The 144,179-nt window shown below is 43.3% G+C and overlaps 6 protein-coding genes across 9 annotated transcripts; 1 reads left to right on the top strand and 5 right to left on the bottom strand.

Annotated features, from left to right (window-relative positions):
- Positions 1-4,213: 4,213 nt before the first annotated feature.
- LOC121570214 (MICAL-like protein 2) lies at positions 4,214-18,840 on the bottom strand. The gene is made up of 18 exons (XM_041881699.1): positions 18,524-18,840; positions 17,395-17,443; positions 15,219-15,360; positions 14,648-14,826; positions 11,083-11,216; positions 9,907-10,434; positions 9,557-9,762; positions 9,192-9,258; positions 8,520-8,821; positions 8,287-8,397; positions 8,125-8,187; positions 7,878-7,942; positions 7,591-7,714; positions 6,337-6,439; positions 6,175-6,248; positions 5,939-6,053; positions 5,718-5,764; positions 4,214-5,622 (listed from the first exon to the last, which is right to left on the bottom strand). The coding sequence occupies exons 1-18, from the start codon at positions 18,664-18,666 to the stop codon at positions 5,519-5,521; spliced, it is 2,556 nt and encodes an 851-aa protein (XP_041737633.1). The 5' UTR covers positions 18,667-18,840; the 3' UTR covers positions 4,214-5,518.
- Positions 18,841-25,719: 6,879 nt separating this feature from the next.
- On the bottom strand, positions 25,720-27,907 carry LOC121570532 (retinal homeobox protein Rx1-like). Its single transcript, XM_041882000.1, has 3 exons — positions 27,289-27,907; positions 26,882-27,039; positions 25,720-26,610 (listed from the first exon to the last, which is right to left on the bottom strand). Exons 1-3 carry the CDS (start codon positions 27,521-27,523, stop codon positions 26,170-26,172), a joined length of 834 nt encoding a protein of 277 aa, XP_041737934.1. The 5' UTR covers positions 27,524-27,907; the 3' UTR covers positions 25,720-26,169.
- Positions 27,908-33,744: 5,837 nt separating this feature from the next.
- LOC121569540 (integrator complex subunit 1-like) lies at positions 33,745-53,075 on the bottom strand. 3 transcript variants are annotated; one of them, XM_041880592.2, is made up of 48 exons: positions 52,954-53,075; positions 52,535-52,616; positions 52,153-52,437; positions 51,827-52,023; positions 51,600-51,737; positions 51,336-51,501; positions 50,949-51,054; positions 50,636-50,822; positions 50,287-50,432; positions 49,821-49,962; positions 48,230-48,406; positions 47,957-48,065; positions 47,764-47,884; positions 47,552-47,629; positions 47,283-47,464; positions 47,067-47,163; positions 46,853-46,944; positions 46,692-46,752; positions 46,390-46,587; positions 46,055-46,184; positions 45,775-45,954; positions 45,451-45,600; positions 45,174-45,353; positions 44,928-45,032; positions 44,537-44,704; positions 44,255-44,366; positions 43,991-44,149; positions 43,741-43,887; positions 43,458-43,556; positions 43,160-43,281; positions 42,613-42,870; positions 40,520-40,679; positions 40,175-40,306; positions 39,390-39,570; positions 38,985-39,114; positions 38,777-38,892; positions 38,560-38,647; positions 38,131-38,402; positions 36,870-36,999; positions 36,454-36,587; positions 36,085-36,277; positions 35,660-35,787; positions 35,414-35,520; positions 35,092-35,205; positions 34,925-34,995; positions 34,711-34,802; positions 34,374-34,483; positions 33,745-34,201 (listed from the first exon to the last, which is right to left on the bottom strand). In XM_041880592.2, the coding sequence occupies exons 2-48, from the start codon at positions 52,590-52,592 to the stop codon at positions 34,086-34,088; spliced, it is 6,624 nt and encodes a 2,207-aa protein (XP_041736526.2). In that variant the 5' UTR covers positions 52,593-52,616; positions 52,954-53,075; the 3' UTR covers positions 33,745-34,085. The 3 variants fall into 3 exon arrangements, with proteins under 3 accessions (XP_041736526.2, XP_041736525.2, XP_041736527.2); XM_041880591.2 differs by having other exon boundaries at positions 52,959-53,075; XM_041880593.2 differs by having other exon boundaries at positions 38,985-39,111; positions 52,959-53,075.
- A 4,215-nt stretch (positions 53,076-57,290) lies between these two features.
- Positions 57,291-86,035, top strand: LOC121569541 (transcription factor MafK-like). Its single transcript, XM_041880595.2, has 3 exons — positions 57,291-57,436; positions 81,378-81,455; positions 81,544-86,035. Exons 2-3 carry the CDS (start codon positions 81,411-81,413, stop codon positions 81,979-81,981), a joined length of 483 nt encoding a protein of 160 aa, XP_041736529.1. The 5' UTR covers positions 57,291-57,436; positions 81,378-81,410; the 3' UTR covers positions 81,982-86,035.
- A 9,261-nt stretch (positions 86,036-95,296) lies between these two features.
- On the bottom strand, positions 95,297-116,204 carry LOC121570533 (transmembrane protein 184B-like). The gene is made up of 9 exons (XM_041882001.2): positions 115,735-116,204; positions 110,600-110,827; positions 107,302-107,467; positions 104,407-104,497; positions 104,029-104,104; positions 102,933-103,024; positions 102,492-102,661; positions 102,132-102,338; positions 95,297-95,758 (listed from the first exon to the last, which is right to left on the bottom strand). The coding sequence occupies exons 2-9, from the start codon at positions 110,825-110,827 to the stop codon at positions 95,520-95,522; spliced, it is 1,269 nt and encodes a 422-aa protein (XP_041737935.1). The 5' UTR covers positions 115,735-116,204; the 3' UTR covers positions 95,297-95,519.
- An 885-nt stretch (positions 116,205-117,089) lies between these two features.
- Positions 117,090-118,296, bottom strand: LOC121570534 (proteasome assembly chaperone 3-like). 2 transcript variants are annotated; one of them, XM_041882002.1, is made up of 3 exons: positions 118,255-118,296; positions 117,537-117,767; positions 117,090-117,405 (listed from the first exon to the last, which is right to left on the bottom strand). In XM_041882002.1, exons 1-3 carry the CDS (start codon positions 118,279-118,281, stop codon positions 117,253-117,255), a joined length of 411 nt encoding a protein of 136 aa, XP_041737936.1. In that variant the 5' UTR covers positions 118,282-118,296; the 3' UTR covers positions 117,090-117,252. The 2 variants fall into 2 exon arrangements, with proteins under 2 accessions (XP_041737936.1, XP_041737937.1); XM_041882003.2 differs by having other exon boundaries at positions 117,091-117,405; positions 118,209-118,278.
- Positions 118,297-144,179: the final 25,883 nt, after the last annotated feature.

Below are 144,179 nucleotides of genomic sequence, written 5' to 3'. Positions count from 1 at the left end.
ATTGGCATGTAGACCTGCTTCATTTCTCTGATTCATTCCTGTTTACCTATTAGCTGTTATAGATGCAAAAGGAAATTGGAATATTAAAAACCAAAAAGCTGAGGGCTACAAAGCATTAGCAGTACATCACCTGTTATTATAGTCGTATTAGGGTGCCATTGCTGGCCTTTGTTTAAGCTGCACCCAAGAGCCAGGCTCCAAGTGAGGTTTCATAAATAAAATGAGCCATCCCTTTAGTTAAGTGGGACCTGGTGCACCTGACAAACCATAATTGGGTTTCAAATGTACCTAAGCCGAGACAATGTCATATGGAAACGGGTCCAAAGCCTGTCTTAATATGTAGCTAAGGTTTCTTTTCAGGGGGCAGACAAACTTAGTGTCTCAAAGCAACTCTGTTACACTTGCTTAGAACTACTGTGCAAGTATGAAAAATAAAAAATGAATGCACTCACTAACTATAAGTCGCTCTAGATAAGTGTCTGCTAAATGACTAAAATGTAAAAAATGTAAGTTGAATACAACTACCTTTACTAAAACGACGCATGGCAACACCAACATGGGCTTATATGGGAGATGTGACAGATCATATTACAACCAGAGCCTAAATGCTAATGTAATTTCACATGAACTGGGCTTAAAGATCCAATCGACCATTCGCTGATACCCACTTCCGTTGTGTTTAAGAGGATGACAACCTCCCTCTTATTGTCTAAGTAATTCACCAAAATTGCCACTTATAGCCGCTCAGAGTCGTACGTTTCATCTCGGAGCTTCCTCTGGTCTTTGCTACTCATCTCATTCCGACTTCCTTCCGAAAACGCCACCACTTCATTAACCTTGCCAGGCGAGAGATAAGACAGGCATTGCATCAAAGCAGTCTGCCCACAGAGAGAGAACAGAGTCCAGTCTCTCCACTACACAGCAGCCTTCACACACCCAAGCAGAGACACTCCACAGACTCATGTGAAACTCAGGAGGAGCTTTTATGTTCTAAACTGTCTGCCACGCATAGGCTGTCTGAGAAACGAACTACTGTATCCGTTATGTTTTAAACCGTTTTGAGTGAGGAAAGTGTGTTGTTGTTTGAAAGCAAGGTGAACTTCCCACAATGCACTGTCAACAATTGGAGCACTGTCCAGAATACATCCAGTAGTTTGAAGGGAACATATTTTACCATACTGTAAAGAGTGCACAGTTACACAGAAACACTGTCGATGTTGCATTGATGGAAAAGGCAGTGGAAAATAACTATTACCAAAATACAGTAATTGCATCTGACAGCAATAATTACTGTAGCAACATAATACAAATATCTACAAAAATAATTTACAAGACTTCTATTTTTACTACATGTTTGTTTCACTTAATCCCTCTGCCCACAATTTCTAAAAAAATGAAGGGTAGAAAATTATTTTCCTTTGGAGGAAACTGCAAATCCGTCTGGATTCTGTTAAAAGGCTTAAAATGTCACTAAATGCCAGGGCTGAGACTCCTGCTAACATGTAGGTCTTTAAGACAAGATGTTAAAGCGTTGAAAGTTACCTGAAATTGATGAGGTTAATATTCTTATCGTAAACTGAGGGTTCTGTGAAAGTGGATATTGAAAAAAGGTAGACTGCACCGTAACCCTTCATAGTAGAGGGTATCATTGTAAACAGCAATTACTCATTGAATTGTTTATCGTAGTATTTAGATACTGGAATACAACAGCATAATTCAAAGAAATTAAATATTGTGGAGAAGACATCACTATCTTCATATGGGGGTATTACTATAATATTACACCAACCAAGCTGTTCTTGCATAGCAGACTACAATTTAACATTAAATCACTTTACATCCCTTTACTGAACATCTGAAATGCCAAATATGTCCACAGAGGCCTCTCACTTATGATTAGCACACTTTCTGATATCAAAAGGACCAAAGGCCAAATTATGTTCCTAGGTTTCTTTGGAAACCATCCTCTCTGGGTTTTCAGCCAAATGTGAATCACAGGTAAAATACAGTGAAGTCAGTCATCCACTGAGCCAGCACATAGGCTGGGGAGAGTGAGACATTCTGGCATCTATTAAGACTTACGTTATGTATATTGTGTCGGGAGGGGAATTTTACTGATCCACAAAACCAGCAAGAAAAGGATAAGTGTGAGAGTTTTATAAGACCCTGTGGTAAAGCAACTGCATTGCAGAATCTCTGTTAAGTTAAAAGTTACTGTGGCGTTGAGCAGAAAGTCAGGCAGAATCCTGCATGCCCACTGATAACATGGTTGGATTAGGGATGTTTAAGGGAAGTGAAAATTATACATTTGAGATGGATGAAAGCTGCACTTGTCAAGTCTACCAGTCATGCACTTTATATATTTCATTTCCACTAGCCAGCATGCACATTTCTACACACTGTAATTGTGAGCATATTTACCTCGGCCCTCTAAAAAAAAAAGTTCTCTGACACAGAAAATGTATTGTCTCCATTGAAGGCAAGCAATGAACAAAACAATGCGATTCAGTTTGCCATATTGAGAATCTAATTTTCTACATGCATTTACAATTTAATGACTACACAACCAATAACTTTCATTTGAAATAATGCTTTAAGATCAAATTAATGTGATGAGGGTTAGACCCTGGTTTTAGCACATACTCAATTGTGTATAGTGTCTGTCAGTCCACTAAAAGGGCTGCAACTACTGTATGATTAGAAGTCATAAAGTCTTCCCCTTTCACTTAGTGTTGGTCTTACAGCCTAGCAACTCATAGAACATGTCTGTCTCTGTACAAATATTATGATCTCTCTGATGAGAATTAAGTCTCCAGCCTGGATGGCCAATAAATTAGAGGCACGCTTCTCGTTTACTCAGAGCTAATGAGCCTGATAAAATTACCTCGAGGATCATAATTACAGGCTAGTGGCAGAGACTCTGGCACTCTGAATGAGTACAACACACACACACATTTTATACAGAGAGGGTTTTAACCCATAGGCCCTCAAATTGCTTACTGGTGCCTTGTTACTATAGCAATTATGGCTAAAACTATCAAATAGAAATGATTATACTATAGATGGTAGTGTATTTGATTGTAAAACATGCATAGGGATGCAATACAATGTTCTTTTAGGCAATAATACGTTCCTATCCTCCACATTGAGATCTACTGGTAAGAACACATTTGGTGCCTGTAGAGTATGGTACCATTCCTTGTAAAAACTAAATTTCAATTAATTGAATGTAAAACCCTGAATAAGTCAGTATAACAAAAATTGTATAATTTGTCAGAGCCAGTACAACACATTTTTCCACCCTTTCATAAAGATTAACCACTCAATCAGTAATGGCATATTTTGATGGACGGCGGCAGCGTGGCCACAAGAGCTCACCTCAAAGGATTTCATTTCATCACATTCACAGGACGAATTGTTTTACTTATGAATATTAATGTCCCTCTAATTTGAGGCAGTTGTTAATGCTTGTCGCTAGGAGCCTGGCAAATCAGGTCCCATTCCTGTTAAAACCATGTATTAGACACCCCCCTGACACTAAGCCCTCGCCTTTGATTCTTAATTGCAGAAGCGCAAGCATTTGCAGTAGATGGGGCGCAAAGCTTTAATTAACTCTAATATCACACGTATTCTGTCTTGACTGTCACCCACATCACGCATGGTGTACTGCACCAATATCATCCCCACTTCCTCTCAGCTAGAAAGATGCTGTTCCAAGTTCATGATCACAATTTCATGCATCTTCAATTGAGGATATGTTGTTTATAAGTAGCTGCAAATATATTGACGTGAGCAAATTCTTGATGCCTTCCCTAAAACCCACATTAAAGATGAAGAGAAGTATGTAGCTCTGAATGATCACTGCTGTGCTTTGATACTGAAGTAGCGTCCCGGCCTAGCTGCTCCAGAACCAGAACATCATGTGGATAAGGACTGTGGTCTGTATCGTAAAATCAGGCTGTAACTTTATGCTTATATGAGATAGAAATCAAAAAGGATAGGTTTAGATTGTTCAGTTCCTAATGAAAAGTCTGACCTGTGAAGAACTCTGTAGTAATCAAATCATACTGAAAACACATCCCCTACAGTTCATCAAGGAACATGTTAATTGAAACTAAGCAATTATCTGCCATGATATTTTGAAGTAAAAAATGCCTACCATTAAATTCTACAAGACCTTAAAAAGTTACATATTAGTGCTTTCAAAACCAAGGATGTTCAAATTATTTATTGGACAGCAAACTCATTCCAATTAAAAATATAAATACACTTTATGTACACATTCATTTAACATCCCTTCCAATTTTTTAAAAGTCACGAGACATTGGGACCTGTGCATACCTCAAACAGTATTTTCACAGATGACTCCAAATGCCAACAATTGTTTTACTTAAAACATTGCAATAAATGGACCAGGCATAAAACAATGCTTCAGTACATACATTAGTATAGAATTATGTTTAATTGAACCAGGTTTAAGATAAAAAGCTCAACATAACCACTAGTTTATAAGCCTTTTCCTGGCCTATAAGCTACTGCTCTACGTAATCTTTCACAATGTTATTGCATCAGCAGAGTTGGAACATTTTGCAGCATTTATAAAATTAGCAAATAAATTAACTGCCTGTACTGTGGCAAATTGGGATTCAGGTTCATGCCTGGTTCCTATATATAAAACACACACGGTAAAACCATGGTGCCACCTACAGCACAACAGGAGAAATACAGCCTTTAAAATGTGGCAGCGTAGAACATGCTGCTCACCACTTCACCCGGTCTACAGACGGATTCCACTCAAAATGTTATTCAATGTTTGTGGTTACTAATAACATCCTTTTTGGAAGCATAATCAAATAAATACATCTGTATTAAAATAATTAGACCTACTGAAGCAAAAAAAATTAATAAATAAAAAAATCAGCACGCATTAAGGCAATTTCTATTATTTTGATACTAACAACTTAAATCACAGTGATATGTATTTCCCTTTACCATTATACGGTGCAACAATACCAGTTACATTATTTTGCATTTGACTCATTTTAACAGTGACTCTTGAACACCTTCACAACAATCCCAACCTAGATGTGAGGAAAAACAGTGAGTGAAAAAAAACAAGAAGCAAACCATAAGTTAAAATTGTGACATCTTAGATATACACCACAAGGAACAAAACATCAGATTATGATCAGTCAAGTGTCATGAGACCAGTCTCAAGAACAACAACTGAACACTAAATGAAGAGTAAAAGCCTGGAATCTTTTCAAACAAAAAGCCTTTCTAAACAAACCTTTGCGACAAAACACCAACTCGATCTGATATGTAGCTGAATGTTGGTCTTTGACCTTCAGGCTCAGCAACATAATCTTGTTACTTATTAGCTGAACTCCAATACCACCATGAACACAAGTTGATGTATACACACACACTCCGTATCACCTCTTGAAAAGATAAACCCAATTTAAAACATCCCAGACACGACAACACATACTGCAACCCCCAGAGCAGGATGGAACAATTATAACACAGTCCCCTGATCACTCACTGTGACCTTTTTACTACTTTTTCGTCTGAACAGCATTTTGAAGGAGGACTTCCTCTTGATTTTGGATTTTTTAAGTCCTGTCCACCAGAACAAAGAGGAAATTACATTAAGCAAGGCACGTCCCAGGGTTTAAAAACAGGGGCATTTTAAATCAACCACTTTAAATACTCACCAAGAGTCTGCATCATTTCATTCAATTGCTGATCCTCTTCATCTTCCCTAAAATGGAGAACATGTTGTGGTTTTTCAACTTAGACATCCAGCTTGATCTCAGTGACACTCCAGTCACCACTTGAGACCATTGCAGATATTGAAATGCTCCACACATTTCAAAAAAATGGGTCACAACTCACATCAAATTGTACAAGCAACAAAGTTGCAATATTTCCCTACCTGAGCCTGTCCTCATCCAGTCCTTCTACGATTGCGTTTCTACCGTTTACAATCTCCATCAACCTCTCCATCAGCCTGTCCTCTCGCCGACGCTCCGAAGTAGACTTCAGATGATCTGTGATACCAGGGATAAACAGACCGGTGGAGCACTACACTACAAAATGGTAGCTGCTGATCTGTTAGGGGGATGTAAAGTGAACAGTTGAGATGCTGTGTGTGAGCCTTGTGCCTCCTACCTGGTTTCTCCAACAGTCTGCGCAGCTCACCCTCCACCCCAGGCTGCTGCTCCTCCAGGTCTTGAGTCTTAGCTCTGACAAATGCAATAAGTGATTTTTAAGCCATTGTAAATCCAAAAGTGTATATACTTTTGGGCAACATTTAACTTGACAAGTACTCACATGTACACAAGCTCCGACTCCCTCCTAATGCATGTCTGCTTCTTTCGGATCAGGTTGAACCAGTCAACCATCAGAGGGTCCATCAAAATGTCCCCCTCGCCCTCTGCAAAAGGCCAGTGTCAAGGAAGTTCATTGGCAATACATAAAATAAATGACATTTGTGCAAGACTGAATTAACTAAATGAATCACATTGTTCCAGTCCAACATGCACATTGAGCCTTTGTCAGTGCCTAAGGGCTGTGTGTATACAAACACACACCAGCCACAGCCAATAGTACAAACTGGCCTGGGACAGAGAGAAGAGTGTCCCATTAACTCACCCTGCCTTCTATCAGCAGGACAGCCAGGTGCATGTAAGGAGTGAGTAAAGCAGTGAACCAGATGATAATATTAATATAACTGTGCCCAGATGGTGACCTTGAGCAGAGCAATCAGGCACCCTATTCCCCCTGCTCTGTCTGCAGCCACAGCCAGTCTCTTGGGCTGTTCAGCTCTTCAGCACCACCTCTCAATCGCTCAAAGGGGATGGATAGTATCAGAGGGAGAAGGTGCCCTCATGTGGGCAGTGCCCGCCTCGCGCCTCATTTGGCCATGGAGGGAAATGGAACCTGTTCACCAGTCACACCTCTCCCCTCCAGGCTGTGTGGGTTTGGATTCCTGTGTAAAGTCCCAGGTGGGCTAGCAGGGATAACAGGCTCACCATCAGAGTACAACTCAACACTGAGAATAGTGGAGGGACTGGGCCATTTCAATTGAAGTACATTAATAAATATCTAATCATAAAGGCTGGTCTATTTGGAAATAAACTGATGCAGAGGGAGAAAATCTCAATTGCATACTCCTCGCATCCTCTCTCCTTCTCAAAACCCATTGGAGGAGGTCAGAGGGGTGGGACCTCTGGCTTTCTCATCCAATGGGTTGAGGCGGCGGCGAGGAGAGAGGACACAATTGAGAGTCTCCCATGGTGTCCTTCAAAATCCTGTCCTGAAAAAGACCCAGTTAGGGTTGAAACATGGTCAGTCTTCTTTAACATAACTTTAGTATCATAACTGTGTGCAGAATCACTTGTTGTTTATGTCCTTCAAAAGCCAGACCAATCCCAAAACCAACAACTTAACAAAAATGTCAAAGCGAGACAGTATGCACAGGACACCACTCTCCCACATGCTTTGGCAAATGAACAATCGCTATTAGTCAACATCAACAAAGGAGGGAGGGACACTGGGAGTAAAGAGAATTTCCTTGGAAAGTACCTTCCTCACAGCTGCGAAGCCTCTTCTCCATCTCCACTCCCTTCCTCTCCAAGTCACCCAGGCAGTCGTCAATCTCACGCAGCTCCTTCACTATCTGATCCATGGGGATGTGATGTGACTTACACTGAACAAAACAAAGAAAAACCCATTGTGTAACTACGAATTGCTAATCCTGTGTAATTATCTAACTATGAACTGGAAATTTCATAACATTACATAATTTCACATAGGATCGTTACTGCCTCTGATAAATAGAGTTTATGTATGAGACAGAACTGTCAACTTACCAAGGGTAACCTCATTTCAGACCTGGAAGTGTTTGTGGGTGACAAATACTTTCCATTTTTAGAGCCTAAGAGGTAGATAAAATAGGATTATTACATATTTAATGGCTGACAGTCAGGGAGTCATTGTCACATGAGACTTAGCTTGTTTATTTTCAGAAGTTAAGACATAATTATTTTTTTTTTAAACATCAATGGTTGAGAAAGAATGTCTGGTAATGGTGATAGAAAGTAAAAAGCCCAGTCTAACCTGTGGAGCCCTGGTGAGGCTGTTTAGGAGACATAGGGGGAGAATAACTGCCATTCTTTGAGCCTAAAAAGCAAACAAAATGTAACCGATTAATAAACTGCAATATATAGACTCCAAATACATTGTTGCGATGCAATCACTGAGTGGAGTTCTAGTCTTTACCCGATCCTGCAGAGCTGTGGTGAGGCTGACTTGAAGTTGGGACCCTGTGCCAGACAGGAACCAGGGGAGGAGTGGACGACAGAGTAGTAGAATAATTCAAATTTCTAGTACCTAGAAGGTGAAGCACGATATCATTTAAAACCCCAACAAGTCATCGAAAATGTTAACTCAAATCATTTACGTGAAAGTAATCACTACTCTGCCAACTATAGAGGATAATCAAAAGCATGTACCCAAGCCTCCAGAGCCGCGACGGGGCTGCCTGGGAGATGGAGCTCTGTGAGACAAAGGGCCAGGTGGAAGAGGGTTGAAGGCTGCTGGGGGAGTCCGAGGAGAGGTAGAGCTGATGTTGACGATGATACTAGTAGAGAAAGACTTCGAGATGGCTTCAGGTTTGGGTTGCTCAACAACGATCGCTCGGTCCTCAGAGTCAGAGGTACTGGAGAAAGAGGGTGCATGTAAGGAGCAGGAAAATATTGGACTCTCCCTGAAATCAACCATTTTGGATTGAACATACAGTAAGTTCAGACAGAACATTCAGCCTCACCTTATATATTTAGGAATAATGGGAGGTGAGAAAACAGTGGAGGGGTCATCAGGGGGAACTCTGGGAAACTAGTTAGTGTTGCACTACGGTTCATTTCAGCCATAACACTCCTTGGGACTTGTGAGGATGGGGGAGGAGAGTGGCTGCAATTTGAGCCAGTCAGCCATAACTGAGCAGGGCGAGGCAGGATGAATCCGCAGGCTGGAGGAGTGGATACATGAGATGCCCAACTGGTTAGCTCTCCAGATATATAACTGAATCTCTCACCCGGGTGACAATACCTGCCTTCCCTTTGTGTGGATGTACAGGATTAGAAAGAGGTTGATTAACAGATAACTGATGAGCAATCCAGACTTACTTCAGTCCTGGTCCATTTTTAACAGGCTTGAGCTTAGATCGCCAGTTAACAGGAGCCTCTGCACGGTCTGCATTTACAGCCAAAGAGATATACACTTAGAAAGAAGAGTGCATGATTCAAGCTCCTTATCAAATTCTACAATTCAAAAGAGGGCTAAACAAGCTGGGATGACCAAATAACAAAAAATGGCTGATAGTGAAGACTGCTAATGCACTAGCAGCTTATCTTAATGCTCTTAAACTGTATCGAAATGCTGTTCATGGCTACATCCTTGTCTTAACAACAAGGTAATAGAAAGCGTTCCAGCTTTTGAAGTTTTTCTTGTTCCATATGACCTATAGAAAGAACCTGAACTTGATTTTAAAAAGTTCTCCAAATTAAGTGGAATTGAAAAAGCCTGCCTTTGGTGGTGGAGGATACAGTTGTTGGTCCGGCGCTGGCTTTTTTGACAGTGTTCAGCAATTCCTTATTGCTGGTGAAGGGTTGGGCTGCTTGTTGTCCTGCTGTGCCTGGCCCACAGTTAGCCTGCTTCCAGCTGGGGAGGTCAGCTGAGCTTGGCAAGTCTCCAAACCTGGGGAGACAATACTTTCACCATTAGGTTGGGAAATGTACATACAGTATTAGCTGACATCCACAAAATGAGAGGAACTGTGGCCATGCACACTTGAACAAGAATAAAATAATGTAGGTAAACCCATAGGCCTTCTTTTCTCACCTCCTTTCTGCTGGTCGGATAACAAAGTATCTGGTGTTATTGTTGTTGCAGTTAGCCTCAACTAGTTTCTTGGTAATGACAGCCCTGGCTCGGTTCTTCTCTTCCTCAGTACTCAGGGGCACCCTCGGCAGTCCTGAGGGGGCTGGGGGCTTATGGCTGCTGGGGGGGCCCTCTGGGGCTGAGGTAGATGACTGGAAGAACTTATGCCGTGCTGCCTGGGTTCTCCGGGCCGAGCTGGTCCATGGTTGGGGAGCTGGGGTGGTGGTGGTGGTGGTCTCCACGGGCTTCAAGACCACCTTGACGGGGGTCGAAGGCACAGAGGTGGGGCGGGAGACAGACTGGACTCTGCTGGTGTCACTTTTGGATTCAACGTTGGCGCTTGGGGATCCGGTTTGGATGACAGCCCCAGAGGAGGGAGGCTTGTTGCAGCCATTCTTGGTGTTCTGGTGGTCATTACAGATGAAGCTACCTGGCTCCTTCCCTGGTTTATAGGCCCCAGCCAGGAGGACATTGGAGCATTCACTGCACCTGGTGAAAGGTGCAACGTAAAGGTGTCAACACATTTTATTTGATTATTTTTTAGGGGGTAGATCAGCTTTAATATTGCAGATAGATTGTAACTTCCATCAATGTAATTGTCTGCATCACTTCCAATCCCATATATATAAATGTGTGTGAGAGAGATCTATCTATCTATATATACACACACACATCCTTTTAAAAAATATATTTCCCTTTATTACTTTCCAACCCCACCACCTCTCCACTAATTGGAGTAAACAACAATGCTTAGGCCTCTACTTCCAGCTTATACATACTATATACATTTTATGGACACAGTCAATTTTACAATAATTCTATTTTGTTTGTTTTTACTCCTGAACTTCCTCTACCCTCAACCTCTCCGATCATTTTCATGACGTCCATCCGGTTTGCTTCTATATGCCATATCTTTCTAACTGTGCTCTTTCACAAAAGCTCCCAACATACAACCTACATACTTATTATGGACACAGTATGCTTTACATTAGTTATTAGTCCCATCCTTCAGCTCCATTCAACACCTCCCATCCATCTCTTAACACCATCCATATTGGATTTCTATTTGCCAACTGTACTCAACATGTTTTAACCATAATGATGGAGCTGATTTCTATGTTTAAAGTGAACATTTACTTGAAGCAGCTCCTGTGGTAAAGCTTCCCCTCGATGAAGTGCCGTTGGACCAGATGAACGTGGCATTTGCACACAACACATTTACTGCTCAGAGTGCCTGTCTTATTGGAGCTCTCCACCAAAACCTCCGTCTTCTGTGGAGGAGAGAGAAAATAGATGTTTTAGAGATACACTACATGACCAAACGTTTGTGGACACCGGTTTGTCAAACCCTTTGCTACTATAACAGCCTCCACTCTTCTGGGAAGGCATTCCACTACATGTTGGAGCATTGCTGCAGGAACTTGCTTCCATTCAGCCACAACAGCATTAGTGAGTTCGGGCACTGATGACGCAGATGCTAAGCTACAGGACTGTTTTGCTAGCACAGACTGGAACATGTTCCGGGATTCTTCAGACAGCATTGAGGAGTACACCACATCAGTCACTGGCTTCATCAATAAGTGCATCGATGATGTCGTCCCCACAGTGACCGTACGTACATACCCCAACCAGAAGCCATGGATTACAGGAAACATCCGCACTGAGCTAAAGGGTAGAGCTGCCGCTTTCAAGGAACGGGACTCTAACCCGGACGCTTATAAGAAATCCCGCTATGACCTCCGACGAACCATCAAACAGGCAAAGAGTCAATACAGGTCTAAGATTGAATCATACTACACTGGCTCTGACGCTCGTCGGATGTGGCAGGGCTTGAAAACTATTACAGACTACAAAGGGAAGCACAGCCGCGAGCTGCCCAGTGACACAAGCCTACCAGACGAGGCTAAACCACTTCTATGCTCGCTTGAGGCAAGCAACACTGAAGCATGCATGAGAGCACCAGCTGTTCCGGATGACTATGTGATCACGCTCTCCGTAGCCGATGTGAGTAAGACTTTTAAGCAGGTCAACATTCACAAGGCCGCAGGGCCAGACGGATTACCAGGACGTGTACTCCGAGCATGTGCTGACCAACTGGCAAGTGTCTTCACTGACATTTTCAACATGTCCCTGACTGAGTCTGTAATACCAACATGTTTCAAGCAGACCACCATAGTCCCCGTGCCCAAGAACTCTAAGATAACCTGCCTAAATGACTACCGACCCGTAGCACTGACGTCTGTAGCCATGAAGTGCTTTGAAAGACTGGTCATGGCTCACATCAACAGCATAATCCCAGAAACCCTAGACCCACTCCAATTTGCATACCGCCCCAACAGATCCACAGATGATGCAATCTCTATCGCACTCCACACTGCCCTTTCCCACCTGGACAAGAGGAACACCTACGTGAGAATGCTATTCATTGACTACAGCTCAGCATTCAACACCATAGTGCCCTCTAAGCTCATCACTAAGCTAAGGATCCTGGGACTAAACACCTCCCTCTGCAACTGGATCCTGGACTTCCTGACGGGCCGCCCCCAGGTGGTAAGGGTAGGTAACAACACATCTGCCACACTGATCCTCAACACGAGGGCCCCTCAGGGGTGCGTGCTCAGTCCCCTCCTGTACTCTCTGTTCACCCATGACTGCATGGCCAGGCACGACTCCAACACCATCATTAAGTTTGCCGACGACACAACAGTGGTAGGCCTGATCACCGACAACGATGAGACAGCCTATAGGGAGGAGGTCAGAGATCTGGCCGTGTGGTGCCAGGACAACAACCTCTCCCTCAACGTGACCAAGACAAAGGAGATGATTGTGGACTACAGGAAAAAAAAAAGAGGACTGAGCACGCCCCCCATTCTCATCGACGGGGCTGTAGTGGAACAGGTTGAGAGCTTCAAGTTCCTTGGTGTCCACATCACCAACGAACTATCATGGTCCAAACACACCAAGACAGTCGTGAAGAGGGCACGACAAAGCCTATTCCCCGCAGGGAGACTAAAAAGATTTGGCATGGGTCCTCAGATCCTCAAAAAATTCTACAGCTGCACCATCGAGAGCATCCTGACTGGTTGCATCACCGCCTGGTATGGCAACTGCTTGGCCTCTGACCACAAGGCACTACAGAGGGTAGTGCGTACGGCCCAGTACATCACTGGGGCAAAGCTTCCTGCCATCCAGGACCTCTATACCAGGCGGTGTCAGAGGAAGGCCCTCAAAATTGTCAAAGACTCCAGCCACCCTAGTCATAGACTGCGGTACCGGAGTGCCAAGTCTAGGTCCAAAAGACTTCTCAACAGCTTCTACCCCCAAGCCATAAGACTCCTGAACAGCTAATCATGGCTACCCGGACTATTTGCACTGCCCCCCCCACCCCATCCTTTTACGCTGCTGCTACTCTGTTAATTATTTATGCATAGTCACTTTAACTCTACCCACATGTACATATTACCTCAACTACCTCAACTAGCCGGTGCCCCCGCACATTGACTCTGCAACGGTACCCCCCTGTATATATAGCCTCCCTACTGTCACTTTATTTTACTTCTGCTCTTTTTTTCTCTCAACACTTTTTTTGTTGTCGTTTTATTCTTACTTTTTTTGTTTAAAATAAATGCACTGTTGGTTAAGGGCTGTAAGTAAGCATTTCACTGTAATGTCTGCACCTGTTGTATTCGGCGCATGTGACCAATAAAATTTGATTTGATTTGATGTTGGGCGATTATGTCTGGCTCGCAGTTGGCGTTCCAATTCATCCCAAAGGTGTTAGATGGGGTTAAGGTCTGGGCTATGTGCAGGCCAGTCAAGTTCTTCCACACCGATCTTGACAAACCAGCGTTAAGATTTCCATTCACTGGAACTAAGGGGCCTAGGCCAAACCATGAAAAACAGCTCCAGACCATTATTCCTCCACCAAACTTTACAGTTGGCACTACGCATTGGGGCAGGTAGCATTATCCTGGCCAAACCCAGATTCATCTGTCGGACTGCCAAATGGTGAAGCGTGATTCATCACTCCAGAGAACGTGTTTCCACTGCTCCAGAGCCCAATGGCGGTGAGCTTTACACCACTCTAGCCAACGCTTGGCATTGTGATCTTAAGCTTTTGTGTGGCTGCTCGGCCATGGAAACCCATTTCATGAAGCTCCCGATGAACAGTTATTGTGCTGACGTTGCTTCCAGAGGCAGTTTGGAACTCGGTCATGAGTGTTGCAACCGAGGACAGGCGATTTTTACGCGCTACAGCACTCGGCAGTCCCGTTCTGTGAGCTTGTGTGGCCTACCACGTCGAGGCTGAGCCGTTGTTGCTCCTAGACGTTTCCACGTCACAATAACAGCACTTACAGTTGACCGGGGCAGCTCTAGCAGGGCAGACATTTTACGAACTGACTTGTTGGAAAGGTGGCATCCTATGACGGTGCCACGTTGAAAGTCACTGAGCGCTGCATTAAGGCCATTCTACTGCAATGTTTGAATATGGAGATTGCATGGCGGTGTGCTTGATTTTAGACACCTGTCAGCAACAGGTGTGGCTGAAATAGCCGAATCCACTCATTTGAAGGGGTGTCCACATACTTTTGTATATATATATATATATATATATATATTCAGTAGTTCACCAAAATGTATGACAGTCAAACATCTGATTTTAAAAAATTTGACATTAAAGAGACATTTGTACTCCTCTAACCTGGACAGCAGCTCTGGTTGATTTGGGGGAGGTTTTCACCATGAGAGAGGAGCAAGGTGGTCGATTCTCTATGGCCGTTTTAGACACTATTGTTTTGGCCACCACCGGGAGATTCTTCTTTCCAGACAGCTCCTCCTTGGAGCCCTCTGCTGGTCTTTTCACAGCACCCACCCCTCCAACTGGAAAAAAGAACATTGGCCATCAGAAATTAGAGCGTTGAGCCACAATACTCTAGTCTACAATACCTGAACCAATAGCTCAGTAGAGATGCTTTGTTCATGTGAAACTGAAATAGTTTGGATATACAATATCTTATAAACCAATAAGCATAAAAATAAAATACAAAACATTTGCCAAGCTTTACATTTACTACTGATTGTAAAGGACAGGCACATTAGACTAAACAGGTTTGAAGTAATATTTTCACCCAATTTAACCCTACATGACACCTGTGTACTTCCCACGATCACCTTAACTGTACACCTCACCAGGAAAGGAAACTTAACACTTATAATGCAGCGTATAGACCAGTGCTCCAATGTAACAAAGCTGCCTCAAGACAGAGTCTTACTAGGGTTGCGTCCGTGGAAGTAGTTGTAGTACTGGGAGACGTAGGTGAGGACGCTCAGTCGGTCTGGGATCCTCAGGGCCACCATGTCCTCTGCATCCAGCAGAGCAGCGATCCCCAGCTTGTCCTCCGCAACCCGGAAAGCCTGAAGGTAAAAATAAACACTTGTTTTATTAACCAACCCTAAACCCATAGAGAGCCAACAATTAGAGGGGCCAGATGTATTGGAGTACCCCCTAGCAAGCAGAACACTGATAACAATGGTTTGTAAAAAAGTTTAAAAATAACATTTTTTGAACATTTACAAAGCAGAGGTAATACTAAGGAAAAATCTTACATCATTTGAATAACACTTTCCCAATGTTCTTGAGGGTTTCTTAATATACATAGCAACTACTTAATTTAACTGTAAACATAAGCCAGACAGAATAGTCTCTTCAGAAATAGAAAATAGAAAAGTCCAGAATGGTCTGGACAGGGGGTGAAAAATGAATAGCACATTTCCTGTGCACGCTCAGCCCTGGGAACACAGAGGGAGTAGGAGAACGGGACATTGTTTAGGATCAACCTGGATGTGCTCATTAAAATGTTAAAGTACAGCCTTGCAGAACGGCATATCCGTTCGTGTTGGAGCAGGAGGAGAAAGGCCATACAATTTCTGCATTTGTGAGATTCTCTGTATAACAGTAACGGAATTGGCCATTGTTGCTGTACCGTAACGAAACAGAGTCTGGACAAGACAACTGCATATTTGAGTTTGTAATGATAGATAGACCCACCACTGAGAGAAACCTCTGGGACCTGGGACCTCCTTGTCATGAAATACAGAGGACTACTGTCACTGTGTATGGGATTACCTCAGACTAAAAAGGAGGTAGCTACACAACATGGGTGTTTGGACTCCACCACGGAGGAATTCGGTAGGTCAAATAGACTAGTTACCAAAACTGTTCTCTTCAAAGGCCCAACTGTGGCTTAAAACACATTCTTCTTATGCAACCCCCCAGCAGTGTAGTGTCCCACCATACTGTCTAACATTTGTAAATAGAACTTTATCGTGCGGATCGAGTGGCCCACGGATAACAGTAAGCCTCATTCATAATGAATACTCCAGCGAGCCTCTTCTGGTTCTCAGGTTCTTAACAGACACTGTGGGGGATCGGCACGACTAGCAGCTAGTGTTTTGCAACAGATCCTGGAGTGCATAGCACACTATGAGGTCTATAATACTCAAAAACAGAGGAAACCAGCACAGAGAGAATTCCTAATTATGGACAAGTCCCAACTGCGCTGCTGTTTGACTCATTCTTATCACAACAGTCCTCACACACTTCCCCCCTATTTCCTTCATACCAGGAACATAAAACATTGTCAACTGAGACAGTCCGGTGAACGGAAAAACCTCAAATATCTTCACAAAGAGTTAAAATCAAGTGAAATACAACCAAGTCAACCATAATGTCTGATGTTCTTCAGGTGTTAATATTTAAGCTGGCACCTGTCGAAGTAGTATCAATAGAAATGAGTAACTAGCCAAAGTCACATATAGTAATGAGCCAAAGTCACTATCGAGTGAATTGTTAGGCAGTGTAAGACTTACTGACTGACTTGACACGTTCCATACAACTCGCACATGACATTCTCCTCACAATAAAACAGCAACATGAGACAGATCTTGTATAGCACCACTAGCAGAGATGGTTTCCCAAACTACAGTTGGTATATGAATAACCTGAAATCTTAGGAATCACTTAGGAATACATGTTGTCCAGTTATCAACTGGGAAAGACGTTGTTCTGCATTTGGCCACTGCGTGTACATACTATGCATGCTACAAGCAATAGGTCACATTTATGGTGAGCCATAAAGTTGCAATTAACATCACCCTTCAGAGCAAAACTTGTTTGCCCCAGTTCTATAGAAACACTTCTGAGGGATATATAAAAAATAACCATGAATTGACTGGTGCACAATTCCAGTCCTTTGGAGACTTCTCTAATAAAGAATAGGCCTAAATGTTACCACAAAGGACTTGATGCATTTCTAACAATGCAATCCCCTCAAACACAAACCAACTGTGACTTCCTGATAAGATGGCCAAACAGTTCAGTAAGGTCATGTCAATTTACAACCTCGAACAGTGCCGATGTTACACGCATAAATAGACAGTAAATCTTACCAAGTTGTTGTTGTCAAAAACATCCTCTTTATTCAGGGAGTCGTAGTCTCTGAATATAGAACACAGGGAAATGAATCATTCACATTGTGGCACGTTGATAAAAAGGTTATTCTCATGTGAATTTGGGTGACTAACTGCCCTGTTCAAGGAAAATAACCAGGTTTCTGGGATACATAAAAAACAATATTCTAGTGCACTAGTACAGCAAGAAAGCTTGTGGGAATGGTTATGCTGTGAGGTTACTTTCTGTTTTAGACATTGAGTACATAAAATCAAAATGTGTTTTCTTGGTAAACAAGAATGATGTTTGACTTATCCTGGAAACACGGTAAAAAGTTAAGATTGACTAGGGCACATTTTATTTCCATTCATGTGACATTATGCAATGTATTGATTTAAAAATAAAGGATCACATGAATACCTCTATGAAACTATGATTTAAAAAAACAAAATATTTCTTACTCGTAGTTTAAAATTCACTTATATTCATATGGATATTTGCCTATGCTAATCTAGCCTCATCTCTCAACCAAAATGTTGTAAAGCCTCTGGCTAAATCTGGCAAAGGGATGCTTGAGAAGGGGATTCTCGCCACCATTGTTAAGCAGACAGGAAGCCACTGGGAATACTTTCATTCAAAATAAATAGTAGAACTTGATAGAAACGATCGCTATTTGCTATTGTATGTAGTGCTCAAGGGATTACATTAGGCCTACATGAGAACATTCCTTTTCTAAATCATGATTTGAAGCTATAGCCTAAACTACAAGATGTGTTTGCAAAGTAGAAGACAAAGTAAAAGACAAAAACATGAACTGTTTGGTTATGATAAGTTACGTTGACAGTAGGCCAAGGTTTCCCTAACTCGGTGCACCGAGTTTGGGAAACGCCGAGGTAGGCTATTCATCATATGATTCAAAATTCAGTTCTAACTGTGGTTTTAACAGTGAATACCCACTGAAGTGTTTGACGTATTGATTGTTTGCAGCTGCTAATGATTTGTTGTACCTGATTCACCATAACATTGAACATCAATTCTTCAACCAAATCAATATATATTATTATTATTATTATTATTATTATTATTATTATTATTATTTATTTCTTGTTAAGTCATTAAAATGCTTACATTAAGTCCGGTCTGTACTTATGGATAAGCGCACAGAACGCTAACCCGTCCCTAAAAGAAGTTGTCATGTTGATGATAGCCACATCTCGGTACCCATTGCACTGAAGTTTACACCACTGTTGAAGCGCCTTGATGGCAGCCATCCTTCCCGGAGCGCGTTGTCCTGTCAAATAATTGACTTCCGGAAAAAAATATAAACCAAAGAGAAGTATGCAACCAGTGGGTGTTATTTCTTATTTGAGGGGATGTGCAGGTACTAGAAAGAAAGATACCGATTACCGAGAAAGAAACGCCAGCTCAAACTGTCCAGTGTTCAATCATCAGCTGATGCTCGCGACTGATAGGCTACCATTGCATACCACATTAAAACGTATATTGGCGTGACGCAAGGGGGCGAGGCTTTGGTTCAGTAGCCTAATTACCGCTGTTAATGATCATTTTACACCACTGGTGACATAATTGCACTTTTCAATAATCACAGTGTTGACAATTAATCGGTCCTTTTAGTCTCTGTCCGGTTATCAAATATTCATTTGCATTATGTCCTGAATAGCCTGTTTCAGAGAGGTAATCATTGGTATAATATATATATATATAATCAATGTTTACACTATTGTTGAAGTCTGTGTGGTTTTAATATCAATAGTTTTCATGGACAAAATAGGCTATAGTCCTACATTAACGCACTAATGAGCAGACATTAGTGTTGAAGCCTTAATGAGCAACTCAATTAGGCTATGAATACAAAGGATTCTGCTGAGCCCTTGTTTGCTCATTTGCATATGGGACATTTTCATTGGAAAAACCAATGATACATACTTTAAGTTACATGTTGCAAACTCAAAAAAGGCTTAAAGTCTCCATGAAATGAATTAACCCAGAATCCAGACCCACTGACCCATTTTGGGTCACCAATGGTGGTTTCAAATTTGACCCAAATGAGATGGGCCCAAATGAAGATGGAGTGACTGAGGGATACTCTCTAATTGAGATTGGACAAAAGAACAACTTGAGTGTGTCTGAAATTTGAGTTTGACCCAACATAGGAGAAACTGACCCTCACAGAGAACTCGACAACCTGAACTAGATGCATAGCCTACAAATATATTAGATGGACATTGTTATAGTTACAAACAGCAAAAAAACATTTACTTGGTGTAAATAATACAAGTAGCCTAATACAAAGTAGGAACAACATACCAAAAAATAAAACAAAGACCTTGGGAAACACTTTACAGTTGTTATTATGTGTAGTAACACTGTAATTACACTAAAATATCGTATTAACATGTTTTTTTTATATATTCATTGTTTTAACATAAGAGCAAAATAAATAATAATAATAAGAGCAAAATGTTGAACAGCGCCGGAAGAAGATGGCTGCCGTTTTACAGCCCTCTAACCAATTGTACTATTATGTGTGTTTTTCCGCGTTATTTGTAATTTATTTTGTACATAATGTTTATGCCATCGTCTCTTATAACCAAAGAGAGCTTCTGGATATCAGGACAGCGATTACTCACCTCGCGTTGGACGAACACTTTTTCTTCAACGAGGCGTTCGCGAAGGATATTCTACAGACTCCAGACAAGGCCCAGATCCCCGTCATTCGCGTGAGGAAGAGACGGAGATACCGTGGACGTAGGTCGGGGTGCCTTGTAAAGATCCGACGGCGAACGAGTAAACTGCCTCTCCCATCAATCCTATTAGCCAACGTTCAAGCTTTGGATAATAAAATGGACGATTTAAGATTACGGTTATCCTACCAACGGGACATTAAAAACTGTAATATCTTATGTTTCACGGAGTCGTGGCTGAATGACAACAATGACAACATTCAGCTAGCAGGCTATACGCTACATCGGCAGGACAGAACGGCAGACTCGGGTAAGACGAGGGGTGGCGGTCTCTGTATTTTTGTAAACAACAGCTGGTGCACAAAATCAAATACTAAGGAAGTCTCAAGGTTTTGCTCGCCTGAGGTAGAGTATCTTATGATAAGCTGTAGACCACACTATTTACCAAGAGAGTTTTCATCTATACTTTTCATAGCTGTCTATTTACCACCACAAACCAATGCTGGCATTAAGATTGCACTGAATGAGTTGTACAAGGCCATTAATCAACAGGAAAACGCTCATCCAGATGCAGCGCTCCTAGTAGCAGGGGACTTTAATGCAGGGAAACTTAAATCCGTTCTACCTCATTTCTACCAGCATGTTAAATGTGCAACCAGAGGGGAAAAAACTCTAGACCACCTTTACTCCACACACAGAGACGCATACAAAGCTCTCCCTCGCCCTCCATTTGGCAAATCTGACCATAACTCTATCCTCCTGATTCCTGCTTATAAGCAAAAACTGAAGCAGGAAGCACCAGTGACTTCGGCTAATAAAAAAGTGGTCAGATGACGCAGATGCTAAGCTACAGGACTGTTTTGCTAGCACAGACTGGAACATGTTCAGGGATTCTTCAGACAGCATTGAGGAGTACACCACATCAGTCACTGGCTTCATCAATAAGTGCATCGATGATGTCGTCCCCCACAGTGACCGTACGTACATACCCCAACCAGAAGCCATGGATTACAGGAAACATCCGCACTGAGCTAAAGGGTAGAGCTGCCGCTTTCAAGGAACGGGACTCTAACCCGGGACGCTTATAAGAAATCCCGCTATGACCTCCGACGAACCATCAAACAGGCAAAGAGTCAATACAGGTCTAAGATTGAATCATACTACACTGGCTCTGACGCTCGTCGGATGTGGCAGGGCTTGAAAACTATTACAGACTACAAAGGGAAGCACAGCCGCGAGCTGCCCAGTGACACAAGCCTACCAGACGAGGCTAAACCACTTCTATGCTCGCTTCGAGGCAAGCAACACTGAAGCATGCATGAGAGCACCAGCTGTTCCGGACGACTATGTGATCACGCTCTCCGTAGCCGATGTGAGTAAGACTTTTAAGCAGGTCAACATTCACAAGGCCGCAGGGCCAGACGGATTACCAGGACGTGTACTCCGAGCATGTGCTGACCAACTGGCAAGTGTCTTCACTGACATTTTCAACATGTCCCTGACTGAGTCTGTAATACCAACATGTTTCAAGCAGACCACCATAGTCCCCGTGCCCAAGAACTCTAAGATAACCTGCCTAAATGACTACCGACCCGTGGCACTGACGTCTGTAGCCATGAAGTGCTTTGAAAGACTGGTCATGGCTCACATCAACAGCATAATCCCAGAAACCCTAGACCCACTCCAATTTGCATACCGCCCCAACAGATCCACAGATGATGCAATCTCTATCGCACTCCACACTGCCCTTTCCCACCTGGACAAGAGGAACACCTACGTGAGAATGCTATTCATTGACTACAGCTCAGCATTCAACACCATAGTGCCCTCAAAGCTCATCACTAAGCTAAGGATCCTGGGACTAAACACCTCCCTCTGCAACTGGATCCTGGACTTCCTGACGGGCCGCCCCCAGGTGGTAAGGGTAGGTAACAACACATCTGCCACACTGATCCTCAACACGGGGGCCCCCTCAGGGTGCGTGCTCAGTCCCCTCCTGTACTCTCTGTTCACCCATGACTGCATGGCCAGGCACGACTCCAACACCATCATTAAGTTTGCCGACGACACAACAGTGGTAGGCCTGATCACCGACAACGATGAGACAGCCTATAGGGAGGAGGTCAGAGATCTGGCCGTGTGGTGCCAGGACAACAACCTCTCCCTCAACGTGACCAAGACAAAGGAGATGATTGTGGACTACAGGAAAAAAAGAGGACTGAGCACGCCCCCATTCTCATCGACGGGGCTGTAGTGGAACAGGTTGAGAGCTTCAAGTTCCTTGGTGTCCACATCACCAACGAACTATCATGGTCCAAACACACCAAGACAGTCGTGAAGAGGGCACGACAAAGCCTATTCCCCCTCAGGAGACTAAAAGATTTGGCATGGGTCCTCAGATCCTCAAAAAAATTCTACAGCTGCACCATCGAGAGCATCCTGACTGGTTGCATCACCGCCTGGTATGGCAACTGCTTGGCCTCTGACCGCAAGGCACTACAGAGGGTAGTGCGTACGGCCCAGTACATCACTGGGGCAAAGCTCCCTGCCATCCAGGACCTCTATACCAGGCGGTGTCAGAGGAAGGCCCTCAAAATTGTCAAAGACTCCAGTCACCCTAGTCATAGACTGTTCTCTCTGCTACCGCACGGCAAGCGGTACCGGAGTGCCAAGTCTAGGTCCAAAAGACTTCTCAACAGCTTCTACCCCCAAGCCATAAGACTCCTGAACAGCTAATCATGGCTACCCGGACTATTTGCACTGCCCCCACCCCATCCCTTTTACGCTGCTGCTACTCTGTTAAGTATTTATGCATAGACACTTTAACTCTACCCACATGTACATATTACCTCAACTAGCCGGTGCCCCCGCACATTGACTATGCAACGGTACCCCCTGTATATATAGCCTCCCTACTGTCACTTTATTCTATTGTATATATAGCCTCCCTACTGTCACTTTATTTTTTACTTCTGCTCTTTTTTTTCTCAACACTTTTTTGTTGTTGTTTTATTCTTACTTTTTTGTTTAAAATAAATGCACTGTTGGTTAAGGGCTGTAAGTAAGCATTTCACTGTAATGTCTGCACCTGTTGTATTCGGCGCATGTGACCAATAAAATTTGATTTGATTTGATTTGATTTGAAATAAGTGTTACCAGACCTTGAAATCTACAGAATATAAAGATATGGATAGTTTAATTATTACTGAAGCAAATGCACACTGGCAATATGCTGCTGACAATGAATATACAATATTGACTGAATAAAGGACAGGACAGGACAGTAATAATAATACATATTGTTTTTTCTCGTTTGGCCAAAAGACTGTCCTGCGTCCTCTCTCCGTCCTCTCTCCTCCATGACTCGGAAACCAATAAGTGGTCAAGGAGTGTGTCAAGTCATTAGTAGGCAGACGAAAGAGTGTCCTCCCCTCCTCGATAGCCAACTTTCATCGAGGATATTCATGTGTATCCTACTGCGGAAGAGTTTTGAAATCTTCCACACCCCCTTTGAATCAGCTTTTGTTTTGTCAGAGGAGAAAAACATGCACACGTTTAAAAACAATATTCTACTTATTGTTTGTTTTATCTATAAAATGTCTTGCACAACTAACTTAATTTGTTTTGATCACTTTACACTTATTTTGGGATCCACCCCTGTAAACGCAATTTGCCTAATGATGTGTGAGTGGAGAAGGACCATATCATTTCAAGTAAGCGCATTTCCATCCACATTCACTCTCCTCGCCGACTGTCCTCGATTAACCTTTTCCTTTTTCAAAGGAGGCAAGAGAGGACGGAGGAGAGAGGATGCAAGGTGTGAGCAAAATCTAATCGATAAAAGGCCCATGAATGGAGAAGAGAGTTCATTACCAGAGGGGGGCACTGTTAGACTACAGAGAGACTTTTGAAAACATACAGGAGACTCAAGCTAACACTCAAGCAGGGCCGGCTATGGGCATAAGTGACATAGGCGGGCATAAGTGACATAGGTGGGCATAAGTGACATAGGCGGGCATAAGTGACATAGGCGGTCACCCCACGGCCTTTAGGGGGCCCCCATCCCCAAAGAAACTGAGTCGGGGACTCAACTTAATGTTGAGCTTTAGAATAATAGAATACACAAGGTGCAATGTCGAAAATTGGTTGTGCATGTGCAGTTTTCCTCTTGCTATGTCAGTCGCTCAATTAGCTCTTGTCAGTTAGCATTTTTTTAGATTGGTAAGTTAGTCTACCCAGCTATCTAAACTTGTAGTAGTCATGGACAAATTAATTACCGACCCAACACGAAGGGCATGTGTGCAGGGGCCCTTACCTCCAGGGGGCCCCCATTGATTTTGTTAGTCACTCTAAATCAGTTATCATATTAACATGGCATATGTCATGGCAAAATATGTCAAATTCCAGTAAATAAGCTGTAAAACTGCACATTTTTCTCTCCGCCCCATGATTAGAATTGCATGAAATATATTATAAAATTGCTTTAAAAATAATCCGCCTCATGACAAAATATGTAGAATTGCAGGAAATTAACTTTAAAACTTGTTTCTCTCCGCTGTCAAGAGGGCCCCCAAAAGGCTAGGGCCGGCCCTGCTCTCAAGATTTACATTCTCCTTTCATTTCATTCCTTCCAACTCCCTATTCATATTCCCAGATTCTGCATTGGAATTTGCAGTGACCTTGGCCAAGTGGTGTCATTTCCCATGTTTCTTCCACAGAACTAAAGGCTGTTCATGTCGTACAGGAGATTGGCCATACAAAAAAGGCCAACGTCTAAGCCCAAAGGAAGTGCTCTGACTGGGAGGCTGAAAATCCATTAGACTTGGAACAGCTGCGCTTTCCATGCTCTGAAAATCAACATAATACAGTTTAGTAGGACAAATAGTGCCACCTCTGGAAATGTACTGATAATGATGATACAGGCTATTCTTATAGTCCCATCGTGTAAATATGTCTTAGCCTACTGTACTTTTTTTAAAACATCGATATACAGTATAACTCAAGACGATACAATATTTGAGTCCTCTTGATATACATTTCGACAATACTGATAAAATATACAAACAGTGGTAGCCTATCTGATGTATTTAAATGACAGCATTGTTTTCAAAAGTTTATCTTTCGCAGGAAACAACAACATGTATTTGCCTCGTAATCTTCAGAAAGCGTTCCTGTCATTGGGGGCAGTCATGTTTCAGCCACTTCCATTGTTTCCTGCGAGGGCCTGAGGGCCTGTGGCAGCATGCAGACATCCTGCTTCTCGTTCAGCAGTGAAGGTAACAGGATAGCCCCGGCCAGGGTTGGGCTTGTCATCGATGAGATCACTGAGAAGTCATCAGAGCGTTTCCTCTTTTAATTTTACCCTAATCTGATGGCTAATGTAAGAGCATTTAGTCACCAGTAATGCAGCAGAATATCTAAAGACCCTATACCTAAATAACATTTCACATCCAGAGGTATTGGATGAAGGTCAGGACTGCATAACTGAGTTGTACATGTATTATGTACAGATTTATTTAGGTGTGAAAAACCATGAATATATTAAATTAAGAATTTGTTCTTAATTGACTCACCTGGATAAATGAAGGTGAAATAAAATACAAATAAAATGAACCACCTCAGTAGGGAATGTAAAAAGATAACAATGTAATCTTTGTTTTATGTGTTTTTTTTAAGTAACACTGCTTCCCACAGGAGTTCAAGATAGAACTGAAATCATTCAGCCAAATTGTAAAGAAACATGAAGGATAATATGTCAAGATGTTGCTATGGATATACTATATATTTTGGAAAGCATTCACCTCTTGCTAGTCTGAGCATTTCAAATACACATTTAGCGTGATTGTTAATAGAAAAGGATGTCCAGTACAGACAAATAATGGCATTTCAAAACACTTAATAGATTTAAATAATATTAAACAAAAAATTAGCACCTTTTGTAAATCTTAGTTTAAATCCTTATTGAATAACAGAATAAAACCCAGGATGGGGTATTTAGGCAAGTTGCCTCAACCATGATGAGGTCTTAGGGACCTGTTTGCAAAAGCCATGCAGAGAGAAATAACCATATCAGTTGCTCTCTCCGTCGTCAGTGTTCTGTGTTTGTGTCTGCAGTGCCGCTGTCTCTCCTCCTCCTGACCTGGTCACAGTGCTGTGGATCTCAGCCTCGTGCTCCCTGGCCTTGGCCCGCAGCTTGGCAATGCTACAGGAGCGGAACTCTTCTGGACTGGGCCCCTCCATCCCCTCCCATTCTCCTGCTGGCCCCTGAATCGTACTCTGTATGGGGGTGGTCACAACAGCAGAACGAGGTAGTTTATTCCAGGGATAGTTTCCTTTCTCCTGCCTCCTCTCCCAGTGCTCGCCGTCAGAGCTCTCTAGCTCTGGTAAGCTCTTGTTGGGTTTGTCTGTTGTTGTGTCCTCAGCATTGTCCTTCCTGGGAAATGGCTCTCCTAGCTGGCCCTGCAACTTCAGCTGTCTCCGCATCTTAGCACGGCGGTTCTGAAACCACACCTGGTGAAAATAGAACAAATGTAATATTTAGAAAAAGAGAGAGTGAAATATCTTACAATGCAAAACATTCATTTTGAAAAATGTTTCAGTATCCACTAGATTTAACAGTTTTTTTGTGTATTCATAAACAAATAATATTTTTATATATATTTAAAATACAGTAGCATTGTGGCATGAAAGCTGATAGAAACATAGATGGCTTCTAGAAATCAGAGTTCATGCATTAGTGAAAAGTGTATGGTTTGGAAGGAAGAAGGTGTTGGGACCATACCTGCACTCTGGCCTCGATGAGGTCCAGTCTGAGGGCTAGGGCTTCCCTCATGAAGACGTCAGGGTAGTGGGTGGTCTCAAAGGTCTTCTCCAGCTCCTCCAGCTGCCAGCTGCTGTAGTTGGCCCGCGCACGACGCTGCTTCACTGGCCTCTGTTCATCTGGAAAGCACGGCACAACCGCCAATTACACAATCGCCAACGGTTGACAAGGAACTAATGGCTCTAGATTAGATCATTAGCGCCGACGTTCATTAGGCCCTCTTTAACCGTGCTTGATAATTGATTGTTAGTTACGAGCTGTTAGAAAATCTTTTGTAAACATTTACTCTGCCATCAGATGGTGCAATAAATTGTCACACATGAATGTAAATATCCATGTGCTAATGCAGACTGTTGGTTGGAACTCACCCATGCTGTCTGTGAACTGCCCCATCCCAGCTGCCTGTGTGGCCAGGAACAGAGCCTCCTTGCAGGGCTCTGGTTGCAAGTAACTCCGCAGGGACTCATAGCTGATCAGGGGCCCAGGGATCAGGAGCTGTGGAGGGGAGCCCAGTCTGGTGGGGAACACAGGGAAGAAGTGTGCTGCAGACGAGTGGAAGACGGCAGGTAGAAGAGTGGAGACCAATTGCCCAGGGCCAAACATTATCCAAAAGCTCTTAGAGGAGTCCAGAGTCTTAAGTGTCCATCCACTGGTATAAAGGGGACAGTCTGATCCCCAAACACTGATACCAAAACAATGGGACGTATCTCAGGAGTTATTTCACAACATCAGAGTAAACATTCTTGTTGAGGTTGGCTCAAGATGGAGCAGAGTCAAGTCTTGAGGCTTCTTTACCACAGTGAAATCAAATAGGGCTGTTAATGAGAAGTACATCACCAGGTCCAGAATGAAAGAACTCACAGAATCTTCAACCATCAATTCTGAGGGATAAATTGCAGTCATCAGCCATGCATTGACTCTCAATCCAGAAGGCTGCCTAAGATGAAGGTTGACATGGAGACTCAGGCAGAGCACAGGTGAGATGCAGGTGATGGGTGGGGAGGCAAGAGAGGACTGCACTCAGCAGGTAAAGGGGGTCTCACCTTAGTCTGGTGAGGTTCTCTCCTATCCTGCTGTTCCCCCTCCTCCCTCAGCAGTCACATGACTCACAGTGGGCCAAGACTGACTCCTGGGTGTGAGAGAGAGAGGGCTGGGCTTCAAAGAAATGGAGATAGGAATGTGAATCTGACCCATGATCCATCTCCAGGTAGATTTTCACACCATGGTATCATTCAATCAAAGTCCATTTAAAATCACAATGTACACTTTATCCTCTTCAACACACCAATCCCATACAACGTTTTGCATTCAACTTATATTATAGAAGCAGCTTCCACCCCTCATTTCATGTTGCACTCTGCATGGATTTGGTGTCTGAGGTTTACTTTGGACAAGTTAAGACACCTTTTAGGTTCTGAAATGTCTATCAAAGTGATGGATCAGACATCAAGGTGTGGAAATGACATTAAAAAAACAAAAGCTTGAACGTTCAGTTGAACACGTACACCACAAATATTTGAGAATATCTCTTGTCTTTCAATTAATAGTTGTCAAGCAGAATAAGAAGAAACGATTCCGATGACATAAACTGGTACAGCCCTTCGGAGATGATCAAAACAAGCTCAGAGGTGCCAAACACAGAGCCACTGTTGCCAAGGTAAACAAGTTCACGCTAATTACACCACCTAATTGACATGAAGTTGAATGATGACAATTAGCTGGATCTAAAATATTTACCTAACACTTATTTCTTGATCTGATGTTCGTTTTGGATGTTAGATACTCTAAATGAAGTCATTATACACTCCAAAAGTTTATACAATTAAAAAGAAATGCTTTCCTAATAGCTAGGTCTAATCTTTCAAATGAAACGTTCAACAAAAACAATGGAAATGCTGTCATTAAATGACTCAAGTGGTCCCATCTCTACTAGTCTTCTATCGAGAATAGGATCACCTGTTCAAATAGAAGGTATTGTTTGGTCTTCGGTTGAAGACAGAGTTCACTGACAATGGCTGTGGGTCAGGGCTCCTTGGCCTTTGAAAACAGATAACTTTCACAGCTAAGCTTCAACTGGAATTTTCACCTATTTCATGTTTTTATATATTTATTAAAACGTCTCCTCATTCTCTCTGGTTAATATACACAATCCTAACATAAAGACTATAACAATTACATTGACATAGAGATTTAAATCGATAGGGATTTAATGGAAATAATGATAACCGCAAGCGATGGAATTGTAAATATGGTGAATTTGTATGATTGTGTGCAGTGCTCCCTTGTAAAAGGGGCCTTGGGTTCAATGGGATTTTCCAAGTTTAAATCAATTTAAATCAAATCAAATAAACCTATAAACAGGTATTACCAGTGTTATAAACAGATGCAAGCAGGTTTTGTTCCTATGTAATAAGTTAAAGTGTTACTCAATCCCTCTTTCATGTCATCAAGTAAACTGTCCCAAATCACAGCTTAGTACGGGGCCTCAAAGTAAATCTCCACACACGCTGGAAGGAAGGTAATACAGGACTGTACTCCATCAGACCGTGACAGAGAGAGCACATTCTCTCACACAAGAGCACGTATCCACTACGCTTATCCACTACAAACCTTATACACAATAATTAGATCTCACACCTTCACACACACTCTCTCTCACACACACACACTCTTTCTCTCACATAGTCAACTCACGTTCCTGTGCATACTCTTAGAGATCATCCACACCTTTCCCAAGCGGTCCAGCTGTGGCCCCGGTGTTGAAGGATCTCTGATGAGTTGATCATGATGAGCACTGACTGTCTATGATGTGAATGAAACACAGGTGTGTCAATTAATCCGGAGATACATATCACCTAACACACCCCGCTAACTGCTTATCGGATCAGACGGCGGCTAGAACACGCCACTGTCATGGTTGTCACCACTAACTGGCGGTTTGAACTGTATACCTTTGATCAGTTCCAGAACATCAGCAGGAGACATCTGGCCAAAGCAATGCTCCCAACACCAGGGGAAGGTGAATCACTGTCTAGTCAGAGGACAGCACCTCTCTCTCCTCTGCAGTGGGGCTTTCATCCACACCTGTTCAAACACAAAATAAAGCCTACGCACAGGTATAAAGAGGTCAATAGGCAAACATCAGAAATACCTGGACAATCTCTATGTTAAGCTGAATCTGTGAGCATGTTCATTGGTGCGTGTGTATGCGTGCGACAATGGGGCATCAATGTTCACTCTAATCCAGCAGCCACCAGTAATTTCTTGGCTTTGCCATTTCTCCAGTCATTTCTTGGCTTTGCCATTTCTAAAGCAAAAAGGAAAATAGATTAAAAGTGTCTAGTTTGAAGGGTGGCTAAATAAACATTGTGTGTGGGGTGGGACTGAAATACTGAATGGCCATCTCCGTTCCATTTGTCCTTGGCACACGGGTAGACAGAGGGATTTCTGGGATGTCTGAAAGTAGATCCCACCCCTCCTGCTGTGTTTGGTCTGTCCCGGGTTTCTCTAATGCCCACTGATCCAGCTAATCAGGGGAGAAATTGGTGAAGAAACAGCAGGGGTGGTTTAGCCATCAGTAAGGGGCTCGTGTACAAATGAGCTGCTTGTAGATAATTGAAGGAGGCATTAGGACAACAATGGCAGTGGCTCACACCAGTCTTCACTGGTCTCTCAGGTATTCCCAGGTCCCTGGATCACATAGCAGCCCCTGAAATCCACAGCAGACTTAAATAAAAATCACAGCATCATTAGTGGGCCTTCAACATTGGGGGGCAAAATGCACATTCTCCATGGATTTAAAAAACCCACCAACGTTGTTGTGCCTCTTTTTCCATTACTGGCTTTAGTTTGAAATGGACTTGTTTGAGCTCGTATTTATGGCTTACAAATGTAAATGGAAAGGGATAGTTCCAAAGAGGGCAAGAGAAGCAATGCAAGGAATGTGGGAATGAGAAATACCAATACTCTGCAGTATAAGAACAAAATAAAGAGAAGCTATTTAGGTTAGTGTAGTGTTAGGCAATACATGTATGATACATATCAAAAGCCTTCAATGTTCTTTTTAAAGACCTTTGAAACTATCAGATTTAACTGTGGATGTGTTAGTACAGGACCTTAGATGACAGAAATTGGTAACAATGCACAATATCATTAATACTCATCCATTAGTGACACTTCAAAACATCAGACTAAAGTTCTGCCAAATGTCTTGTGAAGATGGATGATGTTCGTTAGTGTCATGGGAATGTGCATATGGCTGGTGTAATTTGCAGTCTGAAATAGCAGCAATGAGCACTGATAGGATCAACTTTTAATGAGAGCATAAGTGAAGCTTAAGGGTTGTCACTTAACTGTCTCTGTTGTTAATGACTTTTCAGATGATTAGACAGATTTTTCAGACAGGGGTCTACCTAAACTCCAACTCCCTCACTCATTTATTTCTGATTAATTGCAAATTGTCAAACATCTCACATGAAATCACAACAAGGTTATCTGATCATTGGTTGCTTGTGTTTGCACTTACTCTTACTGATCAAAGCATGGCAATACAATTGAATTCCGTCTTTTATTAAATTATTATGATGGATGTGTTTGTCACATCCAGGGAAGACAAAGGGACATGTGTTTTAGAGCAGAGGAAGCCCCTATCTGCTCGATGCCTCACTCTCTCTGGTTGCTAAGAGTATCCTGCAGAGAGCAGGCTGATTGGTTTAGTGCTGGATCACTGGCTATGGGATAAAGCTGAGAGCCAAGCCTGCTTTTCATGACAAAACGTTCAAGGGAAAGCGGCCACGATCCAAGAGCAATCACACTTTAGGCTTCAAAGTGCTAGGGAAAAAGAGAGGCGAGAGCCGGTCCACATTTTTTCCACACCGGCCGAGTGCAACTCATGCGTGGAGGAAGACGAGATGATCTAAGGAGAGGAAGACAGGTGTGCAGGGGCAGGTAGAGGCACATCGGGGCCCCTCCCAGGGGCGAGTGAGAGACAAGGACTCACCCCCACCTTCCACCCTCCTGCACTGTCCACTTTCACATGAACTAGCAAATCAACATATTACACATTAAAACAACTCTTTAAACTCATCTTTATGGGTTTACAATCTGTGACTTTTCATAAAGCCATGATAGGGCTTAGTTACAAAATACCTCATGTGCAGCAGTAAAGATGATTGATATAAGGGAGTTCATGAAGCTTAACTCGGAGCATGGCACATTGAGAGGGTTTTAGTACAGACCACAGCACCAGCTGCTTCTGAGGGCATCAAACGCTAGTCTGATGTGATGATGAATCAAGGCAGAGGTTGTTAGCATGTCAGTGGCCCATCAGGCTAGTTAATGACAGCCCCCTCTTTCCACCTCCTCCTCCTCACTGGCTGTCACTCATCTCTGTTCTGCCTCACTGCCACCAAGCCAATGGGATGCTGGCGCCTCACCAAGAGCCCAGGCAGCTACGGCATTTGTTGCTAGCTGATGGATAACCACAAACACAACTTTCAACTCACTGTGTGCTATATAACACCTTAAGGTGCAATTAACACATCAACCAAAAAACAAACAGTGGGAGGAGAGCACAGACAAGTATAATTAGGGCAAGAATAATTGCAGTACATAGAAATGTATTGCTTTTTAACTCTAACAAAATTGGGAAAGTATAGAGATACAAATAAATACACACAATACAAACGTGAGGTGACATGTTTTCATACACATACAAAATAATACAAGGCTTTTTTGTGAACAAATTGTAGTACAATAGTTTGCAGTACATGCAATAAGAAACATACTTGGACAATTAGTCAACCAGTCCAAGAGACAAGCCTTTTTAATTCCAATTTGTATCCAATTGATTATGCACAGCAGCACGTATGATGGTGAAAACCATAACGGTGGCAGAATCACTTGCACATTTTAAGACATTTCCACCCCTAGCTTCCCATCAATTATGACATGTTAAAAGGATAGTGGGGAGCAGATCATTGGACATATGTGGACCTCATTGAAGGAGGCTGCTTTCATCAGGCCCATGTGTACAGTATGTAGAGTGGCTGTCAGCCCCAATGGACAAAAGTGTCCCCTGACCCACCAGTGTGGGCATGTTCCACCTTCACATAGGATTCTCCCATAACTAAACAACTGTTTCCACTCCATGTCCCACCATGTAATCCAACACCAGCAAAGTACATTTCAGTGTTGGCCAAAACAGCCTGCCCACATGCAGCCTTCAAAGAGCGCTTTGGTCTGTGTGATTGAACAATTACTGCCTTGGTTAATTTCCCATAAATGGGCGAGGAAGGAACACTTAGCTGGGTTACCTGCACGTTGTTTCGCCTACCCCTTTGACTCTATCGAGAGGGTTTCTGTGGCACTGGGCAAAACAACTCACACTTTCATGGCAAATTGGTTTCCATCACAGCGTTCATTGCATGCCTTTAATTTGTCTTCTACACCCCAGTGCAAAGACTGCATAACTATGACAGCCATTTCAAACATGATCAGGCTCGGAGAATGCATGGAATGAAATATGAAGGCACCAGGGTCTTGCTCCATTAACAGTTGCTTAGTTTCTCTTGTTTGAGGTAGTGAAATGTTGATGCACAAAAGCAATAATTAGTTTCTGGTGAAATTCCAAAGATTATGCTACACAATTTCAGCTGGTAACTGACTTCCCACATTTAAATTCTTAAACATGCAACTGACACCATTATGGTATGAACTCTCTGGGATTAGAAGCAACAGAAAAAAAGACATAATTTGGCACCCTGGTTTTATGTAATGTTATTCCTAATATATTTGAGACAGAAATCCATCATTTCAAAAATAATATTTATTTTATTCAATTTATGACAGTGGTTGATAGCCAGTATTCATTATTTCAAAAATAATAGAAGCACTCAAAATAAGCACTACCATTGCAAAACCAGCATGAGTGAAAAAAATGTTTTTTTCTTTTTTTACAAGAATCACTATCACCATCTATTGAACACTTCGATATTACCTTTGAATCAAATAATCAGTTTGTCTAAATCCATAAATCCTGATAATTGACCACACTGATAAAAAAGCACAGGGCAGTTGTGTATGACTTGAGTCTTACTCCACAATACAAAAACATTATGGTGACACTGCCTCCCGTCAGAGGAGAAGGACTTGTACCTCCGGGTCATCACGTTGTTGCCTCCATGTGCAGGACCTTCATGGACTCAGAGATCATAGAGCTGGTGTCAATCTGCCCATAGATCCCCACCAAGAAGGCCTTGTGGAGTAAGATGTCTGCATGCTCTGAGGAGAAAAGCACAATGAAACAAAACAAAAAAACATTTGTTTGCTTTGAGCATGAATCCTTATACAGCTTGAAACACAGAACAGTTCACTTTCCAACTTGTGAGTTTAGACCTATAATAAGGACCAAGCACAGAAGCTGTGTAGTGCTGAGAAGATAGGACAATCATACCTTGACAGAGCAGCACGTATTCTGGCAGGTTCCTAAGCGCTGTCTGCACCACGTCAAAGTTCCCACTGCCCATACAGTACATGAAGGTGGGCAGGAAGTCTGCTGCCGTGCTGCAGCACCGGAAAAAAAAACATCTTACTTAGGACACGGAACTTCAAAGAAACATTATTTTAAGATGAGGCAACACCTTACAGGTACCACTACAGAAACATTTGCAGCCAAACATTCCTAGACCTCATCAATAAATTCATATCCAGCCAGACAACTGGAGCTCTCTCTCTAGATTCCTACATAAATCAGCAGAGAAATCCTAGAGGTGTCAGCAGGCTAGTCTTACCATGGGTTGTTCTGGATGCAGCGCAGGGCCAGGCTGAAGGCCATGTTACGACACAACTCCTCAGTAGAACTCATCAGTCTCTGCAGGTCATTCTGAGGGCAGGGAAGGCAATGAAAACCTGTTTATTTATACTGTACATAGTGGTGCAAAGCAGAGTCTGTGTTGGGGGATTATTCGTTCATAATAAAGGTCTGTTATTAGAAGGTGAACTTACAGTGAAGTGCTGAATGATCTCAGGATTCCTCTTGGACTTGTCCTCCACCTCGGTCAGAACTTCCAGAACATCTGAAACACAGCGGGTAGTAACATGTTGGTAAAGTTCAGCAAAATCCCTGAAGTTACGTGTTAAACTGACATGAGAGTATGTAATACATGAATGACCTTCTATGGCTTCTCCCCTGGAGATCTTCTTCAGGTACTTGGTCATGTCAGCTGCAGTCAGTGGAACGGAGGCTGAGATACTGACCATGGGCAGGGAACCAGAGGACGACTCATCTGATAGGAGGAAACACAGAGACATGTCAAAAACACCACAGCTGTTGATACAAATCAACCTTCTCGCTAAAATGGGTATGTATCTGTATACAGTCAAAATATGTAATTAATTGATTATATTTTCTTTCATTTGCCAAATTGTTGATGTGTTCTGATTCTCTTATGTTTTTTCATTCAAGGCAAAGTTTTCACAAGCGGATAAGCTTACCATCTCTGTCCTCAGCAGAGCTGTCAGAGGAGCCAGTCTTCACAGGCAGGGTGAGGCCAGCTAGCAGGGACTTGAGCAGCAGGTCAGGGTGCTCTGACGAGAGCCCCCTAGTGGGACAAACAGAGAAACAAAAGTCACTCCTTCACTGCTCCACACAACATGAAATAACAACTAACATTTAAGCAATTGTGTTGCCAATCCTAAAGTCCCAATAATAATTTTGAAAAACCCAGCTCAATGACTTACTGCAGGATATCGGAATGCTTCTGTAGATAGGGAATGGCTGCTGCTGCATCGTGGGTAATGTACTTCTGAATGAACTGCACAAATTTACTGAAGACGGCCAACGGATGCATACGAGGTCTCCTGAGGTTCTGCAAGGAATATGGACAACAAACATGATTAACTCCATGATCAATATGAGCTTTATTTTAATGCACAAAGCAGTTGACCTTGTGGAAATACTACTGTTCTATGAAAACACATTAGATCTGGTCAATATATCCAGCCAACCACAGCTGTAACAGTGACAACAATGTATTCGTTCCCCACCTATGAGAAGTCAAATACCTCTGAAACGCTAAAAAGAAAAACACAAGCAAATATCACCAAACCACCTGTAAAAGCCTCTGAGGCTGATCTTTGAGTGCGTTCTGTGTTCATCCCCTCACCTGCAGGATCTTCATGAAAGAGAGCAGGCAGTCCTGCAGCGCCCTCTGGTGTTCACTGTGGAACACTAACGGCTGCAGCAGCTCCAGGATGGACAGCACGTTGCTGAAGAACGTCAGGTGGTTCTGGCTCCGGAACTCCTGGAAGTTGAGGTGGATGCGTCCGTGGAGAAGTGCTCCGATCATCGGCAAGTGTCTGGAAAGCCAAGAAAGGTAAGCTTTGATCATTCTCCAGATGTTCCACCTCACTACAGCAAAGGTGAGAACAAATAAATCACCATCAGCTAATGTAGCTATGAAGCTACAATCTACCATAAGAGGTACATGAATTCATATGTCCAACATGAAGTTTGTAATGAAGATGGTGTTCACCTGAGAAGGAGGACAGGGTGGGACACAGCCAGCTTCCTGCAGGCCAGGTTAGCGTCTGACATCCGGTTCTCAGCCGACTTGGTGTCTCCTGTATCGCCTAGCAACGTGACCAGACGGTGAACCAGGACGTCGCGCTGAGAGGGAAGGATCACACATCAGTCATTAAGACTTCTATAACGGCTTCTGTGTTAGTCAATGACTTTGAGAAACAGTAAGGAGACTGCCCGCTGAAAGTCTAATAATAATATAATAATATAATATGCCATTTAGCAGACGCTTTTATCCAAAGCGACTTACAGTCATGCGTGCATACATTTTTGTGTATGGGTGGTCCCGGGGATCGAACCCACTACCTTGGCGTTTCAAGCGCCGTGCTCTACCAGCTGAGCTACAGAGGACCACAAGCTACAGTCTACCTTGCATGTGGTGCCGTCGGCGGCCCCCTCGCTGCTCAGAGTTGCGTCAGGTAAGGTCACGTGCTGGATGACCTCTGGGAAGTGCAGGTAGAGCTGGAGCAGGAGGTTCTGGCACCGCTTACTCATCACACTAAGGAACACACAATGGAGTTAGTTAGCGAACATCAGACAACAGTTTCTACACAGCAGACAGTGACAATGGTCTCCTACTACAATCCTCGTCTGATGTGGGCCTAGTTAGTTGGCTCATACATGTCAGACCGTCTACGAATCAACAGGATTTATGTTCACTGGTCATCACTGCCAGTGTTTTCCATAAACAGCAACAACCTTGACCAAGAGTCAGATTCCACTCTGTCTCTTCAACAACCATCATGTAATTGGAGTAAACACCAGCTAATCTAGCGATGAGCTTTAAAAGAGGAGACTGTGAGGAGAATGCCTAGCACACAGGGAAATGTTTATCCCACACAAGGCCAAACAGTCTGCTTTGTAAGACGGGTTTTAAGCAATCTATGTTTTCAGTCACAACTATTTGTACAAGACAGCTTAGCTGTGCTTAAAAATATTGTAATTGGAAAGATAATTTTGCTGCTTGACCTTGGCCAGAGTTTCCCCATTAAAATTGGTTTAATAACCAGAGGCAGACTCATGAAAGAAGGTTTGGCTTCCACAAAGAGGAGTTGCACCCTGATCTCTGACAGACGGCTAAGTCTGAGCAGGAATCCACAACACAGGCAGCAAGTTTAGAGCTGCAGCCCTAATCCTCTTGGCTTTATTATAATACACTGAGCTTTTAAAGAGATCACAGAACACACGACTTCTGGTCATTTTAATTTCACACCAATAGACCTAATTATCGCCTTTCCCCTGGTCCACACAGCATTGTGTCTGACAGAACATTCAGTCTGTGAATTTCATCTGTTCCGTCCAGGGGTTATCTAGTGATATGGCTCCAAGTTTATCAGCTCGGTTTAAAGAGGCCAAAGACCAAGTTCAATACTGGGGCTAATTAGGGAGGGTGAAAAATATGTCTAACTAAATGAACTGTGGGCACTTTAGTGAACCTTATGGGACCAAAATGTTATGGAGTGTCATGTCTGCTGTTGCTGAAGGAACATATGGGGTATTGAGAGAGAGAGAGGTCATCTCTGTCTAGAGTAGATCACATGGCAACAGATCACCCTGTAAATACTATAAAATTCACATTGGACAAGCCTGACTAAGCATGTCAGTCCGAGAGCCAACACCCCACCCATACCTGTCTCCCCATTTCTTTGTGCAGTTGATGAGGTATTCCGATACTTTCTTCACTCTCTCCAGGTCGCCATGGCAACAGCTTTGGAGCAGGGGCAGCCGTGACTGGATGAGGGAGCAGGAGGTGTGGTCCAGGGTGCTCTTGGCGTTGCCGGGGGTGTTGGCAGTGGGCGAGGAGTCACCGCGGCTGTTCAGCTCAGACTCTGACATGATGAGGTCCACCAGACTGATAATCTCCTCCGGGTTCAACCGCAGGACAAACAAATCTGTCTGTTTCTGGAGAGAGAGCGAGAGAAAGAGAGAGGGAGAGAGGGTGAACAAGAGAAGTATTGGAAGCAGTCAGGCTGAGGAGCAACAATGTTCTCTGGTTTGTGTCATGTGACTGGATTAATTGAAGTCATTATTTGAGGGCTAGACTGGTGTACTATACTACCTGTGGAGTCTTCTGGTCCCGGCCCTGCCAGATACGAGGGATGTGACTGCAGGCCCACAGGAAGTCCAGAGCAGAAGATGGGTCCAGTCTGGAGAACAGCATATGCAACACCATTACAGAACATTACAATACAACTTTCACTATTTGGGTAACACTATCATCTCAGTGTGAATACTACTGCTGAAGGTAATGATTTGAGTTTGATATGCTGACTGACCGCTGGTCTTGCTGCTTGCTGAGAAGAGCACTGATGCACTGATGAAGAGTTGTCCAGTTGGACTGATGGGTCAGCAACGCCAGAAGGTATGGTCTGTAGGAGGGAGTTCCTTTACCCTGGAATAAACCATATGAAAGGTGGTGAAGTACACACACACACACACACACACACACACACACACACACACACTGATTTTTGCTGAGATTACCTTGTTGAGAGCAAAAAGCAGCTTCCGCTGAAGGTCTGGACACACAGATGTGACCTCAGGGTCAAGAAGTCCCAGCCAATCAACAAGCAGCCCTGAGCTGGACCCGGTCTTTGTCACCTCGGAGCTGCTGCTGAAAGGGAAGTGAATAGATTGACAGGCTCAAGGTCGGGCTACATGAATGATGATCTATAGAATCCCTCAGTCAAACAAAGTACTGATTATTAAACATACAATAGTAACATTTCTAGGGCATTACAAAACACATAAAGCCATAAACAGACAAACAAAATGTCTGTTTGCTGTTTTCTATGAGATCAATGCCACACTTAACCAGATTTGTTTGTTGTTGTTTGAGTAAGTCAAAGGGACAAATTGATTTGAGCGTGATAGACTTGACATGCTTACTTGTTTACATCCACCTCTATTTTCACGGCTTGCTCTTCAGTCTCCTGGAGAAGCAGTGCCATCACCATGGCAACAGGGCCTGCGGTGGTAGAGCCGGTCCCCGTCTCTGTTCCAATGGTCATTAGCAAGGACAGCAGTTCCTCCAAATATGGAGACTTCCCCTCCACTAGCCCCTGTAACACTGGGAACAACAAACAAACAGTACTGAGTGTTATGAGATTACATGTGATGTGATGGTTGCAACATTCCCGCAGCTACGGTGGAACATTCAGAAGTAAAAAAAAAAAAACCTGGCCATGACGCTGAGCTCAGGAAAAATCTTGTGATTCAAAGGAGAAAAATAAACATTGTGGGGGCAAGCCAATACCACACACCAGAACTATGAACTACCAACTACCATTATTGCATTTTTGCGTAACCTAGATCACCAGCTTGGCCGCAACCAGTTTAATGTCAAAACATCCTTCATCTGGGCTTGATGGAGACCTGAGCCCATATTGGACATAAACAAGCTGGAAGCCGCTGGTCTGGTTTGGTTTCAGAGAAGAGCTTATAAAAACTCATAAGGAACAGGTCAACAAAGGAAAAACAGAGACACACAGGAGGCAATGAAACAAACTGATGTGGGGAAATTGCGTAACATCAGCCACCACATCCAGACTGGGGCAAAAATTGTGAGGATAGTTGATGTTCTAGCCTGAGAGAGAGTTGTGAAAGTGTCATTTCAGCCTGAAAAGAGACATACTTTCCCACAATAGAGTGAACGAAGCACTAAAGTACCATACCTTTGCCTATCAGTTCTGGCTCTGCGTTACATCTCTCCCCTGCCTTCAGTGTGGCGATTATGGCTCTCACGGCCACCTCAGAGTCCCTCCGATAAACCAGGGCCTCAGCCAGGTGGAGGAAGCCTGTACGAACTGCAGAGGATAGGCACACTTAGTTATCATCACATCGTTAAGGTTGAGATACCGTAGATTACTCTAACTGTGACTAGGCCCAAGTGTGAAATGACACCCCATTCCCTATATAGTGCAATACTTCTGACCGGCATCAAAAGAAGAGCAATACATACTGTATATGGGTAATAGGGTATCATTTAGGACGCAGCCAAGAACATAAGGAGCACCCACCATCAGTGAGCCGGTGCTTCTGGGAATACTGTCCAGCGAAGGACTTGAGCAGGGCCCGTAGCGGCCCCGCGTCCACGGCCGAGTTCTCCAACCATGTCATCATCTCCATGACAGCCTTGAAGAAGAGAGAGGAGAAGGCCACGTCCTGCGACACCAGACGCTGAGTAGAAGAGATGAAGACCAAGAGAAGGTGAGAAATACATGTTAAATCAACTCAATAGTCACATCTGTTTGGTGTAATGGCAAACATCCATATATTCAGTGATGACTGATGAAAAACAAACAGACACACACATACAGTGGTGGAAAAGTACTCAATGTTCATACTTCAGCAAAAGTAAAGATACCTTAATAGAAAATGACTCTTGTAAAAGTGAATGTCACCCAGTAAAACATTGAGTAAATGTCTAAAAGTATTTGGTTTTAAATATACTTAAGTATCAAACGTAAATGGAGTTTCTAAAATATATTTAAGAATCAAAAGTAAAAGTATAAACCATTTCAAATTCCTTATATTAAGCAAACCAGTTTAATTTTTTTATTGACGGTTAGCCAGGGGCAAACTCCAACATAATTTACAAACGAAGCATTTGTGTGTAGTGAGTCCGCCAGATCAGAGGCAGTAGGGATGACCAGGGATGTTCTCTTGATAAGTGTGTGAATTGGACCATTTTTCTGTCAAAATGTAACGAATACTTTTGGGTGTCAGGGAAAATGTATGGAGTAAAAAGTACATGATTTTCTTTAGCAATGTAGTGAAGTAAAAGTAAAAGTTGGTAAAAATATAAATAGTAAAGTAAAGTACAGATACCCAAAAAACTACTTAATTAGTACTTGAAAGTATTTTTACTTAAGTACTTTACACCACTGCATATATATATACACACAGTTGAAGTCGGAAGTTTACATACACTTAGGTTGGTGTCATTAAAACTCGTTTTTCAACCAATCCACACATTTCTTGTTAACAAACTATAGTTTTGGCAAGTCGGTTAGGACATAATAATAATAATAAGCCATTTAGCAGACGCTTTTATCCAAAGCGACTTACAGTCATGCGTGCATACATTTTTGCGTATGGGTGGTCCCGGGGATCGAACCCACTACCTTGGCGTTACAAGCAAAACTGCCAAAAAAAAGCATGACTATGGTTTGCAACTGCACATTGGGACAAAGATCGTACTTTTTGGAGAAATGTCCTCTGGTCTGATGAAACAAAAATAGAACTGTTTGGCCATAATGACCATCGTTATGTTTGGAGGAAAAAGGGGGAAACCGAAGCCGAAGAACACCATCCCAACCGTGAAGCATGGGGGTGGCAGCATCATGCTGTGGGGGTGCTTTGCTGCAGGAGGGACTGGTGCACTTCACAAAATAGATAGCATCATGAGGAAGGAAAATTATGTGGATATATTGAAGCAACATCTTAAGACATCAGTCAGGAAGTTAAAGCTTGGTTGCAAATGGGTCTTCCAAATGGGTCTTCCAAATGGACAATGACCCCAAGCATACTTCCAAAGTTGTGGCAAAATGGCTTAAGGACAACAAAGTCAAGGTATTGGAGTGGCCATCACAAAGCCCTGACCTCAATCCAATAGAAAATGTGTGGGCAGAACTGGAAAAGCGTGTGCGAGCAAGCAGGCCTACAAACCTGACTCAGTTACACCAGCTCTTGTCAGGAGGAATGGGCCAAAATTCACCCAACTTATTGTGGGAAGCTTGTGGAAGGCTACCCGAAACGTTTGACCCAAGTTAAACAATTTAAAGCAATGCTACCAAATACTAATTGAGTGTATGCAAACTTCTTACCCACTGGGAATATGATGAAAGAAATAAAAGCTGAAAGAAATCATTCTCTCTACTATTATTCTGACATTTCACATTCTTAAAATAAAGTGGTGAAAAAGTGTGAAAAACTGAGTTTAAATGTATTTGGCTAAGGTGTATGTAAACTTCAGACTTCAACTGTATATATATAGGCGACAGACAGAGAGCGAGACAGAGAGCGACAGCGAGAGAGAGCGACAAAGAGAGAGCGAGAGATGCAGCACTGTTGCACTGTTTAGAAGGACAGCAGAGTACATCAATCATACCTGGTAGAGGTGCAGCTGGCGCAGTATGGGGCAGGACAGGGCATGGCTGCGGTTCATGGCCATGACGAGGGCCCCAACGTGGGCAGAGCTGAGCAGGGCAGCCAGGGCCTGTAGGAGACGCACTGCCACCCCACCCTGCTGGGGGTGCCCCCCCTGTCTGGCACGCACCAGCTCTTGGGCCAGAGCCTGCTGCAGGGCCAGGGAGAGGGGCCGGGGAGGGGTGCTGGGCCTGCGGTGGTCCACCTTCAGAGGGAACATCTGTGAAGACAAAGCCAGAAGTATTAGACCCTCAGTCAGCACTCTGAGAACAGGTGGTAGATCTGACTACATTAATAACCACAAACAACTCTGTCAGCAAGGATAATCAATCATTTCACTGTAGGCTACTTGTGCAGGTATGATTAAAAAGCCTTGGTGTCTGTTTTATCAGACAAACTACAAGAAAATGGTTGGTGAAATCAGAGATAATAAAATGATTGGCTCCATAAACTTGACTTCAGACAGGTATTAATGTGTCATCAATCTCCAGGCAGATATACATTCCTACCTGAAGCAACATGCCGGTGAGGTCATCCTCAGGCCCAATCACTGGGATCTGATTGGCTCTCATCTTCAAGGAGCAACTAGGAGTTTCCACAGTAACTTTGGCCCTGTTCACCTCAGTACTATCTGTAAGGTTAAACATCATAGTCTTCAGTTATTGACAGGTATGGACCCAAAATACCAAAACTGTGTTTTTACTGGGCTGTTCCAAAACTTTTATAAGAAATGTACCACAGAGAGGCATTAGAAAACATAAATAGCATATTAATATGTAATCACGGAGTAGTAAGAGACTGACTGACCTCTGCGAGGAGGGAGAGAGGAGCTGAGCAACCCGTGGAAAGTGTGCCCCCCTGTGGCACCTCGCTCATGCTGCACCTCCACCAGATGAGCCATGTAGTCTGTAGCACAGGACATACAGAAACATCAGGAATAGAGAATATACCGACAACACTAAATAGTCAGACTTAGACACAGAATCATCAGGAATAAATTATATGAGCACTAGCTAAATAACTGAGGCAAACATTATCCACGTGGAATAGATATAGTGTAGTAGGATAGTTAGTGGTCAAGCGCTCTCACTCTTGTCCATGATGTTCTGTTCCAGTGTCTGTGAGTCGTGGGACACGGCTTGGTCCAGGTACTGCAGCAGTTTACTCATACTGGACACGGGGATGCCAAACGACTGGACAAACAGCAGCAGCTGCTGGGGCTCCAGATCCTGCAGCGCTGCAGAGGACAGACATAGTATCAGAAATACCATCATTATTTACGGTAGTATTTTACACCATATACTTCTACCTGCATGTATTTAATGTGTTTGGACTTGTACCTGCATCCACCAATCGTGCGACCTCTGACCGGATCATCCTCAGCTTCAACCAATCAGGAAGCAGCAGGGCCTCCTCGGATGTGTCCACCAAGAAGGCGGTGGGGAGGGGTTTCTTGTCGGGGAACCAGATGTCCAGGAGGTTGAAGAAGTCACTCTCCTCTGAGAACAAAGACACATTAATCATTCTATATACTGAAACTGATAATGAGGTACAGTAGATAGGCCATGTTTGTAACAACAACTGTGGTATTCAGAGATACATACCTTTGGGTGGCCCCAGTGTCAGGAGAATGACCATGGCATGGACCACCAGAATATGCATGGTGGCTGTCTCCCCTGTGGTCCAACGCAGAAACACCTGGTCCTGAGATTCTGACTATAGAAAGGGTCAAAGGAGTAATGTAATTTCAGTGACAACTGTATTGACAGCAAGCACCTCTAGTTGAAATGATTGATAAGGGTCTACCAATATGAAACCATCTTCCAGTTAGATGCAGAAAATGTAAGGTTAGCCCCACCCCCTCCCAGTAATGATCCAATCCTCACCCAGCTGTAGAGGTCCTCTCCCTCCTTGGTCTTCCTCATCCTCCTGATGTAGCTGGAGAAGATGGAGATGAGGGCTGAGAGCACAGCGTCTGACTCGGGCCGGCAGGAGTGCTTGGAGAACAGGCTGTTCATGATGGTGGAGCGCTCGACAATCAGACGGGCCACATCCTACAGGATCACAAATCAAACCCATCTCAGTATCTAACTATGAAGGCAATACAGGGTGTTGTTCAGTGGGGGAGAAAACGTTTTGAAACTACCTGAACTTGTTCAATAAGAACACAGACTTTAGTTCTTCTTGCAAAATGTTTTGCTACGGGGTGCTCTACTGAACACACAACCCAGGTAAATAATAGGAGGTATGACTGAGGATAAGAGGTGTCATGGCTACCAGAGCGAGGTCGTTGTGAGATGCCTGCTCCTCCACTGGTGCATGCTGGGACAGGTAGATGAGGTAGGCGCTGATGGTCTGTGGGTCGGTCTCCATGTGGATGGCCTGGGGAAGAACAGAAACACATCACACATTCTTACCACATCCCTTCAGCAAGAAAACTCACTTTGTGTCAACTACAACTTGAAAATGAGGCCAAATACGGTTCACATTGGTATGAATTGTCTAGACCAGATCCCCACTGACTTGCTGCAGAGCGGTGGAGGTCATGCCCCGGACGCTGTCGAACAGGGGCAGCTTGGGGAGGTCCTGCAGGAGCCACTGGTACCCTGGCAGCAGCTCAGCATCTCTGGAGTCCTCCTCCATGGGCTGGTCCCTCTCCTCTCCATCCTTCAGACCCCCCTCAGTCAGCACCAGAGACAGACCCTGAACAACAGCAGAACAACCAAAGTAGATGAATACATCTCCTCAGTAAATCAATGAAACACTCATATTAGTGTGTGTCCTGTCTCTTATAATGTACCTTCATAGCCAGGACTCTTGATGCCACTTGAGAAGAGCTGAGGCGGCGCAGGAAGTAGTCCAACACCTCACATGTGGTCTGTTCGTCAGCTTTAGGACCCAACAGCAGATCCTGCAGCCGTCCAAGGAGCTGCCTCTGCTTCTGTTGTCTCTGGTGTAGTGAGAGAGAACAGAAAAATGACATTTGTTGGTTTGTGTGGATGAAATAATGAAATAAAACATGACAAGTTTATCCTTTGAGATGCTGGAGTCAGTGATTTCTCTGACCACAAAAGCTATTCAAAACAAACAGAAATATAATAGCTGTTAAGAAACGGCAGCATACTTGTCTTTTCTTGGCTCTCTGCTCTTTGCTCTCTCCTTCCTCGTCATCCTCGATGGGCAAGTTGTCATCTGCAGCATCGTGAAGCAGGAATTCACACAGGCACTGCACGGGCAGCACGTCCAAGGACCCCTCACTTGACTGCACCAGGTCAGCCAGCCAGGGCATTGACTGAGAGGAGGCCTGGGGAAAACATCGAACACAGTTGTTAAGAGTTCCTTCCAGAGAGAATACTTTCTATTGGAGAAGGAAGAGCGGTGAGAGAGGATGTGCTCTTGCTTACCTGTCTCTGGATGATGTTGAGCAGGAAGTCAGGGTTGCGAGAGCGGCAGAGTAGGTGACCCAGGCGAAGGGACTGGTTAAGGCTCTTCACCTGCTCCTGGACTGCGGGAGGGGGTTTGCGAGGGGGACCCCTAGAAAAAAGAAACAAGTAGGATTACCACATGACTGAAAATGAGTCGGTTTCCCAGACCCAGATTAAGCCTAGTCATGGACTAAAAAGCCCATTCAATGGAGATTTGAGCATGCTTTTTTTGGTCTAGGACTACACTTAATCTGGGTCTGGGAACTGTCCCTAAAAGTGGTCTACAAGGTGCAGGTATGAAGCAGGAGTCTTACTGTGGGTCCAGACTGGTGAGCTGGGACAGCAGCAGGCTGTTGCTCTCTGTGATGGTCTGCTTGGTGGAGGCAGCTGCCAGGTGGCTCTCGAAGGCCAGGATCTCTTGCTTCTCTCTCTGGGACACCTGCAGCTCCCTGTTGATCATCTCGGTCTTGGTCTCCTCATCAGCCACCGTGCATGGAGGGTAGGAGTAGTTACTGCCAAGCAGGAAAAAGTGGGTGAAGAAAGATAAGGTTCGTTGAGTAGCTAGTCTGGTATGTGTTGGGTTTAAACTGATAAATGTTTCATATTTGTTACTTACTTTGTCATGACCATCTCCATGAGCATTTTCAGTGTGGGATAGCCATCCCAGGCAGCCAAGCCTGAAGAAAAATAAATGATTATAACAAAAGGGAAAACCTGTGGCTAATATTCTAATATATACATTGATGATTTGTAGGGAAACCTGGTTGAGACCCATACCTATTTTCTGTGGATTGAAAGCCGCCACCACAAGTAGCAGGAGCCACGCCTTCCAGTAGAGTGTGGCTATCGCCAGGTTCGGAGGAGTATACCTTGAAAAACATCCAACGTGTTATTTACAGAAATATAATTTGTTTTAAGAAAACGACATGAACATCGACTGCCAGCTGACTGGCAAGTTCATTAATCATACTAAAAAAAGAGAGCAACGTACCCTGCAGGCAGCTGAATGTTCTCTGGGTGGTGGTAGGTGCACAGGTTCAGCACTGCATCAATCAGTTGGATCCTCTCCACTCTCAACACATCCAGATCTACAAAAGCAAAACCGGCAAACAAGCTCAATATCCCTCTTTAGGTAATGCCAAATAAACAAAGTTCCCTCAACGTCATCTCTTTTCATGAAAATGTTGATGAAGTAAACTCCACTTACCCATTGCTGTTGCAGATGTTGTACCATCGGACTGGACTCCGGCTGCCCTCTTCACCAGGTGGTCCGCCAGCTCCATAGCGTCGGCCGGGCCCAGGGGCAGGTCTCGGGACAGTCCGATGACTAGGATACGCATCAGAGTGTCCTCCAGCAGAGGCACTTCAGAGCATAGCCGCAGGAAGAAACTGGCGGAGGCAAAATATTTAAGTGATGTCAACGGAGCAGACATGAATAAAACAAATCTAAAACAAAGGTTCGGAAGAGATGCTCACTTTCTGTCGCTCTCAGGAGGCCAGTTATCCCACTTGTAGTAGGTCTCTGGTTGCTCCGTGAAAAGCACCTTGTGAAGACTGGGGAAAAGAAACACAAGTATATTTTGGGTAGAATAATTATCTTAAGTAACTATTGTAGGATGTTTATTAGCTCCTCCTATTTTTATCTTTTTTTAACAATCAAAGTGGCATGAAAACTCCCAAACACATACCAGTGTATATAGTCCTTGGATGGCACTTTGGCAATAGTGGGAACAACAGTGTGAAGCCACCACACAGCATCCCTCTGAATGGCAGCTATATTATTCTGAAAGGATCTCAGACCATCCAGATCTGAAACAGACAAAAAGGATGTTCAAAATGTCCACATTGACGACAAGCAAAGAAGTAACTACAATAACTTACTCTTCTTCTCTCCTTTGTCCCATGCAACGCCAGCCTCCTTGACCTGAGCTGTGATGCCCAGCATCATGGAGCACGTGAGCAGGTCTGTCACCTGGATCACAAAGCGTTCCTGTGGAAAACAGACAGAGAGCATGAGCTCAGATCCACAGAACGCATATAAGTTATTCATATGTGAAGAGGCATAGAAGGGTATGTAACTAGGTAGGGGGTGAGTTATTTCATGGTACAGGAGACTGAGACAGGGTGGGAGTAATATAACGTTTATGAGCTCACTTTGAACTCCATGTCGACGTAGGTGGCCTCCTTCCTTTCCTGCATCAGACCCAGGCAGAAGGACTGGAAGTTGATCTCGTGCTTGGTCTGTTTGATGATCTCTCTCAGCAATGCTCGTGAGGCACGCAGGTAATCATCCTTATTGGTTAGCAGGTCTTGGAACACCATGGCCAGGAACTAAAGAGAGGATCAGAAGAGAGTGAACAGCTTTAAGACGAGCGGTTTCCAAACATCATCTCCTTCTTGTGTTTCAGTTACTAAATAATAAAGTTAAAATGTGATCACTCCAAGAATAAAAATGTGTACTTCAATCCAAAGCCAATAAAGCTCATCCTGGTCCATTTCTGAACTCGGGCTTGACATAAAATGTTTTACTTGTCCGAAAGCTGAAGTCACTTGTCCCCAATTATTCCCATTTAAAAGCTGCAACTTTAGGACATTAAACACTTTATTAGAATAGTTTGGAAAATAGTCTTCATAACTTTAATTGGTCTTAATGCTTTATGATATTTAAATTAGTTGGTTCGCAACAGCAAGGTGGGTCTTTTTTTCCGACCTCGCATGCATGCATCATTTCTGTCTTATAATTCTTTGCTCAACTGTAAGGTTTGTTCAAATTTCTCATTCGATTTTTATATCTTGCTATTGTTTCTCTCTCATTATTACCTTAGGCCTCCCATGCCTTGAGGTTATTCAAAAACAACTTCAAACTTTGAGATAGCCTAGAACTCCATTAGATTCATTCATTGTTTGATCATGAAATAGCACGGCAGGAGAAATCTAGCATGCATTAAACTGAGAGTGGCTTAATAGGCCAAGTCATATTAATATCAAATGAAAGATAAAATAGAGAATGTGGGCTTCTATAACAATAAGACACCGGAGTATCCTCTATATAAATAGACTTTGGCTATTGGCCCAGATCATCCGATATTCGAGAGAGAGAAAAAAAAACATTCTGACCGGATATTTTGCGCTGCTTTAGTGATACTCTTACGCCTCGATCACAGGCATTGCATTTTGGTACACCAGAAATACATTAATTTCCAATGGAACGCTGCGTTTGCCCTGCAGCATTGCGTTGCAGAGGCAGTTGCAGTGCGTTCTGTGTGGTGCATACGTTGGATTTATCGAACGTATGCGTGAAACTGTATGTGTAGACGGCTTAACAGAAATGGTAGCAGAAGGTGAATGTTGAACTTTTGTTGCACACATATACAGATGCTGCGTACCATTTTGCGCAATGACACTGCAGGTGTGATCGAGGCGTTAGCTCTGTCTACATTGTTCTCTTGCTTTGTGTAAATATAACATATTTATTGAAATAGGCTATAGCAAATAGGAATATAGGCAATTTACTCAGAATGTCAATCGTTTGATATTGTGATTTTTTTTACTTGTCCATTCGGACAACTGAAATCTATATTCTGGTTGTCTGACATTTTTTTTTTACTTGCCCCGGACAAGTGGACAAGCCTTAATGTCGAGCCCTGTGAACCACATATATTTACTTTCCCCTCAGTAACTACTAGTAACACATTTTACATTTTCCGCAGGTGTGTTGTCACGTCAGCATGGAATACTCCCTCACCTTAGGGGCCTGCTCTGGGCTGTGCTGGAGCAGTGTGTGAAGGACTTGCATGTTGTTGGGGTTCCTGGCATTGGACAGCTCGTTGAAGATCACCAGCTTCACCATAGTTCCCAGGTTGTCTCTGTGTGCATTCAGTAGCTCCCTGGTAATCAAAGGCCAGACAGCACAGTTAAGTGTATGAATAAAGCGTTCTGCATGAAAGCATTTGAAATATAAATGGTCCCCTATAGATGATCAAACTAACAACATTGAACACATCAACTATGTTGATATGCAACAACTTTCCAGGGTTAGGGTTGAGGTTAGGGTTGAACCAGGATGTGGACATGAAGCTAGGGTTAGGGTAAGGGTTCTGGTTGAGGCACCTGGGTACTTAGTTGAACAAGTTAGTTGAACATCTATAAACCATGTGTAGGGGACTATCCAAACTAAATAATGATATCGCCATAAGAGAGGACCTGCAGACCTGACACAGAGCATGTAGTGATTGAGGATGACTTTAGGTTTCAGGCGGATCTTGATGAGGTTGGAGATCACCTCCATGTCGTCCGCTCCATGGGAGTTGCAGTTCATACAGAGAGACATGAGAAGGTCCTGAGCTGGACGGGTCAGCTGCAGAGTCAAAAGTCTTCATTATACATAATTTCATTCAAACAGCTGCATTTACATGTTAGATTTGAGGGTGATGTACAACTATATTGAGCTGGAAGGTGATGGATCTTATGCCCGCTTTAGACCACTATTGCCAATTAAATGATGATTCCTGTTAACTAGTGAAGGTGATGTGTGTAGCTGATTGTTACTCCTCCTCTCACCTTTGGGTTCTGCAGCCACATCTCCAGCCTCTGCACAGCCATAAGCCGCACCTCCTTGTAGCCACAGGTGGCAGTGAGCAGACGCAGCAGGTTACGGGATACATTGTCCATGGGCTGCCTGCGGTTCAACTGGTCCTTCAGGACATCTAGAACATAGTCCTCCACACTCTCAGACAGCTCCTCGTACCTTAGATGAAGAGTGAATGAACGCAAACTGTTCAATGAACTGATCAGTCTAAGTAGAAGTAGACAAGACAATCAATATATTACTGCTATGTGTAGTAGCCTATGCCTAAACAAGGTACTACCGTACCTTGGCATAACTTGTCCATCATCTTCAGGGCTAAGTTTCTCCTCAGCAATCAGCAATTCAGTCTGGCTGTCATCCTCATCTGGGGTGGAGGGGTGAGGACTGCTCCCTGGAAAGTTTACATTGTAGTCATTTAGCAGACGCTCTTATCCAGAGTGACTTAGAGGCGCAATTATGGTTAAGTGCCTTGCTCAAGGGCACAGACTGACTTTTCACCTAGTCTGCTTGTGGATTCGAACCAGTGACCTTTCGGTTACTGGCCCAACGCTCTCAACCACTAGGCTACCTGCCGCCCTATGTTAAATTACATAGTAATAATTAAGAGTCAAATCCAATGTCACAGGATTCACACCTGAACAAACCGGTAGGTGCATACATACAGTACTATACCTGCACTGATATCCCCACCGGAGCGGCCAGTGTCAGTCTGCAACTGCAGCAGCATACTCTTTGGGGGCATTTTGGTACTGAAGGCAGTCTGGATGTTGTCCACAAAATTCTTACAATGGGAACTGTCCACCCAAATTCGCTCCCCCAAAGAGTCCTCAATGTACACCTGAAAAGAACAAGAACATGTTAAAGGGGGCACAACAGTGGTAACAATGTAGCTAGAATACAAACAGAAATCCAACAGGAATGATGAGTGGTTCTCACTTTGACAAAGATCTCTGGCCAGTTCTCATCCTCCTCATAGGCTGCCATCAGCAGGTTGCAGGCTAGCACAGACACCAGACTGTTGCCCTTGGCTTTGAAGTTGATGGAGGCATCCCGGCGAAGAAGACTGCACAAGGCCTGTCCACACACAGATAGAGAAAGTCATGAACCAATCTGTATAACAATTGTATGGAACTGATTGTAAAATGTTGGGTTTCAAATCTCACCTCAATAATGCCTTCAGTGGCAAAGACATTGGGCTTAATCTTGGCCAGGAACATGAGGCTGAGGTACAGTGTTATGTCAGGTTTGGCCCGGTTCATCTTCAGCTGTTTGACAGCTCCACAGAGCACCCCTTCAATGCGATCATCATTTCCATCCTGCTCTGCATTCTCAATCTCATCCAGGAGCACTGCTGGGGGGACTGTAAGAAAACCATTGTGTTAGTAATATGCACAGCCACAGCGCATCACAGAATCAGGATTCACAATCCTGGGATTTAACCACTACCTATTCCTCTGGAAAACATATTTGAATTTATACTGTTTCCTACCTTCTATGGGCACCACTGAGGGCTCCTTGATCGAAGGCGATATAGCCCTTTTGTCCACTGCTGCTACATCAGCCAGTCGTCCCAGGGCGCTGACAGGAGGGGTAGAGGAGAGCTTGGGGCGCTTCACGAGGCCGGACAGGCCAGAGGAGGAAGGAAGTGACGAGGAAGTCTCTCGTTTGCGGTCAGTGGGTAAGGTGGACGCTGGCTTAAGGAGAACTGCAGGTGCTTTGGACTCTCCGCCACTCTTTGACCCCAATGCTATGAAATCTCCTGGAGGAGGGTGACCTATTGGCAACATTTGGAAGAGAAACACTTATAATATTATTGTATGTTTGACAAAGGTTTGATGAAGTGGGTACACATAGCTAGATACTGTACATACCTGAGGGTTTTGCAGCACTAGGACGCCTGATCGCTGTAGGCTTGGGACGATTCATCATGTATGCTCACTGCCAGATCATGTACTGTGTGAGATCAGAGATTTCAACATGAGACACACAGGTAGGTAGCTAGCATAGCTACCTGGAAACTGGTCGGTAAATAATTTTCTCATCTCAACATCGAGGCTGCCTATTTGTAAAGCATATTCACATCACGATAACGAATTTATCCCCGAAAAGTGCCTAAAACCTTTGGCATTTGTCAAACTGAAAGGGCTAAGTAGTAGCTACTAGCTAGCTATCTAATGTTATTGTGATCCATTATAGACAGCGGCTAGCTAGTTACGGTTACCGGTATGTGAGTTAGCTAGTAGCTAGCTACAAGCAATTACATCGGCAAAAAGCTAGTTAGATGAACAACCTTACGTGTTAGTTCGTTTCCAATATGCATGGGTACTTATGACTGACTATTGCAATTGCAAACTATTGAATATAAAAAAGAAATAGAGTCGTCTTCACGTCCATGTTGTTTTCCCGAACGGAAGTTCCGCCCCTGAAAGAGTGAGCGTTGAAGAACATCAAAAATGTGCTCATGCTGTGCAGACCTCAAACCAAATGAAGATAAGGCCACTAGGCTATTCAGGATAGAAACATCTGCATTTAGTTATTAATCAAAATTAATGTAGATATTTTTCATTAAAATCATGTATGAGTAATGTTCCCATTGTAATTGTACACGGGGCCCCGTGTAGCTCAGTTGGTAGACCACGGCGCTTGCAACGCCAGGGTTGTGGGTTCGTTTCCCACGGGGGGGCAGTATGAAAAAAAAAAAAATGTATGCACTCACTAACTGTAAGTCGCTCTGGATAAGAGCGTATGCTAAATGACTAAAATGTAAATGTATCTATCCTATAATGTAATTTCCCAGGTTTCACAAGTAGGCCAAGTGTAATAATGTCTGGCAATGGGTGTTACTATTTGCTTTGGAAAAGGAATAAGGTTTCCAAGAATCCTTACAATGATGTCAAGCATGGAAACAGACATTACTGCTCATGACAGACAAAATAAAACAGAAAGGCACACATTGACAAAAAACATGTGTTTGTAATCTTGCCTTGTTAGTGAAAATGCTTTAGTTCTTGTATCTGGTTACCGTTGAAAAACGGCATGGCAATTGTGCTCTCCTTTCATGATACACATTCCATTTTTCTGATGACATAGCCAATTATAGTGCATAACATAGTGGTACTATTCCCAAACCAAAAGAGGAGCCATTTATCTTACTTTCGACAATGCTACAGTATTCTCCATTCTTTTACATCAGACATGTTTGACACTTTCTCTAATAGCAACCAACTAGCCTACATCTTATTCAGAGACAATATTGCTGAATACCAGTCTTTCATAGCAGACTACTAAGACAAACAAACTGCTTCACCACGTTTCCATAGCCCTGTAACCTGACAACGTGTTACATAAAGTGTTTTTCATATGAAACATATTTTGGAGAAGTCAGAGGAATGCTTAATAGTCTTCCAAATATAAATCCTGTGTCACATGGTAAGTCCACAAAACTGCAAAAACAATTTGTGAGTATTCTGTTTCTTCAGAAACCACTCATGGGCAACTATGAGTCAATGTTTTTAAAGAGAAATCCACCCAAAACAGAATCTACCATTTTGTACGCACCTCAGGAAGCTCAAGTCAATGTTGTAGACATAATACAGTGACAATTGCAAGCTATAACCTTTTAATGTTTTACTTAGTACCCAGGGTTGGGTAGGTTACTTTCTAAATGTAATCCGTTAGTTACTAGTTACCTGTCCAAAATTGTAATCAGTAATTTAACTTTTGGATTACCCAAACTCAGTAACCTAATCTGATTACTTTCAGTTACGTTTGGATTACTTTCTCTTTAAGAGGCATTAGAAGACGACAAAATGATCCATCTAGCGCATTTGGTGTGTAATCATAGTGGTCTCTGACTTGTGGTCACAGTCGTTCAGGTGGAACAAACTGAAACTTGCAGCTTTTTTCAACGCTGAATTGAATGTCATTGAGAAAACAGAAAGGTGTCATAATATATTTTTTTTTCGCAAACATCATTTCTGAATTTAAAAGTAATCCAAGAAGTAATCATCTAGTTTTTCAGAAATATCTGTCATCTAAATACTATATTTTTGCTGGTAATGTAACTGATTATTATTTTATTTTTTTTGTAATCAGATTACATGTAACTGATTATATGTAAACAGTTACTCCCCGACCCTAACTGATTATATGTAAACAGTTACTCCCCAACCCTGCTAATAACTTGACTGAATAAGTTAGTGAAGTCGTGGTCCTCTGTAGCTCAGCTGGTAGAGCACGGCGCTTGTAACGCCAAGGTAGTGGGTTCGATCCCCGGGACCACCCATACACAAAAAAAATGTGTGCACGCATGACTGTAAGTCGCTTTGGACAAAAGCGTCTGCTAAATGGCATATTATTATTATCATTTATATGTTCATCGTCAACAGTCTGTTGGGGTACTGGAGGTTCATGTTCCAACCCTCTGTAAACAGTAGGGGGGCTCTTTGTTTCAGATAATGTTATCTGAGCTCAGCATCATAGATCATGGGTGAGATATCGTGGGCATAAAAGCTAACACCTCCTCTTTATTGTTTCATCTCCCAGTACACTACTGTATAATATTGATATAGTCAAAACAAAGACATGAACAGACAAGTCCTGCCTCATGTAAAGGCTTCGACACTGCTGGAGTGGAACATCTGGGGGACACATTTGTCTAATAAATCGCCACATGAGCAATCCAACTCTACGCTGAATTCTAATTAATTGCAGATAGCCCAACTATACACCAAGCCAAACAATCCCATACCTCAGTGCACATTCAATTATATTCGATTTTTAATTACGTGAATGCTCAGGGGGGATTACAGACGCATATAAACTATTGCGAACATAACCGGATGTTAATTCTGTTGACAAGATGTGCTCTAATAAAGAAGGTTTAGGCATTGCTTTAGAATGAGAACCACCCATAACACAAACTTGAGTAATTACTCATCTCATAAGCCGCATTTGCTTTCAACTTTAAATGTACTCTGCATGAGAGATCCCAGCACATAAAAGTCCAACTTAGTCCATATGCCTCTCATGAGGAAAACTCTCATGTGTTGAGTCACCATGGCAATGGTGAACCACAGAAATACAACCATACACCAACCTGCCTGGCTCTATGCCCAGCTACAGTGGGTGAACTCCATGGGAGTTAGTCAGTTCCTTGGGCAGGAAATCAGTGGGAATTTTCCCTCTTTTTATTTACAGTGTAATGGAGTGGTCCTCACTAAAGACATCCTGATTTGAACCAATGTATTAATGCATACTGTAAGGAGCAAGTTGATTATTATATGAATATCATTCAATAATTTACAACCCTTCCATATAGATTTTACCTTTTCCATTCTCAAACCCCTGCAGCGCAGTCTATGGTTGCGTTTAAACAGGCAGCCCAATTCTGATCTTTTGCCACTAACTGGTATTTTGAACAATCAGATCAGATCCTTTGCCAATAATTGGGCAAAAGAGCAGAACTGGAATGCCTGTGCAAATGCAGCCAATGCGTGTTCATTGTTTCAATGCTTCTATTGGTGCATCTAAATTGATGTGGCAACCTGAAGCAGGTGAATACTGTTGAAGCCAATTAGTCCTTAGCCTTAAAGCTACTCAGCACTGCTTGTCAATTCTGTGGTCAGTTTGAGGATGTTCAATGAGGTGAGCCCCTGAGTTAGGCTGCAAATGTGTATCAAGTACTTACACATTTTAAACATGCAGTATTAAAAATAGTAAATTATTTTTGGCAGAATATTGTCATGTTTTTTTTTCTGAAGTATTTCCCCTAAGAGAATGTCAGTCAGACTTCTCAGACTATATGTCAGGGTTCTTCAATTCCGGTCCTGGAGGGCGGAAACACCTCTGTTTTTCATCCTCTCCTTCTAATCAGGGGCTAATTCAGACCTGGGACACCAGGTGAGTGCAATTAACTACCAGGTAGAAATAAAAAACAGAAGTGTTTCGGCCCTCCAGGACCAGAATTGAAGAACCCTGCTATATGTTGTCTTGCATGAGTATGGTCTTGTGGCCAGTAATGTAAGCGGTTAGTGAGAAGGTGGGATAAGTAAGCTTATAGTTGGGCTCAGAGCCTTTAAACATGATGTAGCCTATAATAAATCCAAAACTCAAAAGAAATGTTGGAAGGACCATTGTAAGGACAGGTGGCGCTGTTCCTTCTATTAACCAGTGAGGCAGTAACTTTTGGGTCAGCTGCATAGACATTAAAAGGTCAGATGACCTCAATTATAATCTTGTAATGTAGAATGATGTAACGGGATGGGGATTCTCTAATAGTTATTTATTTTGTCATTAGAAGAACGAACATTGTGCAATCAGTTGCGCATGGAATTATTGAATCGGCCTTTAAAAAGCTAAAACGTGCTGACATTGTTTGAAGTATTAACAGACTATTTATAGTTGGATAACCATCATTAGTTAATGATTTAATCTACACATTATCTCGCTAATTTTCCCAAAAGTATTCGCCAGCTGCGTCTACCGTCTATTTCTAGCTTCCCATAGTTTCCCGCCTCGCTCACGTCAGCAGAAAGTTATTTTCATGAATGGAGGGGGCGGGTCACGAGGAATTGGTGACGTAAATGCTTGCGGAAGCACTGAGTGGAATGTTGATACATTGTTGTTGTTTTGTAGTTAATTTAGTAAGAGGATACAATTCGGTTCGACTGCTGGACGCCTTACCGAATTGCGACAAGTAACTTCAACCCGTATAGGACGGCAACTTCACAAGCTTTACGCATTCCGGACGGAGAATATTCCGCGTTCATAAGGTGAGCGTACGAGCCCTTTTCTTGGCGATGTTTTGACATTCCTCTCTAAAATTGCTGATGCTATCACGGTGACAGATTAGATTTTACGCATGTATCAACAAGTAAGATCAGGCTTAACAAAACATTTTAATTTACATGTTATCAACATACTTGGTACATTTCTATTTAGGCCTATCTTAACAATTTGAAACTGCTTACAAACTTTTATGGTTATTTACAATTATCTTTCTGCAATATGGACACGTGTTGGAGTAGCGTAACGCCAGGAATGCAATTTTTTCACTCTTGAAGTTGTTAAAATGCAACAATTTTAACAAATCGTGTTTTTCTGAATTGTTTTTATTTATTTTTTATTCCATTTACCCATCGTAATATTTTGAAGGATAATATTTTTTTTGACTTCTGCCTCTTATAATAACTAAATTTAATATTTTCTGAACTTCAATTATTTACTGTATCCATATCGTTGTCCACATAGCGTACCGTAGCCTACTTTTATATTTACGATGTAAGGAAACAACACGTGGTCTGGATTTTAGAAATCTGGGACAAAGGGCACGGTGTTGGGATAGACCACCAGGAGGATAGTAAAGGGGACAAAAACTATGAAGATTGAGCCAAGTTATGAAACGTTGCCTCTGTTTCAGACATGAAAAATTCTACGATTTGCTTGTTTTCCTATATCAAGTCCCTTAAGTGTGTGGGCTACTGTAATTTTCAGCAAGTATGTCAGTTTCTTTTCCTTACATGTAGTATATACAATAGAAGTTAGGCTTATATTCAGTTTATATAGAATTTGTACTGTACAGTGCCTTCAGAAAGTATTCACACCCTTGACTTTTTCCACATCTTGTTGTTAGAGCCTGAATAAAATAAAATACAAATTGAGATGCCACTGGCCTACTACACATAATGTCAAAGTGGAATTTTTTATTTTTTACAAATTATAAAAAATGAAAAGCTGAAACGTCTTCAGTCAATAAGTATTCAACCCCTTTGTTATGGCAGGCCAAAAGTATGTGGACATCTGCTCGTCGAACATCTCATTCCAAAATCATGGGCATTAGTATGGAGTTGGTCCCCCTTTGCTGCTATAACAGTCTCCACTCTTCTGGGAAGGCTTGCTTCCATTCAGCCACAGGTATTAGTGAGGTCGGGCACTGATGTTGGGCGATTAGGCCTGGCTCGCAGTCAGCGTTCCAATTCATCCCAAAGGTGTTCGATGGGGTTGAGGTCAGTGCTCTGCAGGCCAGTCAAGTTCTTCTACACCGATCTCGACAAACCATTTCTGTATGGACCTCGCTCTGTGCAATGGGGCATTGTCATGCTGAAACAGGAGAGGGCCTTCCCCTTGACGTTTCCACTTCACAATAACAGCGCTTACAGTTGACCGGGGCAGCTCTAGCAGGGCAGAAATTTTACGAACTGACTTGTTGGAAAGGTGGGATCCTATGACGGTGCCACATTGAAAGTCACTGAGCTTTTCAGTACGGGCCATTCTACTGCCAATGTTTGTTTATGGAGATTGCATGGCTGTTTGCTCGATTTTATACACCTGTCAGAAACGGGTGTGGCTGAAATTGCAGAATCCACTATTTTGAAAGGGTTTCCACATACTTTTGGCCATGTAGTGTAAGTTCAGGAGTAAAAATTTGCATAAGTTGCATTGACTGTGCAATAATAGAGCCCCACAGTGGACGTGTCATAAAACCTAGCGGCCAAACATGGAAATGGTTTCAATCGTTTTTCCACCATTCATTTTTCCCATAGGGGATATTAGAAACACTTAAAATAAATCAAATCACATTTTATTTGTCACATGCGCCGAATACAACAAGTGTAGACCTTACAGTGAAATGCTTACAAGCCCTTAACCAACAATGCAGTTTTAAGAAAAGTAAGTGTTAAGTAAAAAATGGATAAACTAAAAAATACAAATAAAAAATAATTGAAGAGCAGCAGTAAAATAACAGTAGCGAGGCTATATACAGGAGGTACCGGTACAGAGTCAATGTGCGGGGGCACATGTTAGTTGAGGTAAAATGTACATGTACACTACGTTCAAACGTTTGGGGTCACTTAGAAATGTCCTTGTTTTCGAAAGAAAGGCACCTTTTTTGTCCATTTTTAAAAGAACATAAAATTGATCAGAAATACAGTGTAGACATTGTTAATGTTGTAAATGGCTATTGTAGCTGGAAACAGCTGATTTTTTTTATAGAATATCTACATACTTTGTGCATGATACATGTAATTTTTCCAACAATTGTTTACAGACAGATTATTTCACTTATAATTCACTATCACAATTCCAGTGGGTCAGAAGTTTACATACACTAAGTTGACTGTGCATTTAAACAGCTTGGAAAATTCCAGAAAATGATGTCATGGCTTTAGAAGCTTCTGATAGGCTAATTGACATCATTTGAGTCAATTGGAGGTGTACCTTCAAACTCTGTGCTGCTTTGCTTGACATCAGCCAGACCTCTCAACTGGCTTACCTGGTTAAATAAAGGTGGGGGAAAAAAATGTCAGTCAATTGGAGGTGCACCTGTGGATGTATTTCAAGGCCTAACTTCAAACTCAGTGCCTCTTTGCTTGACATCATGGGAAAATCAAAATAAATCAGCGAAGACCTCAGAAAAATGTTTTGTAGACCTCCACAAGTCTGGTTCATCCTTGGGAGCAATTTCCAAATGACTGAAGGTACCACGTTCATCTGTACAAACAATAGTACGCAAGTATAAACACCATGGGACCACGCAGCCGTCATACCGCTCAGGAAGGAGACGCGTTCTGTCTCCTAGAGATGAACGTACTTTGGTCCGAAAAATGCAAAACAATCACAGAACGACAGCAAAGGACCTTGTGAAGATGCTGGAGGAAACAGGTACAAAAGTATCTATATCCACAGTAAAACGAGTCCTATATCAACATAACCTGAAAGGCCGCTCAGCAAGGAAGAAGCCACTGCTCCAAAACCGCCATAAAAAAGCCAGACTACGGTTTGCAAATGCACATGGGGACAAAGATCGTACTTTTTGGAGAAATGTCTGATGAAACAAAAATAGAACTGTTTGGCCATAATGACCATCGTTATGTTTGTAGGAAAAAGGGGGTTGCTTGCAAGCCGAAGAACACCATCCCAACCGTGAAGCACGGGGGTGGCAGCATCGTGCTGTGGGGGTGCTTTACTGCAGGAGGGACTGGTGCACTTCACAAAATAGATGGCATCATGAGGAAGGAAAATTATGTGGATATAATGAAGCAACATCTCAAGACATCAGTCAGGAAGTTAAAGCTTGGTCGCAAATGGGTCTTCCAAATGGACAATAACCCCAAGCATACTTCCGAAGTTGTGGCAAAATGGCTTGAGGACAAAAGTCAAGGTATTGGAGTGGCCATCAAAGCCCTGACCTCAATCCTATAGAAAATGTGTGGGCAGAACTGAAAAAGCGTGTGCGAGCAAGGACGCCTACAAACACGACTCAGTTACACCAGTTCTGTCAGGAGGAATGGGCCTAAATTCACCCAACTTATTGTGGGAAGCTTGTGGAAGGCTACCCAAAACGTTTGACCCAAGTTAAACAATTTAAAGACACTGCTACCAAATACTAATTGAGTGAATGTAAACTTCTGACCCACTGGGAATGTGATGAAAGAAATAAAAGCTGAAATAAATCATTCTCTCTACTATTATTCTGACATTTCACATTCTTAAAATAAAGTGGTCATCCTAACTGACCTAAGACGGAATGTTTACTAGGATTAAATGTCAGGAATTGTGAAAAACTGAGTTTAAATGTATTTGGTTAAGGTGTATGTAAACTTCCGACTTCAACTGTAGATATTCCATAAAAAATCAGCCGTTTCCAGCTACAATAGCCATTTACAACATTAACAATGTCTACACTGTGTTTCTGATCAATTTTATGTTATTTTAATGGACAAAAAAAGATTGCTTTTCTTTCGAAAACAAGGACCTTTCTAAGTGTCCCCAAACTTTTGAACGGTAGTGTAGGTAGAGTTAAAGTGACTATGCATAGATAATAAACAGTAGTAGCAGTGTGTGGGGTGGGGGGGGAACAATGCAAATAGTCCGGGTAGCAATTTGATTAGCTGTTCAGGAGTCTTATTGCTTGGGGGTAGAAGCTGTTAAGAAGCCTTTTGGACCTAGACTTGGCGTTCCGGTACCGCTTGACGCGTAGTAGCAGAGAGAACAGTCTATGACTAGGGTGGCTGGAGTCTTTGACAGTTTGTAAGGCCTTCCTCTGACACCGGCTGGTATAGAGGTCCTGGTGGCAGGAAGCTTGGCCCCAGAGATGTACTGGGCCGTACGCACTACCCTCTGTAATGCCTTGCGGTCGGAGGCCGAGCAGTTGCCATACCAGGCAGTGATGCCACCAGTCAGGATGCTCTCTATGGTGCAACTGTATAACTTTTTGAGGATCTGAGGACCCATGCCAAATCTTTTCAGTCTTTTGAGGGGGAATAGGCTTTATCATGCCCTCTTCACGACTGTCTTGGTGTGTTTGGACCATGATAGTTTGTTGGTGATGTGGACACCAAGGAACTTGAAGCTCTCAACCTGCTCCACTACAGCCCCGTCGACGCGAATGGGGTCATGCTCGGTCCTCTTTTTCCTGTAGTCCAGAATCATCTCCTTTGTCTTGATCACGTTGAGGGAGAGGTTGTTATCTTGTCACCACACGGCCAGGTTTCTGGCGACCTCCCTATAGGCTGTCTCATCATTGTCGGTGATCAGGCCAACCACTGTTGTGTCGTCGGCAAACTTAATGAAGGTGTTGGAGTCGTGCCTGGCCATGCAGTCATGGGTGAACAGGGAGTACAGGAGGGGACAGAGCATGCACCCCTGAGGGGCCCCCTTGTTGAGGATCAGCGTGGCAGATGTGTTGTTACCTACCCTTACCACCTGGGGGCAGCCCGTCAGGAAGTACAGGATCCAGTTGCAGAAGGAGGTGTGTAGTCCCAGGGTCTTTTGCTTAGTGATGAGCTTTGAGGGCACTATGGTGTTGAACACTGAGCTGTAGTCAATGAATAGCATTCTCACGTAGTTGTTCCTTTTGTCCAGGTGGGAAAGGGCAATGTGGAGTGTAATAGAGATTGCATCATCTGTTGGGGCGGTATGCAAATTGGAGTGAGTCTAGGGTTTCTGGGATAATGGCCAGCCTTTCAAAGCACTTCATGGCTACAGATGTGAGTGCTACGGGTCGGTAGTCATTTAGGCAGGTTACCTTAGTGTTCTTGGGCACAGGGACTATGGTAGTCTGCTTGAAACATGTTGGTATTACAGACAGTCAGGAACATGTTAAATGTTGACCTGTTTGAAGGTCTTACTCACATCGGCTACGGAGAGCGTGATCACACAGTCGTCAGGAAAAGCTGATCCTCTCATGCATGCTTCAATGTTACTTGCCTCGGAGCGAGCATAGAAGTAATTTAGCTCGTCTGGTAGGCTCGTGTCACTGGGCAGCTTGCGGCTGTGCTTCCCTTTGTAGTATGTAATAGTTTGCGAACCCTGCCACATCCGTCGTAGCCTGTGTAGTACAATTCATTCTTAGTCCTGTATTGACGCAATGCCTGTTTGATGGTTCGTCGGAGGGCATAGCTGGATTTCTTATGAGTCCTGGTTAGAGTCCCGCTCCTTGAAAGCGGCAGCTCTACCCTTTAGTTCAGTGCGGATGTTGCCTGTAATCCATGGCTTCTGGTTGGGGTATGTACGTACGGTCACTGTGGGGACAACGTCATCAATGCACTTATTGATGAAGCCAGTGACTGATGTGGTGTACTCCTCAATGCCATCGGAAGAATCCCGGAACATATTCCAGTCTGTGCTAGCAAAACAGTCCTGTAGCTTAGCATCTGCGTCATCTGACCACTTCTTTATTGACCGAGTCACTGGTGCTTCCTGCTTTAGGTTTTGCTTGTAAGCAGGAATTAGGAGGATATACTTATGGTCAGATTTGCCAAATGGAGGGCGAGGGAGAGCTTTGTACGCATCTTTGTGTGGAGTTAAGGTGGTCTCGAGTTTTTTTTTTTTTTTTTTTTTTTTTTCCTCTGGTTGCACATTTAACATGCTGGTAGAAATTGGGTAACACAGATTTAAGTTTCCCTGCATTAAAGTCCCCGGCCAGTAGTGGCTCCGCCTCTGGATAAGCATTTTCCTGTTTGCTTATGGCCTTATACAGCTCATTAGGTGCGGTCAGTGCCAGCATCGGTTTGTGGTGGTAAATAGACAGCTATGAAAAATATAGATAAAGTCTCTTGGTAAATCGTTTTGTCTACAGCTTATCATGAGATACTCTACCTCAGGCGAGCAAAACCTCGAGACTTCCTTAGTATTAGATTTCGTGCATCAGCTGTTTACAAATATACACAGACCGCCACCCGTTGTCTTGCCGGAGGCAGCTGTTCTATCTTGCCAATGCAGCGTATATCCCTCCAGCTGTATGTTATCCATGTCGTTGTTCAGCCACGACTCAGTGAAACATAAGATATTACAGTTTTTAATGTCCCGTTGATAGGATGTCCGTGATCGTAGTTTGTCTATTTTGTTATCCAATGATTGTACGTTGGCTAATAGGACTGATGGTAGAGGCAGATTACCCACTCGCCGTTGGCACCCCGACCTACGTCCCCGATATCTGTCTGTTTCTCATGCGAATGACAGGGATTTGGGCCTTGTCGGGAAAATCCTTCGCGTCCGACTCTTTAAAGAAAAAAATCTTTGTCCAGTACGAGTTGAGTAATCGCTGTCCTGATATCCAGAAGCTCTTTTCGGTCATAAGAGACGGTGGCAGAAACATTATTTACAAATTAGGTTACAAAAATGCAAAAAAACACACATAATAGCACAATTGGTTAGGAGCCCGTAAAATGGCAGCCATCTCCTCCAGCGCCATTCTAGTAAAAATAAAGGCTTTGTTTTGTGAAGGTTTACCCTGGCGTGACGTTTTGATAACCATTTAAATCTCTCTCTGACAAGGTGATCAATACAGTTGAAGTCAGAAGTTTACATACACCTTAGCCAAATATATTTAAAATCAGTTCTTCACAATTCCTGACATTTAATCCTAGTAAAAATTCCCTGTTTTATGTCAGTTAGGATCACCACTTTATTTTAAGAATGTGAAATGTCTGAATAATAGTAGAGAAAATGATTTATTTCAGCTTTTATTTCTTTCATCACATTCCCAGTGGGTCAGAAGTTTACATACACTCAATTAGTATTTCGTAGCGTTGCCTTTAAATTGTTTAACTTGGGTCAAACGTTTCCGGTAGCCTTCCACAAGCTTCCCACAATAAGTTGGGTGAATTTTGGCCCATTCCTCCTAACAGAGCTGGTATAACAATCAGGTTTGTAAGCCTCCTTGCTCGCACACGCTTTTTCAGTTCTGCCCACACATGTTCTATAGGATTGAGGTCAGGGCTTTGTGATGGCCACTCCAATACCTTGACTTTTGTCCTCAAGCCATTTTGCCACAACTTTGGAAGTATGCTTGGGATCATTGTCCATTTGGAAGACCCATTTGCGACCAAGCTTTAACTTCCTGACTGATGTCTTGAGATGTTGCTTCAATATATCCACATAATTTTCCTTCCTCATGATGCCATCTATTTTGTGAAGTGCACCAGTCCCTCCTGCAGCAAAGCACCCCCACAGCATGATGCTGCCACCCCCGTGCTTCACGGTTGGGATGGTGTTCTTCGGCTTGCAAGCAACCCCCTTTTTCCTACAAACATAACGATGGTCATTATGGCCAAACAGTTCTATTTTTGTTTCATCAGACATTTCTCCAAAAAGTACGATCTTTGTCCTCATGTGCAGTTGCAAACCGTAGTCTGGCTTTTTTATGATGGTTTTGGAGCAGTGGCATCTTCCTTGCTGAGCGGCCTTTCAGGTTATGTTGATATAGGACTTGTTTTACTGTGGATATATATTTTTGTTTGTTTCCTCCAGCATCTTCACAAGGTCCTTTGCTGTTGTTCTGGGATTGATTTGCACTTTTTGCACCAAAGTACGTTTATCTCTAGGTGACAGAACGCGTCTCCTTCCTGAGCATTAGGACGGCTGCGTGGACCCATGGTGTTTATACTTGGGTACTTTTGTCTGTACAGATGAACGTGGTACCTTCAGGCGTTTGGAAATTGCTCCCAAGGATGAACCAGACTTGTGGAGGTCTACAAAACATTTTTCTGAGGTCTTGGCTGATTTATTTAGATTTTCCCATGATGTCAAGCAAAGAGGCACTGAGTTTGAAGGTAGACCTTGAAATACATCCACAGGTGCACCTCCAATTGACAGAATTTTTTTTTTTTCTCCCACCTTTATTTAACCAGGTAAGCCAGTTGAGAACAAGTTCTCATTTACAACTGCGACCTGGCCAAGATAAAGCAAAGCAGTGCGATTAAAAACAACAACAGAGTTACATATGGGGTAAAACAAAACAAAGTCAAAAATACCACAGAAAAAAAAAATTATATATGCTGCTCTAAAAAAATAAAGGGAACACTAAAATAACACATCCTAGATCTGAATGAATGAAATAATCTTATTAAATACTTTTTTCTTTACATAGTTGAATGTGCTGACAACAAAATCACACATTATCAATGGAAATCAAATTTATCAACCCATGGAGGTCTGGATTTGGAGTCACCCTCAAAATTAAAGTGGAAAACCACACTACAGGCTGATCCAACTTTGATGTAATGTCCTTAAAACAAGTCAAAATGAGGCTCAGTAGTGTGTGTGTGGCCTCCACGTGCCTGTATGACCTCCCTACAACGCCTGGGCATGCTCCTGATGAGGTGGCGGATGGTGTCCTGAGGGATCTCCTCCCAGACCTGGACTAAAGCATCCGCCAACTCCTGGACAGTCTGTGGTGCAACGTGGCGTTGGTGGATGGAGCGAGACATGATGTCCCAGATGTGCTCAATTGGATTCAGGTCTGGGGAACGGGCGGGCCAGTCCATAGCATCAATGCCTTCCTCTTGCAGGAACTGCTGACACACTCCAGCCACATGAAGTCTAGCATTGTCTTGCATTAGGAGGAACCCAGGGCCAACCGCACCAGCATATGGTCTCACAAGGGGTCTGAGGATCTCATCTCGGTACCTAATGGCAGTCAGGCTAATTCTGGCGAGCACATGGAGGGCTGTGCGGCCCCCCAAAGAAATGCCACCCCACACCATGACTGACCCACCGCCAAACCGGTCATGCTGGAGGATGTTGCAGGCAGCAGAACGTTCTCCATGGCGTCTCCAGACTGTCACGTGCTCAGTGTGAACCTGCTTTCATCCGTGAAGAGCACAGGGCGCCAGTGGCGAATTTGCCAATCTTGGTGTTCTCTGGCAAATGCCAAACATCCTGCATGGTGTTGGGCTTTAAGCACAACCCCCACCTATGTACGTCGGGCCCTCATACCACCCTCATGGAGTCTGTTTCTGACCGTTTGAGCATGCACATTTGTGGCCTGCTGGAGGTCATTTTGCAGGGCTCTGGCAGTGCTCCTCCTTGCACAAAGGCAGAGGTAGCAGTCCTGCTGCTGGGTTGTTGCCCTCCTACGGCCTCCTCCACGTCTCCTGATGTACTGGCCTGTCTCCTGGTAGCGCCTCCATGCTCTGGACACTACGCTGACAGACACAGCAAACCTTCTTGCCACAGCTCGCATTGATGTGCCATCCTGGATGAGCTGCACTACCTGAGCCACTTGTGTGGGTTGTAGACTCCGTCTCATGCTACCACTAGAGTGAAAGCACCGGCAGCTTTCAAAAGTGACCAAAACATCAGCCAGGAAGCATAGGAACTGAGAAGTGGTCTGTGGTCACCACCTGTAAAACCAGTCCTTTATTGGGGGTGTCTTGCTAATTGCCTATAATTTCCACCTGTATTCCATTTGCACAACAGCATGTGAAATTTATTGTCAATCAGTGTTGCTTCCTAAGTGGACAGTTTGATTTCACAGAAGTGTGATTGACTTGGAGTTACATTGTGTTGTTTAAGTGTTCCCTTTATTTTTTTGAGCAGTGTATATACAGTGCAAATGTAGCAAGTTATGGAGGTAAGGCAATAAATAGGCCATAGTGCAAAATAATTACAATTGGTATTTGACACTGCTCCAAAACCGTCATAAAAAAGCCAGACTACGGTTTGCAACTGCACATGAGGACAAAGATCGTACTTTTTGGAGAAATGTCCTCTGGTCTGATGAAACAAAAATAGAACTGTTTGGCCATAATGACCATTGTTATGTTTGGAGGAAAAAGGGGGTTGCTTGCAAGAGATGATGTGCAAATAGAGATACTTGGGTGCAAATGAGCAAAATAAATAACAATTTCAGAAGGGCTGTGTACAGGTGCAGTGATCGGTAAGGTGCTCTGACAACTGATGCTTAAAGTTAGTGAGGGAGATTTTTGCAGTTCGTTCCAGTCATTGGCAGCAGAGAACTGGAAGGAATGGCGGCCAAAGGAGGTGTTGGCGTTGGGGATGACCAGTGAGATATACCTGCTGGAGCACATACTACAGGTGGGTGTTACTATGGTGACCAATGAGCTAAGATAAGGTGGAGATTTGCCTAGCAGTGATTTATAGATGGCCTGGAGCCAGCGGGTTTGGCGACGAATATGTAGTGAGGACCAGCCAACGAGCGTACAGGTCACAGTGGTGGGTAGTATATGGGGCTTTGGTGACAAAACGGATGGCACTGTGATAGACTACATCCAATTTGCTGAGTAGAGTGTTGGAGGCTATTTTGTAAATGACATCGCCGAAGTCAAGGATCGGTAGGATAGTCAGTTTTACGAGGGCATGTTTGGCAGCATGAGTGAAGGAGGCTTTGTTGCGAAATATGAAGCCAATTCTAGATTTAACTTTGGATTGGAGATGCTTAATGTGAGTCTGGAAGGAGAGTTTACAGTCTAACCAGACACCTAGGTATTTGTAGTTGTCCACATACTCTAGGTCAGACCCGTCGAGAGTAGTGATTCTAGTCGGGTGGGCGGGTGCCAGCAGTTTTCGATTGACGAGCATGCATTTAGTTTTACTAGTGTTTAAGAGCAGTAGGAGGCTACGGAAGGAGTTGTATGGCATTGAAGCTCATTTGGAGGTTTGTACACGGTGTCCAATGAAGGGCCAGATGTATACAAAATGGTGTCGTCTGCGTAGAGGTGGATCTGAGTCACCAGCAGCAAGAGCAACATCATTGATATACATGGAGAAAAGAGTCTGCCCAAGAATTGAACCCTATGGCACCCCCATAGAGACTGCCATAGGTCCAGACAACAGGCCCTCCGATTTGACACATTGAACTCTATCTGAGAAGTAGTTTGTGAACCAGGCGAGGCAGTCATTTGAGAAACCAAGGCTATTAAATCTGCCTATAAGAATGCGGTGGTTGACAAAGCCTTGGCCAGGTCGATGAAGACGGCTGCACAGTACTGTCTATTATCAATTGCGGTTATAATATCGTTTAGGACCTTGAGCGTGGCTGAGGTGCACCCATGACCAGCTCGGAAACCGGATTGCATAGCGGAGAAGGTACGGTGGGATTTGAAATAGTCGGTGATCTGTTTAACTTCGCTTTCAAAAACTTTCGAAAGGCAGGGCAGGATGGATATAGGTCTGTAACAGTTTGGATCTAGAGTGTCACCCCCTTTTGAAGAGGGGGATGACCGCGGCAGCTTTCCAATCTCTGGGGATCTCAGACGTTACGAAAGAGAGGTTGAACAGGCTAGTAATAGGGGTTGCGACAATTTCGGCGGCTATTTTTAGAAAGAAAGGGTTCAGATTGTCTAGCCCAGATGATTTGTAGGGGTCCAGATTTTGCAGCTCTTTCAGAACATCAGCTGTCTGGATTTGTGTGAAGGGGGGCATGGTCAAGTTGCAGTGGAGGGTGCAGAGCTGGTGGCCGGGGTAGTGGTAGCCAGGTGTAAAGCATGGCCAGCTGTAGCAAAATGCTTGTTGAAATTCTCGATTATTGTAGATTTATCGGTGGTGATAGTGTTTCCTAGCCTCAGTGCAGTGGGCAGCTGGGAGGAGGTGCTCTTATTCTCCATGGACTTTAGTGTCCCAAAACCTTTTGGAGTTAGTGCTACAGGATGCACATTTCTGTTTGAAAAAGCTAGCCTTTGCTTTCCTAACTGCTTGTGTATATTGGTTCCTAACTTCCCTGAAAAGTTGCATATCGCTGGGGCTATTCGATGCCAATGCAGTACGCTACAGGATGTTTTTGGCTGGTCAAGTCTGAGGAGAACCAGGGGCTATATCTGTTCTTAGTTCTGAATTTTCTGAATGGGGCATGCTTATTTAAGATTGAGAGGAAAGCACTTTTAAAGAACAACCAGACATCCACTACTGACGGAATGAGATCGATATCCCTCCAGGATACCTGGGCCAGGTCAATTAGGAAGGCCTGCTCACTAAAGTGTTTTAGGGTGTGTTTGACAGTGATGAAATGATGTCAATTAGCCCATCAGAAGCTTCTAAAGCATGACATCATTTTCTGGAATTTTCCAAGCTGTTTAAAGGCACAGTCAACTTAGTGTATGTACACTTGTGACCCACTGGAATTGTGATACAGTGAATTATAATTGAAATAATCTGTCTGTAAACAATAGTAGATGTCCTAACTGACTTGCCAAAACTATAGTTTGTTAACAAGAAATGTGTGGAGTGGTTGAAAAACGAGTTTTAATGACTCCAACCAAAGTGTATGTTAACTTCCGACTTCAACTGTAAATTCGGTTCCATTTACTCTCAGATTCGAAAATGCGAATTAGCAAAAAAGTAGACATAATGCAAGACTACAAATCCCTGCACTCTCCTGTAAGTCATCTTTTGCTGACACCTTTGCTAACAGGTATTGTGTACATTTTTAATTTGCCCAAGACAGTTCAAAAAATTGTCAATTTAATGACATTTTGGCAGAGATTATTTCCTTTGTCTCAATTTGGCAGTCTCATCCAGAGCATGGCATTTGTAGTTCTGTATGATAGCCACATTAGCAGCTAATTAGCATTTCATTTTTGAGGGACAAATACAGTGGCTTGCGAAAGTATTCACCCCCCTTGGCATTTTTCCTATTTTGTTGCCTTACAACCTGGAATTAACTGATTTTTGCACAAAAAGGGCTTCACAGGCAAGGATATTGCTGCTAGTAAGATTGCACCTAAATAAACCAAACCGTCTCCTAAAGTTGTTTCAGCTGCGGAATCGGGGCACCACCAGTACAGAGCTTGCTCAGGAATGGCAGCAGGCAGGTGTGAGTGCATCTGCACGCACAGTGAGGCGAAGACTTTTGGAGGATGGCCTGGTGTCAAGAAGGGCAGCAAAGAAGCCATTTCTCTCCAGGAAAAACATCAGGGACAGACTGATATTCTGCAAAAGGTACAGGGATTGGACTGCTGAGGACCGGGGTAAAGTCATTTTCTCTGATGAATCCCCTTTCTGATTGTTTGTGGCATCCGGAAAACACCTTGTCCGGAGAAGACAAGGTGAGCGCTACCATCAGTCCTGTGTCATGCCAACAGTAAAGCATCCTGAGACCATTCATGTGTGGGGGTTGCTTCTCAGCCAAGGGAGTGGGCTCACTCACAATTTTGCCTAAGAACACAGCCATGAATAAATAATGGTACCAACACATCCTCCGAGAGCAACTTCTCCCAACCATCCAAGAACAGTTTGGTGACGAACAATGCCTTTTCCAGCATGAAGGAGCACCTTGCCATAAGGCAAAAGTGATAACTAAGCGGCTCGGAGAACAAAACATCGAAATTTTGGGTCCATGGCCAAGAAACTCCCCAGACCTTATTCCCATTGAGAACTTGTGGTCGATCCTCGAGGCGGGTGGACAAACAAAACCCCACAAATTCTGACAAACTCCAAGCATTGATAATTCAAGAATGGGCTGCCATCAGTCAGGATGTGGGCCAGAAGTTAATTGACAGCATGCCAGGGCGGATTGCAGAGGTCTTGAAAAAGAAGGGTCAACACTGCAAATATTGACTCTTTGCTTAATGTCATTGTCAATAAAAGCCTTTGACACTTATGGAATGCTTGTAATTATACTTCAGTATACCATAGTAACATCTGACATAACTATCTCATAACACTGAAGCAGTGAACTTTGTGAAGACCAATACTTGTGTCATTCTCAAAATGTTGGACCACGACTGTATATTGATAGGTCACCTTGTCCGAGAGAGATTTACATGGTTATCAAAAATGGCACGCCACGATAAGCCTTAACGAAACACAGACCTTTATTTTAAGTGTTTCTAAAATCCCCTACGGGAAAAATTATGGGTGGAAAAATTATTGGAACCATTTCCCTGTTTGACCGCTAGGTTTTAATGTGTATTATGACTCATACTGTGGTACTCTATAGTGTTTAACATGATTTTAGAATGACTACCTAATCGCTGTACCTCACACATACAAGACCAGGGAGGTTTTCAAATTTGTATGGCACCCATTTGTAGATGGTTAAAAATAAAGAAAGTAGACATTGAATATCCCTTTGAGCAAGTTATTAATTACACTTTTGATGATTTATCAATACACCCAGTCACTACAAAGACACAGGCGTCCTTCCTAACTCCGCTAAAACACAGGGCCAAATCTACACTGGAGTTGCTTACCAAGAAGACAGTGAATGTTCCTGAGTGGCCGAGTTAGTTTTGACTTAAATCTACTTGACCTGGAAATGGTTGTCTAGCAATTTGCCAGAGCTTGAAGCATTTTGAATAGAATAATGGGAAAATTTTGCACAATCCGGGTGTGAAACTCTTAAGCCGTGTTCACATTGGCAGTTTGAAGTGACTCAAATCCTATTTATATGCATATCCGATTCAAATCTGTTATTTTTCAGGCAGGCTGAACAGCCAAAAAGCACATGGAATCTGATATTTCAAGCCACATTTCAAACCACTTTCGTAGGTAGTTTGAAGTCTGATGCAAATCTGATTCCTGGCGTTGTGACTTGTCTGAACAGTCATATCTTGTTGCTTGCTAGCTACTCTATTGACAGTTTGACAAGAACATGTGGTAGCTAATTAGCTTGTTAATTGTTTACAAACAAATTAGTGAATATACTAGAAAGCTAAACGGCTACCTAGCTAGTTGACTGCCTTGGCTAGCCAAAAATGACTTGTTTTGAACGTTGGGTCATCCTATCCTTTGAGGCTTTAAAAGTGTTCTTACACTTTTAACATTCAAGCAACTGGGAAACATCCATGGCAGGCATTTTTGTCACCTTAGCTTACTACATAATTTCAGAGTGATAGGAAGCACCACCACCAATCAGCCTACACCAATGTGCACACACCCGTCGGTACTATGACAACTAGTGTAGCCATGTCAGCAAATGACTGCTGTCTGAACACACACATCCGATTTGGTCACTTGATTCTTGCTGTTAAAAACAAAACTGATTTGAGCATTAAAACCTGAAGTGTGACAAGGCGTTAGAGACTTACCCAGAAAGACTCACAGCTGGAATCGCTGCCAAAGGTGCTTTTACAAAGTATTGACTCAGGGGTGTGAATACTTATGTATGAGATATTTCTGTATTTCATTTTCAATTAATTTGCAAACTTTTCTAAAAACATGTTTTCACTTTGGCAATCAGGCTGTAAGACGACAAAATGTGGAATAAGTCAAGGGGTATGAATACTTTCTGAAGGCAATGTATCAGTGTGGTGCTGTGTCCTATTGAATACTACTGTAGACATTCCCAAAGACAAATTGTTAGTGCTGTATCAGTGATTTTGCTCTTTATCCTATACCCTGGTTTGACAGTAGAGAGTGTGCCATAGTCCGCCCTGGTTCCGCAGAATCTCTTTTGGAAGCCACAGACACTGTCACAGGTCAATATGAAATTGAATCTACGGGCCTGCTGTCAAAGCAATCATCTTTAGATGACACACACACACAAAAAAAGCTTGTTGCTACGCTGACTTTTTTTCTCTGCCTCTGTCCCGTTGCTCAGCTTTATAGAATAAACAACAACAACAAAAAAATCCTAATCAATTTCATATTGTGGTGCTGACTGCATGTCTCCAGACTGGGATCAAATTCTTGGACATTTGATCATTACTGTCATTGTGATTTATGTGGAAAATATGAGAGGAGTCCTTTCTCATCCAAAACTTTCCACACTGTAAGAGGCTGGCTCTGCACTGAGTCACTGTTGATGAGGTATATGTGGTGGTGACCTCCCCACACCAAGTGCATCATATCCATGCTCTGTCATGAGGTTAACATGTGGCTTGGTTTCCAATGTGATGTCTGGAGGAGGAGAGCGAGGGTCTATCATCTTCAGCTCTTTCACTTCCCTACCCAATATTTCAGCATGACAATATGATGTATACATACTCATAATGGTTAATGATGCTCACAGTTTGCATAGCATTGAGTGTTCAGGGGGTGGAAGAAACCCCACAGTACTCTTTGTGGGTTTTGCAGTGTGTTGTGAAATTACTGTGGTTAGTGAAAAGGTATGACTCAAAAGGAAACCCAAGTCAGATATTTTTGTGTAAACTTCCTTTTAACTGAAACGTTCAACTTAATTTCCTTACTATGTGTTCTGATACTTTATTTCTAGAGACAAAGACCGTGTCATTAGAATTACACAGGCATGACAGACAACCAAACTATTGACAGTACTGTATTACATGTACAGTTTAACAGTCCCATTAACACGTTTACACTGAAGCAGGGAGGGATATACAGTGGGGAAAAAAAGTATTTAGTCAGCCACCAATTGTGCAAGTTCTCCCACTTAAAAAGATGAGAGAGGCCTGTAATTTTCATCATAGGTACACGTCAACTATGACAGACAAAATGAGAAAAAAAAATCCAGAAAATCACATTGTAGGATTTTTAATGAATTTATTGGCATATGATGGTGGAAAATAAGTATTTGGTCAATAACAAAAGTTTCTCAATACTTTGTTATATACCCTTTGTTGGCAATGACACAGGTCAAACGTTTTCTGTAAGTCTTCACAAGGTTTTCACACACTGTTGCTGGTATTTTGGCCCATTCCTCCATGCAGATCTCCTCTAGAGCAGTGATGTTTTGGGGCTGTCGCTGGGCAACACAGACTTTCAACTCCCTCCAAAGATTTTCTATGGGGTTGAGATCTGGAGACTGGCTAGGCCACTCCAGGACCGTGAAATGCTTCTTACGAAGCCACTCCTTCGTTGCCCGGGCGGTGTGTTTGGGATCATTGTCATGCTGAAAGACCCAGCCACGTTTCATCTTCAATGCCCTTGCTGATGGAAGGAGGGTTTCACTCAAAATCTCACGATACATGGCCCCATTCATTCTTTCCTTTACACGGATCAGTCGTCCTGGTCCCTTTGCAGAAAAACAGCCCCAAAGCATGATGTTTCCAACCCCATGCTTCACAGTAGGTATGGTGTTCTTTGGATGCAACTCAGCATTCTTTGTCCTCCAAACATGACGAGTTGAGTTTTTACCAAAAAAGTTATATTTTGGTTTCATCTGACCATATGACATTCTCCCAATCCTCTTCTGGATCATCCAAATGCACTTCAGACGGGCCTGGACATGTACTGGCTTAAGCAGGGGGGACACGTCTCGCACTGCAGGATTTGAGTCCCTGGCGGCGTAGTGTGTTACTGATGGTTGGCTTTGTTACTTTGGTCCCAGCTCTCTGCAGGTCATTCACTAGGTCCCCCCGTGTGGTTCTGGGATTTTTGCTCACCGTTCTTGTGATCATTTTGACCCCATGGGGTGAGATCTTGCGTGGAGCCCCAGATCGAGGGAGATTATCAGTGGTCTTGTATGTCTTCCATTTCCTAATAATTGCTCCCACAGTTGATTTCTTCAAACCAAGCTGCTTACCTATTGCAGATTCAGTCTTCCCAGCCTGGTGCAGGTCTACAATTTTGTTTTTGGTGTCCTTTGACAGCTCTTTGGTCTTGGCCATTGTGAAGTTTGGAGTGTGACTGTTTGAGGTTGTGGACAGGTGTATTTTATACTGATAAGTTCAAACAGGTGCCATTAATACAGGTAACGAGTGGAGGACAGAGGAGCCTCTTAAAGAAGAAGTTACAGGTCTGTGAGAGCCAGAAATCTTGCTTGTTTGTAGATGACCAAATACTTATTTTCCACCATAATTTGCAAATAAATTCATTAAAAATCCTACAATGGGATTTTCTGGATTTTTTTTCCTCAATTTGTCTGTCATAGTTGACATGTACCTATGATGAAAATTACAGGCCTCTCTCATCTTTTTAAGTGGGAGAACTTGCACAATTGGTGGCTGACTAAATACTTTTTTTCCCCACTGTACATTGGCATCTCTCCACACGTGTGTACCAACCACCAGGATCTGCACCCAGCCCATTCCTGCTTCTCTGGATGAATTCCTGGATCTCAGACCAATGATCTCACCACACTGTGGTCTGGGGTGTGGAGGGATTAAAGTGCTTTGTTTTTGTGATTATGGTATTAGGTGGTATATAGCAAACAAGGAGAAATGGCCTGAACTTTCTCAATTTTACATCTGAGAACTTGGGTGGCTGAACTTGAGTACTCAGACTGAATAAGAATATTAACAACTTAATGGAGAGCCAGGATTGAATTTTCTGTTTTTCTCCTGCTGATGTAATCTCAAGTCTATTGCATTAACAAGCCCTGAACGCCTTTGGTATTTGAAGTTGGAAAATGTAATAGTAATTTTTTTCATTGCTATTAATTCCATTTATTTTTTTATTTCACCTTTATTTAACCAGGTAAGCCAGTTGAGAACAGGTTCTCATTTACAACTGCGACCTGGCCAAGATAAAGCAAAGTAGTGCAATAAAAACAACACAGAGTTACATATGGGGTAAAAAACATAAAGTCAGAAATACAACAGAAAATATATATACAGTGTGTGCAAATGTAGCAAGTTATGGAGGTAAGGCAATAAATAGGCTATAGTGCAGAATAATTACAATAGTATTGACACTGGAATGCTAGATGTGCAAGAGATTATGTGCAAATAGAGATACTGGGGTGCAAAAGAGCAAAATAAATAACAATATAGGGATGAGGTAGTTGGGTGGGCTAATTTCAGATGGGCTGTGTACAGGTGCAGTGATCGGTAAGGTGCTCTGACAACTGATGCTTAAAGTTATTGAGGGAGATAAGAGTCTCCAGCTTCAGAGATTTTTGCAATTCGTTCCAGTCATTGGCAGCAGAGAACTGGAAGGAATGGCGGCCAAAGGAGGTGTTGGCTTTGGGAATGACCAGTGAGATATACCTGCTGGAGCGCAGACTACGGGTGGGTGCTGCTATGGTGACCAATGAGCTAAGATAAGGCGGGGATTTGCCTAGCAGTGATTTATAGATGGCCTGGAGCCAGTGGGTTTGACGACGAACATGTAGTGAGGACCAGCCAACAAGAGCGTACAGGTCACAGTGGTGGGTAGTGTATGGGGCTTTGGAGACAAAACGGATGGCACTGTGATAGACTACATCCAATTTGCTGAGTAGAGTGTTGGAGGCTATTTTGTAAATGACATCGCCGAAGTCAAGGATCGGTAGGATAGTCAGTTTTACGAGGGCATGTTTGGCAGCATGAGTGAAGGAGGCTTTGTTGCGAAATAGGAAGCCGATTCTAGATTTAACTTTGGATTGGAGATTCTTTATGCGAGTCTGGAAGTTGAGTTTACAGTCTAACCAGACACCTAGGTATTTGTAGTTGTCCACATACTCTAGGTCAGACCCGTCGAGAGTGGTGATTCTAGTCGGGTGGGCGGGTGCCAGCAGCGTTCGATTGAAAAGCATGCATTTAGTTTTACTAGTGTTTAAGAGCAGTTGAAGGCTACTGAAGGATTGTTGTATGGCATTGAAGCTCGTTTGGAGGTTTGTTAACACAGTGTCCAATGAAGGGCCAGATGTATACAAAATGGTGTCGTCTGCATAGAGGTGGATCTGAGAGTCACCAGCAGCAAGAGCGACATCATTGATATACACGGCTTTCCATACTATGTAATGGCTTTAGTTTGGTCCCTATGTCCCCAGTTGGAAAGTCGCTTCGCTCAGATATCTACCTCTCCTCCCTTTCCGCAAAAAGGTTCCGGCGGTTATGCCAGCCGTTTCCTGTACTTTTTTCCAGGAAACGTCAGTTTGGGAGGGTGTGATTCCCTGCCGCTCGTCCTAGTTCTTACCAGTAAACAGCATGACTCATGGCTCGGCTATGTTCTCCATTTCCTTTACATAACATCCCTCCAAATGTGCTGTGTTGGAGTGGAGAGCAGAGCAGAGTGCACGACCACAGCATAGTCTGGAGGAAGGCTCTCTCCTCCCCACCTCCCTGAGAAAACAGAGGAGACATTCTGAGCAGAGAGGAGCTCCATCCAGCACGCTCTCCTCTCTCAGAGGAACGTAGCATGTCTGTCCACCGAACCCACACTCCAAAACAATTAGAAAAGAGACGGAAAACAAGCAGCCAAGACAAGCCAACACGTCATCTATCACTAGGACCTGAGCACTCAGCTCTTTGATGTGCTGTTTATTCTAGTGAAAGGTTGGGCCCCAGAGCAGTACCTGTCATAACCCAAGCACACAGACTTGAATTTGAGCAGATGTCTGAATGACCAAAACAAAATGGAGTCACATTTCACACATTGTCCCTGGACTAATACCATAACAGGCCTGCAGTTTATTGGCTTGTTTTTCTAGGCAGGTCACAATCTGTGCTCAAATAGGCAGCTATTCGTCTATTAATAATGGTTACTGCCTGGGCTGGTACTGTGGTGCTGATTTTAATATGCACCTAAGTAAAAGGACAACTCAGTTTAGAGTATTTTAGCAAAGGAATAGCCCTAGTTCTTGGCTCAAGCTTTGAGTCAGTCATTGATGTCAATTACACTGAATGACTAAACAACAAACTATGACAAAGGTTATGTTAACTTTTTCCAACAGAGTTTAATTGGGCAGAGAACCGTGATTATTAGCAGTGGGCTGCAACCGGAGCCTACAGTAATGTTGTCAGTTGGACTTGTGTGCTTTGATACAATGAGTAATTTCCTCATGATCTGGACTACGTGAGCTGATGAAATATGGTGCTGAAATCATCAGGCCTTTCCTGTGGCCAGCAAATAGTTTCTATTCTCCATCTGTTTAGATGGTGTGTAAATGCTCCCTCTCTCATCATGAGAACTGAAGTGTTGTCTAACTACGTTTTTTGGTTCTGGATAGTCCTACTCTGTATCCCTGTTAGTCGTCAACACTTGATTCATTCTGGCTGTTAGACTTAGATATGAGACACATTTGGAAAATTTTACAGCGATGTCTTTACATCTGCGTAGACTAAGCCCCCCTCCCAGAGATGGGTGCATTACACAGGACATATTCTGAATGCATCTATCCGCCCAAATGAAACTTGGGGCCTCTTTCCTTTGTGTGTGTGTGTGTGTGCTCAGTCAGGAATGTGGTTTTGTTATCCACACTTCAGCCACCTTCTATGGCTTTACTTTGAGGTCTTCTCAGACACGAGTAGAAGCACTCAAAAAGATGAGTATTGAAATAGTTTTCTGGAGGACTGTCAAATGTGCACAGTCAAAAGCAGTGCTGAATTGTAAAATGTGCCTGTTGCTCATCCTGAAAGATGATCAAAACAGGGCTTTTGCCTTGGGACATTACTGCCCTTTTCTCTCTGGAAGAAGGAACGCAGCGAAGTGGGACCTTGAGAGCTCGACCTAGTGCTATTTGCAAAAAACAGAGGAGCACATGCAGAAGGAATTTGAAGGAAACAATGTGGCCTCTGAGCTGTAAAGCTTGAGGTTATGTATGGCGAGGGAGGCCTTTTTCTATCCCATTTCATGATTCTCGGGTCGCAAGGAATATTACCCAGGGTCTCCCCTCTGATGCAACAGTTCAAAACAGGCTCTTTCAGCCAACTTGCTGGAACGCTGTCTTACGTTTTTGGCTTGATTCAAAGTTGCATACATGTGCCAAAATAAGGCAGTTCTGTATGCTTTGCACAACTACTTTTCCTATAATTTAAGTTGAAAACCCAAGTGAATTTTAAATTAGGTTCAAAGGTGATGGCCAAAACAAGTTTCAGACGTGAGGGTTCACCAAACATGTGTTTATGTGGTTCTTAAATCCACACAAAACAGAATCTATCGGTTTATTTTCCAAGTTAGGATTGTGTAAGTGTTCTCTCCACATTCATGTATCCCTTCATTACCGAAACCTGCGGCCAGGCATAGGCTGTACCTCCGGTGTGGTTTTACAAAAAGACAAAACGGATGGATGACTAAGAACGTATTAGTGATCACCATATGTTCAGCTTTAGTGCCAAAGCCAGTGAACTTTCCATTATCAGACCAATCATTTGGCATTCTGCCCCTTTCAACTTAGGAGCTCTTACTAAGACTTGCGATGCAACAGTATTTCTGTTGTAGATGTGCAACCACTCCAGCTCTTCAACACAAGGTCAACCCAGCAACAGCTATCAGAAACTGCTGTGATCAGCTATCTATATTTATTTCCAGGGACATGAGATGAATTTCCCGAAAGGAATAGTAATTAAAACCTCAACCTTTGGGTTGTTGTATCTTGTTCGAGAAAGTGCAGCTCAAAGTGCCGGACGGAATATTTGGCCTCTTAATGAGGTATTACTTATCACATGTTCACCTAAATTGTTTGCTGGCAGAATTTTGTGTCAGCAGCACAGTGAGCTAAATATATCCAGCAGTGTTAAATAAGGGCATGGAGCAGCTCAGGAAAGCCCAGTGTAATAGAAGCCAGACAAGCAGACAAGTCTTAAACAAAATTGAGTACATTGTCTCCTGGCAAAAATACACCCATGACTGTAAGGGAAACTATTCCTCTGTGACACACTATCTTCAGGAATTTCCCACATATCTACAGGACTGTAAAGTTCAGTATGGCAATAAATGTAAGCTTGTTTGTTGGGTAGTTTTACTGTTGACATAGGCATATGTTCTGTGTTATAAAGAGGAGCCTCATACGGGTCAATGTAGGCCATGTTAGGTTGAATAGTACTGTATCTAAATGGAAGAGACTATGCATTAGGTCTGAGGGAAATGAAAAATAGGAGCCAATGTTCAGAGTTTATGAAACTTATTGTACACATGCTGCCTATACTTTTGGTGATCCTCACTTTAAAGTTCTTCAAACTGACCTGCCCTTGTAATGTCTACCATGTATATGACAGGGTTATGAATGAGACTTGTTTACCCTTTGGCTGGCCATTTGACTACACTACCACACCCATTTGAAGGGTGTTTCCATGGCAGCCGTCGCCTAGGGAGCAAGTCAGGGTGCTGAAATGGAGCCTTGGGAGACTGTGGGCTTTTATTTACAGTCAGGCGCACAGCAGTCTCGCTCTCTCTTTTTGGCCATGACGGCAGTCTCAAAGGTATGCGTTTCACTGTAGTGTAGTGTTCAGATAGGCCTTTCTAAAAACAGCTTTGACCAAAATAGCCCATGCCCAGTTTCTAAGCAGAGGGCTCAGACAAAGCTGTGTGGTGAGAGCTGACCTGTTTCTATTCTTGCGGTCTTGCTATGGTCTAGTGAACTACGTTGTGAGGGCCCTCCCTACAGCAGTAAACAGGTTTACCCAACAGTCTGTGTATTCATTATCATATTTCAGTGTGATGCTGACCTCTGCTGGCAGTCTCTGTTACTAGAGAATCTACTGAGCTGATTACAGATGATGGTACTAACTCAGGAATGTTGTTGTGGGATCTCTTCAATAGATTTCTTGAGAAAGGGGAGTGGCTTCTTAGGATAGCTGTGTCTGAACTTGGCTACACTCATAACCCACACTTTCATTTCACAATGAATACACTATATTATGTATACAAATATATTTGAATAACATTTTTTATTTCAATCACAATCATTTTCCTTTCTTTGTTTTGCAGTGTGACGTCTGTGGGATTCTGACCAGTTTATGCATGCAGGGTATGACGACTCAGTTTAAAGCAAACAAGGCTTTAAAGGTAAGTTTGCATTCGTACACTATCTTTTAATGTGAATTATGTGTTCAGGAAAGGGCCAGAGTCTCATCAACGGCTGTCTCTGTTGCAGGTTAAGAAGGAGGTGGGTGAGAATGCCCCGACCCTCAGTGATGACGAGCTGGTGGCCATGTCGGTGCGCGAGCTCAACACACACCTGCGCGGGCTGACCAAGGAGGACTTGGTGCGACTGAAGCAGCGGCGGAGGACCCTGAAGAACCGCGGCTACGCCGCCAGCTGCCGCATCAAGCGGGTCACCCAGAAGGAGGAGCTGGAGAGGCAGAAGCAGGAGCTCCAGCACGAGGTAGACAAGCTGGCCCGGGAGAACGCCAGCATGAGGCTGGAACTGGACGCCCTGCGCGCAAAGTATGAGGCCCTGCAGTGCTTCGCCCGGACTGTCACCCGCGGGCCCCTCTCCACAGGCAAGGTGGCCACCACCAGCGTCATCACCATCATCAAGTCTACCAACAACCGCAACTCCAGCCCAACCTCCTTCTCAGCCCCTTCCTAGTGCTGACAGGACTGGGCTCTCATCTCCCCGTCCCGCCTGGTCCTTAACGGTTCCGACCCGATCTAGCCTGAAACCAATGGCACCCGACCCATGCTGAGGAAGCTCAGTAATTAGGCTGAGGGAAGTCTAGTGGCCACATGCTCTGTGTGATGATAACATGATGCTGCATTCATTCACTTCTCTCTCTCTCTCTCTCTCTCTCTCTCTTTCACATACTGTACATAATCTACATTGTCTGTGCACTGTGCTACAACCTCCCCAGCACCGGCAGGGCATTGGGCCTCCTTACCCTCCTTCCTTGACTGACGGCAGAGATCAGCTCATGCTACAGTGTGAGTGAGTACTTGATATTATACCCCGCGATGGCAGCACTGGTCTGAGACAGTTCTGATGCCTGTGGTATCTTGCATTTACAGAGTAAAAAATAATATATTATTGTAATAATTACCATATTAATACATTATGAATATTTAAAATAACAACAACAAAAAAATGCTGATCTAAGCCTAAAAGCCTTCTTTCTTCTGTATATGAAAGCATATACTAATGTCTCAATGAAAATTGAGACATTGAAGCTTTTGCCTTAAACTGATCTAGGAATGATCTATGTAATATTCAAAAAAATGTGTTACACTCTCATACAATATGTTCAATATTTTAAGATTTCCAATTTCAAGGGCAGCTTGAAAACTGTTAAAAAACAATATATTTGATAACTGACCAAGCATGTTTAGCTGGATGAACCAGGCCCTTTTGACATAGGAAAACTTTTATCTGGTTTAGACTGTAGATTAGACTTGCAGGTATATAGCATTATAGCATAGCCTACATAAAATAATACATCCATATTAATGGGTTGTCCTCCTTACAGCTGTGAGGAACTAAATCATACAGTACAGGTAAACAACAAATCAGGCTACGTCAGACAAACGACAGATCATTGAATGGCACTTACTATGAAACTGTTAGATCATGATGTAAAAGTACCAAAATCACTTGCTTTGCAAATGTAAAAAATCACACGGCTGCAAAAATAAATCTAAAATCACAGGACACCTGAAGCATCATTTTGGGAAATACCGCAGTCCATTCCGGTATTACTTTAGCAATGGGAGATTGAATGACTCTGATCATAGTTTGTGGTCTATCCCAAAATTGCTAAAGTTGCAGCCAGTTTATAACTATTGCCAAGGGTGGCATTTATTTTATGTTATGAAGACAAGCACTTACCTATGATATTTTGCCTCTGAACTTTCCTCTCCACGCAATGCCATATTTCATGGTAGGTAATCCATATTGGATGTAGTGATGATGGGAGCTGTCTTGACAAATGAAATGCAATTAAATAAGTTCCTGTATATTACAGACTTAAGCTAGAGCCTCTATTTTAGTTTCAATGCAAGAGAAGGAAAATTTAAGCTCAACTGCCTCCTGTCACTTTACATTGAGAACTCCGTCCTCTTAGAAATCATTCCTACTGTTGGGTCATCTGAAAGTGCTGCTGCCGGTGTTGGTAACTCTGAAACGGTATACATTGAACATAAATGCTTTCGACACAGACTCTTGGGTAAGAGGAATCCCGGCATAAAACTCTAGGAATGGTGTTATGACCAAATCCAATGACACATTAGCTTAAAATGTTACCCAACATAAAGAAGCACAGGTTTAGTATGCTTTTTGAAGGTTATGAGTTTCAGTTCTAGATAATTATCTAGAATCTACAGTTTTTGCATTTCAGCACTTATCAAAGTTAGTCATGAGTGAAGTCTAGAGTTGGCTATTGTCAAGGTTCTCTTACCCCAGTGGACATGACTTTTCCTCGTCTCCTGTTTCTTAGTTGTAAAGAGCACTAAGGGGGACTTTGCTGCTGCATGGCCCTCTGCTATTTCAGGCAGGGCCATTGCTGTGCTCTTATCATTCTCATTTTGTGTTTTCATTTGGTTTATATGTTACACTTTAATTCCCATGTTTTCTTCCTGATATTTAGTTGTTTATTTAGTCGTTTTTATATATACATGTGTGTATTTATCTATAATTGTGGCTTTATTATAGGGATATTAAATACCTGAGAGTGGTGTGATCTTGTAATTGTCCTCTGATGTAAAATTATTCTTATTTACTGGCCTATCTCAGCAGGATAGTTCAATTATTATCTGTAGCATCAATTATATCATAATGAATCTATTCTGCTGACTTTATAGTTGTGTTTGTGTCTTTTAAGGTCAGTTCATAATTATTACCTGCAAACTACCCTGAGCTAGTTTGCAAATTAGGCTGTCTGTGTTTAGTCATGACTTTTAGAGTAGGTGGATTGGGTATATTTTGATAGGAAATACTTACTTTGGTAGCTAATTGCCATATGCCCACATGCTATTATAAGGAAGTTATGTTTGTATCACATTGCTAAACTCCAAGACTTTTGAAGTTTGAGTTGATGATGCTTTTGTGACAGCTATGAAACAGATACAAGTATTACAATTTGGAACGGAATATACAGCAGAATGCAAGTTATGAAATGAAAGTTGAGGAAGTGAAAACACTTAGCACCCTTTTCTGAGCTTTACACTGACCTCTGCTGGTGGTCTTTTGTAAATGCTGTGAAAAAGCACATTATTACTGACCAAATTGTTTGAGACTTTTGCAGTCAATTGGATATACATGTATAAGACTTATCTGTTACAGTTATTGCTTTCAATTTAATTCAATTATGTTCTAAACAAAGCCACAGTACTGTATACAATATTGTATGACTCATATTCAAGTGCAAAACATATATTTTTGTGTCAAAATAAACATCCAACAAAGTAGATGAATTTCTATGTACCCCAAACTGCATTTTCCTCCCTAGTTGTATTGAAACTCACTAAAGGTTCATACACATCTACCATAGCTCTGCCAGCTAAATATTGAGAATGGAAGCACTAGCAGTTATGCTCTTCCTGCACAGCAGGTGGCTGTGTTATCCCTCAGTATTCTCTATGTAGAAATAAAGAACTTTGCTCCTAGAGTTTGATTGAACATTGTAGATGGCAAATTCATATGCACAGGGCACTGTAATGACACTTCTAGCAACTAGAGGGCAATGTAGATAATATGTATTTATGCCATGGGTGATTGCATCTTCTCCGATATGATCCATTATAATGCAATGGTAAGGAAATTGGGTAGATGGTTTCTGAACTAAGTGGGTACTTTTACATTTTAATCTTGTAAACGTTGCTATATGTGGCCTTTTAGGCTGGTGAGGTTAAATTATTGTATATTCTTCACCTGAGTATATCTACAGTATGTTTCATGGAGGCCTACACATCTTTCCTATATTATATTTGCTCTGTCAGTCCTACAAGCTATTTACCGTAAACACACATAGGAAATGTAACATGTATGTTCAGCAGATGTACTTACAAATTCATAGAAAAGTTCCATGACATATAAAGTATGCTGCTCCAAATTATGACTTTGTATATGTCAACATTCAAATGAGTAAACAAGGTGGTGATAGGGGGTGTGTGAAAAAAGAACAGGTGTAATACAATGGATGTTATACTTTCACTCACCATCTTCCACCTTGTATCATGCAATTGTATGTTAACTATAAAAAAAGGTTATCGTGTGGACTTTCACCATGAATGGGATCTCAAGTTTTAATGTACAGCCACAGAAACACTAGATTTGTGGTAGTTAATGAGGCATGATGATAGTTCTATACTGCTTTCTAGCCGATGGTGAATGTAAATGAGGAGAATGAGGCAGCATTAACTTTGAAGAGAATCTGTACCATTCGTGACCTTTCATTACTCTGCTACTAGTATGTATTTTATTTGAACTTCAGTATTTATTTGATAGATTTTCCGTATTTGTATTTTCAACATCTAAATTATTTTATTTACATTCATGTATTTACGTTTTGCGTTAATGACATACCACCATGTACAAATAAAATAATTTTTCTTTGTTTCTGTTTTGATTGAAAATGAGGTAAATTATTCCTGTAAATAGACGTCTGCTGTGTCTGTTTTTGTACTTTTAAATAAAGCTTTTTTCTCATTAAAAACAATTGTCTGTTTAACTCCTTGAATGATTTCAAATACTATAGGGTGATTCCTCACGAAACCAGGACAATAAAAAATACCATGATTTTGGGGGATTTTCACAAACTTTAATCCATAGAAAGGTCCTTTGGGGGAAGGATTGTTGGCAAATATTTGACGTTTGTATCAAAGCATAATAGAGAAATAACTAATCAATGTTGGCATATTTATAACATGTTGGCCGTACTCAGGCCTCCTTTAAAGGTGCAACACATCGGATTTTCTTTTTTTAGAATTTTTGCATTGTAATTTCTGAAAATGTCCGTAATATAAATGGAGTAATAGTGGAACGATAGTGTTTCACATTATTACTTACCCACCAGTGTTGTGATTGGCTGTGATATTCGCCTATTGATTTCGCCCTCCGGAGCAGCATCTGTTGTCAAAATGGGAAAGCTGTTTTGACTTTGTGGCTGTGTTATCTAGTGGAAATAGGGTCAAGTGGCCAATGTAGAAATCGCTGTCATATTTCGCTCAATTTCAGTAAGCGTTGTAAGCTTTACCAACTGTGTGAATTTGAAAATGGACAAAAAATGGTCGCCTTCTGTTGGTGATTTTCAGGATGTGCAATGATACAAGAAAAAGGAGGGCTGTTTGGTTACACTGCCTACTGTACCAATTTCTCTGTATAAAAAGGGCCATAACTTTAAAACTAGCAGAGATCCCACTCTGGAACATTGATATGCCCGTAAAGTATATTATGTTCAACAATATATTTAAATATTTGCCAAATAAATAGTTGTATATTTTCTATATTCATGTTTAGATTTTTCAATATTCATAAATTAATGTAAGAAAAAATCCAAATAATACCCATATTTCAGAGCAAGCAGTAAAGCTTCATATGACAATATTTGCTTTATGGAGTTGGTATTATACAGTTGAAGTCGGAAGTTTAAATACACTTAGGTTGGAGTCATTAAAACTTGTTTTTCAACCACTCCACAAATTTCTTGTTAACAAACTATAGTTTTGACAAGTCGGTTAGGACATCTACTTTGTGCATGACAAGTAATTTTTCCAACAATTGTTTACAGACAGATTATTTCATTTGTAATTCACTGTATCACAATTCCAGTGGGTCAGAAGTTTACATACACTAAGTTGACTGCCTTTAAACAGCTTGGAAAATTCCAGAAAATGATGTCATGGCTTTAGAAGCTGGAGGTGTACCTGTGGATGTATTTCAAGGCCTACCTTCAAACTCAGTGCCTCTTTGCTTGACATCATGGGAAAATCAAAAGAAATCAGCCAAGACCTCAGAAAAAATATTGTAGACCTCCACAAGTCTGGTTCATCCTTGGGAGCAATTTCCAAACGCCTGAAGGTATCACGTTCATCTGTACAAACAATAGTACGCAAGTATAAACACCATGGGACCACGCAGCCGTCATACCACTCAGGAAGGAGATGCGTCTCCTAGAGATCAAATCAAATCAAATTTTATTGGTCACATGCGCCGAATACAACAGGTGCAGACATTAGTGAAATGCTTACTTACAGCCCTTAACCAACAGTGCATTATAAAAATAAAACAACTAAAAAAGTGTTGAGAAAAAAAAGAGCAGAAGTAAAATAAAGTGACAGTAGGGAGGCTATATATACAGGGGGGTACCGTTGCAGAGTCAATGTGCGGGGGCACCGGCTAGTTGAGGTCAATTGGATGAACGTACTTTGGTGAACGTACTTTGGTGCAAAAAGTGCAAATCAATCCCAGAACAACAGCAAAGGATCTTGTGAAGATGCTGGAGGAAACAGGTACAAAAGTATCTATATCCACAGTAAAACGAGTCCTATATCGACATAACCTGAAAGGCCGCTCAGCAAGGAAGATGCCACTGCTCCAAAACCGCCATAAAAAAGCCAGACTACGGTTTGCAACTGCACATGGGGACAAAGATCGTACTTTTGATGAAACAAAAATAGAACTGTTTGGCCATAATGACCATTGTTATGTTTGGAGGATAAAGGGGGTACCTTGCAAGCCGAAGAACACCATCCCAACCGTGAAGCACGGGGGTGGCAGCATCATGCTGTGGGGGTGCTTTGCTGCAGGAGGGACTGGTGCACTTCACAAAATACATGGCTTCAAGAGGAAGGAAAATTATGTGGATATATTGAAGCAACATCTCAAGACATCAGTCAGGAAGTTAAAGCTTGGTCGCAAATGGGTCTTCCAAATGGACAATGACCCCAAGCATACTTCCAAAGTTGTGTCAAAATGGCTTAAGGACAACAAATTCAAGGTATTGGAGTGGCCATCACAAAGCCCTGACCTCAATCCTATAGAAAATGTGTGGGCAGAACTGAAAAAGCGTGTGCGATCAAGGAGGCCTACAAACTTGACTCAGTTACACCAGGAAGGCTACCCAAAACGTTTGACCCAAGTTAAACAATTTAAAGGCAATCATACCAAATACTAATTGAGTGTATGTGAACTTCTGACCCACTGGGAATGCGATGAAAGAAATAAAAGCTGAAATAAATCATTCTCTCTACTATTATTCTGACATTTCACATTCTTAAAATAAAGTGGTCATCCTAACTGACCTAAAACAGGGAATTTTTACTAGGATTAAATGTCAGGAATTGTGAAAAACTGAGTTTAAATGTATTTGGCTAAGGTGTATGTAATCTTCTGACTTCAACTGTATGTCAATTACGCCTTTAGATATAAATGTCAATAATCCATCCCCCAAAGGACCATTCTATAGATTAGATTTCCTGAAATTATGGTATTTTTTTGTACTGGTTAAATGAGAAATCACCCTTTAGTATACAGTGAGGTATGGTGGGACATCATGTTGCAGAATTTTAAAAAAGGCACACTACTCAAAGTCTCCTATATGGGGGACTTTGAGCGGATCTGGACCGGTTCCGACTGCCATTTTGATGTACAAAGCGCTCTGTGAATGCTGTAGGGTCCCGTACCTGATAGTGCCAGAAAGCCCCATCTGTCTGCTCTCTGCTTCCACTCTCTTTTCAGACAAGACATTTGCATAGGGAGTGACTCGTCACATTTTCTGGCCTATCCAGACAAAGAAATCGATTCAATCAGATCTGCTTTAGCCAACATCTGCAGAGCGGTTGTTTTGGCGGTGTCGGAGGCGGAACTGTGTTAGAGCTTTCAAATCCACAAGTGGCTCCCGGCATTATACCTAAAGCGGAAATTGCCATTGGCTACATTAACAGAAATCCCATGGGGCCTTGATTACATGTTTGAACTCTGGAATATGAGATGGAATCTGCACCTTCATAGAAATCCTCATTATTTAATGATTTTTCAATTTGAGTGTAATTATTTCTATATAGCCTACATTTTCTCATTCTGAACTTCTAACGTGAGTGGGGCGGGTGTGGCTTCATGACAATGATTGCAAGGGCAAATTCTCACCGATTTGACGCCGCCAATGCAGTTCCACCTCTGACACCGCCAAAACATCTGCTATACGGGTGTCTAAAAAATAATTACGTTTGAGTATGTCTATTTAAGCAGAAATAAAAATGTTGCCCTATCACAAAAAAATAAATAGATTTGCATACTTTTTAGCCAGTAGTTCTAATTAAGGTAAGACGTAATTCTGCTCATACACTGAACAAAAATACAGTGCATTCGGAAAGTATTCAGACTTCTTCCCCTTTTCCACATTTTGTTACATTACAGCCTTATTCTAAAATGGATGACATGTAAAACAATCCTCAATCTACACACAATACCCCATAATGACAAATTGAAAACAGGTTTAAGAAAACAGGTCTAACCCTAACCCTCGAAATTGAGCTCAGGTGCATCCTGTTTCCATTGATCATCCTAGAGATGTTTCTACAACTTGATTGGAGTCCACCTGTGGTAAATTCAACTGACTGGACATGATTTGGAAAGGCACACACCTGTCTATACAAGGTTGACAGTGCATGTCAGAGCAAAAACCAAGCCATGAGGTCAAAGGAATTGTCCGTAGAGCTCCGAGACAGGATTGTTTTGAGGCACAGATCTGGGGAAGGGTACCAAAACATTTCTGCAGCATTGAAGGTCCCCAAGAACACAGTGGCCTCCATCATTCTTAAATGGAAGAAGTTTGGAACCACCAAGACTCTTCCTAGAGCTGGCCACCCGGCCAAACTGAGCAATCGAGGGAGAAGGGCCTTGGTCAGGGAGTTGACCTTCAGAGTTCCTCTGTGGAGATGGGAGAACCTTCCAGAAAGACAACCATATCTGCAGCACCACCAATTAATCCTTTATGGTAGTGGCCAGACGGAAGCCACTCCTCAGTAAAAGGCACATGACAGCCCGCTTGGAGTTTGCCAAAAGGCACCTAAAGGACTCTCAGACCACGAGAATCAAGATTCTCTGGTCTGATGAAACTAAGATTGAACTCTTTGGCATGAATGCCAAGCGTCACGTCTGGAGGAAACAAGGCACCATCCCTACGGTGAAGCATGGTGGTGGCAGCATCATGCTGTGGGGATGTTTTTCAGCGGCAGGGACTGGGAGACTAGTCAGGATCGAGGGAAAGATGAACGGAGCAAAGTACAGAGAGATCCTTGATGAAAACCTGCTCCAGAGCGCTCAGGACCTCAGACTGGGGTGAAGGTTTGCCTTCCAACAGGACAATGACCCTAAGCACACAGCCAAGACAACGCAGGAGTGGCTTCGGGACAAGTCTCTGAATGTCCTTGAGCGGCCCAGCCAGAGCCCGGACTTGAACCCGATCAAACATCTCTGGACAGACCTGAAAATAGCTGTGCAGCAATGCTCCCCATCCAACCTGACAGAGCTTGAGGGGATCTGCAGAGAAGAATGGGAGAAACTCCCCAAATACAGGTGTGCCAAGCTTGTAGCGTCATACCCAAGAAGATTCGAGGCTGTAATCGCTTCCAAAGTTGGTTCAACAAAGTACTGGATAAAGGGCCTGAATACTTATGTAAATGTGATATCAGTTTTGTATTTTGTATAAATTTGAGAAAAAAAATATACATTTAGCTTTGTCATTATGGGGTATTGCGTGTGTAGATTGATGAGAGAAATAAAATGATTTAATCCATTTTAAAATAAGGCTGTAACGTAACAAAATGTGGAAAAAGTCAAGGGGTCTGAATACTTTCCAAATGCACTGTATGAAAACAACATGTAAAGTGTTGGTCCCATGTTTCATGAGCTGAAATAAATAATCCCAGAAATTTTCCATATGCACAAAAAGCTTATTTCTCTCAAATTTGGTGCACAAATTAGTTTACATCCCTGTTAGTGAGCATTTCTCCTTTGCCCAGATAATCCATTAACCTGACAGGTGTGGCATATCAAGCTGATTAAACAGCATATCATTACACAGATGCACCTTGTGCTGGGGACAATAAAAGGCCACTTTAAAACGTGCAGTTTTGTCACACATCACAATGCCACAGATGACTCAAGTTTTGAGAGAGCGTTCAAATGGCATGCTGACTGCAGGAATGTCCACCAGAGCTGTTGCCAGAGAATTGAATGTTCATGTCTCTACCATAAGCTGCCTCCAGTGTCGTTTTAGAGAATTTGGCAGTGCTCCCAACCGGCCTCACAACCGCAGACCACGTGTAAACACGCCAGCCCAGGACCTCCACATCCGGCTTCTTAACCTGTGGGATCGTCGGGGTGGGGGTGCTGAGGAGTATTTCTGTCTGTTATGAAGCCCTTTTGTGGGTAAAAACTCATTCTGATTGGCTGGGCCTGGCTCCCCAGTGGATGGGCCTGGATGCCAAGTGGGTGGGCCTAAAATCTTTGAAATTGTTGCGTTTATATTTTTGTTCAGTATACATTATGCATATGAACTATAGAAAAAAATAAAAAAAATATGCACATCCAACTTATCAGGTGCAGGACAGAAGAACATATCAAAGACAAAAGGAATGTCCACAACTCTGGTATGCTTCCATGGTGATTTAATCTGATGCACAATAAAGACAAAGTTTCAATCAGAGTGGGATCTTCGTCAGATTGACCGGAGTTGCGGACATTCCTTTTTTCTTGCATATATGACCTACACATCCAGCCCAAAGTGGGAGGTTTAAAAAATAATTACACTACGTCAAAGTTCCGGAACATCTCTTTAATAGTTTATTTTACACTAGTGCAAAATGTGACAAGCAACCAAATAAACCAGGATTCAGTAATAGACACTATAGTTACACTACATCTCAGTGATCACTTTATACACAACTCTACATTAGTTTCTGCTTTCCCAGTAAGGCAGCAATAATTGGCACATGAAGGTATGGAAAAAGTGATTACACTGCACTTAATTTCCCTAATTTAAAACGCAGTTCAAAATTATAGGGTAGATGGGTGTCCCACTATCACAATTTGCCACAAACAGAAACAAAAGATATATAATCTTTTCAAATGACAAGAAACCAACTTTAATATCATGAAATATCAAACTGATCTGCAGAAATCACTGAAAACACATTGTTAATACTACATATCTTATTTACAATATAGCAATTTAAACTTTGTCATTAAGCTAAACATAACAGCAGACATGTCTTAAAAATGAGAACCTTGAGACCAAATTACACTACATAATTTAACATTTAAACCAATCAAACTATTGTTATCTTCAGTGAATTTAACAATAATAGAAACATCAGAAACTATAAAAAGGTTCTACTCAAACTATTTACAATATTGCAGCAGTTTTTTTTTAAAGGTTAACATTGTAGAGCTCTGCTGAATTATACACTCAAATCCATGCTGAGAAAATTAATGAGAATACCACAACCCTCCACGGTGGTGGGAGCCGGCCTTATCCTCCAATTTTATGTGGCACGTTAGATACAAAGGATTTCAAAGCGCCAAAGTCTAGAGTTTGAAGTTCCTGCTCCATAGTCAGTTGTGTCTTTGAAAAAATAATTCAGTTCGTTGGGAGTCCCAACAGAGGACTGCTGAGCAAATACTTCAAACACGCAAATGCAAGAGATGGTCCTTGAAGTGTCAGAGCCAGCCATGACGGGCCCGATTCCTGGGTTCCCTCCTGAAGTCGTACATTAATCAGCTCCTATTTGAAACTCACATGAATCAGAGAGAGCGGAGTACATACTTCAGCGGCCAGAGAAGAGCTCAGTCACTGCTACGATCAGGGAAATGACAAAAAAAAATTGCATAACTTCCTGCCTTGTCTGAAACGGTTCAGCAGACACGCTATTTTCCCATAGCATCATGACCAGCGAGGCAGAAACAAAAATCATCTCATCACATAGGATCATTAAAATCTTAATTCTGTCCACTTCTTGATCTTACCTGCAGGAATTATTCATTAAAGTAACTGTCCAGTGAAAATCTCACTTTTAAAAGTTCATACTCTTAACTCGTACCCAAATAATGTTGTGGCGAAAGCATCAAATTGGAGAAAAACACTTCAAACTTGTATGTCAAACAGACCATTTAAAACATGCTTGCCATTTCCTCATAGAGGATGATGTCATCCTCCTGAGGAGGATGAGCTGGCCAATCAGCCATCTACTCGCATTCATATTTTTACCTCATCATTCTATTGTTGGGGTACGCCGACACCATTCCAACACAGAAAAACTGCATACCTAAACATTTTTGGAAGGAAAACTATTTCAATAATTTTGTAATTAATTACAGTGGGGAGAACAAGTATTTGATACACTGCCAATTTTGCAGGTTTTCCTACTTACAAAGCATGTAGAGGTCTGTCATTTTTATGATAGGTACACTTAAACTGTGAGAGACGGAATCTAAAACAAAAATCCAGAAAATCACATTGTATGATTTTTAAGTAATTAATTTGCATGTTATTGCATGACATAAGTATTTGATACATCAGAAAAGCAGAACTTAATATTTGGTACAGAAATCTTTGTTTGCAATTACAGAGATCATACGTTTCCTGTAGGTCTTGACCAGGTTTGCACACACTGCAGCAGGGATGTTGGCCCACTCCTCCATACAGACCTTCTCCAGATCCTTCAGGTTTCGGGGCTGTCGCTGGGCAATACGGACTTCCAGCTCCCTCCAAAGATTTTCTATTGGGTTCAGGTCTGGAGACTGGCTACTGGCTAGGCCACTCCAGGACCTTGAGATGCTTCTTACGGAGCCACTCCTTAGTTGCCCTGGCTGTGTGTTTCGGGTCGTTGTCATGCTGGAAGACCCAGCCACGACCCATCTTCAATGCTCTTACTGAGGGAAGGAGGTTGTTGGCCAAGATCTCGCGATACATGGCCCCATCCATCCTCCCCTCAATACGGTGCAGTCGTCCTGTCCCCTTTGCAGAAAAGCATCCCCAAAGAATGATGTTTCCACCTCCATGCTTCACGGTTCGGATGGTGTTCTTGGGGTTGTACTCATCCTTCTTCTTCCTCCAAACAAGGCGAGTGGAGTTTAGACCAAAAAGCTCTATTTTGTCTCATCAGACCACATTACCTTCTCCCATTCCTCCTCTGGATCATCCAGATGGTCATTGGCAAACTTCAGACGGGCCTGGACATGCACTGGCTTGAGCAGGGGGACCTTGCGTGCGCTGCAGGATTTTAATCCATGACGGCGTAGTGTGTTACTAATGGTTTTCTTTGAGATTGTGGTCCCAGCTCTCTTCAGGTCATTGACCAGGTCCTGCCGTGTAGTTCTGGGCTGATCCCTCACCTTCCTCATGATAATTGATGTCCCACGAGGTGAGATCTTGCATGGAGCCCCAGACCGAGGGTGATTGACCGTCATCTTGAACTTCTTCCATTGTCTAATAATTGCGCCAACAGTTGTTGCCTTCTCACCAAGCTGCTTGCCTATTGTCCTGTAGCCCATCCCAGCCTTGTGCAGGTCTACAATTTTATCCCTGATGTCCTTACACAGATCTCTGGTCTTGGACATTGTGGAGAGGTTGGAGTCTGTTTGATTGAGTGTGTGGACAGGTGCCTTTTATACAGGTAACGAGTTCAAACAGGTGCAGTTAATACAGGTAATGAGTAGAGAACAGGAGCGCTTCTTAAAGAAAAACTAACAGGTCTGTGAGAGCCGGAAGTCTTACTGGTTGGTAGGTGATCAAATACTTATGTCATGCAATAAAGTGCAAATTAATTACTTAAAAATCATACAATGTGATTTTCTGGATTTTTGTTTTAGATTCCGTCTCTCACAGTTGAAGTGTACCTATGATAAAAATTACAGACCTCTACATGCTTTGTAAGTAGGAAAACCTGCAAAATCGGCAGTGTATCAAATACTTGTTCTCCCCACTGTATATATAGATCATATTTAATAGAAATCTGGAAACACTGGACAGTTACTTTAAAACCAGGACTGAAGTAAAGAGTTCATCTTAAAAAATGAAATGAAAGAAGATGAAAATTAACCACACAGACAGATGCCAGTTCTGAATGTGGGATATGCTGTGCCAGTGTTTCCCTGGGCGTGGTGAGGAATGGATACTCGTGGTGGTGGGCGACTCCTTAGAATTCGTCATCAGAGATAATCAGCAGGATTTTGTCAGACTTCTTGGAGCCCTTGCCGCTGCCGCCTGTGCCTGCTTTGCAGTTGTTCTGGCTGGGCTGCACCACCTCCTGGGTGGACTGCTGGGTGTACTGCTGGTAGGCTGGGGAGAAGTTGTGGATGGCATCCTGGACCATGTCCCCAGGGTTCATCGTCTCCTTCAGACCACTGGAGATGCTCTGCATGGGGGCAATGTTGTCTAGAAGAACATAACAACAGACACATTTTTACATGGTCATTTAACTTGTTTATAGGACATAACTTTGATCTGAATATCAAACCATATAAAATACAATATAAGAAATACAAGAGTAGTTACGCTTATGAAAACTAAATTAATCCATTTTTGAAAACAAGGTGCTGACAGACTCATTAGGAAAAACTCCCTAGTCCAGAATCCCAGTTGATACGAATCTCACTATTGCAAATTCATTGGTTTTAAGCCTGTGCTCAGTCCTTGTGCCCAGTGTTCCAACACATGATGACCTCTTGTTAGTGTTCCTCTATTCTCAGTGTTGATGGATGAGAGCATAGAGAGAGATGACAGGGAGTCTACAGCAATTCAGTGGGAGTGAGGAAGATGATTCCTCTGCCTACCTTCCCAGTCATTTCCCTGGCTGAGCTCCTCCAGCTGTGGGCTAGACTGATACTTGACCCTATAATACCAGGGTGTCTCATCCAACGTCCCGGGAGCGCCCCGGTGCAGACAGGACCAAAGCAACCTTCTGTTTCAGGGTCAGCGCCAGTGCAGACTAGGCCAGGTCTCTGGAGGGAAGGCGGCACGGCGGAGGATTCCGCTGTGCTTCAGGGTCAGAGACGTGGTTAGGCATGCTCTCCTGAGCTTCTCCTCACAGCTGGCCTGTTTTGCAACTAGGGCTGGGGCTCGGTCAGGGTTGGAGGAGGACAGCCTGGTAGTATACTCCTGAGTGGCGCAGTGGTCTAAGGCACTGCATCGCAGTGCTAACTGTGCCACTAGAGATCCTGGTTCGAATCCAGGCTCTGTCGCAGCCGGCCGCGACCGGGAGACTAATGGGCGGCGCACAATTGGCCCAGCGTCGTCTAGGGTATGGGAGGGAATGGCCGGCAGGGATGTAGCTCAGTTGAAAGAGCATGGTGTTTGCAACGCCAGGGTTGTGGGTTCGATTCCCACGGGGGCCAGTATAAAAAAAAAATATGTAATCACTAACTGTAAGTCGCTCTGGATAAGAGCGTCTGCTAAATGACTAAAAATGTAAATGTAAAATATAAGCCTCCCAAACCTCCACAGGCACTGAAAACACCTTCACACATGGCTGACCTTCTGACACTTCCCAGCCCAGGGAGGGGGTGGATGGGGCTGTGACTCTACAACTCTCAGCAGCTATATCAAAAGGCTAGACTAGTCTTAATGGGAATCCTTCCGGTTCAGGTGATGTTTATGCAGTCCAGTCACATACTGTAGCACTGAATTATGACCTTTGGGGCATTTAAGAAATGTAGCCCCAACACCATATACAGTGCCTTGCAAAAGTATTCATCCCCCTTGGCGCTTTTCCTATTTTGTTGCATTACAACCTGTAATTTAAATGGATTTTTATTTGGATTTCATGTAATGAAATGGTGAAGTGAAATGAAAAAAATAACTTGTTTCAAAAAATTATACTAAATAAATAACGGAAAAATGGTGCGTGCATATGTATTCACCCCCTTTGCTATGAAGCCCCTAAATAAGATCTGGTGCAACTAATTACCTTCAGAAGTCACATAATGAGTTAAATAAATTCCACCTGTGTGCAATCTAAGTGTCACATGATCTCAGTATATACAGTTGAAGTTAGGAGTTTACATACACCTTAGCCAAATACATTTAAACTCAGTTTTTCACAATTCCTGACATTTAATCTTAGTAAAAATTCCCTGTCTTAGGTCAGTTAGGATCACCACTTTATTTTAAGAATGTGAAATGTCTGAATAATAGTGATTTATTTCGGCTTTTATTTCTTTCATCACATTCCCAGTGGGTCAGAAGTTTACATGCTACTAAATACTAATACTAGTGTGTTGCCTTTAAATTGTTTAACTTGGGTCAAATGTTTTCGGTAGCCTTCCACAAGCTTCCCACAATAAGTTGGGTGAATTTTGGCCCATTCCTCCTGACCGAGCTGGTGTAACTGAGTCAGGTTTGTAGGCCTCCTTGCTCGCACACGATTTTTCAGTTCTGCCCACACATTTTCTATAGGATTGAGGTCAGGGCTTTGTGATGGCCACTCCAATACCTTGAATTTGTTGTCCTTAAGCCATTTCGACACAACTTTGGAAGTATGCTTGGGGTCATTGTCCATTTGGAAGACCCATTTGCGACCAAGCTTTAACTTCCTGACTGATGTCTTGAGATGTTGCTTCAATATATCCACATAATTTTCCTTCCTCATGATGCCATCGATTTTGTGAAGTGCACCAGTCCCTCCTGCAGCAATGCACCCCCACAGCATGATGCGGCCACCCCCGTGCTTCACGGTTGGGATGGTGTTCTTCGGCTTGCAAGCGTTCCCCTTTTTCCTCCAAACATAACGATGGTCATTTTGGCCAAACAGTTATATTTTTGTTTCATCAGACCAGAGGACATTTCTCCAAAAAGTACGATCTTTGTCCCCATGTGCAGTTGCAAACCGTAGTCTGGCTTTTTTATGGCGGTTTTGGAGCAGTGGCATCTTCCTTGCTGAGCGGCCTTTCAGGTTATGTCGATATAGGACTCGTTTTACTGTGGATATAGATACTTTTGTACCTGCTCCTCCAGCATCTTCACAAGGTCCTTTGCTGTTGTTCTGGGATTGATTTGCACTTTTCGCACCAAAGTACGTTCATCTCTAGGAGACAGAACGCGTCTCCTTCCTGAGCGGTATGACGGCTGCGTTGTCCCATGGTGTTTATACTTGCGTACTATTGTTTGTACAGATGAACGTGGTACGTTCAGGCGTTTGGAAATTGCTCCCAAGGATGAACCAGACTTGTGGAGGTATACAATTATTTTTTCTGAGGTCTTGGCTGATTTCTTTTGATTTTCCCATGATATCAAGCAAAGAGGCACTGAGTTTGAAGGTAGGCCTTGAAATACATCCACAGGTACACCCCCAATTGACTCAAATGATGTCAATTAGCCTATCAGAAGCTTCTAAAGCCATGACATCATTTTCTGGAATTTTCAAAGCTGTTTAAAAGGCACAGTCAACTTAGTGTATGTAAACTTCTGACCCACTGGAATTGTGATACAGTGAATTATAAGTGAAATAATCTGTCTCTAAATAATTGTTGGAGAAATTACTTGTGTCATGCACAAAATAGATGTCCTAACCGATTTGCCAAAACTAGTTTGTTAACAAGAAATTTGTGGAGTGGTTGAAAAACAAGTTTTAATGACTCCAACATAAGTGTATGTAAACTTCCGACTTCAACCTGTTCTGAAAGGCCCCATAGTCTGCAACACCACTAAGCATGGGGCACCACCAAGCAAGCAGCACCATGAAGACCAAGGAGCTCTCCAAACAGGTCGGGGACAAAGTTGTGGAGAACTACAGATCAGGGTTGGGTTATAAACAAATATACAAAACTTTGAACATCCCACGGAGCACCATTAAATCCATTATAAAAAAATTGAAAGAATATGGCACCACAACAAACCTGCCAAGAGAGGGCCGCCCACCAAAACTCACGGACCAGGCAAGGAGAGCATTAATCAGAGAGACAACAAAGACACCAAAGATAACCCTGAAGGAGCTGCAAAGCTCCACAGCGGAGATTGGAGTATCTGTCCATAGGACCACTTTAAGCCAGACACTCCACAGAGCTGGGCTTTACGGAAGAGTGGCCAGAAAAATGCCATTGCTTAAAGAAAAAAATAAGCAAACACGTTTGGTGTTTGCCAAAAGGCATGTGGGAGACTCCCCAAACATATGGAAGAAGGTGCTCTGGTAAGATGAGATTAAAATTGAGCTTTTTGGCCATCACGGAAAACGCTATGTCTGGCGCAAACCCAACACCTCTCATCACCCCGAGAACACCATCCCAACAGTGAAGTATGGTGGTGGCAGCATCATGCTGTGGGGGATGTTTTTCCATCGGCAGGGACTGGGAAACTGGTCAGAATTGAAGGAATGACGGATGGCGCATAATAAAGGAAAATTCTTGAGGGAAACCTGTTTTAGTCTTCCAGAGATTTGAGACTGGGACGGAGGTTCACCTTCAAGCAGGACAATGACCCTAAGCATACTGCTAAAGCAACACTCGAGTGGTTTAAGGGGAAACATTTAAATATCTTGGAATGGTCTAGTCAAAGCCCAGACCTCAATCCAATTGAGAATCTGTGGTATGACTTAAAGATTGCTGTACACCAGCGGAATCCATCCAACTTGAAGGAGCTGGAGCAGTTTTGCCTTGAAGAATGGGCAAAAATCCCAGTGGCTAGATGTGCCAAGCTTTTAGAGACATACCCCAAGAGACTTGCAGCTGTAATTTCTGCAAAAGGTGGCTCTACAAAGTATTGACTTTGGGGGGGTGAATAGTTATGCACGCTCAAGTTCTGTTTTGTCGTCTTATTTCTTGTTTGTTTCACAAAAAAAAGTATTTTGCATCTTCAAAGTGGTAGGCATGTTGTGTAAATCAAATGATACAAACCCCCAAAAAACCATTTAAATTCCAGGTTGTAAGGCAACAAAATAGGAAAAATGCCAAGGGGGGTGAATACTTTCGCAAGCCACTGTATCCCTTTCAGAGGGAAAATTAACATTCAAAACCATACTTTTGGAAACTCCTCAGAGAAGAGTCTGGCTTTCAGCTGCATTTCATCTACAAGTTCAGACCACAATAAAAATCGAATTTGCTGCTTAACTTTCTAACTTTATCATTAGTTTTAATTGAATAGCAACTATAGTGAATGAATAATACATTTGTACGGGAGCATGAAGAAGGCCGAACATCGGAGAAATCACAGATTTGTTTTGTCACAAGGTTCTTTTGATCACTCGGCAAGATGAAGAGAACACTTTTACCGGTCAAATGAAATGGAGATGGAAACATTTCACACTTAAATCAGCATTTAGCGATTCAGTTTCTTTCTACATGTTTGTCTACTATAGCCCAAGGCCTCAGCAGGATTGCTGTTGCAGGAGAGAATGAGCTGAGATGATTGATATCTCTGCAGAATGCTTTTCCCTCGGTCTCCATTTGTCTTCTGCTCATGTAAACGGTATTGACGTCAGAGTGCTACCGCCAGTTCCTGCGATTAAGTGTATAGAGGCTATGAAATGCTGTTCCTATAGTGTGCTGTGCTAGCAACTTTCCTGTGAGCCATGAGTAATGGTGAACACCCTGAAGACTGAGGTACCGTTCCTCTGCAGACCTCAGGCCTGCCTGGCACACGCTCTGTTCAATCTGGCCATTTCTCTCTGACGTGTTTCCCATTCCCTGTTTACAGCCAGGGAATGGGACTGAAAACTGCATTGTCACCTACAGGTAACTTCCAAAATAAAGGAAACACTTGAGTAAATGAGGGATACAATGTATATTGAAAGCAGGTGCTTCCACACAGGTGTGGTTCCTGAGATAATTTATTAATTAACATCCCATTATTTTGTCTACCATGGCTAGAAGAAGAGATCTCTGACTTTGAAAAAGGGGTCTCAAAGGAGCATAAAGGGTTTAAAGTGTGTGTGTGTGGTCACCAGATCGCAACCCAATTGAACACTTAATGGATATTCTGCAGCGGCAAAACACCAAATTATGGAATTTCTCATGGAAGAATGGCGTGACATCCCTCTAATAGAGTTCCAGACACTTGTAGAATCTACGGCAAGGTGCATTAAAGCAGTTCTGGCGGCCTAACACCATATTAAGACACTTTATGTTGGTGTTTCCTTTATTTCAACAGTTACCTGTAGCTGCCAGTGACACACTTTTATGACCTAATACTGTAAGTACATTTATGATCATAATGCATGGCTTTAAATTGAGCAGCAATGTTAGTGTTGTTACCAGCTGCAGGTATATGCCTAATGCCAATACTAATCTACTCTTTAGAGGAGTGGAAGACAATTAGCTGTGGAATAAAACAACTAATAAATCAATACATCTAATGATGAAAAAAAAATATATTGATAGTTAGTTACATATCGGGATATAATTTTTGACGATATATTGTATCGTTTTGACAATATCGCAATATTATTTTTGCGCTAGTTTGCTGTACCTGCACCAAAACTCCAGTATTTGTCCTTCATACCCTGTTCTCCATCTTCTTTTTAAAATGGGGCCCATTTGTTTTCAGCACTTTTATTTCCATGACTGATCAAAACTTATTTTCTCATGCCTCTCTCTTGTCCCTCTGCAGCAGACATATAGTGAGCAATACGTTTGGAACATCGAATCGCAAAAAAATCACAGTATCGAATCGCAATACTTATAGAATCGTAATACATATCGTATCGGCACCCAAGTATGGTGATAATATCGTATCTGGCAATTCCCAGCCCTCCTAATGACCCTTTCATCAGCTCCAACAGATACCTCCCTTCTCTATGGATGTGTAGAAGAGCAGTTACCGTGTGCTCCTGGTAGTTCGTTCTTCTTCTCCTGGTACACGGTGCAGGTGAAGGCGTAGCGCAGGGCGATAGCAGCGAAGAACATCTCGATGCAGGTGATGAAATTCTGCCAGCCTGCTGCCACGGTGCCAGCCCCCACCTCCTGGCCGTCGATAAACAGGGCATTAGGGATGACCCCGCAGCGCTCCAGGATGGCCAGCACCATACCTAAACAACAACAGACGACAACAACAGAACCTTCATGTGCTACTCTAGTCTAATGTAACAATTACAATTTATTTTGTAGACTCCCCCCCCCCCCTCCCATCAGGGTTTGAAACTGTTGATATTAAGTCAAGGTAAGTAAAGGGACCAACGTACCCTGCCAGAAGGACAGGAAGATGACCGATTTGATGGTGAGGAATTTGAGCACGGGTTCATAAGGCCTCAGCAGGTCACTGGTAGCGAAGAAGAAGAGGAAGAGAGCGTACAGGGCCAGGCTGACAGAGATGTTGTAGATGATGGTGATGTAGAGGTATCCTCCATTCACACTGCAGAGGGGAACAGGATCAATACAGTCATATTAGTGGGGATCTACAGTATGTACATTCACTTTCTCAATTTCCATCAAGATTGACATGTATTACTCAATACTCATATCGTAAACATCAATGTCTAATACTGAGAAATGTGCTGACATCTTATACTATAGATCCCTGTATTTTACTTTCATGTGAAATGTAAAAACACACAATGAGTAGTGCGAGCATGCGAAGGGAAGTTGAATGGGTGAAATGGAATGGAATGAAAGGTTGTGCTCACTTAAAGTCTCCATCATGATATTTGCCAAAGGCCTGCAAGAGGATGGTGACGACGGCCATGATGGGTTTGACGACACAGAACTGAAGAGTGGCCTGCATGATATAAATACAGGATGGGACATGCATTAACACAGACACAAAACAAGGAACAATGCAGATGACAACTACTTCATGCTGGTTATTGGGTTTGAAAGGTAGCCAACTGTATGTCTTCAAACACTGAGTAATCTATGAAATGAACGAACATTTTGTGGAAATAGATTGTGTGTCTATCAATTTGCAATGTATGACATATTATGTTAAAAATCTTCAAAATATGCATGTATTGACATAATGCCAAAACAATGTATTGTCTTAATTAATGTTAAAGTACACTAAGGTGCACTCTTATTGAGTTTTAAGGGTTAGTCATTTTCCTTACTTTGGCTACCTGCAGACCTTTAAATGTGAAATGATATAGCAACTTCAGGACAGGCCTGTGCTTTTGGATTAGAGGTTCTCCTCTTGAAACTCAGGGTAATCTCTAAATGCAGTTATTGATCCCATTCCCTCCAACTTGTCGTCTCACAGAGCAAGAGTAGATATATTTCTATCCCTTTCAACTCTTCTACCAGAAGGAAGAGAACAGCAAGGTTGTGCTTTGAAACCACCCCACGTAGGAGTCCAGCCAGAACATGCCAAATGTTTATCAGCTCCCTTTTCTGGACATCTTTTTCCATTTCATAGTCTATTCACTGTTTTGAGGACATACCTTTCAGATCCAATTGCCATCAGTGTAAGACTCAGAGCACAGACTGCATCCCCAAGACACTATGGGGACAGTCTCAAGCTGACAGCTCATATTATTGCTCTGTGTTTATTACAAAGCTGCTTTCACCTGTTCTCAGATTGCTTTTATTTTCCTTTTTAACCAGTCAACCTTATCCTCCAAAAAGTGGACAGCCAATTATAATGGCTGTCATTTCGCAATAGAGGAGCGATCTTGATAAAAAAAAGTTAAATGAGGTGACATTAAAATAACAAATCACAATTTCCTATTTCCATATTTTCAGAATGCTTTCATCAACCAAGCAAGAAGGAGGGAGATGGAAACTCACCTGTTTACAGAATCTTAAAAAGCCAATAGAGTAGCTTATTCCACCTAAGCAGCAGGTACCATACATACAGCTCGACCTGGGAATGATAGAAAACGTGTGGTCACAAATGTATCCTTTGAATGTGTACCAGATTTAAAGTTTTTAAAACGAAAACATTCTAGTGTTCAAAATACAAGACAGCATTATTATTGAAGTCAGACTACCTTAAAACAAGATCAAGACGTTAATTCAAGGAAATTACAGCCTGACCCTGGGTGACTGCAAGACTTGCAATACAAAACTGATAATCCCCAACATTCTGGGTGGGTTTTTTGAAAGCTACTTGCATAGCATGTAGTATGAGACCATGGTATGGGTGATGGGACTGGGAGCACTCACTCAATGGACTTCCCTCGGATCTCGGACATGATGGCACTCTCTCCCCCGAGGTACTCAAAGGACAGGCTCAGGAAGTTGTAAATCACAAATGCTGTCATGGAGAGAAAGGACAAAGTTACTCACATACATTCCTGTACATTATGATGGAATGTTGTTTACAACACTGATACTAGTTTTGCAAGTGGGGTCATTTTCAAAAACAACAATTCAACGTCACGGGTCAGTCCGTTTAATGATGGAATCCACAGTAGGGGGAAACAGCACCACTGGCCGCCCCACCACCATTGGTTATTGTTGCCGAGCTGAGGAGTGTCGTGCAGCATGGTAAAAAAAATGTGCAGTACATATTTTGCTCTATCGTGCGATGCAATGATGTTGTAATATCACAAACAGGCGTGGTTGTTCCACCATTAACCCTTTACACTCATGGGAATTGGCCTATATGGATAGGGCAACATTTCTTTCAGAAGAAATATGAAATGCATATGCATAACCATTGTAGCAATTGAAAGGGAACAGTTTGGAGATTATGGAGAAATTATTACACCAAAAGGTGAGGACACAACAGGTCACCTGACAAGACTGAATCCAAACATTACACTATTGATTTTTTGTGCATTTTACATTTACTGTACTTTTCACTGCATTTGTTGATAACGAAATCTGAAAATACTCTGGATACATTCAGTAACATGATAAGACTATTCCTGGAAAATGTGGGGTAGGTGCAACAAAAGACAAAAAAATACAAGGGATTGAGTGAGAGGAATAACTGGTGTCTCCAACTGGCCACACAACTCTCCAAAGTGTGCACAGTTCCTAAGTCATTTCAATGCACTTTATGACTCAAAGAAGAGTCTTCAACTATAAGGTACTTTTTTGAGCTCTCCTAGCTGTTCCGTTAAGGAACTACAGCAAGCATACTTGTAGTTGGTTTGCTTGGAACACAACCTTGCCTCCCTGCCATCACATAATTACTGTTGTTGTTTACACAATCCAAAAATTGTCTATTATAAATCGCAATCTGGATCAGGTGGACATCATTTGAAAGCCTGTTCTATTGCCAACATGACTAGCTAAGTTCTAAAATATGATATTACAGTGTTAGGCTTTCACAATGCAATTCAGAGAAACAGATCATAATTTTGGTGCACATAGAAAGGAGTCATGAGTGCATTCAGGTGTGTGTGCCACGGTGAATTTTCTTCACAATAGACAAACATAAGCTCATTCTGTTCAGAACAACCCAGGGTATGACGCCATGTCATCTTGTAACTGTACATTAAACATAGTGATCATAAACGTTGATACTGTATATGACATGAGTTTTATGATATGGAAATGTGAAGTGCACATTTGGACTCACAGGTGTTGTGCTTGCTTGTATGACATCACAGCGGTATTTATTATCATCCTCAACTTCTCATCTTTCAAAATACATAGAGTCCTCTTAATTTATAGCATTTCCCTCACTCAGACCACAATTAGCAGGAGGGATGGGAGTGACATCTTGTCGTGTGAGGTGCTCAAGTTCAGCACAGCTGTCAGTCAAAACCCATACATCACTGTGAAGTGCAGAGCCATATCTCTGACGTCATGTATCGCATTTACTGTACAGTCAATGCCTTCCAATCTAGGCATTTATCAGTGCCCAAATCTGCAATTTTTTAACCCGTTTACGGGTACGAGTGTAAAGGGCTACCGATTCCAGCTTTAAGAGGTGACTTGAGCCAACTATTTAATCTCAGTAAAAATGAATGTTCTGTCCATATAAATAATTCCTGATAAACATGGATTTTACAAGATAATTTGTAAATCTGTGAGCACTCTGTGCCGCAGGTAATATTGTGGGCCATATTGTGATGATAGCACTGTAGAGATCTTAGGTCCTAATTTAGAAGCTGTGGAAACTGAAATGATACTTTTGTGAGAGGATTTCACTTTACAAGAATCATATTTTTCACCAATCAATGTTTTCTCCCCACCACTAAGAGGCTTGGGATGGTTCTCTGTCCTCAAAATCCTTCCTAAGCCTTAGTTGCTATTTCAGGAGGGGTTTAAAAAAAGCTAATGCAGGTGGTGTACACTCAAGTATCAGGGGCACAGAGTTTCACACAGTGCTTTAACCCTGGCCATGCTGACTCAATGCAATAAAACGGTTAACCTGTTCTTAAAGAGCAATATCCACCACCAATCACAAACTTGTCTCAAACAATCTAAATGAATCTTGTCAATAATGCATGGGAAATACTAATAGTTTAAAATGTCTCCATATATGAAATTACACTTAATCCATTCTGCATGTGATTCACCTCTGCCATTGGTAAAGTACTACAGTCTTTTCTTTTTGCTTCGGTACATCATGACTTTTAAAGAAAGGTGTTTCAGAGTACAATTCATGAGACATTAATAATTCAATGTGAAGAATAGCTATGAGGAAGATGAACATTTCCATTAAGCTTGAATTAAAAACAACTCTTAACTAGCTTAGTTTGGATTTATAATGATCTCAACTAAAGTACATCCCTTTTCCACCATTTGCAAAGAATAGAATACAAAAACCACTAAGCCTAAGAGGAAAAGAGACACCCTGGAAACAGAACACCATAAACAAAATGGGCCTCTCTACTCATAGGGAAGCACAGACAGGTGAGAAAAACAGGTTGGGTCAGTCCGTTTTAGCCTCACTCCTTATAGCCATCAAATGTTTTTTCAGAACTCATAATAGGTCTACCGCCAGTCTAACTGTCATTACTGGCCAGACAGAACCCGCCCGGTGTCTGACTGCTGCTGCCTGTACAGGTGCTTATAGAGGAAACCGCTGTCAGGGCGCTGGCTGAGAAATGAGGCAACAGTGAGGGGGAGGAGAAGGGTGGGGTGGTTTGTTTACCGTACCTTCATAACAGTCTCGGATGGAGTCAAAGTAGACATAGTACTGGTCGTTGCTGATGAAGAGCAGGCTGAGCCAGGAGTCAAAGGCATAGATTGGCACGATGAAAAGAATGCGAATGATGTAGCGCTGCTCGTTAGGGACCGTGTAGGACCTCAGGTGTATGTAGATCTGGAAAAGGAAATAATCAGTTTATAAACAAACAAGAGCATTGACTTGGCAAAAATGCATTGAGGTATTCAAATCCCAGTTTCAGCCCCCAGACCAACAATTATGAATAACTGAGCTAAACCTGACAGGCAGTATTAGGGGCCAGTGCTTCAAAGAGATGGGTTCTTATGAATAAAGGGTACTTCTTTGGAACCCTCTCAGGGCACGATTTGGCTATCACACAGGGCCCAACAGGCTTTAGAAGGACAGCATTACAGCATTGACTAAAATATATAAAAAAGGGCAGTGTCTGTAGATTGGGGGTCGAGAGGTAAGAAAAAGGATATAGGAGGGTCAAAATGAAAACCCAGAATGATAACACTGCATAATTGGGGTAACAAGGTGAGCGGAATGAATTTCCGCTGATCAAGGCAAAAGCTTGACTGAAAAGTGAATGTCTGTGTTATAGGATCTACTCTGCTGCAGATCTGTTACTGGGACGTTTTTACACTTGGGAGAGAGAACAGAAATAAGTTGAGGGGTGCACTGCTTCAAAACTTGTGTCGCAGACGGTTGAATTTGATTAAACTCTTCAATTTCACTGAATTATTTTAAAACATAATGCAGTATTTGAATGCTAAATGGTGTGGCATGATTCCCTATTCTAGGAACCAACATTTTTCAGAATTGGAGTCAAGGCCTTGGGGTGAAGGAAAGTTCAGAGCATCCATGAAATAGTTAAGTTTGTGAAGCACATAATCAACTACATATTTTCAGGGGCAAATGCCAATGGAAACTAAAAGCTCATAATCTAGCCATCCATCATATACAGTACACGAGCAATGGTCAGAGTTGAGTATTACAGTTTGATCCATTTCAAGTGGTGCACCCTGGCATTTCTTGACTTCAGCTTCACTCACACAGACTCATGCAACATGATTAAATGGCCATTAGAGGTGGCACATTAGAGACTGGCCAGTGCCAGGGCGTGATGCATGTGGCTCTCCTGAGAAGTGAAGTGAAGCAGGCTGCAGACTGATGTCCTTCATTTCTCCTGAATAGCTGGTAGAAAGACTGCGGTCCTCCAGGCTCCATAATGCTGAGCTGACAGGCAGACAGACAGAGCTGTGCCCTGGGTAATGACTCTGCTCTAGCCTGACTCAGACTCAATACCCCCCCGCCTTAGCTGAGCAGTAGCCCAAGTCCATCCCCCAGCTAATTTCAGTTGGTCTGTGAAGGGCGTATAACTCTACCTCATAACACTCCACCGCCCGCCCCTGGCCCTGACAGCTGTGACACACCAAACGTCCATGTTGGAATGAGAAAGAGTATGGAGTAGAGTGTCTCGCGTTTATACCAAGCAGTGTCCGTGAGAAAGTGAGAGGGGTGTGCACTGATCATGACAGTTCTATACAGAACACCCAGACAGAATGAGAGGACCACTCATTACTCTGACTATAGTGTGATATTATGACCCTCCTCTCTCCATGACAAGCTGCCCAGGGAAGTGGAGGTCTGAACAGTGTAGTGTGTCAGAGAACATCAGTAACACTCCACAGTATTGTAGCACCTGGTGCCTTGCAACACAGTAAGCAGACTGGGTCATCTAAGGTCAGCATTGACCAGCATACAGTGTTAGTATGCAGAATGGGAGAGGAGGAGAACTCTCCAGAGGCAGTCTTCTGGAGGAAAATCTGATGATACACCAGAATACTAAATAAAACCAATCCTGTCGGGAAGGCTGTTTTTAATGTCCCTGCATGCTTGCCTCATGCAACTATCTCACGGGCCACATATGTTAATGTCTGGCCTGCTTCGATGGGCAGTGGATGGGGAAAAAAACGACTTCAGAATTAAACAGATGGACAGAACGGGAGACTACATGGAATGCCAATTGGACCATTTTGCATGTTGTGGAAAAAAAAAATTAAAAAAAATTGTATAACTCCCTTTAGGAAAATGTTCCATTTTATAAGACATTTTAAATCTAGTAAAAAAGGGTATGCTTGCTATACCAGAGGTATGCCTACATCTGCTTGATGTATTTTCGGTAATAGAGTGTGAGCTGATGATAATGTGAAATGTATCAGAAATGTTGCAACCTGCGTATAGAAAAGGTCAGCACATGAACCCAGGGGACAATAATACCATCATATTCCTATCTAGAAATATCATAATCATCTAAATCTCCTACCAGAGCCAACACAGTGGGACTCCCTGGGGGCTTCCTGTCTATACAGCTGCTAAAGGTTGGATGGACCCATTCTCAGCAGCAGTCAGGTTTATCGGTTCATCAGCACAATATGAGAAGAGACGCCTCGCTCCCCACTGCTGAGCAGCATAAAACACACAACACATGGGTCCTCCGCTGATAGCCCCTGGCAAAAAGTTATCCTCTCCTTTTATTACGACGCTGTAAATGTGACCTCGACAACACCTGCACATCCCTGCTGATAACGCATGCCATTCAAATGTACACCCTCTCTGGAGTTGATGAAACGGCAGTCTGATGATAAGTTTCACCATTGTCTCTACTGAAGGATTACAGCAAGATACAGGGTAAATAGCAATAACTGAAGAAAAAACACCCTTCAGTAGGCCTATACTGAATGTGAATATATTCATGGTACTTAGGCCTTATTATACTGCTCTGACCAGCCTTTCGATCGATGATGGCTCTGTTTGCATTGTGTTGTTTTCAGTGGTAGTCACGGTCAAGGGAAGTGCCCGCAAAACAGCAACACTAATGGATCACGTAGTAACAAGGAAGAAACAATAACACACTATGTACAGACTGTCACTTTACAGATAGGAGCCAATTAACTTTCACACTCAGTCTTGCCTCTCAATGATGGAGACAGTGAGGAGAAAGTAGGTCTGGTCAACACCTGATAATGGATCAAATGTAGAAGTGAAAAACACAAAACAAAATGTATTGTCTGACTGGAGAGTGAGAGTCTTTGCCCTCTGGCAAGGGTGTAGACAACCCACAACACCTTCCTAGCTCCCATTACATATTTGCATTTGTTTGCCTAGAAGCTGAGTGATACTGACAACGCCTGGAGCCATGCTTTTTTACTCGGCACTGATTTTGTTTTCTAGATTCACATCAAAATGAGTACAGAGGCAGAAAACTGACATAATGTAACCTACCTGATGGCAAGTGAGGAGCAGTGCTGACCAGACAAAGATCCCTGACAGAGCTTGAGCAGCGGTTGTATTCAAGAAGATATCGTATGCCACAATAGTCCCATTCCCTGTTTGAATTATTGTCATGTTGGATATGTCTGACTTGTTTAGAATTGGAGATGCGAAACGTATGAGAGACTCATTTTGGGCGCCTTCCGAGTCCATCGCCATTTCCTCTGCCGAGCTGTTCATCTGAAACAAACAAAAAAGTGTTGTTCAGGTAAATGAGGAAGCTCTAGGCCAGGGATCAACTAGATTCAGCCGCGGGCCTATTTTTTTCTTGAGCGGATGGTCAGGGGGCCGAACATAATTACAAATAATTTGTAGACTGCAAATTGACCGCAAGAAGCCCAAACAGATATAATTTCTGACTTACACATAAATGATTTCAAACCTTACTTACATTTGTATACGATCACATATATCTCTATTATGTGTGGGAATACTTTGGAACAGATTTCCAAAATGTTAATCACTTGGAGCTGATTTGCTGAGTGTTTTTACAGTCTTATGTCCCCAAAATGTATAATTATAATATACACAACACAATATATATATATATATATATATATATATATATATATATACATACATACACACACACACACACACACACCAGTCAAAAGTTGGGACACACCTACTCATTCAATGGTTTTCTCTTATTTCCACTATTTTCTACATTTTACAATAATAGTGAAGACATCAAAACTATGAAATAACAAAGTTCATTTGTGGAATTTCTTTCCTTCTTAACGCATTAGAGCCAATCAGTTGTGTTGTAACAAGGTAGGGGTGGTAAAACAGAAGATAGCCCTATTTGGTAAAAGACCAAGTCCATATTATGGCAAGAACAGCTCAAATAAGCAAAGAGAAATGACAGTCCATCATTACTTTAAGACATGAAGGTCAGTCAATACGGAAAATTTCAAGAACTTTGAACGTTTCTGGTCAAGTGTCAGTCCAAATACCATCAAGTGCTATGACGAAACTGGCTCTCATGAGGACCCCACAGGAAAGGAAGACCCAGAGTTACCGCTGCTGCAGATGATAAATTAATTAGAGTTAACTGCACCTCAGATTGCAGCCCAAATAAATGCTTCACAGAGTTGAAGGTACAGTGGGGAGAACAAGTATTTGATACACTGCCGATTTTGCAGGTTTTCCTACTTACAAAGCATGTAGAGGTCTGTAATTTTTATCATAGGTACACTTCAACTGTGAGAGACGGAATCTAAAACAAAAATCCAGAAAATCATATTGTATGATTTTTAAGTAATTAACTTGCATTTTATTGCATGACATAAGTATTTGATCACCACCAACCAGTAAGAATTCCGGCTCTCACAGACCTGTTAGTTTTTCTTTAAGAAGCCCCTCCTGTTCTCCACTCATTACCTGTATTAACTGCACCTGTTTGAACTCGTTACCTGTATAAAAGACACCTGTCCACACACTCAATCAAACAGACTCCAACCCCTCCACAATGGCCAAGACCAGAGAGCTGTGTAAGGACATCAGTGATAAAATTGTAGACCTGCACAAGGCTGGGATGGGCTACAGGACAATAGGCAAGCAGCTTGGTGAGAAGGCAACAACTGTTGGCGCAATTATTAGAAAATGGAAGAAGTTCAAGATGACGGTCAATCACCCTCGGTCTGGGACTCCATGCAAGATCTCACCTCGTGGGGCATCAATGATCATGAGGAAGGTGAGGGATCAGCCCAGAACTACACGGCAGGACCTGGTCAATGACCTGAAGAGAGCTGGGACCACAGTCTCAAAGAAAACCATTAGTAACACACTACGCCGTCATGGATTAAAATCCTGCAGCGCACGCAAGGTCCCCCTGCTCAAACCAGCGCATGTCCAGGCCCGTCTGAAGTTTGCCAATTACCATCTGGATGATCCAGAGGAGGAATGGGAGAAGGTCATGTGGTCTGATGAGACAAAAATATAACTTTTTGGTCTAAACTCCACTCGCCGTGTTTGGAGGAAGAAGAAGGATGAGTACAACCCCAAGAACACCATCCCAACCGTGAAGCATGGAGGTGGAAACATCATTCTTTGGGGATACTTTTCTGCAAAGAGGACAGGACGACTGCACCATATTGAGGGGAGGATGGATGGGGCCATGTATCGCGAGATCTTGGCCAACAACCTCCTTCCCTCAGTAAGAGCATTGAAGATGGGTCGTGGCTGGGTCTTCCAGCATGACAACGACCCGAAACACACAGCCAGGGCAACTAAGGAGTGGCTCCGTAAGACGCATCTCAAGGTCCTGGAGTGGCCTAGGCAGTCTCCAGACCTGAACCCAATAGAAAATCTTTGGAGGGAGCTGAAAGTCTATTGCCCAGCGACAGCCCCGAAACAAGAAGGATCTGGAGAAGGTCTGTGTGGAGGAGTGGGCCAAAATCCCTGCTGCAGTATGTGCAAACCTGGTCAAGACCTACAGGAAACGTATGATCTCTGTAATTGCAAACAAAGGTTTCTGTACCAAATATTAAGTTCTGCTTTTCTGATGTATCAAATACTTATGTCATGCAATAAAATGCAAATTAATTACTTTAAAATCATACAATGTGATTTTCTGGATTTTTGTTTTAGATTCCGTCTCTCACAGTTTAAGTGTACCTATGATAAAAATGACAGACCTCTACATGCTTTGTAAGTAGGAAAACCTGCAAAATCGGCAGTATATCAAATACATGTTCTCCCCACTGTATCTGTGACCAACAGATGCGTATCTGTACTCACAGTCATGTGAAATCAATAGATTAGGGCCTAATGAATTTATTTCAACTGACTGATTTCCTTTTATAAACTGAAATTGTTGCATGTTGCGTTTATATTTTTCTTCAGTGTAGACAGAGTGCCTTCGGAAAATATTCAGACCCCTTCACTTTTCCCAAATTTTTTTACGTTACAGGCTTATTCTAAAATGTATTAAATAAAATCAAAATCCTCATCAATCCACACACAATACCCCATAATGACAAAGCCAAAACAGATTTATAGAAATTTTTGCACATTTATAAAAAATTAAAAAACAGAAATACCTTATTTACATAAGTATTCAGACCCTTTGCTATGAGACTCGAAATTGAGCCCAGGTGCATCCTGTTTCCATTGTTCATCCTTGAGATGTTTCTACAACTTGATTGGAGTCCACCTGTGGTAAATTCAATTGATTTGACATTATTTGGAAAGGCACACACCGGTCTATGTGAGGTCCCACAGTTGACAGTGCATGTCAGTGCAAAAACCAAGCCATGAGGTCAAAAGGAATTGTCCGTAGAGCTCCGAGACAGGATTGTGTTGAGGCACAGATCTGGGGAAGGGTACCAAAAAATGTCTGCAGCATTGAAGGTCCCCAAGAACACAGTGGCCTCCATCATTCTTAAATGGAAGAAGTTTGGAACCACCAAGACTCTTCCTAGAGCAGGCCGCCCGGCCAAACTGCGCAATTGGGGGAGAAGGGCCTTGATTCAGGGAGGTGACAAAGAACCCGATGGTCACTCTGATAGAGCTCCAGAGTTCCTCTGTGGAGATGGGAGAACCTTCCAGAAAGACAACCATCTCTGCAGCACTGCACCAATCAGGCCTTTATGGTAGAGTGGCCAGACGGAAGCCACTCCTCAGTAAAAGGCACATGACAGCCCGCTTGGAGTTTCCCAAAAGGCACCAAAAGACTCTCAGACCATAAGAAACAAGATTTTCTGGTCTGATGAAACCAAGATTGAACTATTTGGCCTGAACACCAAGCGCCAAGTCTGGAGGAAACCTGGCACCATCCCTACGGTGAAGCACGGTGGTGGCAGCATCATGCTGTGGGGATGTTTTTCAGTTGCAGGGACTGGGAGACTAGTTAGGATCAAGGGAAAGATGAACGGAGCAAAGTACAGAGAGATACTTGATGAAAACCTGCTCCAGAGCACTCAGGACCTCAGACTGGGTCGAAGGTTCACCTTCCCCACAGGACAACGACCCTAAAAAGACAGCCAAGACAACGCAGGAGTGGCTTCGGGACAAGTCTCTGAATGTCCTTGAGCGGCCCAGCCGGAGCCCGGACTTGAACCCGATCAAACATCTCTGGAGAGACCTGAAAATAGCTGTGCAGCAACACTCCCCATCCAACCTGACAGAGCTTGAGAGGATCTGCAGAGAAGAATGGGAGAAACTCCCCAAATACAGGTGTGCCAAGCTTGTAGCGTCATACCCAAGAAGACTCTAGGCTGTAATCGCTGCCAAAGGTGCTTCAACAAAGTACTGTGTAATGGTAAAGTACTGCGTAAAGGGTCTGAATAGTTATGTATACTTAATTTTTTATAAATGTACTAACATTTCTAAAAACCTGTTTTTGCTTTGTCATTATGGGGTATCATGTGTAGATTGATGAGGGAATAAAACAATTATAATCAATTTTAGAATAAGGCTGTAAAGTAACAAAATGTGGAAAAGGTCAAGTGGTCTGAATACATTCCGAAGGCAGATCTCAGAAAATAAAATAATTTGGCCAGCGGCTGCTCAGTGGTGGAAAAAGTACGCAATTATCATACTTGAGTAAAAGTAAAGATACCTTAAAAGAAAATGACTCAAGTAAAAGTGGAAGTCACCCAGTAAAATACTACTTGAGTAAAAGTCTAAAAGTATTTGGTTTTAAAAATACATGTAATTGCTAAACTATACTTAAGTATCAAAAGTAAATGTATACATCACTTAAAATTCCTTCTATTAAGCAAAAGTATTCCCACGCATAATAAAGATATATATTTGATCGTATACAAATGTGGGCAAGAGTTGAAATGATTATATTTTAGGCGTCTTGTGGTCAATTTGTTATCTACAAATTATTTGTAATTATGTTCCGGCCCCTGACCATCCGCTCAAGAAAAAATCGTCCCGCGGCTGAATCTACAGTAGTTGATGATCCCTGTGGTAGGCCTGTGTGAATGATCAAGAACAAAACATCCACAGCCTTTATAATCTGTCTGAGCAACCTGCTGTATGGGCAAGTCATAGCCTACACACATTTTGTCCAAACAAATATTTGTAATTACTTCGTTTTATGTAGGCTACATAGGTAAAATACTGAAACTTACCTTGCTTAGCTGTCTGTAGACTCGATGGCCTTGACCTAACGTTACTGGTATATCCACATTTGACTTCAAATCAAACGTGACCTTTCTCAAAAATACATTTGGACTGTAACAATTAATAGAAATAAAGACGATTTAGCTTATGTTATCGAATACCATTACCAGTGAGCTTGCTATCAGAAATGGCTTCCTTTCAAAAGGTACGAACGGAGGATTCTATACTTAATTGTTGTGAAGACAGGTGTAATGCGAGGTCGAAGTCCACACAGCCGGTGAAGGGTGAACTGACAGTGTAGGTTATTGGAATAAACGAGGATGTAGGCCTATGTTTTAATAAAAGCGACACAGATAATACCGAATATATCCTCTCTGGACTATTGCTCCTTCTCACTAAACTGCAACTTCAGGGATTTATTCATTGCGCTGATTCTGTTGCAAAATGTTTCGTCGCAACAGAAACCGTTTAAGCCAAAGGAAAACGTTTTTCAACGAAAACGAGTTTCAGTTGGACAAATTCAGGTAGCTCCCTCCCCGTTTCGTTCCGTTCGCTCTGTTTGCTTCTGTTAAATTATTAAACGGTAAACTGTTTCCGTTGCCAGACGTAATGAATATACCCCAGGTAAACACTCAGGTGGAGCATGGACTGTAGAAGCACGTCGAAATGTGATCCTAGATGTAGTCATCGTCATGTGACATAACTATAGGCCTAGTAGCCTATACACCTTTTGCATGTCAATCTAGTTGTGTGTGTGTAATAAGTGAGGCCTAGTACAAACATTGAAATAAGTCAACCAAGTCAAATAAATTGTGTAAGTATAAATTATATGGCCAAATAAACATTGTATATATACTGAACAAAAATATAAACGCAATATGCAACAATTTCAAAGATTTTACTGAGTTACAGTTCATATAAGGAATGTAAATCAGTCCATTTAAATAAATGTAGTAGGCTCTAATTTATGGATTTCACATGACTGGACAGGGGTGCAGCCATGGGTGGGCCTTGGAGGGCATAGGCCCACCCACTGGGGAGTCAGGCCCAGCCAATCAGAATGAGTTTTTCTCCACAAGGGGCTTTATTACAGACCCCCACTGTATCTCATTGGCCCTATATCATAGCAATAAATTAAATGCTATATTGCATGTGAAAATTTTATGGGAATGGGATGTATTTGCTCCTTTCTTTACATTTGTGTTAGTTATGCACTCTGATGGTATTCAGTGTGGCTTTAAAATAAAGATGGTTGTCTCAAACCGAATCAGTTTGTGGCTACTGGCTTTCACTCAATCCCCAAAATTCCATGGGCATTTATAATGCATAAACTTCACATTTATATGACATATTTATTCCCACATTTACAGTTCATGCTACAATGTAACAACAGATAACAAAATAACAGTTTTAAAAGGATGGAAAAACATTCAGAGCAAAACATAGTTGTTAAGTGCATTAAGCCTTTTTTTTTTTTATTGTCTTTCCAGGTAGGCCATTCTGTTTCTCCATCCCTGAACCAGTAGTTACCAGACTTGACAACTTTTGATGACATCTTTCATGGCCTTTATTGCTTCTATGGAACTGTCCTTGAGTGCCAACCCCAGTAGAACAGGCCTGTTGCCTGCCTCTTGTGACACAAATGTTGCCAAGTTTTTGGCACAGACGTGTGTCAATGCCTGCAGAGAGAAATAAAACAAGACAGTGTGTGAGGAAGAGTGTAGCCAGCCACATACTCATAGTACAGTCACCTACAGCAATACAATGTTACTAATATTATGAACAATTCTAGTGGTGTCTAGCTGCTTACCTCTTCTTTTCCCAGCAATACTTTGGTGGTGAACATGGGAGTGCTGATATCACCTGATCTGGAGTCAGGTGTGACTGATACTAAAGTGCCAATCTTTCCATACTGTGTGAGAACTATAAATATGTAGTTGCTGAATTCTGTGCAAACAACATGTGTGGATATTCCATTGATTGATTTCTCTGTCTGCTTCGATCTGATGAGAGGCTGAGTTGACATGGTTTTCTTTCTGTCCTGAAACAAAAAGACATGTAAGCAACACAATGATAAAAGTAAACATTACGGCACATTATTATTCTATTGCAAAATAAACATTTTCAAAGATTATTCTCAAACATATATCGCTAGCATGAAGTCAAAATATTGCATAATGAAAGTACAAGAACATTTTGACCAAGCTATAATTCGGAAGGCAAAGCCTACAGTTTGATAAGCTCTTTATTACAACAACCAGAATCTCAGACATGTTTTAGGTTCGATAACCTTCTACTAGGCTAACGCAGGCTGAAGAGCCAAAGTCTCGCCCCGCTGCTGTAGCATTTCCTATCGGCTAGCAGAACTAGGGTATGCCGAGGCTACACTGACACATCGATAGCATGCTGCTATAGCTACGCTAGTTCGTAAAAATAATCAGATACCGATAGATTTTGTAAATAGTGGTGAAATATTCCTCACCGTGTGCTTGTGTTGGCATCCGTTTGCCGTTAACTTTAATACTAACCTTTATTGAAGGCTGTAAATTAAGCATGGATATCACCTGAAGTTACAGTTTCTCAAGCGTCCCTCTAAAAATTTCGCACATGCGCACTGCCACTGAAGAATGAAACGACGCAGCAGGACCTGTCGCTTCTAAGCGCAGATCTGAGATGAGCCATATTGAGCACGTGTGCATTGGTTTTTACATTTGTAAACACAATCATAATTATGATAAAACTGATTTTGGATGTGTCTAAACTAAAGGTATGGCAATGGCATATTCCATCTTCGGAGTATGAATTATAGTCCGGGTACCAGTCTGTTTCCACTCCTTGTCAAGCTAAATATTGAACATTGAAATTACCGAAAGTGCAGTCTCTCTGGCATATGACACGGAGTACAAGGAGTGAAAACAGAAGGTACGGTGATAATGACCTGTATTCGGGAAATGCTATAGAGACGCAGGTGCAACTGTGGGTTTACAAATTTTTTGTGTTAAAGTAGTAGGCATATTTATAATAAACCAACATAGCATATTGTTTTCGGTTTTAGGCTACACACTCAGCCACAATGTTTAGAAGGTAATCTCGAACGCTCTTCTTGTGGCGGGGAAAGGAAAAGTAGCCTAGGTCAACCTCCCTGCAAAATAAAGGAGGGGAAGGAACTAAAACAAGAGTTTTTAATTTTTGGTGAGTCTTTGATTTGATCCATTGAGTTGATAGCTAAATTAGTTGTACTGTTGGGATGTGGCCATTGTCATAAATGTTTCATAAAATAAGACAGACATAGGCCTACTTGCGCTCAGTTTTCAGAATGCATCGGATTTGGATGTATATCAGGAGTATCCAGCAGCACAGCCCCAACCATGAAAAATAGCCCCTGACCATTATTCCTCCTCCACCAAACTTTACAGTTGGCACTATACATTGGGGCAGGTAGCGTTCTCCTGCCATCCGCCAAACCAAGATTCGTCTGTCGGACTGCCAGATGGTGAATCGTGATGCATCACTCCAGAGAACGCGTTTCCACTGCTCCAGAGTCCAACGGCAACGCTTGGCATTGCGCATGGTTATCTTAGGCTTGTGTGCGGCTGCTCGGCCATGGAAACCCATCTCATGAACAGCTCAGCTCTTGTGCTGACGTTGCATCCAGAGGCAGTTTGGAACTCGGTAGTCCCACTCCCGTTCTGTGAGCTTGTGTGGCCTACCACTTCTTGACCAGGGCAGCTCTAGCAGGGCAGAAATTTGATGAATTCACTTGTTGGAAAGGTCGCATCATATGACGGTGCCACGTTGAAAGTCACTGAGCTCTTCATTAAGGCCATTCTACTGCCAATGTTTGTCTATGGAGATTGCATGGCTGTGTGTTTGATTTTATACACCTGTCACAACGGGTGTGGCTGAAATAGCCGAATCCACTAATTTGAAGTGGTGTCCACATACTTTTGTATACAGCGCATTCGGAAAGTATTCAAACCCCTTGACCTTACTGTAAAATGGATTATAAAAATAAATAAAATCAATCTACACACAATATACCATAATGACAAAGCAAAAACTGGTTTTTAGAAGTTTTTGCAAATGTATAAAAAAAATATATATATTTATATATTACATTTACATAAGTATTCAAACCATTTACTCAGTTCTTTGTTGCAGCGCCTTTGGCAGCGATTACAGCCTTGAGTCTTCTTGGGTATGACGCTACAACCTTAGCACATCTGTATTTGGGAAGTTTATCCCATTCTTCTCTGCAGATCCTCTCAAGCTCTGTCAGGTTGGATGGGGAGCGTCACTGCACAGCTATTTTCAGGTCTCTCCAGAGATGTTCGATCGGGTTCAAGTCCGGCTCTGGCTGGGCCACCAAGGACATTCAGAGACTTGTCCCGAAGCCACTCCTGCGTTGTCTTGGCTGTCTTTTTAGGGTCGTTGTCCTGTTGGAAGGCGATCCTTCGCCCCAGTCTGAGGTCCTGAGCGCTCTGGAGAAGATTTTCATCAAGGATCTCTCTGTACTTTGCTCCGTTCATCTTTCCCTCGATCCTGACTCAATCCTGATGCTGCCACCACCGTGCTTCACCGTATGGATGGTGCCAGGTTTCCTCCAGACGTGACGCTTGGCATTCAGGCCAAAGAGTTCAATCTTGGTTTCATCAGACCAGAGAATCTTGTTTCTCATGGTCTGAGAGTCCTTTAGGTGCCTTTTGGCAAACTCCAAGCGGGCTGTTATGTGCTTTTACTGAGGAGTGACTTCCGTCTGGCCACTCTACCATAAAGGCCTGATTGGTGGAGTGCTGCAGAGATGGTTGTCTTTCTGGAAGGTTCTCCCCATCTCCACAGAGGAACTCTGGAGCTATATCAAAGTGACCATCTGGTTCTTGGTCACCTCCTGACCAAGGCCCTTCTCCCCAATTGCTCAGTTTGACTGGGCAACCAGCTCTAGGAAGAGTCTTGGTGGTTCCAAACTTCTTCCATTTAAGAATGATTGAGGCCACTATGTTCTTGGGGACCTTCAATGCTGCAGAAATGTTTTGTTTTTGGTACCCAGATCTATGCCTCGACACAATCTTGTCTCAGAGCTCTACGGACAATTTATTCGACCTTATGACTTGGTTTTTGCTCTGACATGCACTGTCAACTTTGGAACTTATATAGACAGGTGTGTGCCTTTCCAAATCATGTCCAATCAATTTAATTTACCACAGGTGGACTCCAATCAAGTTGTAGAAACATCTCAAGGATGATCAATGGAAACAGGATGCACCTGAGCTCTATTTCGAGTCTCATAGCAAAGGGGCTGAATACTTATTTCCAAAAACCTGTTTTCTCTTTGTCATTATGGGGTTTTGTGTGCAGATTGATTAGAAAATATATAATTTAATACATTTTAGAATAAGGCTGTAACGTAACAACATTTGGAAAAGGGGAAGGGGTCTTGATACTTTCCAAATGTATAATCTAGGTCTTGTGCGCGTTCGTGCAGTTGTGTAGGCTACAGAACACAAGGGAGGGAACCATCCCTCTTGTCAAAGTCTGTCATCAAATATATGACAACATAGCATATAAAGTTATCCAGCTAACTTTCTAAGATTGTCTTAAACATACAAAAAGAAAGATACCCTGAAATGGAAATTGTAGGCTAACAACCAACCCTGTCTGTGTGTGACCTTTCTGATTTCTTATTCTTTGTGAACTTTGATAAAATACTTCTACTTGGAGATTTTGGTAGCCATGCTGATAATCTCACCATACACCTTCGTACCCTATGTTTTAATTTATTTACATCAGAGTCGAACCCTTTCCCTTTCAAAGATCAAGGTAGTTTTTTCTGCTAGGCCTGCTACCTGAATGTGAAACCCCAGGTAGCGGACTCAAGGACACCCGGCTGAGGGGTGCTTTCATGTTATCTTCTTCCTCAGTCTGAGCGCCTCAGGAGAGTGCACAACAATTCCGTTGAGCCTGGTCTATTTGACATTTTATGTCATGTTCATAGAGATGACTCTTTGTGCATCATCCTGGCGCTGCACTGGCAGACTTCAGGGGAGTCTCGCTGCATCGCATCCACCTGAAAAAAGTTGCAAAGCTTGCATTTTTGTCACCAGGGCTGCGTTCCCTTCATTTGACTAGCATAGGCACAAGGCAGGCCCCTCTCTTCACTCATCTCTTCCTGACTGAAGGAGCAGCTGTCACCACTGTAGACCATATGGATGTGGCAAATATTGGGGGCGTAGTAGATCAGCTTACTGTTGCATATTAATGATTAGTTGTTGCTACATGACAGTGCCATTTGTTTAAATCCCCTCAACAATTAAGATGTTTGCCTACTTTATAGCCTACAACTACAACGTTTGGTCTGGTTTTCAAGTACAGAATGAGTCTAGCCCTGCTGTATTTGGATCTCCAATCTCCATTCCAAGGTGTGGTGTAGATTCACACAACCCCGTCTCACAGCATTTCGTATTATTCTGTATGTAAATCCGACCAACCAACCAACCAACCTCCTTTTGTTTTTGCCTTAAGTAAACTTTATGTAACCATACCAAACGTAACATATCCTACTAATTTGAGGGTCCAGATCTACATTTACTATGTTCCTATGAGTCCAGGCTGATTTACATGTATCACTGAATGAATGGTACTGAATGGCAAATGAAACAGATGCAGTGAAACTGACATTACATTCTTTTTAAAGGTAGACTCGAAATGGGGTTGCCACGAGCAGCACCGCAGATGTTGAGATGAGATGTAAGACTTCGCTCTCACACAGTCACACACAGTATCTGCATGTGCACGGGTTTGCTTCACACTGTTACAGTGTGGTAGCCACGGGACCAGAACAGCGGAGGAGTTGAGCCTCGCATTTCAACATTCTTAGTTATTTCGGAAATTAAACCACTATGCTGTTTACTTTCTGCATCTATGTCATATCGCTGAGTCTACCTTTAAGTCCAAATGTTTCTTCTAACAAAATGCAAAGCCATTTGTATTCATGCACTCATGCAGTAGACATGCTGAAAAAAGGATTCATAATTGCACACTGCACAGATACTGTACATAACATTTCCAATTAGGACATTACAGATTTTAGTTGTGTGCCAGGAAGACAGTGTGAGAAAAGCATGGGAGTGGCTCGATCATGCAAATTAAAAAGAAAGACCAAGCTCATTCATTGTTCATGAATACCTCTGGAGGTAAAGCACTATCATTTTAATATCTGTTTTATGTTCTTGTAAAACTGTGTATGGAGCTTTGTCTCTTTATGCACCCCCACATAGGGGAGATAAGCGTGATTGTCTGACTCTGGCAGGATTTAATTAAAGTACATTTCATCCCCAGTCTTAACTCCTAAATTTCAGCACATACCTAGCCCTCTTTTGTTCCCCTTCTCAACTGCATTTGCTCATATTCATTTTATTTTAAAGCTGGTTTCTAATGAGACAGGGATTATATAGCCATGATTGACATATTAAATCCATTGAATGACTCAATTTAATAGCGAGGATATTTAAGACCAGGGTAATTAAAGTGTGATTGTCTTTCTTAATTGCTATAGCTGGACATTTTTAACAGCTATTCACATTCAATAATGTACTGTACTAGGCCTACTGACAGAGTCAGGAATCATTTAATTGAAGAGAGGAGTAGGCTATTCATTTTACTGCACTTATAAAAAGTCATGAAATATTTAACAGAGTTCTACTTTTATTAGTTGACATGTTTTGATAGGCCTACTGCATAACATGGATTCCTCACTGATGCATGTTACTTTTCGCTAGTATTTATTCACCCCTCAGCCAGCATTGAAGTAAATAATTTAGTTATTCCGGCAGACATTTTTGTTGGTCAATAGGTGCAATCTAAGTATATCATGAGGTCCTTTCTCTCCTCCCGGTCAATTTAATGAAGTACTGAATATTGATGGTAAACAACACATATCAAACATTCACTTTAACTGGAAGTTGTTTGTTGCCATTAATAATATTAATATTTTGAGGGTCACTATTATATTAATAGAGGACATGAAAAGCACCCTATTGCTAAAACCTGGTTGTCACCTCATCATTTGTCTCAGTGCCCTAGCCGGCACAATAATCTTTCTCACTTTAATGCTCTCTCTCTCTTCCTCTCTCTCTCTCTCTCTCTCTCTCTCTCTCATATGCAGATTAAAGTTTGCAGTGTCAAAATGTCATCTTAACTGTGAGTAATTATCTCCCTAATTGCAGAAGTCACTTCCTTCCTTCCCATTACTACACTGCATTTCAAATTTATTCAAATGTGTTTCTTCTACGTATAGCCTCATCAAGTCTCTTCGATACTGTATGAATGGATATTATGTGTTCTTTCTTTGCATATCTTTGAATGACACCTGCCTGAAAATTATGTGATGTGTGATTAATTTACTATTATCTGTAAAACACAGATTCCAAATGTAATATGGCGCTTAACAATATGTTTAATTGAAATTGCAGTCCTAACATCTGGAGTCTAACGTCAAAGATTAATTAATGGAAATGTATGGGGTGGAAATGGAGTGTACCTTCACATCACAGTATTGAAGAACACAGCAATATAATAAATCTCTCTGAAGACACGGACCAAGGCACAGCGTGATAAGCGTACATACTTTTATTTAACGTACTTAACGGCAAAAACAACAAACAAACAATACGTGACGTCCTGAGGTTATAACACAACAAACCTTTACGGATCAAGATCCCACAAAGACTAGTGCAAAACAGGCTGCCTAAGTATGGTCCCCAATCAGAGACAACGAGCTACAGCTGCCTCTGATTGGGAACCACCCTGGCCAACATAGATCAAACGATCTAGAACAAAAACATAGAAAAACTAAACATAGCAAATCCACACCCTGGCTCAACATTTAAGAGTCCCCAGAGCCAGGGCGTGACACTCTCTCACACACACACACACACACTCACACACACACACACACACACACACACACACACACACACACACACACACACACACACACACACACACACACACACACACACACACACACACACACACACACACACACACACAGTCTTGTACAGTTAACCTTGTGGGGACACACAATTCAGTCCCATTCAAAATCCTATTTTCCCTAACCACTAACCCTAAACCTAACCCCTAACCCTAACCCGTACTCTTACCCTTACCATAATCCTAACCTTAACCCTAACCTAACCCAAAACCTAACCTTAACCCTAACCCTAAACCTAACCCTAGCTCCTAACCCTAACTCTTAACATAATTCTAACCCTAACACTAATTATAACCTTAACCCTAAACCCCCTAGAAATAGCATTTGAACTCGTGGGGACTAACAAAATGTCCCCAGTTGGTCAAAACATAAAAAAAAAAACTATTCACAAGAATAGTTACACACACACACACACACACACACACACACACACACACACACACACACATTCCCCTTGTGACCACTAGAGTGCTGTGCTGTATTGCTAATAGAACTGAGGCTACTTGTCTATCTGAACAGCTAGACCAAACTCAATGACTATGGTCTGTATTCTATGAAACCTGGTACTCTGGGTTTCCAACTAATTCACACAAGAATACATTTAGACGTGATTCCAATGGCTCAGTTGGTTGGAGCATGGTGTTTGTAACACCAGACTGGAAAGCAAAACTTGTGAGGACTTGCTGTGGAATGCATGGGCTTCTTTTTAATTGGCTGCCCTCTGTCATGTACATTGGTTTGTATAAGCCTCTCAGCACAGGTTAGTACATATACTAGCCTTATTTACAGCACTATTACCTGGACTACTGAGCAGGGACTGGGATTACCTTCATCAATATACAGTAGGTTAAGAGTGGGGAAAATTAAATTCCCCATTATTTATTTATTGTGGTTTTCTTTTATTCCTAATTGTGGCTTGTGTTTTGGTGTCAGGGATAGTAATCTTTCTTGGCAGAATAAAAAAAAACATAATCTGCTTCACCACAATTAATGCGCAATTTGCAAAACGCCAAATCTTTGTTGGACTTTACTTGTGTTGAAGGAAAAGGAGTGTCAATGTCAGTGTCAGCCGTAAACTCACTGGTGTATAGAGCTCTATCGTTAACCGGGTAATTAAACTGAGGTTTGTGAATCAGCCATGGGTTTGGCCAGTCTCTACTGTTGCTGTGTGGACCCACTGTGGAGGGGCTGACTTAGAAAGGGAGAAGAGGAGAGGAGAGAGAAGGAGGAGAGGGGATGGAGAGGAGAGGAGACAGAATGGAGAGGAGAGAAGACTGAGTCTCTCCCTCCCTCTCAGAAGGTTAGCCTGTCCCGTTTTCTTTTGAAAGAAAATGCTCGTTCCCACCAAAATACACATACAAGGTTTTGTTTCACTGCAGCCCATAAATGTTCAGAGCTAAGGAGAGACAATGTTAAATTCCAGGGGATTCGGCAAATGAACATGTTAACTACTGACAGTACCGGAATATAATCTATTTCCCTTTAGGAGCTAAGTGGTGGCAAAACATGAAGTCATTGTGTTTTAAAAAAACGAAATGCATTTCTGTTGACATATGGTAAGCGGTAGACTGTACATTCTCACAAGCACAGGTATACTGTATGTAAAGTATTGCAGCTTGGATGGAGAATAAAATATTTTCCATTTCGGTGCAGCAAGCCAGGCTGCCTGGTGTGGTGTTATGCAATTACAATCCCCTAGGCACTTACATTATGTTCTTCAATGCTGTTACCATGAAAATGAGAATGATTAACATTCTGTATTTTACTTGCACAGAGCTAAAGACACAGTATTCCTGTGCAATAATGTCTTGCCCCCTATTTGCTGTGGATCACCATGCAGATGTCTAGGCCCATTAGTTGCCCAGTTATCGAGGTGTGTGCACCTTAGTGCACTGTCTGCTGGTAATGACACCTCCTCATCATCTTGATTTGGACAAAGAGAAATACCCCTATAACCAAGGTCCTGTTTCCAATGTGGAACAGCTCTGCCAGGGTGTAGTAACAGTAAGCACTGCTCTACACATTATTTTGACTTGCTTATATTTCAGGGCTACCAAGCTAGTTATTCAACGGATCATTGTACACACAGGCCCATTTCCTTGTTACAGAACATATTGTAAACATTTCCATAATGCTCACACTGTGCATTGGAACTGGGTTTGCAACCTTGTGTGTCTCCCAGTTTATCATTGTTACAGGCCTCTGCTACCTCTTATCTTGGTTAACTGCTGCCTCTATTTGCATTGCAGGGTGAGAGCCTGTGCAATTATGAAAACACAGTTACCATGAGATGGCATCAATGTCAGTTCCATCTCTTAATGAGTTACTATGACAGGACTTAAATAGTTGAAAAAATGTGGTTGATGAGTTCATTTACTGTAATGTATTTCAAATGCCTCTTGACATATGTACGTAAATTACACCAAAGTAGTATGCCTTTTGGTATTGTTTAAACTCTTGGAGATATCTGTAATACCTGATTAATTTGAATAACTTTATTAGTTTATGTCTTTCTGGTTTATGATGCAGCACTTCATTAAATGCAAATTGCTCCAAGGCATTATTAATGCTTTAGTTGATACATTGAAATATCATGGAATATTCACAGCAATTAATATCAGACCTTCAGTTACCTTCAGAGCTTCTATCTAGTTAATTATTGATTCATTAATAACCTGTTTAAATGATTTACAAAGATGGACAGCTTGGCCATTGTTTTGCATACAAAGCAGTCAAGTACAAGTATACCTGTTTTTAAGTATGCACATGTCACACCCTGGCTCTGGGACTCTATTTGTTGAGCCAGGGTGTGTTTATTCTATGTGTTTATTTCTATGTTGGGGGTTCTAGTTTGTTGATTTCTATGTTTGCCTGAGTGACTCCCAATCAGAGGCAACGAGTGTCAGCTGTTGGCTGGTTGTCTCTGATTGGGAGCCATATTTAAACAGTCTGTTTTTCCCTTTGTGTTTGTGGGTTTTTGTTCCGTGTTCGGGTCTTTGATACTGTGGACTTCACGAGTCGTTTCTTGTTTTTGTATTGTGTTTACACTTTAACTAATTAAAGTATGTTCGTTCATCACGCTGCGCCTTGGTCTCTCCCTGACGATCGTGACAGAAAAACCCACCATACCAGGACCAAGCAGCGTGTCCAGGAGCAGGCAGACTGGACATGGGAGGAAGCGCCAGGAAAGGAGATGGAGAGGCTGGCGATGGCCCAGGTGGGCAAATCGTGGTCCTGGGAGGACATGCTCGGGGGCAAAGGGCCATGGGCAAGGATTAAGGCCCTGGCGAGAGAGGAGCAGCGGCGTCAGCAGTGTCATCGTCGGAAGGACGAGAGGCAACCCCAAAAAAAATTTAGGGGGGGGCACACTGCATGGGCGGCTGGGCAGCAGGAGGCTGCCACAGGGCGATTTGGAGAGGAGGCCACCTGGTTTGGGGGGCCAGAAGGCAGGTTGGCAGAGCCTGGAAGGAGAGCGGAACCAACGTCCCGTACTCAGGCATGGCAGCATGGGACGGGGCAGGTTACGCGGTATGCGGAGCGGCGTTCTGTGCCACGAGTGGTCCGGCATAGTCCTGTACGTCCTGTGCGAGCGCCCCGCACGTGTCGTGCGAAGGCGGGTATGCAGCCAGGACGGAGTGTGTCGGCTCAACGCTCGTGGTCTCCAATGCCTCTCCGCGGTCCCGGATATCCTGCTCCGGTGTCACGTGCTGTTATGCCAGTACGGGTACACAGCCCTGTACGTCCTGTGCGGATGCCTCACACAGAGTGTGTGAGGGTAGGCATTCAGCCAGGACGGGTTGTGGCCGCTCTTCACTCCAGGTCTCCTATCCGTCTCCACAGCCCGGTTCGGCCTGTCCCTGCTCCACGCACCAAGCCTACGGTGTCGTCGCCAGCCCAGTCCGGCCTGTCCCTGCTCCACGCACCAAGCCTACGGTGTGCGTCGCCAGCCCGGCCCGGCCTGTTCCTGCCACTCGCACCAAGTCTACGGTGCGCGTCGCCAGCCCGGCCCGACCTGTTCCTGCCACTCGCACCAAGTATACGGTGCGCGTCGCCAGCCCGGCCCGGCCTGTTCCTGCCACTCACACCAAGTATACGGTGCGCGTCGCCAGCCCGGCCCGGCCTGTTCCTGCCACTCGCACCAAGCCAGGGGTGCGAGTCGTCAGCCTGGTCCAGCCCGTTCCTGCCACTCGCACCAAGCCAGGGGTGCGAGTCGTCCAGCCTGGTCCAGCCCGTTCCTGCTACTCGCACCAAGCCAGGGGTGCGAGTCGCCAGCCTGGCAAGGCCCTGCCGCTGCTCCACGCACCAAGCCAGGGGTGCGATCGTCAGCCCGGTCCGGCCCGTTGCTGCTCCACGCACTAGCCAGGGGTGCGCGGCTGTCTGTCCGGCACAACCCGTGCCTGGGTCACCGGTGCCTAACCAGGTACCGGTCAACGGCTCCACTACGGAGCTGAAGCTAACCGCTCCTGCTACGTCCAGTCCAGCTCCAGCCAGCGGGGCCAGACCGGACCAGGGGCGCTATGGGGGGTTTGTTGGAGGGTGGTGGGCAAGGCCGGAGCCAGAACCGCCGCCGAGGAGGTATGCCCACCCAGCCCTCCCCTGTTTTGCTCTTATTAGAGGCGCGGTCGCAGTCCGCGCCTTTAGGGGTACTGTCACACCCTGGCTCTGGGACTCTATTTGTTGAGCCAGGGTGTGTTTATTCTATGTGTTTATTTCTATGTTGGGGGTTCTAGTTTGTTGATTTCTATGTTTGCCTGAGTGACTCCCAATCAGAGGCAACGAGTGTCAGCTGTTGGCTGGTTGTCTCTGATTGGGAGCCATATTTAAACTGTCTGTTTTTCCCTTTGTGTTTGTGGGTTTTTGTTCCGTGTTCGGTCTTTGATACCGTGGACTTCACGAGTCGTTTCTTGTTTTGTATTGTGTTTACACTTTAACTAATTAAAGTATGTTCGTTCATCACGCTGCGCCTTGGTCTCTCCCTGACGATCGTGACAGCACATTTATCATAGGATGCATTATTGCAAGGTAAATTTGACTCCTGCAATATTAAAAACACAACACAATTTCTACCAATCTTGCCCCTTTTAAGTGGTTTTAATATTGAAAAAATACAGTTTTATCAAAATAGATGATTATTCTAGGGGAAATGTTTATCAAAATGGAACCTTTACCAAGGGAATCTAATATTTCTCTACTCACCACAACAATTATATAATGTACTTTCACTAGATTCATGTTGCCCTCTCAGTCCTTTCAGTTGTCAGCATTGACCCATATGCAGCTGTTTGAAGTCAGTTGTGTCGTTATTTCTTTGGCAGTGTCTCCAACAATATGTTCTCTCTCCTCGTTTTTTCCTCAGCGTAATATTCACACAGGATTGTTTTGTTTTATGGCACCTCTAAATCTTAAATTCAAATGTAGACAATTAAAGTGTGATCTGCGGCCCTGGGTGTACCCTGAAACGCACAGCGAATCCAAAGCACTTCACTACTGAACAATCTCAAGGTGGCTACATTTTTAATGACTTTTGGTTTTTAATTGAACACTCTGAGCCATTCTCGAAACCCTGGAGAGGCCGGGGATGAGGAGATCCAGAATGTGGAGCTGTGCATGCATATTCTGTTTTGTTTCTCTTTATTCTATGAAATTATAATTTATTTCTTTTAATTCCCAGTGATTTACCTTCTCTGATTAAGTTCAGCTTCCACAAACATAGATACAGAACATTATGAGATGACGATGATAAATGAGGTAAATAACGTAATATAGCTTACAGCATTTCACACTTCTGAGAGGGGGTGTGGTTTCATTTTTCATGTTAGATCAAACCACACATGGTATAAGATGTATATTTCAGAGAGCTCAGACTCATAGTTCAGGTCCCATATCCTCCTGCTTTCTATTTAGTGGAGATATGCATCTGATTAAACCCAGTAATGAATGCCTTTTATCACTAGTGATGGGGGAAAACAATAGATAGTTACATATCGGGATATTATTTTGACGATATATCATATGGTATTGTTTTGACAGTTTCACAGTATGATTTCTGTGCTAGTTGGCACCAAAACTCCAGTATTTTTCCTTCATAGCTTGTTCTCCATCTTATTTTTTAAATAGGGAGCCAATTTGCTTTCAGCACTTGTATTTCCATATCTGATATCAAAACTTGTTTTCTCATAGCTCACAGTTGTTCCTCTGCAGCAGACAAATGGTGAGCAATATGTTTGGAACATCGAATTGCAATAAAATCACAGTATCGAATCGCAATACATTTAGAATCGTGAGAATCGCAATACATATCGTATCGGCACCTAAGTATCGTGATAATATCGTATCATGAGGTCCCTGTCAATTCCCAGCCCTACTGTGCACTTCAGAGTGTTATATTGGCCTGTGAATGGAAGGCGCAGCCAACACAACTTGAACCCTATATCAATCAATGAATAAAACAACACAGGTGACTTTGGTGAGGATGGGTGCTTTTAATTTTCTGTCCAGATCAGCCTCTGTATGGCTTCTCAATTTTTCAGCAGTCTCTCTCAAAGTTGGCTGCTTAGCAGGGGCGTCTCCGGAGAAAATCTGTTGTCTGTCTTGCCTGTCTGTCTTGCCTGTGGGGGGTTTCTTCAGAAGACGAAAAACCTATTAATTACCGATGTTGTCTCAGAGCGGGGCTACGGTAGCAGGTAAATGAGATTCAGGAGAAGCAGCTGCAGCCCCTCTCCCGTGTCTAGCTATTCTTAGAGACTAAAAAGCTGAGGGGATGGCTTTGGGACAGAACCAGGACCAGAGAAATTAACACATTGTGGTGCTATGTGTTTCTACACAGCAAAAGCACCTGTGTTAATTAAACTCTAATAGTGTAAGTAAATGTATATTGTCCCACTCAATACAGTTTCCAGACTTATGTTGGTGTTTAAAAAAAATTAAATAATCACTCAATATTTTCCATCCTCTTCCTTCTCTGACAAGGACTTTGAAGATTTTGAAGAAGGCAGAATCTAACAATGTTGCTAAAAGTAAGGGAATCACTTTAGATGTATGATAGAGACCCCCTTAACTTAGCAAACATAACCCTAATAATCAGTGCACATTCCGGACGGTGATCTTCTATAGCAAAGTAATTCTGCATTCTGATACTATTCTAGCCTATCAGTATCTTGACATTGATTCATCGTTATTGGGTTAATGTTTGCAGACCATTTAGGTATTTCCTTTTTGAGGAAATAATGGGCTCAATACTTTACAATGACACCACAACGCCGTTGTAGGCGGCCCTCTTTAAATTCATACATCAATCCGGTGGCCTCTGTTTTATGATTGGGCAGCATTTTGTGAAGACTGAGTACAGGTGTGATGACAGGTCTGTGATTCTGCCTAGATGTTATTTACTGCAGCGGGAGACACACAAATAAATTATACACCTCTTGGAAAAGGTCATGGAGAGAGATGGAGAGCAGCAGTAAATTGCCTCTCCATCACATTATCGGCCTTTCATGTTACCAAGTCGGTCATATAGGCTCATTGTGAAGGCATGCCCCTGATTGAGTATGAGCACATTGACTAGTTTGCATTAATCTGCATTTGGTTCATTTACACTGTTCAATAAAATCATTATATTAGTTTCTCAATAGGACGATTGTTCCAAAGATTAATCAAGGACATTTTATAAACAAGGATGTGTGATACATTTGACCATAAATGCTCTCGAAATGACTCTCGATCAATTAAACTATATGGCCTATTGTCACGAACAGAAGAGGACCCAAGAGCGCAAGTTCAAATTCAGAGTTCTTTATTCAAGGTTACAGGCGGGAAGAGGAGTCCCAGGGGTGTCAGGGGTCTTTCAGGGTCCTCCTGTGGGTACCTGTGCTCCGGGGGTCACCAAATGTCCGGGGGTGTCCAGTCCAAGTGCTTAGTGTGTGTGTTCCCCAGTGATGGAGCGGCGTATCGGGCTGAGGGTGGTGAAACGTCTGGGCACGCTCATCTGGTGGTCGGAGACCGGAGGGGCTGAAGATCGGAGAGTAGTCGAGGTCCAGAAGGCAGGTAGGGATAGACGGGGCAGTAGAACAAGGAGGCAGTCAAGAAAGGATCGGTATCACAAACAGGAGTCAGAGCGCAGACAGGCAGGTTACTGGTCCGGGTTTGAAGACGATCTGACAGGGCTTGGCTGAAAAACAGGGCTTGATATACTGGGAGAGGTAGTGGGGAAATGCAGTTCAGCTGGCAGAGTAATTAGAACAGAGTGAGGCAAGGTGAGGATGGTGAGTGGGAAATGCAGTGCAGCTGGCCAGGTAACAAGAGCAGAGCAGGGCAGGTGGAGCTAGTTAGGCTGAGTAGAGAGAGGGAGGTGAGCAGAGTGGAAGATAATTGAATGCAATTAATGTTGCTACCAGGGAGAGAGAGTGCTCATGACACCTATTCAATCAGTCATTAGGCAGGTTGTAGATTGTCAGTCACACTCTGTCTTTATTTCAATATCATAGAGAATATCCCAAGGTCTTATTTATGGTTTTTCATGAGTTTGTCAATGTATGCTCTAGAAAATAACGAAACACAGCCAAGTAAGTGGTAGCCCAGCAAATCGGAAACATTCCCAGAACATCACCTAAGATTCCCATTGAGTTCTAGTTAAGGTTTTATCTAGTATTAGGTTGATAACGTCCCAAAAACATTCAAATAAATGTTTTAAATGAAATATCCTTGGGATGTTCTCCTAACATTCACAAAAATCTTGTGCACAACTTCTGTAACAACCACCACAGAACATTCCCCAAATGTTCTCATTAGGTTTCCAGGTAATAACACAATGTACCAGTTATGGTTTTAGAACATACTGCTGCAACAAAATGTGAGAACAATAGAAATGGTTCTGAGAAAACATTACGGGAACGTTCTGCTAATGTTGATGGAGATGTTATTAAAAATACCCATAACAACAATCAGGGAATATTCCCACAATGCTCACATAGCCTAGTTTCAGCGGAATATCATCTGAAGGCAGCAAGAGCGCGCAGCCCTCAACTGGTTGTCGCATGGAGCAGCTCACAGAAGAATGACATCGGTAGCCGGTAGGTAGGAAAGACGTTATTGAAAAAGTTTGGTCCATAGTCTTGGTTAGTAGTCTATTTGCTATGTGTAATTCAGTCATAATGCGCTGTTTGCATGAACATTTCTAAAACCTTTCCCAAAAAACCTTCCCAATTAAATGTTGACTGCAACGTAGGCCTACCTGACAGAATGATATAATGCTGTTTTGTATCAATGGGGAGGGCATTTGTTTTGCTCAATTGAATTAAAGGGTAACTACACCCTCCACCCAGTGTGAAAATCAGACAAATCAATAGGAAAACATAGGATTTTTCACACAGGGTGCCTTTCCTTCACACAGGACCCACTTTTCCAGGCACCACTACACCACTGCATAGAGCCGATGGAAAGACAGGAGTCCCTTCACTCTGACATAATAAGCCAGTAGGTCCCAATCATAAGAATACAAAAACACAACCATTAGGCTAAGCATTTCCCAATCGAAATGTACAACTATTACTTCCCATTGCAAAAAACAGTTCACGTTTAGCACACAAAGTAACCGGTGATCTAAAGTTTAAATGCAACAATGTTTCACAGACATACTGCAAGTTATTTTCAAAGAGATGGCTAACAGCATTCGAGCTGCAATAAAAAACACAGTTCCACTCACCAGATGATGATCATTTGAAACTTTACTTCTTGTTGAAAGTTATTCTTGAAAAGGGACAAGCTAACAAATTAGCAACAACATCCTCTTCGATAACACCTGCTGCAGCCGCTGCAAACTAGCCTACAACAAAAGCTAGATAGACCATGGGAAAACTACTGCTCACTATTGCATAGTGACCTGTTGGCCTTCAAGAAGACAAAAGTTTACATACATTTTTGTAAATATGGTCCCACCCATTACAAGTCAATGTGATTGGTTTATTCCACTGTCACTCCAAAATTTCGCCCTAATACAGTTGAATGGCAGATGCCTTCTATCAAGCTTCTGATGACTTAGCCAATGGCTGACTTAGCTAACTAGATTTATCTCCCCAGAGACCACCAAAGAAAAATCCTGATTGGATCTTCTTCTTTTTTTTTCAGTGTTAACCCTTTCCTTTCTAACAAAAATTGAAAATATTAAATCAGAACATCATTATTATTTTTAAATCCTTAGCCTTTCTCTTAAAGTGTAGAAGGCCCTCATTGTTCCTGTCAGGGCGTGTTGTAGGTGTAGTGTAGGAATCAAACGCAGGACGCAGACTGAATGTTCCAAAGGCTGTATTACTGGCCCAACACAGGCAACAGGACAACTAAGCCCGACAGCAAAACCCGCACGAAGGCGAAAGGTAAATGCGCACTAACAGGTGCGACAAAATGTAACGGTGCACACACAAGTGCAAAAATAAGCTCCAGCACAGTGGAGACAATACGCTCAACCGAGCAAAACACAACACTGACGGAAACAATCACACACAACACTAGACAAACACAACGAGAAACTTATAGGACACTAATTACGCCAAAAACAGAAACAGGTGTGTAAACAAACAGACAAAAGCAAACGAACATGAAACATCTAGCGGTGGCAGCTAGAATTCCGAGACGACGAACGCCGAAGCCTGCCCGAACAAGGGAGAGAGGCAGCCTCGGCCGAAACCGTGACAGTACCCCCCCTGACGCGCGGCTCCAGACGTGCGCCGACTCCGGCCTCGGGGACGACCAGGGGGACGCGGCGCAGGGCGCGTCGGATGCCTCCGATGGAACTCCGTCAGGAGCGACGGGTCCAACACGCTCTCCTCGGCACCAGCACCGCTCCTCCGGACCGCATTCCCTCCCACTCCACTAGATACTGGAGACCCCCCATCCGACGTCTCGAATCCAAGATGGATCTTACGGAGTACGCCGGTGCCCCCTCGATGTCCAACGGGGCGGAGGAGTCTCCAAGATCTCATCTTCTTGGAGTGGGCCCGCTTCTACCGGCCTGAGAAGGGACACATGGAACGAGGGGTTAATACACTTATACTCCACAGGTAGCTGTAATCTATAACATACCTCGTTCAACCTTCTCAGGACTTTAAATGGCCCTACAAACCGCCGACCCAGTTTCCGACAGGGCAGGCGGAGGGGCAGGTTTCTGGTAGAGAGCCAGACTCGATCACCAGGTGCGTACACCTGTGCCTCACTGCGGTGGAGACCAGCGCTCGCCTTCTGACGTCGGAGGGCCCGCTGCAGGTGGACGTGTGCAGCGTTCCAAGTCTCCTCCGAGCGCCGCGCCCACTCATCCACCGCAGGAGCCTCGATCTGGCTCTGCTGCCAGGGTGCCAGAACCGGCTGGTAACCTAACACACATTGAAATGGAGTTAGGTTAGTGGAGGAATGGCGTAGGGGAATTCTGGGCCATCTCGGCCCAGGGAACGTACCTTGACCACTCCTCCGGCCGGTCCTGGCAGTATGTTCTGAGAAACCTACCCACATCCTGGTTTACGCGCCCACCTGCCCATTGCTCTCCGGGTGGTAACCCGAGGTGAGGCTCACCGAGACCCCCAACCGCTCCATAAACGCTCTCCAGACTCTGGAGGTGAATTGGGGACCCCGATCAGCCACAATGTCCTCGGGTACCCCGTGAGTGCCGGAACACATGGGTAAAACAGTGCCTCGGCAGTTTGCAGGGCCGTAGGGAAGACCCGGCATGGGGAGCAAACGACAGGCCTTAGAGAACCGGTCCACAACGACCAGGATGGTAGTATTCCCTTGGGAGAGGGGAAGGTCTGTTATAAAGTCCACTGATAGGTGGGACCATGGCCGTTGGGAACGGGCAGGGGGTAGCAACTTACCCCTAGGTAGATGTCTAGGCGCCTTACACTGGGCGCACACCGAGCAGGAGGAAACATAAACCCTCACATCCCTTGCCAACGTGGGCCACCAGTACTTGGCACTAAGACAGTGCACTGTCCGGCCGATACCCGGATGTCCAGAGGAGGGTGACGTGTGAGCCCAATAGATCAATCGATCCCGAACCCTCGAGCGGAACGTACTTCCGACCCTCCGGGCACTGTGGTGGACTAGGGTCGGTGCGTAACGCCCGCTCGAGTTCAGTATCGACCTCCCACACTACCGGTGCCACCAGACACGACTCAGGCAGTATGGGAGTGGGCTCCACGGACCTCTCCTCCGCGTCATACCGCCGAGACAGCGCATCTGCCTTGCCATTCTGTGACCCAGGGATGTACGTGATCTTAAAAGTAAACCTGGTCAAGAACATACTCCATCTTGCCTGGCGAGGGTTCAGCCTCCCGCCGCCCGGATGTACTCCAGGTTACGGTGGTCCGTCAAAATGAGGAAAGGGTGTTGAGCCCCCTCAAGCCAGTGCCTCCACACCTTTAGAGCCTGTACCACGGCTAACAGCTCCCTGTCCCCTACGTCATAGTTCCGCTCCGCCGGACTGAGCTTCTTAGAATAAAAAGCACAGGGGCGGAGTTTAGGTGGCGCGCCAGACCGTTGTGAAAGCACGGCTCCTAAACCGCCTCCGACGCGTCCACCTCTACTTGGAACGGCAAAGAGGGATCCGGATGCGCCAGCACCGGGGCCGAGGTAAACAGGTCCTTCAGCCTCCCAAACGCCCTGTCCGCCTCGGCCGACCACTGCAGACGCACCGGACCCCCTTCAACAGAGACGTGATGGGAGCTGCCACCTGTCCAAAACCCCGGATAAACCTCCTAGTAATTTGCAAACCCCAAAAACTGCTGCACCTCCTTCACAGTGGTTGGTGTTTGCCAATTACGCACGGCCGACACCCGGTCTACCTCCATCTTCACCCCTGACGCAGACAACTGATAACCCAAAAAGGAGACCGACTCCTGGAAAAACAGACACTTCTCTGCCTTCACATACAGGTCGTGCTCCACCAGCCTCCGCAACACCCTGCGCACCAGGGCCACATGCTCGACACGGGTAGGTGAGTACACGAGAATGTCATCAATGTACACCACCACCCCCTGCCCCTGCATGTCCCTGAAGATCTCATCCACAAATGATTGGAAAACTGATGGAGCGTTCATCAACCCGTATGGCATGACCAGATACTCGTAATGGCCCGAGGTGGTACTAAAGGCTGTTTTCCATTCATCACCTCCCTGATGCGCACTTAAGTTGTACGCGCTCCCTGAGATCTAATTTCGTGAAGAAACGCGCCCCATGCAACGACTCAGTCATGGTCGCAATCAGCGGGAGTGGATAACTATACTTCACCGTAATCTGATTGAGACCACGGTAATCGATGCACGGACGCAAACCACCATCCTTTTTCTTCACGAAAAAGAAACTCGATGACGCTGGGGGAAGTGGACGGCCGTATGTATCCTTGTCTCAGCGATTCGTCTATGTAAATCTCCATAGCTTTCTTCTCCTCCTGAGACAGAGGATACACATGGTCCGTGGGAGCGCAGCTCCTGCCTGAGGTTTATCGCACAATCCCCTGCCTATGGGGGTGGCAACCGCGTCGCCCTCGCCTTACTAAACGCAAGCCAAATCCCCATACTCAGGTGGAACGTGTAATGCGGGCACCTGGTTTGGACTCTCCACCGAGGTAGCCCCACGGAAACGCCCAAACACCTACCCACACACTGAGCAGACCACTCCATCAGAGCCCTCTCCTGCCACGAAATCGCTGGGTTATGGGTACTCAACCAGGGCATGCCCAGCACCACCGGATACGCAGGAGAGTCAATCAGGAACAGCTGAATCATCTCCTGATGATCCCCCTGCACACATCCTAAGTGGCGCCCGCGACCTCCCTGATTAAGCCCGTACTCCAACGGACGACTATCTAGGGCGTGAACGGGAAAAGGAACATCAACAGGAATGAGGGGAATCCCTAACGCTTAAACAAAACTTTTTATCAATAAAATTCCCAGCTGCGCCTGAATCTACCAGCGCCTTATGCTGGGAATGAGGTGCTACCTGTGGAAAACGTACAGGCATACAAAAATGGGCAACAGTGAGCTCTGGGTGAGTGGGGCGCCTACTCACCTGGAGGGAATCCCCAGTGCGGGACCTGTCGTCATCTCCCCTAGGAGGCCATCCCAGCACCTAGCCGTGGTGTGTCCTCCCCGACCACAGTTGGTGCAGTGGATGGACCCCCTAGCCTGCCGACTCCCTCCTCTCTCTAGCGCCAGCGCCCCGAGCTCCATAGGACAAGGCTCGGAGACGCTGGAGGGTGGAATGGATGGACCCTCCGCAGGACGTCCGCGGGTAGCCAGCAAGGTATCCAGCCTGATGGACATATCAACCAGCTGGTCGAAAGTGAGGCTGGTGTCCCTACAAGCCAGCTCCCCGACGGACGTCCTCTCGTAGGCTGCATCGGTATAGATCGATGAGGGCCCGATCATTCCACCCTGCATCTGCCTATGAGTACGGAATTCAGCGCAATTCCTGGGCACTTCTCCTCCTGCCGGAGGAAGACCAGACGCTCCCCGCTTCCCCTCCGGGGATGGTCAAACACCGCCCTGAAGCGGCGGGAGAACTCGGTGTACGTAATCGTCGTGGCGTCGATCTTCCTCCACTCGCGTTGGCCCACTCCAACGCTTTTCCGGCCAGGCAGGAGATCAGGGCGGACACGCTCTCATGCCCTGAAGGTGCCGGGTGCACTGTGGCCAGGTATAGCTCTACCTGGAGCAGGAATCCTGACACCCAGCCGCGGTCCCGTCGTAGGCCCTCGGGAGAGATAGTCGGACTCCTCGAGGTTCCGGCGCTGGAATGGGCGGGCTGGCCGATGGTGCTGGCAGGGCGGGCGGCGGTGGAGGCGAACCCCAGCCTCGGAGTGTGGTAATCACCTCCTGCAGGGCGGTCCCCATCTGCAGGAGCTGCTCTTGCTGGTCCCGAACCTGGGCTTCCAGTCTCGTCTGGGCTGCTTCGGCTCCTGCTGATTCCATTGTGGGTGTGTGTGATTCTGTCAGGGCGTGTTGTAGGTGTAGTGTAGGAATCAAACGCAGGACGCAGACTGAATGTTCCAAAGGCTGTATTACTGGCCCAACACAGGCAACAGGACAACTAAGCCCGACAGCAAAACCCGCACGAAGGCGAAAGGTAAATGCGCACTAACAGGTGCGACAAAATGTAACGGTGCACACAAGTGCAAAAATAAGCTCCAGCACAGTGGAGACAATACGCTCAACCGAGCAAAAACACAACACTGACGGAAACAATCACACACAACACTAGACAAACACAACGCAGAAACTTATAGGACACTAATTACGTCAAAACAGAAACAGGTGTGTAAACAAACAGACAAAAGCAAACGAACATGAAACATCTAGCGGTGGCAGCTAGAATTCCGGAGACGACGAACGCCGAAGCCTGCCCGAACAAGGGAGAGAGGCAGCCTCGGCCGAAACCGTGACAGTTCCCCACTGTGTTTGAGTTAGTAAACATTTGTAGAGTGGCTCTATTTGCCCTCAGCATGCATTTTTCCACCATTCTGAATGTATAAAGAATCCATATGTTCTTCTGAAATATGAACACAGAAATACTGGACATTTTGAACTCTTACTATGGTGACGATTTCACAAAATTACAATCATGGTCTTGAATTGGACTTGCATTTTTCTGGTCTCTGTCTTTACTTGGTCTCGGACCTCTCGTCCCCCTCCCGGTCTTGACTCAGACTCGATTAGCTTGGTCTTGCTCTTGGTCTTGAATCGGTCTTGCTTTAGGTGGTCTCGAACACAACACTGCATTACGATAACATCCCACAAACATTCAAATACATTTTTGTTTGTTTGAAATGAAATATCCTTGGAATGTTCACCTTACATTCACTAAAATGTTGTTCACAATATCTGTAAAAACTACCAAAGAACATTCCCCTAAGTTTTTCATTAGGTTGCCAGGGAATGTAATAACACAAAGTTCCGGTATTTTTGGTACATTTTAGTCATTTAGCAGACGTTCTTATCCAGAGCGACTTACAGTTAGTGAGTGCATACATTTTCATACTGGCCCCCCGTGGGAATGTTCTTAGAACATAGTGCCACAACAACATGTGGGAATAACAGAAGTGGTTCTGAGGAAACATTACAGGAACGTTCTGCTAATGATGGATATGTTATTCAAAACGCCCATAACAACAAGCATGGAATTCCTACAATGTTCTCATTAAGTAATAGTGTGACTTTATGACATGATGTTTCTAATAATGTTCCCTGAACATACTTCAGCAATAAAATGTTGTAGCAATAGATGTTGATATTACTACTAACACCTATATCAACAAACAAGAAACATTCCTGCGAGACTCTTATAAAGTTATTCTGTAAGGTTATGACATACTTCAATGATAATGGAAGTAGTTCTGAAAACATTGCTGTAATGTTCTGCTAATATTGATGTGTAATGAAACATTATTATGTGAAGTTGCCAACATTGTAGGATTTTTTTTGTTTTTTTTTAAGTTGCCAAACTATTAAACAAATGCCATTTCAATATTTTTACATCACTATATTTTATTACGGTATTGTCCAAACATAGCTATAGCTTTTTTAAAGAATAATAATCAAGTAGAGTTGAACCTGCGATCTGTCTTCAAGCCCTGTAGGTTACTTAGTCTGCTGCGTTACCAGGATCTGTCACGCCCTGGCTCTGGGGACTATGTTATGTTGAGCCAGGGTGTGTGATTCTATGTTTGTATATCTATGTTGGCCTGAGTGACTCCCAATCAGAGGCAACGAGTGTCAGCTGGTTGTCTCTGATTGGGAGCCATATTTAACTGTCTGGCTGTTCTCTTTGTGTTGTGGTTTCTTGTTCCGTTAAGGTTTGTTGATGTAACCAAGGACGTCACGTTTCGTTGTTTTGATCGTGTGATCATTCGTATAATAAATATGTTTGCTTTCAACGCTGTGCCTTGGTCCTCTCATGTGTCAACGATCGTGACAGAAGAAACCACCATAACAGGACCAAGCAGCGTGAAGAAGAGAGAGGATGGACTTGGGAGCAGTGGAGTAGGAGTCTCACTGGCCAAGCCAAGAGAAGAGGGAGAGAGGTTGGACTTTGGAGCAGTGGGGTGAGAGTCTGGCGAGAACGATGGAGGCCTGGCCCATGGGGGAGGAGAGACCCCAGAACAATTTTTAGGGGGGGGGGCTCACGACGTCGGGCAGCAGGAGGCCGCGATAGAGCGGTCCAGCGGGTTGGCAGAAGAGGCCGCCAGGTTACGGGAGTCACTGGTCACCAGGGGGAAGGAGGTTGTAGAGGCACGGCGAGAGGTACTGGCGTGTGTTGCCAGTCCGGTCCGGCCTGTTCCTGATCCCCACGTAGGGCCAGTGGTGTGTGTTCCCCAGCACGGTCCGGCCTGTTCCTGCCACTCCCACCAAGTCTGTGGTGCGCTGTCGCCAGCCCAGTCCGGCCCGTTCCTGCTCTCCGCACCAAGTCTGTGGTGCGCGCCGCCAGCCCAGTCCGGCCCATTCCTGCTCTCCGCACCAAGTCTGTGGTGCACTTGCCAGCCCTGTCCGGCCCGTTCCTGCTCTCCGCACCAAGTCTGTGGTGCGCGTCGCCAGCCCAGTCCGGCCCATCCCTGCTCCCCGCACCAAGTCTGTGGTGCGTTTCGTCAGCCCTGTCTGGCCCGTTCCTGCTCTCCGCACCAAGTCTGTGGTGCGCGTCGCCAGCCCAGGTCCGGCCCATTCTGCTCCCCGCACCAAGTCTGTGGTGCGGTTCGTCCAGCCCTGTCCGGCCGTTCCTGCTCTCCGCACCAAGTCTGTGGTGCGCGTCGTCAGCCCGGTCCGGCTCATTCTCCCCGCACCAAGTCTGTGGTGCGTTTGTCAGCCCTGTCCGGCCCGTTCCTGCTCTCCGCACCAAGTCTGTGGTGCGCGTCGCCAGCCCAGTCCGGCCCATTCCTGCTCCCCGCACCAAGTCTGTGGTGCGGTTCGTCAGCCCTGTCCGGCCCGTTCCTGCTCTCCGCACCAAGTCAGGGGTGCGCTTCGTCAGCCCGGTCCGGCCCATTCCTGCTCCCCGCGCCAAGGCAGTGGTGCGCTTCGTCAGCCCGGTCCGGCCCATTCCTTTACCCCGCACCAAGGCAGTGGTGCGCTCGTCAGCCCGGCTCGGCCCGTTCCTGCTCCCCCGCACCAAGTCAGTGGTGTGCTTCGTCAGCCCAGTCCGCCTGTCCCTGCTCCACGCACCAAGCCTACGGTGTGCGTCGCCAGCCTGGTAAGGCCTGTTCCTCCTCCACGCACCAAGCCAGGGGTGCGCTGTCGTCAGTCCAGCACAACCGTGCCTGGGTCATGTCCGGAGCCGGATCCGCCGCGAGGCGGAGTGCCCCACCCGGTCCCTCCCCTGTTGTGGTTGTTTGGCGCGGTCGGAGTCCGCGCCTTTGGGGGGTAACTGTCACGCCCTGGCTCTGGGGACTATGTTATGTTGAGCCAGGGTGTGTGATTCTATGTTTGTATATCTATGTTGGCCTGAGTGACTCCCAATCAGAGGCAACGAGTGTCAGCTGGTTGTCTCTGATTGGGAGCCATATTTAACTGTCTGGCTGTTCTCTTTGTGTTGTGGTTTCTTGTTCCGTTAAGGTTTGTTGATGTAACCAAGGACGTCACGTTTCGTTGTTTTGATCGTGTGATCATTCGTATAATAAATATGTTTGCTTTCAACGCTGCGCCTTGGTCCTCCTCATGTGTCAACGATCGTGACAGGATCCTAATGTTTCTATTGAATTTCCCTTTGTACTGAAATCCTTAAATTATGATCCAAACTATGGCTTTATGCCTTAGTACATATGCACATCTATGTGCACATCACCGCAATCTGCCAGGCAATAATTTAACATGGTTTCTGAAATCAAGTTTGTAGGGAAAATGAAAGTCAAAACATCCCAACTTTACAGTTTATAAAGAAGATTGGTAGAGTAAGAAATAATAAGAGTATATTAATTTTTTTCTAGATTTAGTTATCCTTTCTTTTGCAAAGACAAAAACCACAACCTGTAAGTCTGAGTAAGCTTTATATTTGTGTTAGTGCCATTCCAGTGGCGCAGTGGATTAATTGCAGGACTAACACTCCAAAGCTTGATCCCCGCTTCCGACTATCAACAAAATACAATAAAACTGTTTGTACAATAAATGTCTAATAAATTGTCATTTGATTCCAAATAATTGCCATATGTGTTGTTATACAACTAACTTCCTCAAGAATAAGATAACACTAACACATGAAACAAACCTCCATGGGCTGTTCAAAACTTTATTTAATAATTTTTGGGCACATAAATAGGAATAACATTCTAAGAACAATGAGGAAGGTTTGTGCACCCTGATACAAAAATTCGAAGAATGTCATCACAACTGGACAGATTTTGTGTTTTGGGAACCTATCTCTTGTAATGTACCCACACTGTTCCCACAACCTAATGAAATGTTCTGTGAACCTTCAAAGAACCAAAACGGCTGTTCTGTCAAC

Source organism: Coregonus clupeaformis, chromosome 7 (genome assembly GCF_020615455.1).
Source record: "Coregonus clupeaformis isolate EN_2021a chromosome 7, ASM2061545v1, whole genome shotgun sequence".
NCBI lineage: Eukaryota > Metazoa > Chordata > Actinopteri > Salmoniformes > Salmonidae > Coregonus > Coregonus clupeaformis.
Note: the sequence above shows the minus strand (reverse complement) of the source record. Positions and strands in the feature narration are given on the sequence as shown.

Excerpts from the sequence above, each read along its gene's own strand:
- LOC121570533 (XM_041882001.2), bottom strand. The coding sequence starts at position 110,827 with ATGAACAGCTCGGCAGAGGAAATGGCGATGGACTCGGAAGGCGCCCAA. Across the intron at positions 107,468-110,599 it reads TGCTCCTCACTTGCCATCAG|ATCTACATACACCTGAGGTC; the intron begins GTAGGTTACATT and ends TTCCTTTTCCAG. Across the intron at positions 95,759-102,131 it reads CGAACTACCAGGAGCACACG|ACAACATTGCCCCCATGCAG; the intron begins GTAACTGCTCTT and ends ATGTTCTTCTAG.
- LOC121570214 (XM_041881699.1), bottom strand. The coding sequence starts at position 18,666 with ATGGCTGCCATCAAGGCGCTTCAACAGTGGTGTAAACTTCAGTGCAAT. Across the intron at positions 6,249-6,336 it reads GAGTCGGAGCTTGTGTACAT|AGCTAAGACTCAAGACCTGG; the intron begins GTGAGTACTTGT and ends TGCATTTGTCAG. Across the intron at positions 6,054-6,174 it reads CAGACTGTTGGAGAAACCAG|ATCATCTGAAGTCTACTTCG; the intron begins GTAGGAGGCACA and ends CTGGTATCACAG.
- LOC121569541 (XM_041880595.2), top strand. The coding sequence starts at position 81,411 with ATGCAGGGTATGACGACTCAGTTTAAAGCAAACAAGGCTTTAAAG. Across the intron at positions 81,456-81,543 it reads AAGCAAACAAGGCTTTAAAG|GTTAAGAAGGAGGTGGGTGA; the intron begins GTAAGTTTGCAT and ends TCTCTGTTGCAG.
- LOC121570532 (XM_041882000.1), bottom strand. The coding sequence starts at position 27,523 with ATGTTTGGCCCTGGGCAATTGGTCTCCACTCTTCTACCTGCCGTCTTC. Across the intron at positions 27,040-27,288 it reads GCAGTTCACAGACAGCATGG|ATGAACAGAGGCCAGTGAAG; the intron begins GTGAGTTCCAAC and ends CGTGCTTTCCAG. Across the intron at positions 26,611-26,881 it reads TCATCGAGGCCAGAGTGCAG|GTGTGGTTTCAGAACCGCCG; the intron begins GTATGGTCCCAA and ends TATTTTCACCAG.
- LOC121570534 (XM_041882002.1), bottom strand. The coding sequence starts at position 118,281 with ATGCTTAATTTACAGCCTTCAATAAAG. Across the intron at positions 117,768-118,254 it reads ATTTACAGCCTTCAATAAAG|GACAGAAAGAAAACCATGTC; the intron begins GTTAGTATTAAA and ends TTTTTGTTTCAG. Across the intron at positions 117,406-117,536 it reads TATTGCTGGGAAAAGAAGAG|GCATTGACACACGTCTGTGC; the intron begins GTAAGCAGCTAG and ends TTCTCTCTGCAG.
- LOC121569540 (XM_041880592.2), bottom strand. The coding sequence starts at position 52,592 with ATGATGAATCGTCCCAAGCCTACAGCGATCAGGCGTCCTAGTGCTGCA. Across the intron at positions 50,433-50,635 it reads TGTGGCTGCAGAACCCAAAG|CTGACCCGTCCAGCTCAGGA; the intron begins GTGAGAGGAGGA and ends TTGACTCTGCAG. Across the intron at positions 39,115-39,389 it reads ATAGAGGTGGATGTAAACAA|CAGCAGCTCCGAGGTGACAA; the intron begins GTAAGCATGTCA and ends CTTCCCTTTCAG.